The 144179-nt window shown below is 34.9% G+C and overlaps 3 protein-coding genes and 1 long non-coding RNA gene across 9 annotated transcripts in view; 2 read left to right on the top strand and 2 right to left on the bottom strand.

Moving 5' to 3' along the window:
• Positions 1 to 6310: 6310 nt before the first annotated feature.
• Positions 6311 to 17656, bottom strand: sec22a (SEC22 homolog A, vesicle trafficking protein). Of its 2 annotated transcripts, none has more exons than XM_021478609.3 (7): positions 17507 to 17656; positions 16851 to 17055; positions 13954 to 14117; positions 11152 to 11331; positions 10866 to 10984; positions 10422 to 10487; positions 6311 to 8011 (listed from the first exon to the last, which is right to left on the bottom strand). In XM_021478609.3, exons 2-7 carry the CDS (start codon positions 17030 to 17032, stop codon positions 7811 to 7813), a joined length of 912 nt encoding a protein of 303 aa, XP_021334284.2. In that variant the 5' UTR covers positions 17033 to 17055; positions 17507 to 17656; the 3' UTR covers positions 6311 to 7810.
• Positions 17657 to 28746: 11090 nt separating this feature from the next.
• Positions 28747 to 113236, bottom strand: pdia5 (protein disulfide isomerase family A, member 5). Its single transcript, NM_001113576.1, is given in 17 exon segments — positions 28747 to 29273; positions 30868 to 31002; positions 39644 to 39714; positions 47765 to 47895; positions 52486 to 52649; positions 57320 to 57390; positions 60970 to 61106; positions 63864 to 63935; positions 70438 to 70529; positions 73428 to 73495; positions 77729 to 77789; positions 79217 to 79309; positions 81544 to 81589; positions 81716 to 81799; positions 91025 to 91112; positions 96126 to 96252; positions 113135 to 113236. Coding segments are annotated over 17 exon segments (1587 nt in total). The 5' UTR covers positions 113201 to 113236; the 3' UTR covers positions 28747 to 29192.
• LOC137496491 (uncharacterized) lies at positions 47808 to 113139 on the top strand. Of its 3 annotated transcripts, none has more exons than XR_011016894.2 (3): positions 47808 to 47933; positions 50348 to 50448; positions 107889 to 113139. It is a non-coding gene; the product is annotated as an uncharacterized lncRNA (long non-coding RNA). The 3 variants fall into 3 exon arrangements; XR_012385559.1 differs by lacking the exon at positions 107889 to 113139 and adding an exon at positions 76886 to 78731; XR_012385560.1 differs by lacking the exon at positions 107889 to 113139 and adding an exon at positions 55916 to 56763.
• Positions 113237 to 118204: 4968 nt separating the features above from the next.
• The window catches only part of sema5ba (sema domain, seven thrombospondin repeats (type 1 and type 1-like), transmembrane domain (TM) and short cytoplasmic domain, (semaphorin) 5Ba), a 273644-nt gene continuing 247669 nt past the window's right edge, over positions 118205 to 144179 (top strand). For 2 of the 3 annotated variants that reach the window (XM_005167866.6, XM_679287.8), the window contains exon 1: positions 118205 to 118317. The gene's annotated coding sequence lies outside the window, so the exon portion shown is untranslated. Of the gene's footprint in view, positions 118318 to 119869; positions 120105 to 144179 lie in introns of those variants that run through there. The other variant, XM_073912922.1, reaches the window with a different exon arrangement.

Here is a 144179-nt window from a genome sequence, read left to right as displayed (position 1 = left end):
ACTCGGCCAGTTTGACTGCGCAAAGCTGTTTTATGAAGCATTAAAGAAAGGCCATTGTGCTGGGCGTGAGAATGGCATTTCATTGACATTAAAAACAGTCTAATGGCCCAATGGTTTTTGGCTTTGATCCAAGCAGTCAAAAGGGTAGAAAGACCTGAGGCGAAGCACAATGTCATAAAAATCAAAACAACAACAAAAAGCTCAGATGATGTGGTTATTTTATAGAGACCTTGAACATTACAAGGATTTTTTTTACATCTGAAGTTCATCTGGTTTACTTTTTTCCCCATCCCACAACGTGTTACAATGATTCATGCATTATTTATGGTCTGTTTGTTTTACTTTTTACCTTATACGTGCAGGCAAACATGTACCAAAAAAGTAAAACAAATCAACAAGAAATTATGGATAAATATATATTTATACAACAGTTTTGAAACAACAGCTGAAAGCTGTGTGATATTTTGCAATAACAGCGTGAGTACAGCTTCCTATTTTACTCCACCCACATAGAGGGACAGCAGATCAATAAACTCATTACAGTTTGACAAATATTGCTGCTGTTGGACAACAAGATGTACTCTGTAGGCTTTTTTTAGGCAAGAATGTAATTGTTTGAATTGCAAATATGCAGTTTATTTATAAGGATACTGCTTATTTTAAATATTTATCATTTCGAAGAGACAGAGATTGCATGATAAGCCGCATAATAATTGTTTCTAATGTGCTCCTGTTTTCATTACTGCAGACTAGTCCAGTAAAAAGAAAGAATAAATGCCCGCATGTGTTAAGAGTTATTTTTTCTTATTGCAAACACAACAGTAATCTAAACACAACAGGCGTTAATGGTTTTTTTCTTTTTGAGGGGGGGGTAAATAAATTATTTTGATATCCCAATTGCAACAGAAAAATACTGGGAAATCTCTGTAGACTGATGACATTTCATGCCGTTCAGCCTTAAAATTTTAAAATATAAGCAAAAACACCAGTTTAGTCATCACTTTAGACATTACGCTAGAGAATCATTCAAACACTCTAGTGTTGCTGGTGAATTAGTAACGTTTTCTGCAGTTCTGACGTCAGCTGCTGATGTGAACGGTGGATGAAAGTAGTTCTTCATGCAAAAAGATTTTAAACTGTGTTTGATTTTCATTTTTATATACACTTATATATGCCGTCAAACTGTTGTATGAACACAATATCATACTCAAAGCAGTGTGTTGTGACTGTATATTGTCACTGGTGGGACACTAAGGCACTCAGCCACTCCCACTAGTGCCGATATACAGCCATATTGCACTGCTATTCGTGTGATATTGCTCATATATATATATATATATATATATATATATATATATATATATATATATATATATATATATATACACACACACACACACACACATCTATATACACTTAAATATACAAGAAAATATTATGAAAATAGACTTGAGCACAAATACACTTATGTATATTGTAAAAACAGGCAAAATGATAAGCCTTCCTGTAAAGATTTTTTATTAGTTGGTGTGCGGTCTAGCACAATATGGCTGCCGTCGCTTCATCCAGGTGGATGCTGAACACTGGTGGTGGATGAGGAGATTTCCCCCTATGTGTAAAGCGTCTTGAGTGCCCAGAAAACGCTATATAAATGTAAGGAATTATTATTATTATTTATATTTTCATATATTTCTCAAGTGATGACATTTCCTCATATTTTTTTCTTCTGTATTTTTCTTTTCCTATTTTTGTTTTTTAAAAACAAATTTAAGGTAAATTTTATAGGCACGGTGACAGTGGCTCAATGGTTAGCACTGTCGCCTCACAGCAAGAAGGTTGCTGGTTTGAGACCCGGATGGGCCAGTTGGCATGTCTGTGTGGAGTGTGCATCTTCTCCCCGTATTGGTGGGAGTTTACTCCAGAGTGCTCCGGTTTCCTCCACAGTCCAAACACATGCAGTATAGGTGAATTGAATAGACTAAATTGGCCGAAGTGTATGTGTGTGAATGAGTGTGTATGGATGTTTCCCAGTACTGGATAGCAAGGGCATCCGCTGTGTAAAACATGGGCATTTCATTCCACTGTGGCGACCCCTGATGAATAAAGGGACTAAGGCGAAGGAAAATGAATGAATATTATTGGCCCTCTTAGCTGAAATTAATTAGCTGATCTTAGCTGATCTATGTGCCCTCCAGAAACTTGCGTTCTGTTAATGAACGTCGCCTCGTGGTTCCATCCCAAAGAGGGAAGAAATCACTTTCGCGAACGCTCACGCTCAATCTGCCCAGTTGGTGGAATGAACTCCCTAACTGCATCAGAACAGCAGTCACTCGCTACTTTCAAGAAACGACTAAAAACCCAACTATTTAGTCTCCACTACACTTCCTAATCTGCAATTGCCTCTCAGAATATCACACTAACTGTACAAAAAAAAAAAAAAAAAAAAACTAATACTACTAATACTTTCCTTCTTAGACTTTACAGACCTGAAACTTGTCTATAGCACTTATTCATTGTTGCTCTTGGTTGTGTAAATTGCTTCCTTGTCCTCATTTGTAAGTCGCTTTGGATAAAAGCGTCTGCTAAATGACTAAATGTAAATTAAATTGGCTACAATCTAATCCTAACTAACATAACTTGACTAGTTATCCTTATTAATGTAGTGAAACCTTTAAACTGCAATTTAAGCTGAACACTAGTATCTTGTAAAATATCTTGTAAGATATTATGGTAAAGACAAAAGAAACTAGTTATTAAAACTTTTATGTTTAAAATATATTGTAAAAAAGTGTCTGTTTAACAGCACTTAGAAAATATTTTAAAATAATTTATTTTACAGCTTGGCTAATGAATAAGACTTTAACTACATATAAAATTTAATTTTTGTGAAAATATATATTTAAAAAAAAACATTTGAGAAAAGTGTAAATAGACTCACAAAAGTGTTTTACCCCTTTTGTCCTCAATGCTTTGCAGTTCAAGACAGCATGCTCTGCAACTTTACATCAGCAGTAAAAATAAGCTAGAAAGAAATAACATCAATTACATGGACGTCAGTAATGTACAGACTTTTCCCCTCAACCCCGTACAAATAAGCCTAAATGGGCTGCAATTTTCGAACACACAAAAACATGAAGTGCATCACCTGGAACATTTCCTTTATTAGTCACGCTTCTGTAAGCCAGGTGACTTGTTCTAATAACCACAATCATCATCATCTTCATCACTGCAGCTTTAAGAGAGTTAAGTATAAATTTGGTGTATGATTTTTCAGACATGACTCAAGCTGCAGTCACACTGGGCTTTTCTTCCCATAGACTTCCAGGCTCATGCGTCAAGTTTTGCAGGTTGCTGCGGTGCAAAGTTCAAGCTTGGTGAACTCTGACCTGCGAAATCGCATCACTTGTGTGTGTGAGACCAATCGCAGATCAAAACATGACCTCTTTGAACAGAAATTTAAAACGTAGAGCAAGTGAGCATCGCTCACTTTTTTAATGTCTAATAATCTTGTTTATTCCCGCCCCTTTTCGCAGCGCCGTACGACAGAATTTCGCACACATAAACTCTAGTGTGACCGCAGCTTTACTCTAAAGCAGGGGTGGGAAAACTTGGTCGTAGAGGGCCAGTGTCCTGTACAGTTGATTAGTGTTTTTGTTAAACTGTTCAGGACACTGGCCTAGTTGCTCTAGAGCAGGGGTGTCCAAACTCGGTCCTGGAGGGCCGGTGTCCTGCAGATTTAAGCTCATCCTTGCAGGTGTGTTGAAGCAAGTTGGTTTCTAGAAAGCCTAGTAAGAGCTTGATTAGCTAGCCCAGATGGGTCTGATTGGGGTTGGAACTAAACTTTGAAGGACATCTGAGTTTGGGCACCCCTGCTCTAGAGGCACAAATTCAAACATTTTCATGAATTAAAGTTAAGAAGTGCATCATCTAAATAGCCATAGCTTATTATTGTACATAATTGTGATCCCGCAGTCTTAAAGGGACAGTTCTCCCAAAAATGAAAGTTCTGTCATTTATACACCCTTAAAAACCTGCTTGAGTTTCTTTCTTCTGCTGAACACAATAGATGATATTTTGTAGAATGCTGGTTGCTGGGACCCATTGACTTCCAGTGTAAAAAAACAAAACAAATCTTACTGGCCTAAGTTGTTTAATTGAGTCAAAAGAAATTTTCTAGTCATCTCAACTTACATTAGTCAAAGTGATTAAAAATATTAGGTTAAACTTTATGTAATTCAAATCATTTTGTTGAAATGTAATTAACTTAATAAAAGAGGTTCAAGTAACAGCATAATTTTTTACAGCTAACATGCCCAAACTAGGGTCCATGGTAACCTTTGATTTGGCCCGCCATCCCATCAGGTTTAGAGATTGTCATTTCAAATTTTATGTAACCTTTTATTTGTTTGTTTAATTGTTAAGCTACAAAAAAGTTTACTGAAATTAAATGTTTCATTTTAAATGGTTTGAATGAATCAGATTTTGTTTAAAATGTAGAGGATAGAGGACATTGCAGAAACTTTTGTGAGCAAATCAAGGCAAAGGCAGATTCCGCTTGACTTGTGTATTCAGCATTGAACTACGCTTATATATAGTTCAATGGTGTATATAGTTTAATATATAGTATGTGGGCTGAAGATAAATATACCAAATTATATTACATTAAAGTTGCAATAGGTAATTTCTTAATTCATTTTATAATAGAATTACCTATTGCAACTTTAATGTAATATAATTTGGTATATTTATCTTAAGCCCACAGCTCTCAATGATATTTGGTTTGGCCATTCATACAAAAAAGTTTCAGCACAGTATATAATTTTTACCACATGAGGAAGAGTAAATTATTTTCATTTTTAAGGGAACTATCCCTGTTGCACGAGAAAGTTTTTACCAGTAGTCAAAAATACATTGTATGGCTCAAAATGATATAATATTTTACTGATTTTGGCATGAAAGTAAAATTTGTGAAGATCATATTCCATGAAAACATTTAGTTAACTTCCTACTCTATAAATATCACTTGATTTAATCGTGTTTTAAGGTGATTTTCTCTATTTAAATTTTTTTTTAATTGTTACTGTTTGTTAGTTCAAATAATAATATCACAGCCAAATTGTCAAATTCCAACAAAACATGCATAAAAGGAACGCTTATTTATTCACCAGACAATGTATACATCTCAATTGAACAAAATCCAAACAATTATGACTAGATTTGTGGTCAAAAATGTGTAAAGTGCATTAAAAACACAAACTAAACAAGCACCTTTGTACAAATTGTAGGCTTTTACTGATGATTTTAGGGCCTTTTCTATTTGTACAGACATACATTGAGCCAAAGTGCACAGCACTGTTGCTGCTAACAGCATTGAGGTACAAAACTTAGCATGCAGTCTTTGCAATGCAAATGCAATCTCTGATCATTGATTCTCAGGAGAGAAAAAAATAAATAAACGTAGATCTTCACAGGAATAAAAAAAAAAAAGTTGACCCCTAATCTGTCAATTATCCATACAACCTGTCATTTGCACAATGAAAACTAGCCGGATAAATGGAAATAGAATAAACATAACTCGTTTGTACTGCTCAGCAAGGTCACGGAACAGACCTGTTGACAAAAAGCAGCAAACACCGCGGGGAGGAGGAAAAAAAAAAAACAGAGTCTGAATATTAGTGTGGTTCCATTTCCCTCTTAGCAAAGCGCATTCATTTTCAGGAAGCACACCTGCTGGCAGCAGAGACACGATTGATAAATAACACGTCTGATTATGCTTTCAGAGCAGAGACGTCTGACTAATGACCACAAACACACTGACACTCAAATTAGGCATCTATGAAAGCATATGACAAAATAAAATAGTCAAAACCTGTATGTGGAAAAAGCCAGTAATGTTGCATTTTATCTTTCATATATATAGATTGATAGATAGATAAGAAAAATTTTATTTGTGTTATTTATTTGGCAGGACACAAAATGAGATGTTTAGCTAAATGTTTAAGCTGCTTTTTGCCATACAGTAAAAGGAATAATGACCACAAATGTCAGCCAACCATGTTTTTGTATGTGTGCAATATTATATTTCACATTTTACCTGTTTATCTCACAACACTAAAACACAAATGTGCCCACCCACTTTTTAGTGACCTTTGTTTCTGAAGTGTTTTACATACAGAAGTTCTCTTTAATCCCCCTCTCCTTTTTAAGATTTGAGCAAAATCATAATACATATTTGAATAAATAGTTTAAGGTAATTAATAAGGTAATTTGATAGGTAAGCATTGCCACTGACAAACAAAGAAGATAAACGTAACACTAGACATCAGGTTTATTAGTTGCATATGTCCATTCAACACAAGATTTTTTTTTTTCCAAATTAAAAAATGACATTATATATATGTGTGTGTTGTCAGCTAGTTGGCAAGAATATACAGTGCTCAGCACCTCATTTTGAAAATGAATATTTTTTTATCCATTTCTCAGGGAATATAGCAATATACTTCTGTGCATTTAAACGAACCAGGTTTATTAAACAGAAATATTTATTAAAATAATATTTTAGCCACCAATATGTTTAGAAATTGAAGCTAAATATTGCAAAAACATTACAACATACAAAATTTCAACTCATTTTTTCAATTTTTTTGCTTATTATAATTCTTCCTTTTTATTTAAGTTTGTATTAAATATTTGTCTATAACTTATACATTTAAATGTACTAGTTTTTGGACTGTTATTGTAAGTTATTTTGTTAGATAAGCTCCAGATTAAGCTTTAGTACTGATTAATCTAATGTATATGTATAAATATAATATTGTATAGCCTCCTATTAAAAATATGAATTTAAAAGATAGATTTTTGAGGGATGTACTTGTATATGCTGAGCACTGTATTTCTAAAAATTTGTTCACTCAAATTGTTCATTCAAACTATTAACAAAAACTACAGTGGTTACTCACTCAGTAGGACTAAAATGCCCCTTCCGATTATATATATATATACACACACACACACACACACACACACACACTGAAACAACATTTTTCACTTAAACAGCAAAATTATAAGTACCAGGCACTCGAAAAAATGTTTTTAAAAGCCTTTAATAACATGGCTACTCCATAAAACTGCACCTACGCATTTCGGCTAACACTTGCCTTCATCAGGGTAACAAATATTATGGAATAGCCATGTTATTAAAGGCTTTTAAAATAATTTTCACTCATTTATATGCCTTGGACTTTTAAATTTGCTGTTTATCTCTAAAGAGCACTGACACATTAATTACTTCTGAAGCACTTTTTGTTTGATTTTGGATTTTTATACAAGAACATTTTACACCTACTGCAAAATGTGTATCAATGTATGGAAAAAAATTGCATACTTTATTTATTTATTTATTTATTTAATAATTATCTTTGACTGACCATGGTCATCACTCATTTTATGGAAAAAAGCCACATAAACTTTATTTAAGAACACAATATTTTCATTTTTAGATGAACTGCCTCTTTAAATATGATATCAATAATAAAACTCCTTATTGGAAAATGTATTGTGCACATCAGAATCATCTAACAATAATAATAAAAAAAAGTATGCATGAATGAATGAATGCTTTTATGAAATCAACTTCATGAACCTTCTGCTTTAACCAGAACAGTAGCTAAATGTGGAACAGCAGGACATTTTTCAAAACCGTTTGTAAACCTTTTTCAAAATCCATACTGTAAGTCCTCAAACGGGCCGGGAAGAGATTCATAGTTGCCATGTTGGGCTATATTACACAGTCTTGAAGAGTTCAAGGGGGTCAAACATTATAGTCAGGTGCTTTGCCCTGCGGTCGTCTCAGGTGGATCTGCAGAGTGATGAACGCTCCCACTGTCACGTGAAAGAGGATCTGCCACAGGTTCCGGAGTTCATACAGATACATATTACACAGGCAGATCAGAGCGAAGGCCAGGAATGACTTGATGTTTCTCCAGAATGAGAAGTAGGCGAATAAGTAACACTGCGTATAGAGACAGAGAGACACGAGGAAAACATTTGAATAAGATTTGAACAATATTACAATTTTTGATAGTCAAAGTCAAGTCGTCTTGTTTTTTGTCACATCACTTTCTTTATAAAAGCACTTTATATAAGCAAAAGTATTAAATGCAAGTATATTATCTGTTTTAATACAAGAATTGCTAACAGTTAACTATTATTATTTTGGGGCTGTGCTGTGATCCTTAACCCCCCGGGGTCTCCTTGAATTTTTTTAAGTAACAGCTTCATCGGAATTGTAAGAAACTTTGTAAGCTATTGCAATATATACATACAAAAACTGGGGGCAAGATTCAAGCGGGCAAAGTGGGCATAAATAAAGTCACACATGTATTATTTTGGTCAAAGATGATTGACCATAGGAAATAAATATGGAATTTACAAAAATTAAAACTATATTTCTGAGCATATACAGCAGTGAAGGGGTTTTCTTCTTTTTTTTTTTAAACCAGATTGTGCTAATCTGCCTCTCTATTCTAATTACAAACACGGCACTAATTAAAAAAAAATATTTTCAATAATAATAATTTGTAAAAATCCCATTGTTTTTAATGGTGAAAGTCACATTTGGCATTTCAAAGTCAGTTGGTGTTTCTGTGTTTGCATGTTCTCCCCGTGTTTGTGTGGGTTTTCTCTGGGTGCTTCAGTTTCCCTCAGTTCAAAGACAGAATATAGGTGAATTGGGTAAATAAAATTGGCCGTAGTGTATAAGTGTGTGTAAATGAGTGTGTATGGATGTTTCCCAGTACTGGGTTGCAGCTGGAAGGGCATCCTCTGTGTAAAACATATGTTGGATAAGTTGGCGGTTCATTCCACAGTGGTGACCCCTGATAAATAAAGGGACTAAGCTGAAGGAAAGTGAATGAATGAAAAGTATTTAATGCAAGTATGTTATCTGTATTAATGTTTTAAATTCATTTTTGTGAAAAAAAGACAAAATACAGGTGACAAAGTTCCACTGTCATCAGTTTAATGAACATATTAAATGTAAAAATTTATTAATTGGCTTATTCTGACTTTTTCTTAAAGAAGAAATTATTATTTTGGGGCTGTGCTGTGATACTTAAACCTGTTGGTCCCGTAGGAAAATGTTGAATTTTTTTTTTATTACAGCTTCATCACAATTATGCAAAACTAAGTTTTTGCAATGTATATAAAAAATTGGGGCAAGATTCAAGCTGGCGAAGTGGCATAAAAAGTCAAACTTGTATTCTTTTGGTCAAAGAGGACTCCCCATAAGAAATGAATTGATAATTTAGAAAAAAAACTACACTTGTGAGAATTTGTGTGTGTACAATCTACAAATCAGCCACAAGGCTGAAAAAATATACAGCAGTGAACGGGTTTTTCTTTTTCTAATTACAAAATACTGCACTGATTCAAAACCTTTTAAATAATAATTATTGTAAATATCCTATTGTTTTTAATGGTGTAAAAGTTACATGTGTGGTCTTTAGTCACTTTTGACCAAATGAAGTACTAGTGTGATTCTGTTTTCTGAAGACATCATTTGTGATCATTTACTCATCCTTCATTTGCTCAAAACCTGTTTAGGTTTCTTACTACAGTTGAACACAAAATAAGTGATTTTGAATAATGCTGGTTGCTGGGACCCATTAACTTCATAGTAGGAAAAGTGAATGGTTCCCAGCATTATTCAACATATCTTAATTTGTGTTATAAAAAGGGGCGACAGTGGTTAGTAATGTCGCCTTACAGCTAGAAGGTTGCTGATTCGAGTCTGGGCTGGGTTTAACTCTATTTTCGAGACTGGGCACCCGTGTGCGTGTAGGTTTTTTTCAGGTGCATTGGATTTCTTCACAGTCTAACGACATGCGGTACAGGTGAATTTAATAAACTAAATTGTTCATAGTGGATGTGTGTGGATGAGTGTGTATGGGTGTTTCCCAGTACTGGGTTGCAGCCGGACTGTGTAAAACATCCACTGTGTAAAACATATGCTGGATAAGTTGGCAGTTAATTTCGCTGTGGTAACCCCTGATGAATAAAGGGACAAAACTAAAGGAAAATGAATGTGTTGAAAAGAACAAAAAAACTCGTTAAATTTTCAAACCACATGAGGACGAGTAAATGTTGAGGTAAAAGGTCATTTTTAAATCAACTATCTACTTAAATAAAGTCTTTTAATATGTCACTGAATGATTCTTATTCTAAAGAAGCATCCACAATACCAGCAGATTCGATGCAAGTTAAAAGGAAACATTTTCCTAATTTCCAGAAGCTACTCTTTTACATGACAGTGAGGAAAAAGTGTGATATATAAGCATTGGTTGGTCAGGCCGAAATGGCGTACATAGAAAATAAAGCCTGGCAGGCCGATAGTAACTCACGCTCCGACCGCCGTCACTTACCTGATACAAACACGCTGCGGTTCCAAGGAAAAAAGCAATTACGTAATTAAAGTCTTCATCGTCGTTCTGCAGATGAAGCAGAAAAAGAGGAAAGACAGGGTTGCTGCGTTAAATAGTGAACAAATTACACCAGGAAGCCATGTGCTAATACGGAGGATGAATTAAGTGTCAGGACTCGAGGGCTCACTTATCAGCACAATATTCAAAGCCAAGCAAAAACTGTTCTGTTTATGGAAGAGGGAAAAATCACATTACATCTAAATGCAAACTCGGACAAATTATTCAAGTGTACTGTTACCATCCATTAGTTGAGATTTATTTTATTACGACGGCACTTATGCATTTAAGAGTAATGTCGAGTCCAATGCGTTCATCAATAAAAGACACAAAGCTTAAAAACGAAGCAGCAGCATTTCTATTAATGCATGATTTACTGTAACTTACCTGCAATACGCTTTCAATCGCATGGACTCCCCGCAGTAAATTTAGAGCGCCACACAGGATGCTTAGGACACAGGCGACAATACCCGACAGGGTGACAGCCTCCAACATTTGATTAGGAGCTGCAGGAATAAATCAAGCACAGAATCTGTCAAGCACTAGCAAAATAACTAGATTTTAAAAGCCTGCTGAAGGAAACCTGCTGATCAAAACTTTATGGCATGATGCTAGGGCTGCTCTGTACTTCCTTCTTGAGAACAAAAAGAAGTATGTGCATCGTGTTCCCTACCTATGCCTTTATATTTAGACTCCTTGTGTTGTGAGAAGCCGTTGATTGATCCAATGTCCTCCGCCGAGAGCTGATAAGGAGGCCGGAGCTTGATCTCGGTCTGCATGTCGGCCAGATTAATCTTGGTAGAGAGCGAACGTGGGCTGTTGTAACGCAGCTTGGTTTTCCGAATGAAGTTATCTGTCAAAAACCATAGAAACGGCACACTAAATCAAAGCTGGGCATCACAACGTGGGTCTGTATGTTACAAATTGCTTCAATGCATTTCATACCAAGTTAAATGGAGGTTCTGCATTCGAAGTAGTTCTTTAGATAAATCCAATGATCCCTAGCCAAATAAGGCTCGTAAATGACTACATTTAAATGTTCCACAAAAGATGCAAATCTATTAATGTTTACTCAAACTCATCATGCTTTTTAGAGATCGACTAATGCTCAAGGTTGGTGAAACTGTTCGTGTGGAACTAATATAAGTGGAACTAATTAGAGCAAATACTTTTCAGTGCCAAGTGAAAGGGTCTGTATTGGATGTGATCAAATAATTAACACCAGACTAATGGCAAGAAAGTGTGTTGAGCTTTCCTGAATCTTACAGCGAGAAACATTTCATTCTGCCAAACTCAGGAGGTAATGGTTTCAATCAGATTAACGAATAACCATCAAGGCTGTTTTGCATTAGACATGCACACATTTATCATATCAAACAAATACATTCAGGCAGATGATGCCGAAGGGCTAGTTATTTTAGATACTTTTTATTTAAGTAAATTAAACCACATAACTTAAGTCAATTGTTTAAAATAACCAATTATGTATGCTTTTTGATTTTGTACACCTCCTGACAGAAATGAAGACAAGGTGGCCTAGTTTCACAGAGCTTAGACTAAGCTAGGATTAGGCCATATTTCACTTAGGACATTTTTTTGCCATAAAAGAATTACAGGTGTCCAAAATTGAGACGACAAACACGCTGATATTTTAAGATCAGTTCAAGAGTTCACACTTAGCTGATGATTGATTATAAAGCTTGTTTGGCATGCTGTCCCAGGAGAGAGCCCTAAGCTCATAAGATCCTCGAGCCCTGGGCCCCCTCCCATTTGCAAGGCGAGAGGGGAATTTGAGCTCAGGTAGAACTCCCCTGATGTAGTAACTAATGACCAGATAGTGATTGCTCTTAAGAGATAACTACTTCAAAACGAAGATGTCTGTCATATAGAACTTATGGTATTTATAGTGGTTTAGGAATCGTCTGATTGGTGAATCATGAATTGAATAATGCAGGGCCGCATTATAAGCACGTGATCCTCTCAAAATTAGTTTATAAATACACTTCATTTAGTGCAAGTTTCTTTTTTTTCAGGTTAAACTGCTCAGACTCAGCGGTTTCAGAAATGATGATAACAATAAAAAGTTATACACTATATAATATACTGTCTATACATCACACAACTGATATATACTGCTTACATTGTCAATCAAAAGTTTGGAGTGAACAAGTTTTGTTTTGAAGACATTAAAGGGCCCCTATTTTACCCCTTTTTCAAGATTTAGATAAGTCTTTTGTGTCTCCAGAAAGTGTCTGTAAAGTTTCAGCTCAAAACACCCATCAAATTATTTATTATACCTTTTAGAATATTAGAATTTTCTGCTTTCAACACAATGTAGCTGTATTTGTGGCCTGACCCTTTAATGCTAGTTCTCCCCACCCACTGTTCCCACGTGCCTGTTATGTCTGTTATGTTAATGTACAAAATAAACCTAATTTAACGTCCACAAACCGGGATTTATAACTGTTTTGACACGCGGCTGTGAGGATAATGTCGCTGTAATTCATTATAAACATGCACTGCTTTAAAAATTTTTTAAACCTGTAAAAACTCATTCTTGATCACATTTTATGATGATAGATGATCACAGTGAGCTGAACAGATAATTTAATCCCAGTTGCTTTGTGCACATCCTGTCTTGTTGATATGATTATACACGTTACTACGAAGACATGTTAATACACGGCCGTCAACCAAATTAGTGGGTAGGAAAACTGCACTCCTTTGTCACGTTGCGGTGGGCCTCAAAACAGGAGGAATTTGGATCTTATTTTAACATCAGGCAATTTTTTAAAAAGAGATATGTTGAGTTTCTATCACTCCAGTATGACTGTGGACACACTATACCTACACACAGTGAGGTACACACACACATTTTCATCATAGGTGCCCTTTAACACTTTAATCAGCTACAAAATTTAATATTTAAAAAATAAATAATTCATTAAATGTTCTGATGCCTTTTTTTTACTAATATACAAATAAATAAATATCTAAATATGAAATATGATCTAATAATAATGTTAACTTAATATCTAATATTAATGTTCAATAGTTTTATGACCTAATTGTTTTTAAAGATTTTTTATTTACATAATAATAATAATAATAATATTAGTTTTTAGTTTTGTTTTGGTAAATGATAGATTAAAGCTTGGTAGAAAACTGCAGATAACACTGTTATCATGAGCTACTCAGATCAAAATGTGACAATGAAACATGCAAAGCAATTAGCATGAATATTTATATAAATACACAACACAGGCTGTGTGGTTTTAAAACTGTACTGACAATATTGGGTTTCCAATCTTTGTTGTTATCATTCAATTCAATTAGTTAAATTTTTCATTTACAACACAGAATGTTTCTCATGTAAGTACGTTTTAGGTCCTAAATAAACAAAAAAAATATGATCCCCCTTTGCAAAAACAGATGCCTTGTTAGAAACCTGTCCTGACCCCCTTAAGAAACTCACCAAACTCAATGAAAGAGAAAGGCCTCAAAGCACTGTTGATCCGCTTGGTGTCATACGTGACTATGAACTCTCTCTGAAGCTCATCTAAGAAGCTGAAGGCCAGGACATTGGGATAGTTCTCTGTGCAAACCATCAAGTACCCAACTCCGAGAGAGCTTGTGAAGCTGTGGAAAACAAGACATGTCACAGTTTACATCATACTTCTACAGTCAATTTTCATTTAGTATTCAATATAGAAGATGAATAAGTTGACACACTGACAGCTCTGGGAAGCAAAACATGTAAAAACATGACATCTGTCATTCCCAGACAGGACGGGCAAGGTCAAGAAAGTCCATTCCAATGACCTTCGCATTCAAATAACCATTGTGTATAAAAATCCCCCATCACCCTCTGTTTTACACCTGCTTTGAATCTGAACAGTTTAGTAACTCGCCCTCAGGAAAGAAGAAACTTTGTCAGTGTGTCTCTCCATGTTAACGTCTATTTGAGAGATGAAACGATCCACTGAGTCAGTCCAGAGAGAGATCGGACTTGTTTCTGCCTGCTTGTGAAGTGTGGACTGATGAATAGCAGCCAGGCTATGAAATGGTCACCCCTGGGTCCGTCAGTGTAATGCATCTGAATTAGACCTTGCTGAAGGGGAACTTTTAATTTTGCATCAGAACAGTTGGCAACCAGTGCACAGCACCCCACTGTGATTTGTTTTAGCTGGGATGTTTTAATTAAAGGAATGGTCATCCAAATATGAAATATCCGCCATCGTTTAGGCTACTTGCCCTAGCATTTTAACAAACAAGTCTGCCTTTTTGTTTCTTCCACTAAACATTACAGCTACCATCAATCAATAGCAATAAAATAGATAAAAAGCATGCCTAGCTATAGTTTTCTGTTTATTTCTAACTAAGGCTGCACAATATATTGCAAAATTTATAGTATATGCAATATACACTGTTAAAAAAATAAAGGGAACACTAAAAAACACATCCTAGATCTGACTATATTCTTATTAAATACTTTGTTATTTACATAGTTGAATGTGCTGACAATAAAAATCACAAAAAGATTATCAATGGAAATCCTTTTTATTAACCCATGGAGGTCTGGATTTTGAGTCACATTTAAACTTGTAGTAGTAAAACACTCAACAGACTGATCCAACTTTGATGTAATGTCCTTAAAACAAGTCAAAATGAGTTTCAGTAGTGTCGGTGTTACCTCTATGTGCCCATATGACCTTATACAGGTATAGGAAAAAATAAAAAAAATGCAAAAATAAAGATTAAAACAACAGCCAAACAGAGTCAGAATATCTGAGGGTTTCTGCAGGTTACACTACGATAAATTTAAGAATTTTAAAGACACTTTGAAGACCATTATAAAATAAATTTAGACCTATATCCCAGTTGGAAAAAAATGTATTTACCTAATCAAAAAATAATTGAACACATTTAATAATATAGTAAAAATTATAATAATAATTTAATAATTAAAAATAAAGGTCAGGTCAGTATCCTCAGCAGTGAATACATAGAGAACTTTAAACAAATGTTACTGTAAGAACAATTATTACACCATTATGGTAAATGGAGTTAAAATTTCTAAGTAAAAAAGTTAAATATTTAATTGAGATGGATTGTTGATGATTGTATGGTGTTGGTCAGATTGGATAGCTACACATAAACAAAGGAAAATGAAGACCTGATAAATAAATTAAAGATTTAAGTAGATTTAAGACTTTTTAAGGCCTAAAATTTATTTTTGAGACATTTTAAGACTTTCTATCCATCTTGCAGCCCACACAAAACAAAAAAATCTGAAGAATGTTGGAAACTCATCCATTGACATCTATAGTAGGAACAAAAAAAAAAAGGAATTATATGGCTGCTGCATTCCAGCATTCTTCAAAATATCTTATTTAGTGACAAAAGAAGGAAACTCGAACAAGTTTAGAACAAGTGGAGTGTGAGTAAATGATTTTCATTTTTGGCTGAACAGTCCCTTTAAAGTCTATGTTTTTCCAGTGCAAACATCACAGTTGGTTTTCACACTGGACATCTATGGTGTAAATGTGGTATAGCATAGCCATTTGGGGGAAGTTGTTTTTATATTCACACATTCAGACATTCGCGTTCAATTAAATAGTAAAGCAGAATTTAAATAGGCTAATAGCGGTTAATTATTATGATGTACTGTTATGAGCACCACACATTATATTGTTACTAACTGTAACTAAAAAGCTGATGAACACACTTTTCTGTATGGAAGGTCTGTATATTGTTTAACATACTAGTTTGAATATTCGGTCTGAATTCTGAAATCGCATGTATGACTTCCAGGATCGGACTTAACCAATGAGAGGGGTAAGCAGCCGCTTAGGGGCCCAGGGAATTAAGGGGACTTGACCAATGCGAAGAAGCCTATATTGCTCATTAAGCTTTTTTATAAGTTTTTTATCATATGTGGTAAAATCTGTCTACAACCATTACAAGATTGACATTATTACTACTAAGGGCCACCATAAATAGTGGAATGTTCCTTCCGTTCCGCACATGCAAATATTAAAATCTAATCACAAATATGGCTCCTTAACTGTACATAGTTTGCGAGCTTGCTGTTTGTGACTCTACAGTGAAAAAAAAATATCTACAGTATAGAGAAAGTAAGTGATTTGAGTTTCAATGCTAGGGCCCCATACCTGTAATTGCTTAGGGCCACTGATGACTTCAAAAGTATGACAAATCAACATTAGCACTATTTAATTGACTGTGAACGATGTAGTACTTTGATAGTCACTGGCTGCTAATATGATTTTCCCTATTTGGAATTTGCAAAGAATACTTTGTAATTATGAAATTACATTTAGAAGGTGAAATGCCACTACATGCAAAACTCACTTGATATTGTATAGTCCAGATCTGAGTGAGCAGCGATCAGGAAACTGGCTGAGTTTTTTGGACAGGACCTTGAGATGTTTCTTTGTCTCCTGAATTCCTTTATCCAGTTCATAGTCTGTGGAGGCTGAGAGAGGCAAACCGTCCCTCACTCTCACCACTGAGGCAAACAGGACCATAGACATCTTACAGAAAGCTCAGTTGACACCTGGAAGAACAGGATATTTAGGGCATTCACTGCATATAATGGCCCATTTACCACCCTCTTAGTTTTCTGCTAGCTAGAATAATCTAAAAAATTACATACAAAATCTAGACATATTTTACGAATTCTATAATATCATTCAGCTCTATGTACGTGGACTCATGACATCTGGTGCACACTGTGCTAAGCTAATAATATTAGCATGTTTGCTGACTTATTGTCATCATATCACGTTTGGTGATTGTCTTATGCGCTACAGAACCCCATATCTACAATAATACAGGCTTATAATATTTTAAGGTCAAGCTATTCTTTAAAACTATTCATCGCATTGATTTACAATGATGTGCAGTAGCGTTATATGGCTGTACTGCTACCATAGCAAGATACTTAACTAGACACTAAGCGACACTTATTGCAAGCATTAACACAGTCTTTCAGTGTACATACCTACTGACATGAGCCGATTAAAAATATATTAAGACATTATAACCCTTTTGAGTTATTTTGTTGATATACTATCTTGATCGTTGAGCTCTTCCTGCGGGTCTCATAGCGGACGGTTTTTGCTTACGTACGACACAGCTTCGGCTAAACTCGTAACAACTTCGGCACAGTCCCGGTTTCTCTTCGTATATTTTCGGAAAACATTCGGCTCTGTGACGGTCTCGGTGAGGTAAAGGATTATTTGTGGGCCACTGTAATCCACCGATGTTTTTTATGGAATAACCGAGATATTACAATCAGAAACAAATCATTTTTCCATAGGTGGATTTAAAATAATATTAATTGTATCCTTTGCTTGTTTGATGATGCAAGAAATTTGTTTTTGTTATGAACAATTTATAACATATCAGTTTCCCAGCTCATCCTAAAGAATTTAATAAAGTGGTTTAAGCAATTTCACCTGGTTTATTTCACCTAGTTAAAAGTCACTGTAGAACTAACCGACTTAGTGGATATTCATTCTCCTTTTAGTCTGTTAGATAAGGAATTTAACAATAAGTTTGTGTGTCAAATTTATCTATTTAAAAGGCACATTTCTTCTAGAAGAAAGATATATGGAGGACCTTCATTGAGTTTATAGTCTGGACTAGAACCAGGCTTTTACCTGGGAAATATTGCATGTCCAACAAGGCAAAATAAATGCATTTTACAATTTTACACAATTTATCCTGTAAGTTCTAGTATTTTTAAATTTTTGGACATTGACAGCTCCTGTTCTTTCTGCAAACAAGCAGAGGAGACAGTACATATGTTTTTGATTGTCCAATTGCTTTAGTCTAAAAGATATTATTTTTTATCATAATAACCCAAAAGATAAACCCCTGGAACACATAACTTTTTAAACCTATATGGCTAATTTTTCATTCACAAACAGAAATTTGCATAAAATTACCCTTCCTTTGCTCATTAGAATAAAATTCAACTTTCTCCTAAAATCACTTCATCTTATTAAGAATAATAAATAAAAACCCTAAGATTCCTGAATATTATACAGATGTATTTTAAGATTATCCTCGATTTTAGTTGCTTTCCTCATGATTATACTCGGGGCTTGACATTAACACCCGCAAACCCCCAAACGCGGGTAGATTTCAGCTGTGGCAGGTTAGATGATCGTGCACCCACAGTCCAGCTGAAAAATAATAGTATTATTCATTCATTCATATTCTTTTCGGCTCTGACCTTTGGGAACTTTGGGGTCACCACAGCGGATTTAACCGCTAACTATTCCAGCTTATGTTTTACACAGCGGATGCCCTTCCAGTTGCAACCCATTACTGGGAAACATCCATACACACTCATTTACACACATACATTATACGGACAATTTAGCCTACCAAAATTCACCTATAGCGCATGTCTTTGGACTTGTGGGGGAAACTGGAGCACCCGGAGGAAACCCACACAAACACAGGAAGAACATGCAAACTCCACACAGAAATGCCAACTAATCCAGCTGAGGCTCGATCCAGCGACTTTCTTGCCGTGAGGTGATCGTGCTACCCACTGCGCCACCGTGATGCATTATCCAATAAAAAATATATTTGATAAAGAATATTCTAAACTATTTTTATAAGCTAACCATAATGTTCCCATAGAAAAATTATTGTTTAATAATGTCACCGAATGTATATTAAATAGTACTATGATGAAGGTGTGATGCGTGTACAGACCTGACTGATTTTTCTGATTTGCCCTTGATTTTCCAACAATTAATCTAAACATTAATCCACAAATAGGAAATAAACAGTTGTAGTTAATGTAATAATAAATAAATCATATTCTTTGTGGTTCAAAAATATATTTATTCTTATGGACTAAATCACATACAGTAACAACTGTTCATTTGGATGGCATATCTTAACAGAGAGTAGAAACATTAATGTGATTCAGTGATTTATCTTATAATTCTTCACATCCAGATACACTTTACATCATGCACATTTCAATGTGTCAGCATCTGCTTTGAGTCTTAAGTTAATATCCCAGTTTGTTTAAACACATAAACCATGAAATTAGACTTTGCATTTGTGTATAGCTCTGCCATGATCTTTGATGTGAATCTTTAAATTGATCCATCGCTCACTCTTCTAAATTCCACGTCTTTACAAAGATAAAACTGAGAGCTTTTCAGTCTAAACTGACCTCCTGGAAACATCCACTTCACAGCATGCGGCGTGAGCTATTGAGCTATGCACTGAAAACTGATGTTCTCTACACGGACAGCTTGATGAATAGCTGGCAGTCTAAAGCTATGTGTTTAGTGCAGGAGTGTCAGGGTGACACGTGGAGATGTTGTCACTCATAATGACAGTGGTGGAGTGGGCCGACTATAGCTTCGGCTGTACACTGAAAACACTGCAGTAACATATGGAGGAGTAAAAGATCAACCTCAGAGGGTTGGCTGAAGCAGATGTAGACATCATTCTTGGAAACACTACCTTCCGCCACATGCTCATTTGTCCCTAAAGCACCCCTGTGATCCGGTAGTTCTTTGTAATATAAATTTTATGGATGATTTAAAAATAAAAACTGCAGTATTATTATGCATTCAAGGGATGCTAAACTCACACCCTCTGGGAGATTTTTTCCCCTCCTATCAAACCCAATTACAGCTCAAAAGTCTCTTTTTCTTCTTCCACTAGTCCTGCTGCTGAGAAAACATATGCTTTTTTACGTTTACTGCCATATCTATGAAACAAGGGGAGAATGAGTTTGTATGGATTTCTTGGCAAGTGGTGTGCATCATTTTGATTATTGCTTTCAGAGCGAGGGTGGAGGGAAATCTTTATTCCTCCAGTAAAGATAATAGGGGTGTATTTATGCCATTGACTTCTGTTACTGAGAGATTTGTCCTGCTGACTGCTGTTATCGAATATTTCCACAGGCTATTCGTTTTCTCTGCACAAGCCAAAAAGACTTACTGATAATTCCGGTAGGTGAAACAATGCTTTGGAACAGGACTGGAGGGACAATTTACAGAGAAGTCGAATATTGACTAAATAATGCATCAGGCTTTAGATTCACAGTATCAAAAATTGAATTATGAGGAGGAAACAAATGTACGTGTAGTATTGATTCATTGCACTGGAGGAGAGATGGAGAGTGATGGAGATTTCTTAAGGAATTCTCTTTGTAGGTTTACATTTTTAGACCAGTAGGTGGTACACCAGTAGACATTCATTCCTTTTAAAATGATTTGCTGAAAAAGAACTTACATTTTACATGACCCCCCTCATGATTGTGAAGCGCTTTGGGTGTATGGTCATACACAATAAATGCACTATATAAATTTACACACATTACATTTTAATGCATTCAAATAATCTGATCGAAAACTCAATCTGACAAAATGGCTTCATCTAAATTAATTTATGAATCTGATTATGCTTATCAAAATGAAATTTCAATCTAATAAGAGGAGGTTTAAACTATGGTCCGATCGATCAGTCGGAGATCGGTATGGGCCGATAATCAAATTTAACGAATCAATCGGTACTCACTGATCTGGCCGATCTCATGAACCAATCACAAATGTTTGTTTATGTGTTTATAAGCTGAGGAAGATGCACACCTGCACCTGGGTTTTTACATACAACAGCTACTGCATGTATTTAGGCCTTTTTACTTAAAAGAACTTAAAGTTCTGAATTTTTGACAATATTGCAAGTTGACTAAAACCTGGCAGGAAATATTAGATTAATAAAAAACTTTTTAAAATTATATTTTTACATGAATATTTAATAAAAAAAACTTGTAATTTACTTATTGCAATAAACAGTAGTTTGTAGAACTATTTCCTTTCAGTAAGTAATGGATTTATAAGTTTGCATTTTAACTTTCTATGCATCAAATATACACTCCAAACTATTTCTTGATTGAGAAATTTTGAATTCTTCTATCAATGTTTCCAAATTGCATTGTTAGTAAATGTTTTTACCATTTTTTAAATTTGTACTATCTATTATGTTTTGTAAAGCTGCTTCTAACCATGACATGTTCACACCTAAATGGTTAAAAGAGACCTGCTTAAGGGATTACACCCAGCATCCTTCATTTATTCTCTTAGATGAGGAGAAATGTCCACTTAGGTATCATACTTGTAGGAAATTGTGCTTTACATTTGCTTGAAGCATCAGAATCGGTACTCTGTATTAGCCAATCACCATGACAAGGTACTCAAAATCGGCTGCAAAAATCCTGATCGGTGCATCCCTAGTTTAAACGCTTTTTAAATCTGAATAAAAGGAGATGTAAAAGCTTAAATGAATTGTAAAATGAAACTGTAAATTGTGCAATCATGCCATATGATGCAAGGAATCAACTTTACATACAAAACTTTATATGGATACAATTGTTACTTGTTTTAGTCTCCAGAACTACACATCTTGAAACACTGGGAATAACAACAACAATAATAATAATAATACACTTAATAATAATAATAATTCCTTACATTAACACTTTTTGGAAAACTATACTTGCGCAATGTGTACATGCCAGAAGATCATATCCATCTTAAAGGTTGTTAAACTATATATAAAAAGGGACATCAACCCTTATTAAACATTCATTTAAAGCTACCTTCAGATTCAATCAGAATGATCTGACTGCGACTGAATCTTAAGGAGCCCATGTAAACATAGCCATTCAGGAGTAAAAATAAATGACTTTCTTTAGAATGAGCATTGAATCATTCGCTCAACTGACTATTTTTTAACACACTGATTTTTTCAGAAAGGAAATATGTGCATTTGGTTAACTGATTCTGTCACACCTTTGTTGGGCAAGTAGAATGAAAATAGATACTAGAATAACTTTTACAAAGTACATTTACATTAAAAACAAGGTAGATGCAATACAGTAATATTACAGTATATTCCAGCAGTTCAATAGTTTGAATGGGGATCATTTTGACATTACAACAATGGAAGTGAATATGACAGGCTTGCTGTAATATGTCTAAAACCTAAAGATGATGAACAGCATACTTTATGGTCCTGTGGACTTAACAGACACATGCATGCAGTGGCCATTAAATCTGCATGAGCGCAAGTGCCCATGACAGACCCATCCAAATGCCCACATTTGTGGTCTTAGGAGCCTGAGCGGGAATAAGTGCACAAGACTGTACCAAGCCTTTAAAACTGCAGCACACAATGCTCCTAATGCACATCAAGTCACTTTAAAACAGAATTCGAAGCTAAGTGTATCCCATTAAGCATCATGTACAGGAACTCATTTGCCTTGAAAACAGAAGTTCAGAAAAAAAAAAATCCACTATTTGTTTAATTTACTAGATATATATCTTGATAGTAAAAATAAGGGTTGATCATTTTATGCAAATTAGTGCATATATAAGTGCAAATTAAGAATAATTAGTTTATAAATATCATCATTTACATCTGCTTTTTTAACCAAGTAAAGTCACCACAAAAATTTAAGTTTTTTTTTTTTTTTAAGTTTAAGTTTTTAAACTGTTTTCATTACTTTTCTACTCCACACAAAAATTACAACTGACTCAGCCGGGGCTCAAACCAGTGAACTTCTTGCTGTGAGGCGATCGTGCTATCCACTGAGCCACCATGCTGCGCCAAATGCAAAGTATGCAGAATCAAAATAAAGCATAGATATGAACACTTGCATTTTTAAAATGGTATGTCCCAACAGATAATAAATAGTGTGCACACGTGCTGTCAATTTAGGCAGGCACAAAGTGTAAAATTTAATGTTGGTTGTCAACATGCATGATGCCCCCCTTTAAAAAATGTTTACGCAGAGACAATAATTTGAAGAAGTAAAACTTTCTAATTTCAGAAGGACCCTGAAATGTATTTGTTGTGTAAACAATGTACAAAATGCATTAAAAAAAATCTGTTTTAGTAAAAATTGTATTGTGTAAACTAGGCCTGTCACAATAATCAATATATCGACTTATCATGCAATACTTGGACATGACCTCAATAATTTTTGACGATGCAGTATATATTTACAAATTCACAAATAACGTTTACCTAATAGGACAATTAATTGTTTGTATAATATGACATTTACTTTTTAAACATCAAATTATAGAATCTAAATAACCTTAGGAATGATAATTAAAGTCTTAAAGTGTTTATGGCTACTTGAATTATTATGCTGTTATATAAAATTTATATAATAAGTGGCATTAAGTTCTCAGAATGACAATAATATTGCTTGTCGCAACAATTTTCGTGACAATATATAGCACAATAAAAATTCCTTATCGTGACAGGCCTAGTGTAAGCACCTTACATTGCTCAGCTTCAAACATGCTGTTGTTAATAATCAGTATGAATGATGATGCACAAATATTGCGTCCCGGAATGTTTGCGAAAATGTGTGTTATCTATGGTGGCCTCTGTAACACATTGGATTTTTAAAAGCAATTCAAATAAATTAAATTAAATAATCATTTTATTTTAAGTTACATTGCAATGCATTTTGTTTTTATTTAAAGAGGGTTTAAAAAAAATATTTTTTATTTTATTTCTGAGAACAAAAAAAAAAAAAAAAGCATCTCAATACCAAACTATTTTGTGCCATCATAAGGAATTTGTTACATGCTTATATTTGACATGCAAAATTATTGGCCTGCATTCAGTCTCATTGGCAACAGTTTCCTGACGAATAAGAGCAGTGTTTAACAGCCCATGTCTGCAGTATGACAGCTCACCTTATCCTGGATACTTAAGGTCAGTGAAATGGGACACACTTTATTAACTCCTGGCATCTCCCAAGTTCAGAGCTGAAAGTAAAATGAACTATTTAGTGCACATCATTTGTATAGATTTTCTACTTCTTTACGTTCATTCAAGCTGGCACTTTCTTGTCCTTTTTATACCCCTGGTCTGACATGTAGGGGTGCATCCAGGCAAAAGCAATCGACTGCACCCTCAGAAGCTTCCCCCATGTAATTTTGATGGAACCATCCTTCTCTCCAAACCATTAAACAGTCACATATTGCACTTGACAACACATGCATTTCACCAGCAGGTGTTTCTCCGCGGGCAGCAGTTTAAATGTCCAAAAGTGACTCATCCCTTGAGTTTCCAATCTGGCAAACGGCTTATGCCTCTTACAAGGGTTCCTGTGTGCTGTAATGGCAAAGGCCCCGGCTCGTTTCGGATCAGGATAGAATTTGTCCAGAAAGACTTTCCTAAATGAAAAAAAAAAAAAACTTGAGAGAAAAGTTTGATAAGAAATTACCCAGAAACAGCACACACACAGAGAAGTGCTTGTTTTCTCAGTTTCATCAGACAGTTTATCTGTTGTAGGCACCATGAAAGCATAGGTGCTAAATGACTACAGGGGAAGTCTAACTTTTAACTACTTATGAAAAGTAGTGACATATCTAAAGTCAGTGTTGGGTAAGTTACTTTAAAAAAGTAATAGATTACAAATTACTGACTACTACTGGATAACTGTTATCTGATTACATTACTAATTATTTAATCTAAAAAGTAATCAGATTACTAATTACTTTCAAGTTACTTTTAAAACATATAAAATATACGCATAAATATACAAAATAAACTGCAGCTCTTTTAGTAATTTAACCCTCAGGGGTCAAAGACCACGTATACATGTTTTGAAGCATCTTCTCCTGATAAAGCTGAAAAGAACTTAAATTACATTTTCAGTTTTGATCGTACAGATAAGAGCAATACATCAATCAAATCTGTTAGGTGTCTAGTTTCTTGTGTACACTTACAATAACAACTTAAGTGTGTGCTTTTGCAAAATAAGGAATTAAACAGTGTAGGCAATCTTTCTCTTCTCTCTCTGCGAACTGTTTTTAGAAACACGTCAGTAAAATGCGCTGAAACTCAGCAAAAACAAAACACACAGACATGGGACAAAAATCCATAGAAAGATTGAAGTGTCTACTTTTAAGCGCATGCATATTAACTGACATTGCACCGAAAACGTGATTTAAAAGAAGCATTTTTTTCTTCCAAAAACTATATTTGAAATGTAATGCAATGACTTTAGTAACTGTAATCAGATTACACAAATTTTAAATGTAATTCTTTACATTACTGCAATCCTCAAAAATGTGATTACAATACAGTGACATGTTATTATGGAACGCATTACACCCAACTCAGCCCACAATGATCAAGTGTAGAAAGTAAAAAAAAAAAAAAAGCTCCATTCATTAAGTTTATTAGCATTATGTCAAATGTCACCCCACTTTCAGGGAATTAAAAAAAATCTACAATTTATATTTATGTACATATTAAAATTTACTCCCTTAAAGGGCACCTAGGTTACCCCTTTTTTCAGATTTAATATGAGTCGTTTGTGTCTCCAGAATGTGTCTGTAAAGTTTCAGCTCATAACACCCATCAGATTTTTTATTATATATTTTATAAGATTCTATTTTGTACATTTTTGCACCAGGAGGCTGTTTTGTTATACTGCACCTTTAAGACTTGTCCTCCCCACCCACCGTTTTTACATGCCTTAATCTCCTCCCTCGGCTGTGTCAGACAACAAACAGACATAAAGGAAGCAGATCTCACGTCGCGTTTGTGAGAAATACTAAAGTAAGAAATTTATTAAAGAGCATTTGATGGATTTGTTGTGTTAAGATGAGTCAACTTAACGATGATTCACACACAATGTTGTTACAAAGTTCATGCGCACACACAGCGCAGCAGACAGACAGACAGACACAGACACACAGACAGACAGACAGACAGACAGACAGAGTGCGCAATTAGCTTTGCACTCTTTTTGCACGAATATGTGACAGGATACAGGTTAATATCTACTGCTTTATGGATATCTGTTATGTAAATGTACAAAATAAACCTGATTTAACGTCCACAAACCAGGATTGAAGCGTCTTCTTTTATAATTGTTTTAACACGCGGCTGTGCTGATGAAGTGAATCTGAAGTTATCACTGTAATTCATTACACACGTGCACTGTTTTAAAACATTTTAAACTTGAAAAACTCACTCTTTTTGATCACATTTGATGATGATTGTTGATCCTAGCAAACTGAACAGACCTTTTATTCCCGTTTGCTTTGCACATGCCCGTTCTTGTTGATATGATTATACACGTGACCACCGGGACATGTTATATGTAGATGTCAATCAAGTCGGTGGACGGAGGGACCACACTCCTACGTCAAGTTGTGGTCGATCTGTAGATTTTTCACCATAGGTGCCCTTTAAGCATTTTGATATGTTTTATATTTTAGTTGAATAGGTTTATTTGAATAATTTTATGAGTATTTTTGTCCATTTTTGTTGCTTGTCTGTGCAAAATTAAACTTCAAAAATTTTTTAATGGAAAAAGCGAAAATGACTCTTCTGATGCATCATATCAAAAACCCTGTTTTGAAACCATTATTTATTTAGAGCGTACTAATATTTTCTGGCAATTATTTGATGCTCTGTGATTGCTTACTTTTAGTCTGCTTCGACACAATCTACATTATAGAAAAAAAAGAAATCTAGAAATAAAGATGGATACTGTAGCAGTCAAAAGAGCCCACACAAGTCTTAATTATAAAATAAGTTCTTAATCAAACAATATTCTGATATCCTAACATTTTAGGTCTACGCTATAACATAATATGTACACAATCTTCACAAAAGTAGCATGTTTACTATTACCCAATAATAGTAATATTCACATAATATGACTTGAATAAGTTTGACAAAGTTCTTGGAAATGAATGCCTTTTATTTTGCATTGTGTTCATCAATGCAGCAAACTGTACATATGGCTGGGCACAAGAAAATAAAGGCGACAGTGACTTCTTGGCATTGCGTAGCTCCGACATTCCACAGACCTTTGGGATAAGACAAATCAGACTTTTCTACAAGAGACTAACTCAAAGGAGCCCAGCGAAGGCTCCTGACCATCCAAATATTGATGTAAGTGTCAATGCTCAAACGAACCATGTCTGGACAGCAGTGGCATGTAGCAAGCGTTCATTCATTCATTGTATCCGTCGTTTTGGACCATTACCAAACATATTCTGACAAGCTATCCGTACCCCTTCCCCTCATTAAGCTCCTTTTACGCTCGGCTACAGACTCAGCATGTAATCACACATACCCTTACAGCCAGTATTCTGAACTTAGCCATTATCTTGCATAAAATTGACATCTATGCATCAGCGTTCCTTGGCTCATATTTTATTCAATACTTCTTGCCGCAAATTTGGCAAGGAAATGTAAACTGAATTCCTGTTCAATGATTTGTTTTTATTTTAAATGTGTTCCGTCTCCCAAAGACACATGTAAACAATTCATAATTCGGCGATGTGAATAAAGAACACCCAACAGGATTGCAAATTACAACGAGCGCCAGGGCTCTTCAATTGTGTTTCGTTATCCCTGAGAACCTTATTCATAATGAAACGAACTAACCTTCTGAATTATACAACAAAAGTTCAGCTACAAGACCATTAAATATGTATACTGCCTAGAGCAGGGAGTTTTACACCCATACACACACAATAGTGCAGTCGCCACAGATATATTGGTTAGGGTTGTGGTATCTCTTCAAGTGCCAACATCTGGCAGAGAGCTAGTAAAACAGATCCTCCGGCGCTACACTGTTTAAACCAGCGAGACGCGTTAAATGAGCATCACTCAACATGCCTAAAGCAAACCAGCTCCCATTATGATCTACTGTTCCCATCATCATCACCTACTGTATCATTCCTATGCTCAGAAGAGGAAATGTCTGTGTGTATTCGAGAATCAGACTACATAACCAAGACTAGACGATTAAACCAGACAAGACTTTTTAAAATAAGCATTTACAACGGAACGTGACGGGCCCAGAATTACAATAGTCATGAATTAAACTTTCAGAATTAATTTGGAAACATTATTTTGATCTTTGATTTTTTTCTTTTTTTTGGCATTTCCTTTTTTTTCTTTTCATTTTATTTTGTCACAACTGACAATAAAACATGAGGAAAAAAAATACTTGCTTGAATACATGTCCTTATATTTGCTCTTGTATTTTGGCCCTAGTATTGTATTGAAAATATTAAAATATTTGAACGACAGTTATTCAAACATTTAAGGCCACAAAGTTCAGCTACAACAACTTTCTTCACCTTTTTTTGTCGTCCAAAACCATGATGTCATACGGCATTTTTTCCCCCTTTTTTGTTTTGTTTTCTTTTTTTTTTAACAAAAAATATTTGCAGATACGATTGTACACATTATTCCTCCCCACTGGAATGATAGTGATGGCGATGTTTCCTGGCGATAACTGCTTTTCCCCATTAAACACCAGCCTCCCATCACATGTACGGGACCCTGGCGAGTGAGGGTCCAGTGTTGCATAGATTTCACGTGTGGATTTCAGTAACTGAAGTCACAGTATTTGGAAAAACAATTTCACTAAATATCTGAGGAAAATTAAATAAAAAAACTAAACAAAAAGCTAAACTTAAGTGTTCTGATGATGTTACATTGGTATTACAAACATAAGGGCACAGCTGTATAAAAAAATAGCCTTTTTAGCTGAGGTTTCAAGTCTGTGGCGTCAGTGCTGGGATTTCCCTGCCCAAGTCACAGTGCAATGATAGGCTCCTCCCACCGTCAGGAACCACGCCCACCCTACTAGAGCTCCTCTTTCCGCTTGCCCACTTTTTCTTGGTCTCGGCCCCTGAGATTCCTCATGAAACCAGTAAAGCCAGCTTCCTGTAGATATAGACAGTGCTCACAATGAGAAAAAAACAACATTAATTTAAAAACATTTTCATCCCGCAAAAAAGGATACATGAAATGTATGACAAACATTTAGCGCTAGAGCTTTCATTTATATAGCACTTTTCTAGACACTCAAATCACTTGGCAGATTGGGGGGAATCTCATCATCCACTACCAGTTTAGTGTCAAATCAAGAGGCAATTGTAAACAAAACAAAAATCTTTTTGAGACATTTTTTTTTTGTTCTCAAGTTGTTTTTGATTTGATGTATGAAATCAGTACATCTCAAACGTTCACAAGGATAAATTTAGTAAAGCAACCATATCTGTAAATCATTTCATTAATGGTAACACCAGAAACACATGTGAGATTACTTCAGGCAAAGGATAATGCAACAGGATATGACCATGCATGCTTAGTAAAGTAATTATGACCTAGGATTATATAAAAATAACTAAATATTAAAAACAAATACATTAAATAATAATAAAACAAACTTAATCAAACTTTAATTACGACCAAAAATATTTTAATCATGACCCAATAATAAGAATTTCAAACTATGTGAAAGTATTAAAGGGGTGGTCCACTACGATATCATATTTTAAACTTTAGTTGATGTATAATGTAGCTGTGTGAATATAAACAACATCTCAATGTAATATGTGCAAAGTTCAACGCAAAGGGAAACAATGACTTTTACAAAGTTAGCTTAGCTAAGCCTACAGCGAATTAAGTTTGGGGACTACAAAAAATACATCCGGGTTAGTGCGATCAAAGACGCTTTAGGTTATGCACATTCACCACGCACATACACCCCGTGCAGCGAAGGGCCGTAGCTAGAAGCGATGTAATGTTTGAGCAGAAAAAAAGTTAAAATGCCATCCAAACTTTACTATTCCCTCAGAGCTTGTCTGATTCAGACACACACTGACACGGCTACACTGACTGACAGTATTTACAGAGCCAAAGCACAGAGCGTGCTAGTGATTGGGCATGACGCTTCCTGGTGATGTGGAGCCAATCCGCAAATCAAAGCACGTTATGTTATCTGACCAATCAGAGCCTCTTGAGGGCGGGCCTTTCGGAGGAACTATGTAGTTTTCATGTTAGCTGAGAACTATATAATCAAAGTAAGGAATATATATATAAAAGAATGGATTTTTTTTATTAATGAAGCATGAACACACATTGCTTTGCATCTTATGAACACAACCAAGCCTTAAAATTTACACTCTAGACCACCCCTGTCAGTTATTAAAAAATGATTCAAGTAACGATAAGCATACAGTATGTGAGATTACTTTGGGCTCATTATCATTACTTTAAAATAATGCACTAAAATACTACTAAAAATAAAATAGATAAAAATAAAATAAAACGTCTAATCTAAGATACATAACACATTTTTTTTTCAAACACATTGATCATTGTGCTTCAATTGAAAGTAAAAGATTCCTTTTCTAAAATAATACAGCTGAGCTTAGATACTTTACCACATGCAATGACAATTATTCAAATATGCCCTAATATAGCCACCTAATTAAATTTAATTCACTCACATTAAAAAACAAAAAACACGTACCCCTCTTTCCCCATTGTATTTTTCGCTGAACTTTCCATAGTTGTAGTAGTTGAATGTTGGATAGCCTTCAACTCCCTCCTGTTTACACAACTCATGATTCTGTCCCTTTGTGCAGTCCACTGCAGCATATGCAATCTGAAAGAAATTAAAACAGGATTATTTTGACATGGAACTGTTCTATCATAGGCTAAGTACCCTTAATTTCTCTTAGTGTGTTGTATAAGATGCTATTACTTTAATAATTTGATCTATACAGAGCTGTGGTAGCATCCATCAAGATTTTTTAAAAGCATGTTTTTAAGTAAAAAAAAAAGAAAAAAAAAGACATGAGCAGTGCAGGATGTATTCTGTAGTGAAATATGCTGTCAGATCATGGTTTTGTTGTTTACGCTCCTGAGCCCCTTAGAGACCCTCTATGCCAAACCGAAGAGAGGATTTACTTTCCCCAGAGAAAGCTATAAATTTGAAATACAACTACAAAGATACATATTGCATAGTGTGTGTGGACTGAATTGAACAATGCTTTGGGTTTCTAATTTACAGAGATGTAAAACACTGCTCAATAATCTATAAGGCTGCATGACTGCACATTTGAATCTTCTTGACTACCATTGGCATTTACATAAACATTCTTCTGATATGGCAAAAACAATTAAGAAAGAATGGCAGCAACATATAAAAGCGCAAAGCTGGCAGTCAAAAACACCTAAAATCATAGTTCTTTGCCCTTTCGAGTAGATATTTTAATGTGTGAAAACGTAGCTGTGAAATCTAACAGCACAGCTGCTTTGGCACTGACTGAACCGTTTCGCTCGCTGTACCCCTACGTCCTGAATTTAGCCTGCCGTTTTTCTCTAAGGTAATGAAAAATGAGTAAAACATTTCTGTCAAGAAATGCCATTTAAAGCAGCGCTGAAAAAAATAATAGCAAATACCCCAACATTTAAACAGCAGCACAGATTTATGCCCAGGACATCAGAGGATGGCATAAACAATTGAACCATAAATGTATCTTGGCAAAGAGCCTATTTCAATGATGAGGTGTTGTCAAACTGTGTTTTAGCTTCGCCAACTACGATTTATATCATCACTAGAAAAAGTGAAAACAACTCAAAGCTTTATTTGGACAACTAAGCATTTATCTTCATTGCAACAGTGTTTGGTGCACTACAATCACATTAGTTCAGTCAACTCCAAATAATTAATTGCATATTGTGGTTATTAGGGCCACACACCAAGCTGATGGTCAGCTCTTGGGCTTTGTTGGTCTGTCAGTCAGTGATGGTCCAAGTTGGTCTAGTGCGTTCCACATGTCGCCTCTCACTGGGTTATGAATTGGCCCCCATGACAAACTAATTGAATAGCCCTGCCCCATGTAGTCCACCAAACCCCAGTCCTTAACCCAACCCTCATTAGAGGATGAGGAAATAAAACTAAAATGTATGAATGACATTCAAAAAAGTCTAATTGCCTTGAGATTTCCACTTTTATACAGCTAATTGAGTTATTATGACTAAACTGCATAATCCCACCTTTCTAGACAGTCCTATATAATGTACAGATTGGCTTAAAGCAGCTTTGTAGAGCTCAGAAAGCAACAACAGAAAATCAGATACATTGATTGGAATCTGTTCAGTGATGATTCAGTTCTGTTCAATGCAAATGTCAAAGTTGAAGGAGGTGATTCAACTGTAGGTCGGCTCTACTGAACCCATCGCGGAAATCAGAGGGCCCTAAAGATTACAGGGTTTCATTGGTGGCTTGTGATTATTCAGTCTTTACATTGACAACAGGAAACGGAGAGGAAAGGGATTGTTTATTTGGTTGTCAGCCAATTCTAGTATTGATCTTTGTTTGTTGGTGGATAACCCCCCTGGCTCTTGACTGATCTTGCTATAACCTCACCAATAAGCGGATGTAAGCAACAAAAGACGCATAGCCTGTGAGGAAACTCAGGATTCTGTGCTTACAGAGGTTGGTTTATGAGATGGATGAGGTTAAAAAAGTCATTCACAAAGGCAGAGAGATCTTTCTCAGACAGTAATTATCAACCTCGCTGAGAAAGAGCCCAGGTCATTGCGCAGAGGAAATAAAACAGGCAGTGAGCTCATGAATATTACAGAAGAGACAGAAATAAGTTGTTTCCTTTGAATTTGGTGGTATTAAGTTAAAGCAGGTCAACAAAGGAACATCTGAACCAAGACTAAGCTTTATACCATTAGTCTTTTTTTCACAATTGAAGCATGTTGTACTTAATTGGGCTGTATCTGTTAGCTTCTTCTACAAAAACTGTTTAATAGTCAAGCAAAAACAACAGCGTGCAAAGGGGCTTTACTTTAAGGATTGGTGGAATGAGGTTCTAAGTCCTGCGATGCTAGAAGGCTTTTCAAGATGATTACTAATGCAATGTACATCAAAGTGCACTAATGAGAACAGTGGAAACAGGAGGAGATAATTGGGCTCTAAATGGAACCAGAATCACAAATGTTTTATACAATCTAAACAAACCTTTGTTCATGTATCAGAGTCATGTTCATTTGCAAATACAACAGCTGAACTGCTCTAGAATTCCTTTGATATCGCAATGCATAAACATTGATGGGAAGGGGTGAAAAAAACTCACAAAAGAGCAAAAAATGTTTTTTTTTATTATCTGAAAATCAAACAAAATCAAAACTAATATGAGAATTGAATGAATAGCAATTAGTTATAGGTTTTTGAGATATGCAAATCTATATGTTCTAGACCTGAATTGTCTCGTCTTGAATAATATACTGTAGTGCTCATTTAATTGCAATTAAGGAATGACTTTATTTAACTTTTTTATTTATATACATTTAGTCAACCCAATACAATTTTAAAGGTGCAGTATGTAAGTTTGACACTCAGTGGTTAAACTAGGTATTGCACACCAGGTTCGAAACACATGCAAGTGCAGGTTGCCAGATTGATGACATCTACAGAAATGTGCCTGACTATCAAGCCTGAAGGATGATTCAAGGCTAATTCAGGTCGTGTTCTAAATAAAAACAATGGCAACCAACACCTGAAACTTATATTTTAGAAACGATTTCTATTTCTTGCAGCTGAACAACAGGATAAATAACAATAATCACCTCAGGTACACCCCATGTGCTTTATTCAGTGTTAAATGCTAATAATGTGAGTTTGGATGCCATTTCTCATGACATTTATTGCCATACTACTGAAAGCAGCAGCATAGAACTTTAGAACTGTGACTCAGTGCAAGCCAGCACATATCAGTGATTCAGCATGTACATTTAATAATGGTACAGAGGCTTAATATGTATTAATTAGATTATAAAGCTTACCCCTTCACTGGATTACAGTAAGAGAAATATTCTGTACTTCTGAATGTCTATATTTGAATTTCTGTGGCGTTGCATCTGGTTTAAACAGCCAAATTGTTTATCACTGCAAATCTCATCACGTAGTGTGTTGTTAGGACACAAGGTTACAATGTAACCTGCTCACCTAATGTTTACTTTTTTATTATTTATATTATTTTATAATTAATAGCCTCATGTGGGACTCTGAATGTGCGTCTTATTTCAGAGTCTGCTACTGTCCACCGGAGGTCACATTTCAGTCTCGGACGCATACTTTAAAAAACCTTCCTAAATGAATGAATCACACCTGGGGTGCTGAAATATAATTGGCCAAACTAGCATTGGATGGGTTAAATGACCAAAACAAAAGCAAAATTCCGGCACGTAATGCACATTTTCAAAGTAAAATATCTGACTTCTTGTTTTTCAGACAAACAATTATGTTCACTTAGCATGTTTCTTAAATATCAGCAAACATATTATAGTATTTTTATGCATTAGAAAAGTCAAAAACCTACATACAGCACCTTTAATATAAATGTGGCAGTGGTACCCTTTCTTGCACATCTCTGTATTCATCAACTGTGTAGCTTAAAAAGGTCATAAATAAAAAAATATATTAAAAAATGACATTTATGGAAAATTAGAACTCGGCAGTGTACTTTTCTCTGTCTCCTTTCTATGTAACTCACGTCACAGCCTTTTTTCCATATAGAGAAATATAGTATTCACTATGTAGTGAATAATGCATAGGTGAATGAATGAGCAGTTTCATATACAGGATATGAAGTAGGAATAATTGACGTTGGGTCAATGAATTATTGAAAAAGTAGAGTGTGCATTATTTTTCAATAATTTCAACAGTCCAGACTCAATTATTCCAAACCTCAAGACATTAGTTAGATGTTTTTTCCCTAAGAAATGTGCCAGTCCTTTCTCCTTAAACCATTGTCATTTCTTATGCATCTTATTCCAGGCTTGTGATGCCAAATAAGTTATTGTTGATATACAAGTTATACGGGTGTGTATGTATGTGTGAAAAAGATGGAAAAAAGCGAGTCTGTAATTTGAACTGCTTGTAAAACAGTGACACTGCGCTTTGTCTCAGCCTCAGACATCAAGCCCTCAGAGGCCTAGCTGAACATCTGAAGCATATGGCACACACAATATGAAAGATTTTAGACACTTTAAATGCATTATCTAATTGGAAATATACAATGTGTTTTTAAAGATCCACTTAGAAACAAAACTGTCATGATGTCCTGAAGCTGTTGTGTTAACAAGCACTGTTTAGTGACCATTTATACACTGGGTTTTCAAAAATACTGTATGTGTAGTTAGACCCAAAGCCTTTAAAATACATCCTAGAGTTTTGAACTCTGGTCAGTTAGGGACATCACAGTAGAAATTTCCACTACCCTAAACACAAGGCTGATAAAAGCGAGCTTTGACTGCTTGCTTTACATGTCAGGCAGAGTGGTCCTGGGTCAATGAAAGCGGCAAAGATGTCCAGACCTTCTGTCACAAGCCTGAAGAACTGGCTACGCAAGACTACACCACTCTATTGAGATGTCATGTAGCTTTTCAGTCACTTACAGAAAAGCCATACAGTGTGGAGCACATTTGTTAAAGTTTCACTATAGAAAGCTTACATGATCCTATTCAAGCGTTTCAAATGTGCAAATATTTTACGTGATTTTAACATAATTGTAAATCTGAAGATCATGTTTTTTTAAGGGGTTTTAAACTATTTTCTTGCAAAAGTTGATCGCAAATTTAATACAACAAAGTTCATGTGTGTTATGGTTTGCGTGAGTGTGTATTTGTACAGTGTAAGTTCTCATCCTGTTGTTTGCTTGGTTGTTGTCTTTATGAGTTTTAGTTAATTTGCTCAGTAATAAGGAACTATAATGTGGTTGTGCTTGAACTACTTCATAGCTTTTTGTTTACATAAATTACATACCTTTGAACATTGATCAACCAATCAGAATAAAGCAATGCGCAAATGTAATGCTCATGTGGATCAAAATGATGAGTCCAGCTCAAGGTAGTTTGTCTATGTGAGGAAACAAACTCTGTTTATTAAAGAATGTAGCTCAATGTTTGGAAAAACCAGCAGATGGAGCTTCATGAACAGAGCTTTTATTCTTAAGACAATATCTGTTTTCAATAACATCTTTAAGGGCGTTGGCTTAAATTCTAAGACAGAAACTCTCGGAACGGGCTCCATTTGAATCTTGGCAAAGTCAATTTCCAAATGCCGTTCATCTGAATAACGATTATGCGTGAGTTTAAACTTAAGAGCTTTAAGGAAATTAAAGAGGACTGACGCTGTGCCTGATGAATTACAGACATTTGCAAACAACAATTCAACATCACCCGCTTTTGGCCAGTGACAAATTTCTGCAGCTATTGAAGCCAAGGGAAATGTTTTTATAGGCCCCTGAAGATCCAAGAGAGCCAGCTACTTTCAAAGAAGTTTGTGGAGAAAGAGGAAAGATTTAGAGAATGATGAAATGTCAGCGAGTAGATCTCATATGGAGTGTTGCTCAGAAAGATGTGTCTGAAGTGGGAAAAAAGTGGAAACATCGGCACTCCTCAAAGTGAAAGCAATGTGTAAATTTGGGCCAAGCCCACATTACAAGACTTCATGTTTTAAATCTTCAACAAAATGCCACAGATAACAGCCAACTCTAAGCATGATGTGTATGCGAGATGAGAATAGAACCAAAAAAAAAAAAAAAAAAAACTTCATGTGAGGAAGTGTCTCCACTTCAATATGATTAGCTTTTTACTTTGATTATGTTGCAACTGGTTTGCAACCATGACAGAATAACGGATGTCACGTGACTAGCAAAACTCAATAATGACTTCAAGACTAGTGACAGGTTTGGTTTGAGAGCAGCATAATGATATGAAATACTATTGACAAACTTCTGCTAAATGGAAAATATGATCTACTTATAGCAAAACTTAAGTTTAACTGCTTCAAGAAAAGAGCTGTTTTTTTATGCACTCACCGGCCAATTTAGTTAGTGTTCTACTGCTCTTTAACAAAAATTTCTAATCAGCCAATCACATGGCAGCAACTCATGCATTTAGGCATGTAGACATGGTCAAAAGAATCTGCTGCAGTTCAAACAAAGCATCAGAGTGGGGAAGAAAGGTGACTTTGAACGTGGCATGCATGTTGGTGATAGACGGGCTGGTCTGAGTATTTCAGAAAGTGCTAAAGTACTGGGATTTTCATCCACAGCCAGCAGAGGAGAATAGCCAGACTGGTTCGAGCTGATAGAAAGGCAAAAGTAACTCAAATGACCACTTGTTACACCGAGGTATGCAGAAGAGAATCTCTGAATGGACAACACGTCGAAATTTGAGACAGATGGGCTACAGCAGCAGAAGACCACACGGGGTGCCACTCCTGTCAGCTAAGAACAGGAAACTGAGGATACAATTCACATAGGCTCAACAACATGAAATTTGGTGTCAACAACATGAAAGCATGGATCCATCCTGCCTTGTATCAACAGTTCAGGCTGGTGGTGGTAAAATGGTGTGGGGGATATTTTCTTTGGGCCCATAAGTGCCAATTGAGCATCCTGTCAATGCCACAGCCTACCTGAGTATATTGCTGACTATGTCTATCCCCATATGACCACAGTGTACTGATCTTCTGATGGCTAATTCCAGCAGGATAACGTGCCATGTCATAAAGCGTGAATCATCTCAGACTAGTTTCTTGAACATGAAAATGAGTTCACTGTACTCAAATGGCCTTCACAGTCAACAGATCTCAATCCAGTAGAGCACCTTTGGGATGTGGTGGACTGGGAGATTCACATCATGGATGTGCAGCCGACAAATCTGCAGCAACTGCGTGATGCTATCATGTCAATATGGACCAAAATCTCTAAGGAATATTTCCTGTACCTTGTTGAATCTATGCCATGAAGGATTAGGGCAGTTCTGATGACAAGGGGGTCCAACCCAGTACTAGTACCTAATAAAGTGGCCAGTGAGTGTATTTACACTGTACTGAGAACCAAAAGGGCTTTGTGTACACCTAATCCATAGTGGTTTGCAATCTTGTTTTCAAATTTTCAATCAAACCTTCTTTTGTTATCTTCAATGCGTGCACACACAATAAGATTGCTGCTGACCATTTGCTTTAAGAGAAATGCTGTGCAGATGTTATAATAAATAAATGCACAGACAATTGAAGAATGTTCAAATAGGTAAAATGCAGCATTGCAGAAGTGCTATCAAGTGATCACAGCTAAGTGTTTTTAAGAGTGGTGCCACTTCTCATAAGGAGTAGGGGTTGTAACCCCGGTGTCCTGGCCAAATTCCCTCCATCAGTCTTTATTCATCATTGCCTCCCAATCATCCCCATCCACCAAATTGGCTATATCACTGTCTCTCCACTCCCTCAAAAGCTGGTGTGTGGTAAGTACACTGGAGCTGTTGCCCTGAGGCAGCTGTCGCATCATCCAAGTGGATGCTGCACACTGGTGGTGGTGTGGAGAGGTTTATTACAAAATGAGGGTTAATATGAATAATCACTAAACACCGCGTTTTGACACCTATTTGACCATAAAAGCGCTCACGTTAATGACTTTAGATGCGTGTGCTCTCTGCTCGTCACAATGTGTGAATGAGACCAAGTGCAGACCGCATGCTTCTGACTGTCTGCACATACATAAGCATGTGGTCTTTCTCGCTTTTAAGAGCAACAAGTGAGGACAACTGGACAGGGGGCGGTAAATAATGGAATAATCGTTTATCTCGATTAATGGTTTTTCATAATTGTTAGAAGCCATAATCAAAATCGAAATCAGATTTTCGATTAATTGCACAGCCCTAAGAAATGATACAAATAACAATTCTCAATTTTTTCAGCAATTACAAAAAAAAGCCATACTTAAATCAAGTATGCCTTCATTTAATCAGGAACTGCATTTTTAAAATCAAGTAAATGCAACTTCTCCGAAAACAATCATACACCTTGCAAATTTCAAAAGGACCAATTCACTAAATTATGAATGTATAACTTCACCACAAGCACCAAACGCCAACACGAGTCTTTACAAGGACGAAGAGGCTGAGTTTTACAATGAGTACTTGACTTAACTGACAAAACTTGACCTGGCAGCATAATCTCCAACATACTTCAATAGTAAGATCAACAGAAAAAAATCTAGATAGATAAAGAGCAAGGTAAAGGACTGAAGGTCAACAGCATCAGACAGCACAGAGACTATGACACTGAAGACCTTGAAGATGTTCTGGAGATGAAAAGAGATGTGTGGAGGCTGTCTGAACAAGAGAGAGATCTTGATTGCGTCTGACAGAACCTGGAAGTCGTTTGAAAACGTTTGTTATTTTGAGTGTCTGGAAATCTCCTTAATGGTGCCGAGCCTCACCTTACGGTCTTCTTTGAACATCTCTGCTGCTGTGGTGAAATGAGGGACGGCATTCTTGCAGTGCGGACACCCTGGGGAAAAACAACAAGAGACAAGCATTCATCGAGCTGTCTCACCTTATATTGCAGAGAACAAACAGCAAGAGGTGATATACACCAGCATACACAAATAGAGAAGAAAACTAAAGCGAAAGAACCCAACACAATGATTGAATAACTTAAGACAATAACATCAAACAAAGTAATCCATCACTGTCTGTGTGTAGCAGGTAAGAAATGTCAAAATTCAATGGTACAGCATGTCAAAGGTAGATTTATTATTCTCTCAGACAGCCCAACGGGAGCTTTCCTGAGGCAGTGTATGTCCATCAAACTTCCTGAAGAATCAGCAAGAGTTTCTACTCTCAGAACTCCTAAACTTTAATTTCTATCATGTTCTTTTGAGGTGGTTTTGATACTGCGGGTGTTATTCTTATGAATTATGCATGGCATTTGGTGTGAAATGTTACAAATGAACAAGCTCCATTAAATAAACAGCTGCCTTAAGCTAAACCTTGCCAAATGGTGAGGCTACGTAGCCATGGGACAACCTTCCCATTTACTGCACGAGTTTAGCTTGTCACGAAATCTTGTTTGCGCACATCTGTGGTGCTTTACATCTTCAAAAAGAAAGTTACTCAAGTAAGCGAGCTCACTTTTGGAACGCTGGTGATTTTTAAATGGCAGTTAATGGCACGGTTATAATTTGGAGGGCTGCAAACAAAGGCCTGTTTGTTTGAGGAACAAGGCATCTAATTTAAGACGCACGAGGGTCATTATAAATAATGGAGCACAAAGTTGCGTACCTTCCCTTTTGGCTCATGTTGCTATTATATGTGGAGAAGAAAGGCTGGGCAGACCTCCAGACTCATGCAAGGTCGATGCCAGTCTGTCTCGGTGCCCAGTTAGATAGGCTAAGCAAGAACTCAAGGCTAAATTTAAAATAACAGCACATAATCATTTTTCATCATATGCAAGAAGAAATTTTGGGTGCGTTTCTATCGGCTCTCTAGTTCAGTAGAACGCACAGTGCCTTGAGGACAATTTTTAGGGTGTTGAGGGCACTGATGCAGAAAATGTGGATGGATAATAAAACAGTAATGTGGCGAATTGCGCATGCATAAATTAGAAGTAGTGCTAAAAAGACAAATGTCTGTGAAAACTGAAAAGCAAAAACTCTACTCATTTAAATATAAAGTCTGCATGTACTGCAGATTCATTCATTCATTTACTACACTAATACTCAAACGTGCATGATGTTAGTCACTTCATGAGCATTTTAACATTTTAATGAGAAAATTTATTGTCATATCATGAACAGTACACAGAAAATCCCTCCATATGAACAGAAATCATGAGTTGCTTTTCAGGCCAAATGGTCCCTAGTTGTGCTTCTACATGAGCCTAGTATGGCTCACTACAATTACAAACAATTCTAGGCCTATAATTCTAAACGGCTAGACAATCATGCTGGTAAAGTGCGTGTGTATGTGACGTCACCACTCTGTTGGTCGACTGGCAGTTTGGCTGGTTAAGCAGAAGTGTGCAATTTCTTTTTTTCTGATAATTATGAAAGTAAAAAGTCCAAAAAGTAGTAATATGGGGCAGGTTGCACCAGCAGTGCGCAAGTTAAAACGTAGCCTAGTTGTGACTTAAAGGGACACTATAAGTTACAACTTACACATTACTAAATATTTTTGTGTTGTACCACTGAACTTAGTTTAAACGTAACGCTACATTCCAACTAAATATTTACTGCAGCCTCCCCAATGTATAACGGTAGAAAAGAGACAACAGCAAGAGTAGTTTACATTGAGGAGCTCGCGATCATAATGAAGAACGATGTTCCTCTACTCACAGCCATAATTTCCTCCCAAATCTCACATTTGCTTCGGTTTGTGAAAGGAAAGTTTTATTTTTTCCAAGAAGTCTTTTGTGTTTATTGTAGCCGTCAATTAAAATGAGAATTTCTTCATGACTGAGTTTTTCTTCCTGATATTTTCTCTTGCATGTGTAAGATATAAAAATAAAATTCAAGTTTAATGTTTTGAGAACTTCATGTGTATTTCACCTGCATTCATGGCTCGCAAAGCAGGGGTTCGTTCTTCGTACCTCGCTTAAATGATCTAAGATGATTTGGCAGATCCGGGATCTTTTCATCTCGATAACTGATCTCTCGCTAATTTGGTTCTTCAAACGAGTTCGCGAATCAGATTAGAATGTCTGGATAAACTGATCTGAGATTTCTGCGTGTGTTGTGAAGGACAGATTTATCGATCCTCGAAATCATGATCAGCAAGGCAACGATTGGTTGACGTAACAGCAGCGTAATGACATCATCTGATTAATATTCAATTATCCATGTGAGCAAAATTACATTAAATTTGCAGTAAACAGTTTGTTAAATATGACACGCAATAACCTTCCACATTTGTTGTGAGCTGCAGGCTTTACACTTTCATGTGTCAGGTGTATTCATCATGTATTTTAATGCAAATCAATGTATTTAGTTCAACTTTAGAAAAGATTTTCTTTATTATAGTAGCCGTTTTTTAATCGGTGTAAAGAATAACTGGATGTTTACAAAAGCATTTTGATATTGGTAAAGGCATCTGCAACTTTTGTAAAGCATCAAATCACTGGCATATTAACTATCAAAACATGTTTATGACTGCATAAATGTATTATTGCTTTTTTTTTTACTCCATTGTACTAAAGCGATTTAAAAAGTTCATATATGTATAACTTTATTTATTTTATTAATAACTATAACTTTATATATAAATATTTACCATTTTCCCAAGTGTATATAACTACTACTGTAAGAAAATATCAGAATTCGGAACATACTTTATTATCTTTGTTTGAACTGAGCCAATCTAATCCTGTTTATATGAATTAAACCTGCTCCCGATCAGGTTTGACCTAGCTGAACTGTTGCTATGACAACAACTCTCGGATCAGCTTGGAAGAACGAAACGATCCTGGATCGTGTCAAATCGTCAATATCCAAATCCAGCTAACAGGGTAATCCATGTACGAAGAACGGACCTCAGATGTGTTTGTCATCTGTTATTAGTGGCTGACTATTCAAACAAGTGCTACAAAAATGTAATTTGTCCTTTAATTTTCATATTGGACAATTATCAATAGACACATAAGTTGCATAATTTTAAAGCAGTTAAACAATTTAAATGCTTTTAATTTGAATGCGACTATGCATGACTTTACGGAGAGCTTAAGACTTACTAATTACGCTTTTCCTTAATGTGGTGCAACCGAAGTAAGAATAAATTTAGTTACAAACTAGCTAGTAGTTACTAAGCCCCTAGTGTGGACTTTACATTCCAGTTTAAGAAAGAACTTATGATCAGCTGGTGCCACCCTACCATGGGATCTGTCCATATTGCTGTTTACATTACACTTGTGTTATCATGGCAACGACTGACACATTTGCATTTACATTCATGATGACTGGCCCGCTGGACCGGATCGGTACAGAATGGAATAGTTAAGCAAAAAGAACTGAACTACTGTATAGTAGATTTTACTTGCAGTATTAATGTAATAATAATGTTATTTACAAGGAATAATTGCACACACTGAAAAAAATAATTCATTAGATTTACTAAAGTTTTTTTTTAAGGTGATTGGTTGCAGACTGAATTTAAACAAACAAATTAAGTTAAACTTTACTCAATTTAATTTCTTTGTTGAAATTTAGCCCATTTCCCAGAGATGGGTTGCAGCTGGAAGGACATTTGCTGCGTAAAAAACATATGCTGGATAAGTTGGCGGTTCATTTCGCTGTGGCGACCCCAGATTAATAAAGGGACTAAGCCGAAAAGAAAATGAATGAATGAATGAAATTTAGCCTATATAAATTGTTTGCAACTGCTCACCTTAAAAATTAATTTTTAATAATCCAATAAATTAGTTTTTCAGTGCAGTTCTTCTTGTGCATTTTAATCATTACAAGTATAAAACAGAATTTGACAAGCACAGTAAATGACATTTCGTTATTATTAATTTTTTATTATTGTTATATTGAATGTTTCAATTACTGTGATATGCTTTTTGATTACGCATAATTATTACAACCAAAAAAACAGAGTCCAGAAACTGAAAATAGAAAAAAAAAGGGTTATAAAAATGCATTTCATAAGCTCCCAGGCGTTCAAATTGTCAAAAATGTTCCAGTGCACGGAAGCTTTTACTCCCTAGTCATTCCCAGAATGCACTAGAGGTGTACTAACTTGACATTGACATCTGACAGAAGGCTTATGAAATCCTAAGCCCTAGAGTCTGCTTGATATCCTCTAAGAACATCTTGTTTCAACTATCATGCTTGCTCCAAAGTGTTACCACTGTTATCAAGGGTGGCTAGGTGATATTTAAGCCTTCAGTTCAAATGCAAAGACATGCCTTATCATTAACTAAAAAAAAAGTTGCTTCTGTTGCAATGAAAGCTGCCCACTGTATGCTCATTGAATGGTGCCGTTCACCAGAACAAAGCAACACTGAATGAATCATTCAATCTTGGCATAGCATGGTTTTAAATCAATCACTTCTCTATTCAAACCAACATTTATTCCACTAATTAACTGTTTTGATTAACGGTCTTTAATATGCAATACAAAAATGGCTTTTTTCAGTTGAATCACATGAAAAATGAAGCTGTATGTAGAGGATCCAGTGAGACTGAGAGGTCAGTGGATATTGAGTGTGATACAATTCAGTCTAATGGAAAATAATTACAGCATTGTTCATTGATTACACGCTGCAATTATGTGAAACGCCCCAGTTATGATAACAAAAAGGCCATATTAATATGAAATTATGTTAACAATTGTATGCACAACTAGCAGTGTTGCTGCTCATAATGAAGAGAAGTCAAATCACTGATGTAATTTTCAAAGAAAAAGAGTCAGGCTATTGTTTAACGTGCAAAAAAGAAAAAAAATCCAGCTTATATTTTACCTTTAAAAATGATTAATTACAAAAGAAAATACAGAAAATGGCCTTTTTTCTGTATTATGATTATGACAAATTAGGCATATTTCCTCTTCTCCAGTTTTTATTACTGCAGTGCCTCTGCATACTGTACAGACATGGGAAAAAAATAAGATGCCATTTAAAATGTTTAGTTTTTCTGGAATCATATATTTTTTATAGTTTTGTGTTTGATTCAAATGTTTTTTTATGGTTATTCTGTAAACTATGGACAGCATTTCTTCCTAATTAAAAAAACAAAACTATGTTAGTTTAGAGCAGGGATTCTCAACCAGTGAGCCGCGGCCCACTAGTGTGCCTCAGCGATCCTGCAGGTGGGCCGTGAGATAGCTTAAGATTAACCCTCAATGTTGTACTATCATTTTTGGATTGTAATATTAATTTGCTATATTAAAATGATCAAAGTTATGCACTTGCTCCTGTTCTCTGTGGAGCTGTTCACTGTTCCTGTCAGCGATCTCCCCATAATATCTAGCTGCAAACTCAACCGCTACCAGATCGACATTTAGGGTGTTTTACTGTATTTTACATTTGTCTATACATTTGCATACTTTTAAATAGTAGATATTTCATCGTTAATATTCAGTCAGTCCAGTTTAAAGCAGAAGCTGGTCTTTTGCAATCTATTAATATATTATATTAATATCTTTAAATATATTAATAAATAAAGGTTTAAATGAGCATTTCATAAAAACATTTTAGACAAAATATTAGACTGGAGGGCCTTTAAAAATTGATTGGAGATTGAAGTGGGCTTGAGCGCATTTAAAAATAACACCATGTCATATTTTTTAATGCCATGTCGGCAGTTTTCACTGCAAAAAGTATTAATTTAAAATAAAAACAAAACAAAAAAACTCCAAGAGTAATTCAATAATATTTTTAACGTTATATATGATAAAGAAATCCTGGTAAACTATGCTGAATATCTCTTTAAGTTATTAAAAGCAGGACTAAGGAATAAGAACCTATGACTTTTCAAATGGTCTCTGACATTTTTTTTGTAGTGCTGTATATTAACAATACTGAAGTTAGTATGTGATAAAATACACTATAAAGCGTAATTACCTGCACACGGTTTCTTGTTTTATGTTTTATGTCAGAGAACGTGCATCAAATGACAAGATCCGTCTCCCTGACTATTGCTATGATCCGGAGATTTGTTTACACACAAACTCAAACACATAGCAACGCTGCAATTCTTGACAACAAGTCAACAAGCAACATGAAGAAAAGAAAAGAAAATGAACTGAATGCCAAAAAGGATGAGACAGTGTTGAGGAAGACGTGGGCAGCAGTTTGATGTTTTGTTTTCGGCTGTCTATAGTCCTTCTCTAGCAATTTCATTGGCTGTTGCTCATCACTGCTTTCTTGCTAGTGACAACGTGCAGACCAGACGACTGCTTGGCCAGATTTCAAAACCGTTTCAAATGCATTGTAGCATCTGCGCAAATTGGAAGAGTGTCACAATGAGTTGGGAACGATCTGGGGCAGATGGCGCAGTTGTACAATATATAAAAAGACCACAGATATTAGCATTAGCAAATAAATTATTAAGTAAAATAATTTAGAGAAAATAAATAGAAAATAAATGACTTTATTTATTTCTATTCATTTAAAGATACACAAATGAGAATAGAAATGAACAAAGTAAAAGTTTGTTTTCTTTTTTATTCCTGTTTAGAATATAACCAAGCCTTTGTCATTTATAAGGGATTTATAAAGCATAAATAGTCCTCACTTTGGATTAGTTCACATACCTGAATGAAGTTGAGTTAATAAAGCATTTATTAACATACAAAATAACTATTACTATATGCCTGAATAATTAGAATTATAAATGTTCATTTAAATAGTTTATTATTCAATTACTAACGCATTCAGAATCATCTTAAAATAGCACCAACTATTACTAAATAACTGGTTAGTAAATAATGCAAAACAAATTAGTAAAAAAGAATCATGAACAAAGTATGAAAACAATTATTAAGCAATGTTAAATGTGCTTATAAGTCAAGAATAGAGCATTTGTATATGTAGTTATAAACTGCTTTATCAGGGTATGTACAGGAATCAGAGACTGAAATTTAAAACATTAAAACTCATCGGCCCTTTAGGTTTCAACTGTTAACATTGGTGACATTTTAACTTACCGTGTATTTGATAAATACTGATTGTAAGAAACTAATCCTAAACTAAAACATTATTCACATACAAAATAAAATGCAAATCCAGCAGGTGGTGCCCTTAGAACAGCATAAAATAACGGTGTTGCTTTGGTTACTGCAGTAAACAAAGCAGCGTCATGTCAAATCTAGCTGGATTATTTTCGATTTCATAAACTACGTAGCATCCCACTATTCGCAGATTAAATGCTAGCATACAACTTTACATTATATAATTCACAGTGTGAAGGTATTAGTATAAGGGTTGTATAAGTGTTGCCAAAATCACCCTAAATTAAATGATGTTCATAATGCAATATGTATGAATACTTCACAATTTAAGTAAATAAATCTAGAGCATTGCAGTCATGAGAGCTGCCTTAACTAGTCTGTCATATTTCTTCTTCCTTGCAGCAGCTACCTTTGTCTTGTTCATTAAGAGTCTTTGTTAGGGCCCTATTCTTTGTAAAGCTAGTCTGGAACAATATGTAATACAAAAAGCACTATATAACTAAGGTGAATTGAAAAGAATTGCATTTCACAAATAGCAACTGACTATTAAAAGACACCAATAATTAATCTCCTTTTGTTTCTTTATGGTAAACATTTGTAATGGTTCAGAATTGTAAAGATATGCATACATCATATTTAACTGTTGATGCCTACTTAAACCATTGAAATAAAACATTATATGCAGGAAGCTACGGTGCCATTAAGCAGATGTTACGCCACCTGCACATTTCAGAGCTTCAAATAATTGCTGTCGCACATGTTGCTTTAGGAGAATGCACTAAAATTTGGACTCATTTGCCTATAACTCTGACTAAAGGATTGATAGGAGCCTGGATACGTGCTTTGAGACATAAACTACAGCTGCAGTATTTTAGAAAAAACAGAAGGCTTACATGGAGCATAAAACATGACCAAGGCGTGTTTCTTCTTTTTCAGCGATTCCCTGAAATCTTCGGCTCCCAGGTGGCTCACGCTGGACGGCATCTCATCCCATGACTTTTCTGGAGGAGGTGGAGCCTGGGGACTGAGAGCAAGAGAGAAAGAGAGCCTGTGAGATAATAGGTGAGCCGCTGGGAAGGAGATATCTGGAACTGCAACAATTACATCATGTTTGGTTTCTAGATAATAATACATTCAAATTATCAGGTTAATATAGTGATTAAAAGCTGTTGCGTATAAATTCATCAAAACTGGATGGTTTAAAAAATATTTAAGCCACAGAATTTACATTACTTAAAATAATTATTAAAATAAAGATAAAAATAAAACAACAATAAGTAACTATCCAGACACCATTACCTAGATCATTACCTTTAATTAACAGTTTCAGTTAAATGGTCATCTTCACTCTATATTAAAAAAAATCTCAGCTCAGACGCAAGTTTTAAACTATGCTTAGGCCACAGGTAATAATTTAAGTTTTGCTTATAAAATATTTGTATTTGCCTTTTTAACTCTTATTGTGCAGGCAGCCATTGATGCTTTCAGCTAAAAATCTACTTTAAATGGATAGTTCACCCCAAAAATAAAATGTCCTCATCATTTACCCACATTCGTTCTTTCATTCATTCATTCATTCATTCATTCATTCATTCATTCATTCATTCATTCATTCATTCATTCATTCACTTTCCTTCGGCTTAGTCCCTTATTTATCTGGAGTTTCCAAAGAGGAATGAACCACCAATTATTCTGGCACATGTTTTAGGTAGCAGATGCGCTTCCAGCCACAACCCAGTACTTGGAACATCCATACACCCATTCAGACACACACTCGTATATCATCCAATTCACTTTGGGCTGTGGGGGAAATTAGAGCACCCGGAGGAAACCCACGTGAACGTGGGAGAACACGCAAACTCCACACAGAAATGCCAATTGACCCAGTCGAACTCGAACCAGCGACCTTCTTGCTGTAAGGCAACAGTGCTAACCACTGAGCCACGCCGTTCTAAAAAATTTTGGGTAAAAAGCAGACTTTTTTTTTTCTTACTATGTCAACATTCTTCTTGTTTTGTGTTCAACAAAGCAAAGACGTTCTTAAAATGGTAAGGAATTTTTTTTTTTTCAGGTGTTCTATCGCTTTAATGTTGTACTGAAAAAAGAAAAGTCACATTGTGGCTCCAATCATTGTGTTTCTGAGAAAGTATTGATGTGAACTATTTATTAAGATTTTAATTAACATATTAAGCAATGGAACTATTTTAACACCAATAATGCATACTAAAAATGTACACAAAATATCTGTGCATTTAACTGATTTATAAAGAATCACGTGACGTGAAATTATGTGAAAATTGTAAATCTTTACCACATTTTAGAGTATTTTTAAAATAGGGTTTGTACATTTACAGTTGAAATAAGCATTATTAGCCCCCTGTATTTTTATTTACCCAATTTTTGTAAAGAATAATGTAAAGAGGATTTTTTTCAACATATTTCTTAAGATAATAGTTTTAATAACTCATTTCTAATAACTGAATTCCTTTATCTTTGCCATGATTTTGCCAATTTGCCATATTTTTAAAGATACTACTATTCAGCTTAAAGTTGCACTTAAATGATTAACTAGGTTTACTCGGCAAGGGTAATTAGGCAAATCATTGTATAACGATGGTTTGTTTTGTAGATAATTAAAAAAAAGCTTAAGGGGGCTAATAATTTTGACCTTAAAATTGTTTTAAAAATATTAACAACTGCTTTTATCCTAGCCGAAAATAAAACAAATAAGATTTTTTCCAGAAGAAAAAAATATTATAGGAAATACTGTGAAAAATTTGTTGCTCTGTTTATATACAAACATGTTTGCTCTGTTATATACAAATAATTCACAGGACAAATTAACTTAACAGGTCAAAACATGAGTGCACTTTCAGGTAGAAACAAACTAAACTGCAACTGGATATCATTTACAACATCACTACCTGTTATCCACAGCCTCAGGCAAATGGTCTTAAATGATGCCTGGTTCAAAAAACAAATCATTCATTTGAACGGAGTCTTCTTAAAGTCTACTTAATCGACTGAACCGTCTGAAAGAGTATCCAGGTTGAGAGATCACAAAGAAAAATCTGACATTCTCCATTTGCCTGAGGCTGCTGGATTGGAGGTAATAATGTTGTAACTCATGTTCAGTTTCTTGCACAGAACTATCGATTCAGTTCAAAAGACCTCAATGTATGGTCAGTACCCACAGGTATAAATTTTGCATTCCCTGATATGTTTTTGGATCTTATAGTGATGGCTACTATTGACTTGCACTATATGAATCACCAAGGACCAAATTTTGAGTAGAAGAAAAAAATAATTTCTTAAGGTTCATCTTGGATGGCCTGAGGCTGTTTAAATTAATGGCAAATTTTTTATATTGGAAGAAATAGCTCTTTATTTTTCGGCTCTCATAACTTCTTATGTCCCATGACATTGCTATATTGCATGTCTACAAGTCTGCAGTAATGTTATGCATCTGACTACAGGCTGTTCTGGGACCAGTGTGATGGCTCTTAAACTCCCAGCTGATGCCCGCACAGCAGGACTGCTCCACGATCAAAGCAAGGGCAAGCTCTTCCACTGAGAGGTCAGTTTAGCAGTGATTGATTGAAGTCAAGCTCCGTTGAACACATCCCAAAGAGTCAAGGGAGACAGCAGTGTAAAAGTACATTTTCAAGACTCCCAGCCCACACGCAGGTCACTCTGAAGAATCAGTCAGTGCATGTTTTTGAGAGCACGTTCCCATTGACTGAACCCCCTGTCAGTTGGGTGGCCCTCTTAGTGTGAAGTTTGGTAATGCGTGAAAAACATCTCCAGGTCGAATGTGTGTGGCCCATTCAAACCATTCTTTAGTCTTAGTCAAAGAAATTCACTTCTTTAAAAACAGTCTAGCATTTGTTTTATCTACAGTAGGTGACATTTAGTTATCACTTTAACATAAAAAACAAAACCCCAAAAAACAGGTGCCTGGGCGCATTTTTAGTATTTAAAAAAGACCTTTCAGTTTATTTATAGAGTAAAAAAGACTGCAAAGAGTACGAGCAGCACAACAGAATGCAATTTCTTCCTCACCTGTACCTGACCTTAGATGAGGGCTAAATCCACCTCCATCAGACATAAATATTGCAAGATGTGAAGAAATAAATCAAAGCAAAAACAAGCATTTGCAGGTCATTCAGAACCTCAACCACCTACATAAACAACTACATCTACACAGCAACAGAAAACAGCCATTGTGTTTGATCTGTTTTGTTGATGAAGACTTTCAACAGAGATGTGTTAGCAGATAAATATTTTTGCTACAGTGTATAGAAATAGCACAAAAAAACACAAAATAACATAAAAAAATTGTTGAATATAAATAATAATGATTATTGTTATTTATTATTATTATTATTATTAATATTATCATTATTATTATTAGTACCAATAGTAGTAGCACAATGCCAAATTTATAATTAAAGGGGTCATCCAAAGTGTTTTTTTAAGGCTTGGTTGTGTTTATGGGGTGCAAAACAATGTATGCTTGTGCTTCATTTATACAAATATCATGCTATTGTTTTAGATGTATTACCATAATTTTATACTGCTTCTCAGCTAACATGAAAATTACTAGTGATGGCTCGTTCTTGAACAATTCATTCATTTTGGAAACATTTTTTATGTGACTCGAGAACAATGAGTCCAATGAGTATTCGTTGGTTAAGCTTATATGGAACTGTCAGTGTTAGATAAAGGAACGACTCAAACTTGAAGACATGCCAGAAGAGGTTATCATAGACAAAACACCATGTAAACAATTATTTTCTCTTTCTTAGTATAGTAGCATTCTAGTTTTGACTTGTTTATAGTGTGATCAATGTTTGGGCTAGTTGTAGATGTGTTTTGAAGCATCTCATAACATTTTAATGTTACTTTGCCAAACTGAACTGACTGAGCAAAATGACTCGAAAAAAAGATTTGTTCATTTCAATAAATGAGACTCCAAGGTCAGAGTCATTAAAATGATCTGAACTTCCCATCACTAAAAATTACTATCATACTTCCTGGTTCCGACAAAGGCCTGCCCTCAACGGGCTCTGATTGGTCAGCTAACCCAATGAGTTTTGATCGGCTCCACGTCACCAGGAAACGTCATGTCTCTTACAATTCGGCAATTCGGCATTTAGTGTAAACCAGTTTGGTCATACCTGGTCACTAAAATAAAATTTGACAACTATCGTTCATATATATTTGAGTTATAATAACGTGTAATTAATACGAAATGTTCACATATCCTTTGCGAACTCAAGTTCATTATTATTTTAAATGTAGAATGCATGAAAAGCAGCCGCATAGAGACACTATATGTGCTGGTGAAGATTGTAAGTGTTTACAGGGGTTTGATGGATAAATGAATACATTATTCAATTATTTAAGCATTAAATATGTTCATACATCTACATTACACAAAACTGAAGACCGCCCCTTTAAATAAAGCTTAATTTAAATGTATTAATGATATTTAGAATTTAACAATGATAAAACTGTCATAATAATAGTAAATGAAATTAAATATTGTTTCATTAAATCATACTGATGGTTGATAAAGCACTGAACAGCAAAGTGAAAACGGTCAACTTACTTTTTCAGCCACTCGATGATCTTATCTTTGCTCCGGAGATGAGGAAGTGTGTACTTTTCCTCTCCTTTTTCAAAATACTTTACTGTAGGGAAGCCTGAGATCTTAAAACGCTCGCCAGTGGACTTGTGAATGGTAGTATCTACCGCTGCCAATACACCTGGACTCTGAAACCACATGCACATTAGAAGACACAAAGATACACTTTAATTTAGTCTTAAAAAGTAAGGAAACTATTATGCCCCCTTTTACAATATGTAAAATAAGTATCTGATTTTCCTAGAGTGTGGATATTAAGTTTCAGCTTAATATACCCCAGAAATAATGCTTTATAAACTCTTTGAAAATGCCCCTTTTTCACTTTTATCCTAATTGTGCTGATTTGATGACTGTCGCTTTAACTTTAAATGAGACTGTGCTACCAGCCTTCTTTTCAAAATGGGGCGGAGCTACAAATGTCGATGAGTCAGCATAGTGGCAGATTCAAAAACAAGCCTAATGTCCTATGCTGATGAGGAGGAGATCGTCACTAATGGGCAGTACTTTCCCCCTCTGATAACATGTATAAAGGGAGAATGTCAATTAAAATGTTTCTGCAGACTGTTTTCATCAAGTGTAATTATATAAAATAAAATTAACTTTTTGACATTAGAAGCTGGTTATTTTCACAGACTGTTGCCACACAACTCTGTTTAAACCTCTTATAAAAGTCATTTTTGCATAATAGGTCCCCTTTAATTGACATCAGGACAATTAGTAATGTTACTGTGGTGACAAGCAAATTCAGCATACTCATTATTATTAACCCCCAAGTCTCTCTACAAACTTTCAAGCAATTATGGAACTCACGTTGTAAATATCTTTGCTCAACTTGATTAAAATCAGAAGCATAATTTGAGAACAGATCAAGCTGCAATTTTTAATACTGATTGTGTTTTGTGGTTGAAGGGACCTCCTGTAGGTGGAGCAGATGAGATGCATGATTATTTAACAATTTATAAAGTTCACAAAAGGAAAAAAGGAGAACCATTTAAATAAATGTTTGTAGTCTAATATGTCTTCATGCAGTTTTAAGGGTGTTCGGTTCTGGGTTTTTTTTAAGTCGACTCTGATTCTCTTCTAATTTTGGAGCCAGAATCGACTCTGGAGTAGACTTCATTTACATTCACTTAAAATAGCGCAAGAATTAAACATGCTGTATCATATCACACTACATACAATGCTACTGCATCAATTGCAGCTTTACATTGTGCAGTTCTCCTCAGGTCAGACAAAATATTAGTAAATAATAAATGACATTGCAATCTTGAAGACAGAAAGTTTAAACATTAATTTATTATTAAGTTGTTTAATGGAAAGATTTGTAGCAGTTCATTAACAAAGAAAAAACACCCCAATTGAGCCTAAACAATGTTTAAAAAAATTGTCTGAATATCTTCTTAATATAAATGTTTGATACTGAGTGAACAAAATAATCTGGTGTAGCAGATGGTCATGCAAGGCATGTCCCAAATCTGGTTATTCATTTCTTTCTTTCTTTTTTTGACGCTCCAACTGATCAATATCAACAAAATAGCTTTTTAATTTATTTAATGACCAATTTAATATTAAACACAAAATATTTAACTTCAATAATTTATAAATTAACAAACCTAAAATAAATAAAAGCAGCATGACAGACTGTGCCTTAAAGCACATCATATTGCTCTCTCATATATGTGATTTTTTTAAAGTGTACTTTTAAATAGCCCATTACTTTTAAATATCACTGCTTGTTTTGTGCAATTTGTTGAGTGAGTCAGTTTTTGAACACTTTACCTCAGCTATAGTTTTATTTAAAAAATACTCCTTTGGACACTAATTTTATTTTGTATAATTTGTATTTTAATTCTGATGTATTTTTGTGGTTATCTACAAAATAAAAGAAGAATGAATATTAGGTGAAGTTAGGTGCATTCAGGGCCAAAACAAAATCACAACCATATATTGTCAGATTTTGTGACAATAAATAAATCTTGGCTACTTTTCTCATTATGATTAGTGTGTTATTTCTTTATTTATTTATTAGTGAAACAGGCATAGGTTCAATAAAAAATTTACTTAAGCCTATAGCAGCAGCCAACATAGCCTAACATAACATAATTTACCCTACAGTGCTAATTTAAGATGCCGATCCAATAGTATCCGCCAATAGTATTCGATTCGTTCCAAATTCACACACACACATAAATCGACTATATTTCATTTTTAACACAGCAAACTTGACATCAAAAGCAGATCTAAACCAAAACGCAAAAGGTTTACGTGCGTTATAGGAATTTGAAAGTTAAAGCAAACTTCAGTCCGCAGCACTTTATAATAGCCTAGAGCGCTGATTACAAAATTCAAAAATAAAAGAGTAAAAGGTGTGAACACGCATTCAAAGTGGGCGCCTTCGGTGTTCATCCATCAATAACTGCTTCATTGAGGAGGATTTGAAAAAACAGACTTGACTCTGGAAGTTGATTTCTGTCCTGGAGTCGATTCCGGTACTAGGTCCATGGAAAGTTGACGAATGAACTCTTTTGGAGTCGACTCCCCATCCCTATGCAGTATATATTTATCTGTATATTTAACAGGTTTATATTAGGAGTATTAAAGTTATTCATGTACTTTTAGCCTCATTTGTAAGTCTCTTTGAATAAAAACGTCTGGTAAATTGTTTAATGTAAAATTTTGATAAAAATATTATATTAGGGTTTTTTTGTGTTTGAGTGGGACATAAAAACCACTGTTGCATTAATATACAATCAGAGTGCCGTCTAGGCAAATAGCTGAAAATCATATTTACACAAAGCCCTATTACCAAGACAGATTTATGATGTACCTTGTGCCCTCAATTTGTTTTTGAATTTGTGAAGACAACAGGCAAGGCTTGATGAAATGACAGCACAATTTGGCACAGCTTTGCATCCCCCATTACATAGCTGAGAAACAGACCATCATAATGAATGTTTTCTCAGCTTAAACTCAATTAACTTCCTCTATTTGCAAACATCTGTCAGTGGGAAACCTTAAATCTGCGATGAACGTCTTGGTCATTATCACAAACAAAGGATTTGTGTTGGAATTTGGGCACCAACCCCGCAGGGGCCAAATAATCTATGGACAGCGATCGGATCTGCGAGCCAATTAGAAGTGCATGCAAAGCAAACCACTTGACAAGCAAAACAAACACGTCTTGTTAAAGCAATGGCACTGCATTTCAACAACACGCCCACTTGAAGTTCTCCACCATCCACTTACAAAATGTCATGTTCGTTCCTCCTCCCATAATATTCATATATGCACATTTAAACACCCTTATTCCAAACTCTCAGCAAGATGCAAATTGAAAATGCTTTAAAAAAATAAAAATCTTGACACATGGACTCTCTATTTAAACTGTGTGTAGGGCTGTGAGCAAAAGGAATGAGAAAAATAAATGACTTCAGCTCTCTCAGGGGAGAAGATGTGAGGACTAGAGCATGCATTAGATAATGCATAACGTGATGTTATTGAACCCCGAGAAGAGCATCACTCTGACTCGCTCCAAGCTGAAGGCTAGAGGGACGGCGCAGAGGAAAAGCAAAATGAGATTAATACTTCAACTATAAGGCTCTGGTGACCACAATTGGCCTGCAGCTCTGGACTAGAGAGCAGAGCACACCCAGAAAATAAGAAACACACCACTACATCATTGCCAGACATGTTTGTGCACTGTAAATGTCTCAAGTTGTAATTTTAAAGCTTAAAAAATAATCATGTCATGCAGTGACGGAAATGTTAAATCAAAAGTTGTCGAAGAGTAAAACATTACTTGGGGTTTTGCTGAGGGGTCTTGTGAAATTGTTTTGGATGATGGAAAATTACAATTGGCTTATTTTAATTAAGCCAATTGGACACAGACGTTTATGCAAGGAATGCCTCAAAGCAACAATTACACTGCTAGAACATTTTCATTAAGTACACAGGTGCTTCTTCCTTCCATGTTGTCTCTAGCAGAGTCCAAGAATGTTTGGATTTTAAAAGGGATCTATTATGGCCCATTTTACCAGATGTAAAATAAGTCTCTGATGTCCCTAGAGTGTGTATGTAAAGTTTCAGCTCAAAATATTTAACTTATAATGTTCTATAACTCTTTGCAACTGCCCCTTATAGGCTTTGATCCAAATTGTGCAGTTTTGGTAACTGTCGCTTTAAATTCAAATGAGATTGTGTAATTTATTTTATTAATTATAAAATAAATCATTAATGTTTACCATTAGAGGCTGGCTATAATCACAAACTTTTGCTAAACAAGCATATATACAGTATAGGGAATAACCTATGAGAGGCTTTTGAATTTTCACAATACAATGTACACCTGAGATGGTGCCGTTACACAACGGGTGTGCAATATTTTATAGATAATAGTTTTATATATTCCACTTAGGAGTATATTCTGGTTACCTCATCCAAATTTAAGAAATATGTCAGGTTTGGCCATATTTGTTAGGATACCCCATCTTCATTAAAAATGACAAATAATTCTATAATCTTAGAGCTAAAATAGAAGCTTGAACCATTAACATTGCACTGCTATGTAGTTATTAGAGATTAAGACAACCACTCTTGTAATTTTGTACCCTATTCTTTAATATTTTTACTTAAATGTGTTTTTTTCTTCTGTTGTAAGCTGTGGAAATCATTTGATTTGGAAAAAGTGATTTGGAACTGCAATGCTAAATAACTCCATACCATAGAATAATTTTAGAACCCTGTAGTACAAATATTCATTATTTGTTATTTATCAGAGTAGCAGTATGAAGGAACTCACATTTGGGTCTTTGTTGAGGGTCTCAGCAGCATCGTCATACTCTGGCTTCATCTTTTTACAGTGGCCACACCCTAAAAAGCACCACAAAGAAGAAAATCAGAGCACAAAAATAGATAAAATATAATCTGAAATGTATGAAACAAAATGTGGCTTTACACCAGGACCGTCAAAGTTATGCTAAGTTGCAACAAATTGTAGTCAAAGTACAATACTGACTAAATAACACATGGTACTTTAATGGTACTTCACTCTGCATTCTAGAATGTACATCTTAAAGTAATTGTGATTACCATATAATTTAATAGTTTGAGGCCGGGGAGATTTGTTTAAAGAAATTACTTTTACTCATAGAGAATTTGTTAAATTGATTAAATTGAGTAAAGAGTTTTAAATTTTAACAATAGATTTCCATTCCAAAATAAATGCTTTTAGAATCTCTGTTAATCAATGGGTCATGGAATACTTATTATACTCATTATGTTCATATTAAAATTAACTGACGATTATTCAACAGCAAACTTGATTAATGGTGACTGAAAATACACAGGAATACATTTTAAAAGTCATGCAAATTTATAAAAAAGTAAAAACAAAAACATTTGGAAAACTTTGGTAAAAAGGAAGCCAAAATAGGTTTTGATAGGTCAAACTAGAAAACCAGCAGAATGTCAAATTGACCTAAGGGGTATTGCAAAAAGTATAAATCCAGGATAACAAAAACAGTGCTGCTTGACCTCATTTAATTATATGAGGAGGTTCACTTGGTTCACTTTGCCTTAAATGAGACCAGTGGACAATCATGTTACTCAGGAAATTTATCATGAAGATTAACTGCAAACACTTACTGTACCTAATATTGTGCTTAAATTTTATGTTACGTTTATTTTATCTACTTAATCATCATCTACAGTGTATACTCTTTAATCTTTCATCTATTTTTTTTTCTTTGCAACTGACTTTATTTATTCTTAACTTTTCCCCCTAATCTTTCATCTATCTTATCTCTCCCCTTTACAAAAATCTAAAATGGCCACAGAATAATGAATATAAATTATTACTGCATATTTTTAGTTCCAATGGTTGGAAAATATATGTTAATGGCCAAGAACATGGAGTGACTGTAAAACACATTAATTCTAGTAGGACTGAGAGCAGAACTAACAGATATATCTTTGGAATAATCATAACCTGGATGTTAACCTGCTCCTGGAGTAACACATGCTTTACATAAAAATGTTAAAGGTGTTGCTATTAAAATAATTAGTTATCTTTATTGAACTTTGTGCATGATTCAAAAAATTAAATCAACTTAATGGTTCGAAGTTTTTCAAAGTAATGTCAACTTGTTGCTTAAGGAAATGGGTTCACTTATCTTTATTAAGTAAAGTAAATAATCCCTTTTCCAGTGTAGTAACTTAATTTAGCCTGTTTTTAATGCAACAAAGTCAGGGCTGAAATAAACCGGGATACTTGAAAATCTAAGCTCTTATCTTGGTTTTGAGCAATACTCCTAAGGTTCAGAAGTCAGTAAGACTAGCCACACCTGCATAAACCACAGTTATAAACAGAGTTGTCATGTACTGTATAACTGACAGCAGGAAAAAAACTCAACAACTCTGAAAGATTACATTTCAGCCATGAAATAATCAAAAACAACACTCATCTACCCTTCCAAGTATTCCAACTCTCCACCTGTTACATAACCATAACATCCTTCCAGAAAAATCTTAAAACAGACAACACTAATGCAAGCCGGGATTTAATTTGTATTTATTAACACAATGGGAAAAGGAACTGGTTCAAAAAATGTGCTTGCATTTCTGCTAACAACTATGCACAACTTTTTGTTAATAACACTGACTTTAAATCAGGTCACATAAAATGTGCATGCCAAGGGAGGTGTATGTCAGTTTGCATGTTGTCTCAGTTAATCTGACACAAAAATGGGTAATTTCCCCCTCCCTGCTAGACTCAACAGTGATGATTACACATGCTGAGAGGCCTAACCGATGTTGTCATTGGCATGATGATAGCTGCGTGCATGTAAACCAATGTTTGCATGTAAACAAGGATATTGCAATGGGTCTTGCTGATGAGAATGTAAACAAATCACCCTGTACCTTCTCAGTGTATTAATGCAAAGAGAGAAAGAGAGAGAGAGAGAGAGAGAGAGAGAGAGAGGGGAATGTGTGTGTATATACTCTAGGCTCAGTGGCGGATTGGTAGGATACATCCTGTGCCATTCTGTACAGGAAATGAATATGTTCTATCAGAGGTGTTTGATCAAAAATGTATGAAAGCTGAGAGCAGTCTTCCTTCAATAACACAAAAAAGCAACCTCCCAAGAAATTGAAACACTAGTGACATTCTTATATCGGCAAATCAGTGTCAGGTTGACTCATTTGAGAATAAAATTGACACTCGAAAACATCATCAGTACATTGAAATTCAGCAGAGATAAATGGAGCATTTATTTTTGTCTCTTGTGACCTGTATAGTGGGTCACACGTAAATTGTGGTGTTATGGCAATGTCGTTGTTCATATATTTTATCCATGTACTAAAAAATAGTCATGTGCTGTGAAACAGTTAATATACTATTATGCTTCAATGAGTACATTTACATGGACACCAATAATCTGATTTGAATATGATTAACACAACACTGTGATTAAGAGTCTACCATGTCAATAAAGATTTTTGATTAATTTAATCCAATTAAGGTCATATCAAACTAAACAGAAATCCTACCGCAGTGTGAGATTTTCGCCACATTTACAACAGTATAGTCTATACACAATAGGGTTGGGCCGATAGACGATGCCATCGTCCATCGCAGATGGCCAATAGACAACATGATGCTGACCCGACATCGTAATCCATCGCCCCGCCCCCGTCGCAAACCCGCTCGCGAAAAATACACACTCAGGCCCTGTTTATCAGATTTATTTATTTATTACAGTGATAAAAATCCACAATATTGTTACCCATATCACCTGTTAATTTATTTGTACAAAAAATGTTGTGGATCCCTAATAGGAATGAGCCTTTCAATATAGAACAGAACTTGGATTGACTTTAAATGTCCTGTGAAGTGTTTTAAAATGTGCATTTTTAAATTCGGTGTTTGATGTAATCTCAACTTAAAAATGAAAAGAAGGTGGGACGGAGTAGCTTCTCCACTTTAAAAAAAAAAACAGTCGGGTTTTGCTTTTATTACAACTCTGCCAGAATGTGGTTGAGCTCAAGCACATCAAATGAAAAGTGTCAGACACTAGAGAGCATTTGATTGGTCAAGATTAGATTAGAAACTAAACTAAAACAAGTATGAGGTGACGAGAAAAAAAAATCATTGATCCATTTAGGCAAAAGTAACGAACAGCAAGCACTGGATGTTTATATCAGTTTTATCACTGCTTTTTGAATTTTTTTCACTGTTTTGGAGCACACAAGCTAATTGATATCTTTACAACTAACAAGGAATTTCAAGAGAATTTAAATGCCAATCAAGCCCCTAGGCCAGCCCTAAACCAAACCCTAAAACCTGATTGGCTGATAGCTATATTGTTCCTGGAACAATTAACCTGTACATTAAAGATAATTCTTGTAAAAACCAGACACCATGGCAAGAGCATTGATGTCGATACTTACATGGAGCATAGAACATAATCAGGGCTGACGGATGTTCTTCCAGGAATGAGTCGAAAGAGTCATCGGTCAGATGGAAGACCGCCGAGCCAGACTCAGACCAGGGCACCTCTGGAGTCTTAGGTTGTGGCGGCTGAGGGCTATGCAACATATAAAACAAAAAGTTCAGAACAATTCCAGTCAACACACTGTATTTGTAGTCTCAAAGTCTAGTATGAACTTCATGACTTTGGAACAGTACATGACTTTAGCTCTCAGAATGACTAATGCAGGGCTCTAAGCTCGAAGTTGAACACATCTCACAACTCATTTCAGCTCACTACATCTGGTGGGGAACAGTTACACCCACAAGACTGAAGAGAGCTAGCCTGAGCCCACAATTCACATCTGTCTTTTGACGGGCCCTGTGCCCAAACAAGAATGGCCCAAATGATTTCTTCGTAGAGCGCACGGAGCCAGGAGCTAGAAGTGCATCAGCTAAGCAAAGATCAGCAAACCCAAGCATTTAGTGGGTAAAGTGCATCAGTAAATGTTTTCATGATCAAGCTCACTTTCACTTTTCTTCATTCAAAATTAATGCTGCAAGACAAGCCAGAGATACATCTGCAAGTGCTTCGAAAGCAAAAGTTCGCAACTAGAGTTTTTTTTAGCATGCACTTGTATTGGTCAATCAACTCCAGCTGTCCTGAAGTTTATAAAATCGCTATAATAATTTTATGGTTCTCACAAATTATGGACAACCCACAGTCTCTTCATGGACTGCCTCTTATGGATTTAAAGAAAAACTTTGAAAATGAAGAAAAACTTTAAAATAGCAGATTTACAGTAAACTACGGTGGTAAAGAGTTTTTAGCAGCCATTGTACAGTTTTCCCGAACTCACAATCGATCAGAAATCATTCTAAAATGCTTATTTGGTGATTATGAATCAACTCTGAATAATTTTGAAAAAAAACTGTTGTGCTGCTTTTTTTTTTGTGGATAATGATATGTATTTCACAGGATTCCTTAATAAACAGAGAGTTAAGCATTTACGAAAATGTATAATCTAAATTTGTTACCTAAAATTCACAAAATAACCCTTGTGTGATGTTGGGGATGTTTTGATCCTCTTAAGGGTGATTTTGAGTCTTAATTTGGCCACCACTTCCTCTGCGTTTCAGTAAATGGAATAATTATTTTTAAACATATTTTAGAAAAATGCATTGAAATTGTTCAAACATTCAGCAATACACTCTCTACGCAATTTTTCTCCCCTTTGATTATGTTTGTGGCTGTTTTTGCCCCATTGACTTCCATTATAATGACATTTTTTGATTGCAAAGACAACACATTATGTAATCAAGCATTCTTGATTGTAGCTGGTTTTCCCTGAGAAAAAAAGCGTAGTTTCTGCCTTCTATATGCCGTACAGTGTGTTTGTTTACTATGCTATCAGAACATGCTAAACATAGGAAGTGTATTTATGCACACACTATAACCACACTGTAACTATAATAACACTGTTTTACTCTATAGAACTCAATATAAAAGAAAGAAACTTTTTTTGCACAGGCCTATATAAGAGGGTTAATGCTGCCAACTGATGATCAACAGTAAAAATGACACATTTTACCTCTTCCAAATAGGGAAAACCACCGACAATTAAAAATGCATGATTATGCGGAATCATGGCTGTGCAATCATACAATATCATTATAGTGGAAGTCAATGGGGCAAAAACAGCCATAAACAACGAAATGGTAGCACATTTGAACAGAATATACAGGTTAACATTATGGATGCTTTTGCTGTAACTATTGATCAATTTAAATGCACAAAATGCTCTCTCTGACCCCAATAATAAGTAAAATTGCACTTTGTATTTTGCCCGACTTTTCTGTGCAAAAGTTAGACATATAAATATAAATAAAGTACAAATTTACTTAATAAAAATATCTTAAGACCTCATTTTAGTTTGCATGATGCAGTTTCAGTGTAGAAGGATAGAAATGTTCACTAAAGTGTTGAAAACAGAGGCACAGCTATCCACAAATCATTCTCTGACTGGTCTTCTGGACTATTGAGTATTGTACCTTGATTCCTTAAGCCCCTCTTATACGACCATTACACTACCGGTAGTACCATAAATAGTCACGTATCATGCGTTTAAGCTGTTTAGTGTAGACAGAGATTGTTTTACTGAAACACAATAAAACGTCAGCTGGATGAGGAGCATTTTTAATCTGAAACACACTAGGATGGACAAAGCCTACGTAAGAAGATATTGACCAAAAATGGAAGTAACACCAGTAAAAAAAATCTACATCTGGCTACTCTTAACTACACATAAAATATTAATGTGTCTTGCCAAATGTACAAAATTCTAAACCTGGACAATAAATTATTATGTATGAATAAATAAATATTTTAAAATAATTATATACATAAATTATTAAATGATTATTACATTAAATAAAGCATATACAAGTGCTGTTTTATATGTTAATATTATACAATATTTTATGACTGGAACATTTGTGCAATCCATGAATTACTGTACATGTTGCATTAGCTCTTAGATAGGAAGTATAGATTTGTGTGTTTTATTTAAATTGTCACTTTGATTCTTCCTTAAAACACAACAGTGTACTTAAAGCCACATCACATCTCTGTAAGGAGACACAGAGGAGTGTTTATATCCAGTGTTTTACAGCGCACATCATATCTTTCACACCACAGTTCCTGTAAAACACTCCCTGGATACTGGTCGAGGCCACAGGCAAAAGTCCAAGATGTCACACCTCTAATACATAGTGATTCTTTACAGCTTTTAAGATAGCAAAGGGTGTGAGGATGAATGAAATGAGGCTGTGTGTGTGTATGCTTCTCTTGAGAGCAGCTTGTTCATTTACTCACTTTTTCAACCAATCAGTGATGTCTTTGGACGTGGCTCCATAATTCTCATAGTGATGCAAGAACTTCCCCTTCCTTTTTGAAAAAAGAACAAAAAAGAAGAACAAATATTTATGGTCAATCATAAACTGGCTGAGGAAATCAACTGAAACGATTTATTTTATCATGAGCAAATAAAACAAAGCTATATTTTCACCAATTTTAGGATAAATGGGGCTTTAAAGGTGCTGTATGTTATTTTTTGACTCTTCTGAATCATAAAAATACCATAATATGTTTGCAGATATTTAAGAAACATGCCAAGTGAACATTCTTGTTTATCTGAAAAACATGCTAATGCTAAAGTCAGATATTCTGCTTTGAAAATGTAAGCTACGTGGCGGAACGCCTTTGTTTTGGTTCTTTTAACCTGCCCAATGCCAGTTTAGCCCATTTTATTTCAGCACCCCTTGTTGTAAAACTGCTTATTTCATTCATTCATTAATTCGCTAATTCAGAAAGGCTCTTAAAGCATGCGTCCTCCAGTGGACAGCAGCAGACTCTGAAATGAGACACAGATTCCGAGTTCCACATGAGGTTATCAATTAGCAAACAATATGAATATTACGAGCGTAAACATTAGGGAAGCAGGTTACATTGTAACAGCATGTCCTAACAACATTTTGTTTGCCATTTAGAAACACAGAATATGCACTCACTCACAAAATGGTAATGTTTATAATCTAATTTATACACAATAAACCACTTTAACATTATTAAAAGTCCATGCTGAATCCCTGATATGTGTTGGTTTTGAGTCACAGTTCTAATGTTCAATTTCAAACAGTTTATTTTCACGATCTGAGGTGAACTATCTGCTGCTGCTTTCAGTAGTATGGCAGTAAATATCATGCAAAATGGCATTAAAACCCGCATTGTTAGCATTTCACACTAAATAAAGCACATGATGTGTACTTGGTGACTGTTTTCAGTTTTCTGTTGTTCAGCTGCAAGAAATAGAAGCTGTTTCTAATATATTAATTCAAGTGTTGGTCAGAAAAAAAACTCTGCAATTATTTCTATTTCAACACAATATATTTTTTCTATTGCGTGCCATTCCTTTGATATAGAACGGCATTTAAATCAGCCTTTAGGCTCGATCATCAGGCTCCTGTGCTCGATCATCAGTCTCCTTAATCTGGTAACCTGTGCTTGCATCTATTTTAATCCAGGAATGCAATGGATAGTTTAATTACTAGGTGTCAAACTTGCATACTGCACCTTTAAAGCATTAATGCATGCAATTAATTCAAAATCATTCACAGTTTAAAATGATTTAAAACAAGTAATGCAAATAAATTACTGAAGCAAAAGAGTTATTACTGTTATTAATTTCACAGAGGCCTACGTTTCTGGATATAGCAAATGTTGACAAAATAAATATCAAAGATGATAAACAGCATATGCCTAATTTTAATCTTGTGATGAATCACTTTCACACACACAAAAAAGATTAATCACAACAAAAAAGTAATTTATCCTACACTGTAAAAAACAAAAAGTAAAGATAACTCAAACCATTTGAGGAAACAGATTGCACAAACCATTTAAGTTCAAAAACTAATCCTGAGTACTGTGAACTTAACCTATTTGAGTAAATGAAGCAATTCAAGCACAGTAAAACCCATTGAAGAGAACTTAAACCAACTGAGTACTGTAAAACCTAGTAAGGCAACTCAAACCGTTTGCTACAAACTCACATATGAGTACTGTAAACTTAATCCATTTAGGTTGAAGTAATGAGGTATTAAATTAACTCATTAAGTTCAAAACTCTTTTCAAATGAGTAGAAATAACTTTCAGCAACTTGAGTTAACTACACTTATTTAATTTGATAAAGAAAAAAAAACTAAAACTTTTCTTTTTCTTTTTTAAATTGTTTGGAACTGTGGCCTATTGTTTAGTGCACATGATGTGCAGGATTGATTTTGGCTGGCTTCCTATCACAATCCCATTTTACTTTCTGTCCTCTCTCTGCTGTGGTATAAAAACAAGTCCAAAAGTTTATAAAACAGAAACAAGAGTCTGTTTAAAGCAGTTAGTATTGATTAAAAACAACATACTTCAAAACTTGCCTTCTTTTAGAAAGGACATGCTAAATGCAAGAAGTCAATATTTATTAGCGCTTATTTTCTCAACATAAATTGCACTAGACAGCTTCAGATATATGTATCCACACAACACAAGATCCAAGACCGCTGCTCGATTCTTGCCATCCAAGATAAACATTTTAAATGAGAGTTTGACTCAAAGCTAATTAAGCCATTTGGCCCAGGGCTCTTAGCATAATCAAAGACTTCAGCTAGCAGCCTTTGTGCTCTTGCTAATCCATACAACCACAAGCAGACCAAATCACGAACGTATACAGAAATGCTGCATGCGGAGGAAGGCTTCATACATCGGAAACTCAAATTTTATCTGTCATCATCGGCTGCCGTTCCGTGACTGAAAATAATCTGCAGCAAGTGGGAGCTTAGCAGGGACTCTGGCACTGGACTGCCATTTGTAACTGTCACTAATCAGCTGGGTTCCACATAAACTGTGACAAACTAAACAAAGAAATATGTTAATAAAGTGGAAAACCCATGTCTAACAAACAAAATTATGAGGTGATTATCTGTCTGTCTGTCTGTCTGTCTGTCTATCTATCTATCTATCTGTCCTTCCGTCTACCCATCCATCCATCCATCTACCTACCTACTGTACCTACCTACCTACTGTACCTACCTACCTACCTACCTACCTACCTACCTACCTACCTACCTACCTACCTACCTACCTACCTACCTACCTACCTACCTATCTATCTATCTATCTATCTATCTATCTATCTATCTATCTATCTATCTATCTATCTATCTATCTATCTATCTATCTATCTATCTATCTACACAGTTGAAGTCAGAATTATTAGCCCCTATTTTAATTTTTCTTTTTTAAATATTTCCAAAAGGATGTTTCACATGGCAAAAATATAAGAAATCAGTTATTAGAAATGAGTTAATGAAACTAATATGTTTAGAAATGTGTTAAAATGGGGCTAAGAATTTAGGGAACTAATAATTTTTACGGAGTTTGCATGTTCTCCCTGCGTTCGCGTGGGTTTCCTCCGGGTGCTCTGGTTTCCCCCATAGTCCAAAGACATGCGGTACAGGTGAACTGGGTAGGCTAAATTGTCCGTAGTGTATGAGTGTGTGTGAATGTTTCCCAGAGATGGGTTGCGGCTGGAAGAGTATCCGCTGCATAAAAACTTGCTGGATATGTTGGTGGTTCATTCCACTGTGGCGACCCCGGATTATTAAAGGGAATAAGCCAACAAGAAAATGAATGAATGAATGAATATTAATTCTTACTTCTGTATATATTTTGATTTCTACATAATTTGTATCATATACGTGTTTATTTTATATATAAATAAAAATAAACATTTTCTCAAATATATGCATGTGTGTATTTATATATAGTGGGAACGAAAAGTATTCAAACCACCTTAAATTGTTCACTCTTTGTTATATTGCAGCCATTTGCTAAAATCATTTAAATTATTTTTTTCCTCACCAATGCACACACAGCACCCCATATTGATAAAAAAAAAAACAGAATTGTTGACATTTTTGCAGATTTATTAAAAATTAAAAACTGAAATATTACATGGCCCTAAGTATTCAGACCCTTTACTAAGTATTTAGTAGAAGCACCCTTTTGATCTAATACAGCCATGAGTCTTTTTGGGAAAGATAAAGCTTTTCAATGGGTCAACAATTCTGTGTTTTTCTGTCAATATGGGGTGCTGTGTTTAGATTAATGAGAAAAAAAACTTTTAAATTTAAGGAGGTCTAAATACTTCCCAAACCCACGGTATACATAATAAATATACACAGTAGACACACACATTTATTACGTCAAAACAAATTTTTATATTGGATGCGATTAATCACGGTTATTCTTTGCCCAGCACTTATTTCCATACATCTTTAATATATCAAAGAAATAATACATAAATATACACTACTAAAAAGGTGTGGAGGCACGGTGATCTGGCCTTTGGGTCGAGTAATAGGTTTAATTAACCTTTTAGTAATTAAAAGATCGGTGTAGTGAAGGGGCACTAAACAGAAGCTAAATGCAGTTTGAAACATCTGCTCCAAGCCTAAATATACAGGCAAATGACTCTGGACAAATTACTCTATGCAGAAAATACACATTAAAATTCTCTGATTCATTTAATATCATAAATCACCTTCCTTCCCAGGGCTATTAGTTCTAGCATGCTACATATAAAAAACTGCCCTAAAAATGTCTCAGAAATGAATTAATTTGAACCTTTTGATATTAATATGCAAAGATTATTTTGGGGTACTTTTTCAAATAATGCAAATGGCTTATTTTAATGCAATGCAACATTGGGCATTGGCCAAGAACATTTCATACACCAAGTTCAAAGTATTTTAAACAGTTATTTACAAGAATTAGCACGCTTTGTTTTTTGTGAAGACTATCTTCGATAAATGCGGAGTAGATTAAAAAAGTTTGTCAGGTCTTCATTAGAGAATTTAAGCTTTGATTTTTTTATTGTTTAAAAGTATTGTCGGTAACAAAACTATGTTTTTAAATCCCTTTGGAAAATGAAGGGATGGTAAACAGTAGGAAAAGCTCTAGCATTAGTTGTGAATGAGACACAGCCAGAGGCCCTTAATTGGACTGCAGATAAAGTACCATTCTGGGTTGCATTTCCTAAACAACATTGTAACTCACAGCTGAACTACCAAAACATGATTCAGGAAATAAACTATGTAGTGACAAGTGTTTCCTGAACTCAGTCGGAGGTCCATCATTTAAACAACTTTGTTCATTGGTTAAACTTTGCTCATTGTTCAATAAACAAATGTTCATTGTAATGATGGATTCAGGGAAAGACCAATTTGCTGAACTACTGTATGTTGGTAACGATGGAATTTACAATCTAATTAGATATCAATGGTTTTGGGAATACCTGATCCCCTTTTCCAAATCTTCTTCACACCATTAAATGATGGAAGTGCAATTCAATGATCCTACAGTTTTAATTAAACAATCATCATTAAACTTGTTAAAGAAAAGTATTATGGGTAGGGCTGGTCAATATATATCAAATTCGACCATGAACAAACAAATTCCTTAATTTCCAATTTATTTCCTTTTTTAATTTCATGGAAACTTATGCACTTTTCATTAAATGTAGCTCTTAAATGTAGAACAAAATGTAGATCCACAATCGGCATTTCATCTAGCACTTCTGAAAAGATCTCCATGCACATTGCACTGCTGAAAACGCACATCACGTGAACACACATACAAAACACACACTTTGTCATGCTCTGCAGTGTATGTGCGCGTCTGAGCTTCAGCAGTCAGTGGGTGCTTTAAGTACAAAACCCCAGAGATCAGTGCTTGTCGGACAGTTTATCAAGTATGTATCGCTGGATCGCATCTCACTGTAGTTGTTGAACTTGATATTTAATTCATCTAGTCTCTATCTAACGTCTCTTTGGTCTTTTGAATCTATCAGGTATTGTGTCACAGCGTCAATACACTGCTTCAGTCTTTTGCTTTCACTCTTGTACTTAGTCATTTTAGCAAAAACCTCAGACACTGTTGGTTGGTATTGCATTTTCTACACCAACCAAGTTTGTCGACGCCATTATAATGACACAGATCACTCTGCCTATTCATGCCAGAGTCCCACAGAATAAGTGACAGGTGGTAATGTGTGTAAACTTATATTTATTTATTTATGATTTGATTACGAGTAAAACAAAGACTATGTGGGTCAGGTAGTTGAAACAGTAGTCTACAAATAATTAATTTGTTATGAATGAATGAATTTTTCATAAATAATTAATTCACCGCCGCCTACAGCAAAGATGCGATCATCCATCGCGATGTTTCACATTAGACTCATACGATGCCATACGATGGTCGACATCGCCCAACCCTAAAATGTACACTGCAAATATAACTTTAAGTTCACTTAATTGAATTGCGCAAATTCCTTTCCTTACTTCATTTGTCATTTCAACTCAATTGTATTAAATGTTTATTTCTTACTAATATAAAAGTTTAATATAAAATATTACTTGCTTCACATATAGTCACATTTACTTAAACCATTTATGTTGTGTTGCCTTAACTCGATCTGTAATCTAAGTTAGTAGAGTTTTAAAATTGTATTTTTACAGAAACTTTTTTTTATTGTGTGCAAAAAATAGACAATAACTTTTATTTTTACATTTAATTTCCAGTCCGTCACAAAGAATGCTGGGAACAAGAACTCAGTTTGATGCACACATTCAGTTTAAGTTCAGCCTAACACAATCAAGTATTGAGCTGACGAAACTTGTTTCTATTTATTAAAATATAAATAAAAAGCCTTTTAAGCCACTGCAGAGTACATGTGTTAATAAAGATATATACTGTAATATATAAAAACTCCTAATGTTCAGTTTAGTCTTTTTTATTCAGTTTTTGGTGACTTTGCACACAATCAAGTGAAACTTACTCAAAGTAGCAGAAGGTTGGATAGCCCTTGACGCTGAACTCCTGTTTGACGCCATCAAACTCTGCCGGGTGCACGTTCATCCCAGCCAACACCTACACCAAAGCAATGAATTAGACTTGAAACAAACAATCGCCGTCTAGCAGCTCAAATACAGCGAAATGAAGATGAATGGCCACATCAGAGTGTAAGCAGGAAGCTTGTCGATAGAGATATGGCATTCAGTGAAGTGGCACACGGTAAATATCCAACACTCTCATGGCATTGCAAGCTTGACCCGACATGCTAATCGCATCCCGAAAAACAATTTCGACTCACTTTCATTCTGAAGGATATTTACTTTAAGTGACTAGAGACTTATTATACTTCTACGCTTGAAAAAATAGATAGCTTATGGTCTTATTTCAAACAAGCTACGCTGTTATGACTGGCAATGCTTGATAATGAATTCCTAAATAAATGCATATTATCCCTGAGCAAGTCACAAATCGTCTCTGGTGCGTCGTACCCATCTGTCAGGCCGCTGAAAAATATGCAGGCCAACTCTGCTGACCGGCGATTACTTCCCGAATCCATCAAAGTTTCTGCAGCGCTATCAGCTTCTCGCCACACGTACGTGAAACTCAGAAACACAGGAGGTAGCAAATCTACATGTCGCGTCCATAAACGGCAAGCTATCAATTCATTATGCAAAACTGTAAACAGCAGCTTATTTACTAGTGCTCAGTCATCGGTCCGCAGTTGAAGAAATAAATATTGCTTAAAAATCACTCCATATGTGTGCAAAAGTAAAACAATAACAACAAAAACTGTAATCATAGACATATTTTATAAGGATATATTTGGTGGCATTGAGCTAGTAAATGTATTTGTTATTGTAGGATTACAGCATTTGTTAATGTATGTTCATGTTAATCAATTGTTTATTTAAGTTCATAATATTTTAATTTTAATATCTAAGCATTTAAATGTAAAAAGGTAGTCAATAATGTACTGAAATGTAATTAATTGCTTTTTTAGCAAGGTTGCATGAAAATGATCAAACATTTATGCAATGAATTTATTTATACCATTACAAAACATTTTATTGAAAATAAAAGCCAATTTAAGTCTGCAAAACTTTTTATTTGTTCATAAAATGCACCAAATCAGCATATTAGTTTCTGAGGAATCACAAGAGACCAAAGAAAATAACAATGGTGCAAATCTAAATAATTGAATGTAAAAACATTTAATATTTAATTACAGTTATTTTAAAGTTTAAATTAAAAATATTCTTTCAGAGTTTGCCTTCTTTTACTGTATTTGTGTCACATTTATACAATTAGTCAAAACAGGCAAATTGTAAAAAAAAAAAAAAAAAAAAAAAAAAACACTTTCACCATTTTATAATATTATAGAGACGTTTTAGATTAAAGATCAGATTCACACTTTTTATAAAAGATTATCTTTGATTTCATTATTGGTTATTTAAGTCATTTACAATTTTTGGCATTGCTTGTAAGTGTAATATGATTATGTAGTAAATGATGCTCCATCTGAAAGCACGTGGTGATTTACTACTGATCACAAAACGGTCTTAACTTAAAAATGCGGATTAAAAAAAATTGTCTTTGGTTAAATGTGCAGCTCTACCCTTAACCATAGTAAAAAAAAATAATAATAATAAATTGTTCACAGTAATTTTTTCCCTTATTAGGAAAGACTTTTTTTTTTGCAAATTCATTACGTACTACCATTTAAATTGAAGTATTATTTCAGAGTTTGCCTGTTTTTACTGTATTTGTGACACATTTTTAAAATTAGAGTCAAAACAGGCAAATTGTGAAACAATATTTTAAAACATACACTTAACTTTTTCACTATTTTAATATATTAGAGATGTTTTACATAACAAATTAAAGATCAGATTAAAACTGTTATAAAAAAACATTATCTTTGATTTCATTATTGGTTATTTAAATAGTCTACAATATTTTCCGTTGCTTGTAAGTGAACTATGACTATGTGTAGTAAATGATGCTCCATCTGAAAGCATTCGGTGGAGATTCACAACTAATCACAGAACCCTCTTTACTAACAAAATGCTCATAAAAATGGTTAATATGGTTAATATACGCCTATGGTTAATTAGGCAGCCCTACCCTGAACCATTGCGAAACAAAGTAGTTTACAGGATCATTTTTCCCCTTATTAGTAAACACAATATTTTGCAAATTCATTATGTAATACCGTTTAAATTGAAATATTATTTCATAATTTGCCCGTTTTTACCCTATTTTCATACAATTTTACAAATAGTCAAAACAGGCAAATTGTGAAACAATTTTTTTTTTTTAAATATTTCAAATAGTTTTCACCATTTTAAAATAACAGAGAATTAGGTTTAGATAAAAAAAAAAATTAAAGATCAGAATCCTTACTGTATGGAGTTCTAAAAAACAGTTGAAAAACAGCTGTCAGCTGCTCAAAACTAGCAGTGTGTTTGCTTAACTTACAAAAGCTTCCATGCTGAAAACTGTGACATTTACTGTAGGGGTTGTCTTTAAAAAATACATTCAGTTTAGATTTAGATGAGTTTGAATGAAAGCGTCTATATTTGTGCTTCTGTGAACATTCTGAGATGGGCAGTGGAGAAAGAGAGAGTGGGAGATCAAAAAAAGTGAAGTACTGAGGGAGAGAAAATGTGTGGTCAAGTGTACTGTGGGTCTCCCAGCAGTGCACATAGAGATATTGAGCTGAGCTGGCATTTAATCCATACTTCACCACAGACCTCAACAGCAGGAACTGCATCCTATAACTGTACTATGAAATCAGCAAAAGGGCTTTTAAGCAAAATTGGCTCTCGCTCTAATGAGGGGGAACTAAACATTTTGTCGAAAAAGGGACATCAATGGTTTTGCAAAACATCCCACCTGTTAAGTAATTCAACAACTGTACCAGATATAATTGAAAAGTAGAAAAGAGAGGGTCTAACATGCTACTGTACTTACATATTTTCCTTTAGTCTCTGTGGCTGCTTGTTGGAAAATGGGCTGCATCCTTTTACATACTCCACACCCTACAAGTAGAAGAGATGTAAAAGTAACATTAGTAATTCTGTCTAAACTTGGTGAGAAAAAAGTGAAGTGTAATGTATAAATCACACAGATTTCACTTCCAGACCAATCAGCAACAGAAAGTGAATCAATGTGTGTCCACCCTGAACTAAGGCTTCACTACAAATCGAAATGAAATCAAAATCTTTATGTAGGCAAAAGTTGTGACTCATATATATCTTGTCAGATAATCTTGGTTTTGGGATTGAATCTCTTTCCGAAGCCCAGAGAGCACTGTCAAACAGAAACTACAAATATGCAGAAGAAGAAACCCAGAAATCCCCATAGCAATTGCTAAATAAACACAAAATTTAATCGGCTGTATACACAGTTAGTGTTTTTCAGTAAATTATAATGTACTTTCAAATAAACAAGGCTGCTTTTACAGCATCGATGTTGTAATGTAATTTCAATGTATTCAGTTGAATAGACTTAAGCAGGGCTTGACATTAACTTTTTTAATCACCAGCCACTGTGGCTAGTAGATTTCCAACATTACTAGCCACTTGCCATTTTCACTAGCCACAATTTTGTTGTTTGGAAAATATATTTAATATGCACAAATTTGACTTTGACATGCTAAAATTACTTAATTTAGATGTTGTGTTGTCCACATGCCTTCTCATTCATTTCACTTTTTGTGTGTGTCGTGTATGAGCTTGCTCACTGTGCATGAGCAAATGGGTTGTGTTGCAATGCAATTAGTTTTTATTTCACATGACTTTTTCAGGGCTTAAACTTAAAAATTTACCAAATTTATCTCTGACCACACTAAAAAGAAATAAACGTTTTTTTGCAACAAATTTTAAATGTGTCAAAACAAGCAATAGCTGCACATGCATTTTTTATTCAACAAAATTTTTTTTTAAATTGATGTTTAAAAAGATCTATTGTCATGTATTTAAAATATGCACAGTAATCTGGCTAAAGGTCCCAGATCAGCAGTTACTACGCTTAAATGGGGAGTTAATCTCATATTAAAGCAATGTTATTGTAAAGGATGACAATTAAACTATATTAACAAAAATATCTGTAAGCAAAAGAAAGCAGGTGAAACACACCATGTGATAATAAATGGATGATCATGTGCACACAATTAATGTTAGGCCTGTTAATAATCTGTTCAAAGAATAATTTGCTTACGAAAGGATATATGTAACTTTTATTATTTTTTTTTTCAATCTTGAGCTCTTGAAGCACCAGGACTGTGGGTGCACGAGCATTTTTGTCTATTCTATTTCAAAGAGAACTGATCGCACCAGTTGCACTTCCTCTACACACGGTTGTTTCCCGCAATGGGAGCGAGCGCACTTTTTAACAGTCGCGCACATCACATTACCAGTGCGCGTGAGTAATCATCCTCTCATAAGGTAACCTGCTTTTGCTTGCGCGAACATAGTTATTTTTGTCAGTCGTGCTGCTTCTGGATTCTAAGATCACATTTTGGCCGATCCTTATTGTCGAACCCTGCTTTAAGAAAACTACAATGTAGAAATGATTTCCAACCAGCCAAAGAGGCTAGTGGGAGCGGCTGTCCTACCCGCCAGAGCTGAAATGTACCTGCATTTGATGGGTTGGCGGGTGTTAATGTAAAGCCCTGGACTTAAGTGTTCATTTAGTTCATAAAAACAAAATGAAAGACTGTGTAACCACTAGCGTGTCAGGAGAAGCAGGCTAGCACAGAAACTCCATTGAAAATACTAGAGTAAACTGTAATTTGTAATTTTAATGACATGACGTAGGGAAACTTGTAATATAATGCAGTGCTTATTGTCCCAGGACCAACTACATATTGTACATCTATCAGGCAGTGAAGATCACTGATTTTTAAAGAAAATAGATCCTAAATGTAGCAATTTTGTAATAAAAAGTTCACCGGAAGTCCTTGGACTGACTTGCTGAAGACTAAAAGTCTGTGTGCATGTACCCCATTGTTTTCATTGATTCGATGCGACTAATAATCGCACGACTACATAATAATCTCACAAAATGATTTATTTTAAACACTCGGCTGATGTTATGAAATGAGTTTAAAGTAAAAAAAAAAAAAAACACTATCAAAGGTGGTATTTTCACATGCTTTCAGAGTCATAGTTTACTGAGAAGCGTTGCAAACAGCTGCACAATATATCATTTCAGCATTTATATCACAATATGCTCATCAGCAATAGTCACATAGCAATGTCCAGTCTGAATTATAGTTGGCCAGGAGATACAGACTTGTATTTAGTCACTGTATTAATATGTAATTTATATGACTTATGCAAAAACATTTCTTACTTTTTGTAATTTTTTTGTCTTGTTTCTAGTTCAAATATCTACATTTCAAAACAAAAACAAGATTATTTCACTTACCACACTGTCAGATAATTTCCCTAAAACAAGTAAACAACTCTTAATTTTGACTTATTTCGTTTGACGGTGAAAACAAAACAATATTTTAACTTGGAAGAAATTGGAAAGCAGTTGTTTGCAAATTCATTTCACACTGTTGTTCAAAATATTAAGGTTGGGAAGAGGTTTTAAATGGGCTATGAACTGAGAAATTAAAATTCCCTTCATCTTTTGACATATCTTCTGAAAACAAACAGTAAAAATAAATAGTCTGTGGATGTGTGGATGTACTTTTCAGGGCTCAAAATTAACTTTCTTACTTGGTAGCACCGGTGCTCCCAACCTGAAATATTTAGGAGCACCAGAAAAAAATTAGGAGCACCCACCAAAAATGAATGATATATTTGACAAGTTGTATATTAAGGGATTTATTGTATTTGAAAACACAATCAAACATCAATTGGGACTAAAAAAAACACAGAAACAACTATCTAACTAATGCTGTGATGACTTAATATTTGTGCAATAATTCTAAAATGAATGTTGAATAATTATAAAATATTATTGATGATGATGATGATGATGATGATGACAATAATACTAATAATGAATTATATTTCTCATCATCATGCTGCTTTGAATGTGCTTTAATGTAAGTTATCTGCTATGTAAAGTCCTACTGTTAATTTATGAAAAATAAATTGATGGTTTGCATCAAACACAAATGAAGCATTGTAGTGAGAAATATTTATTTTGTACTATTGTTTTATATGCACGTCAATTTAATAAATAATAGTTCTGCTACAAAACAAACGAAATAATATAATAAATCATTCAATTCAATGCTGAAAGCTGCAAAGCAGTCATCAGTAATTAAATAGAAAAATAATATACACCTCAAGAAAGAATAGACAAAAGAAAGTAAGAAAAGTCTCACTTTTAAAAGTTTTGGTTTCGGTTCGTGTCGTTTTAATGCTCAGCCTCGTTACGCGCTGAATTGCATCTTTCTGTGTTTGCAGGAAAGCATGCGAGTCAGCCGACCCAATATATGAGAGGGGCAGAGCAGGATTCTCCCGATGACCACCAGCGCAATACTATTCTTTCTTTGTTATTACCCGCATCAGTTTAAACGCAGTAAAGGCAAGCTTCTTTGGCGAATGTGTTTTAGCGGACATTTGCGCTGTTGCAGCCTGATCTCACGAGGAAACGTATGAAAATGTTACGAATTGCCGTGAGATTGTGTTGGCTGAACACGCAGTGCATGCAACGCATCGAGATTCAGTGTACTTTTCACTCTTCAGCCGTTTGCATTCCCCGCGGTCACAAAAGCTCCCTCCCTGTCATCTGACAGTGGAAAGTCTTGAGTGATTGACAGCTAATATGAACCAATATAACGGCAGGGAAGACCGATTTTACCACGTTTTTAGAAAAAAAACAAACAGGTCGCACTACATTTATTATATGCAGTCGCACGAATGCTCCCAATATATATTATGAGGTCGCATAGCTTAAATTTCAGGCACATATGCGACCAAAATGGTCGCAATTTCGAGCCCTGCTTTATATTTAATGACATTCCAGACCACATCAGGAAGAACTTGGTCCTTTAATTCACTTAATTTTAATGAAGATGTCTTTATAAGCAAAGCCTATTTCGTTATTGGGTTTCAGAAAGTTTAAAAGGCTTATTGACAAATGCTGGACATCTTAATAACATCTCACAACTTCCATCAAACACACAAAGTAACACTTCACAAGATTTGTTTTGCTACAGCATGGCACATCTTGCATGATTGCTCACAGTTTACATCATATGAAGTGTCTATTAGTGGAGAATTACAGTACAGGCAGGGGTGACTCACATGGGGCGTAAAACATCATGAGGATTGGCCTCTCCTCTCTTTTTAGCAGTTTTCGGAAATCCTGCAAGCCAAACAACACAAAGCCAGTGAGTCAAACACTCTGGGTTGAGTGCCAGTAATCTTTAGAAGAGTTTCAGGTGATCTCATTAAAATCAATAAACATGGGCACAGATTTCCTGGTCCAGTCCGCTAACATGGTATATCATTTCATTACTTCATCGGACATCAACACAGTGCTAGTACTGTAAATGTGTCTGAGTTGATGTTGTTGTTTTTTTTTTAAAGAAGTCTGTCTTCAGCCACTGTCATCTGCAATGTGTTTATATAAATCTATTTTAAATACATATAAAAAGTTAGATAAAGTTAGGGTTAGGTTTAGAGTAGAGATGTAGGTAATTTTTTTTTTTTACAAAGTAAAGTTTTTAATTAAAGGGTCAGCTACTCCAAAAATCGAAATCATTCTTTAGTGTCCATCTTTGCAAGACAAATGAAAAAATTTTCAATTTATTAAGTATTAAACCAATTCTCTTGACACTTTAAGAAATGAATTCAATAATTTTCCTTCAGCTTATTCCCTGATTTATCAGCAGTTGCCACAGCGGAACGAACCACCGACTACTCTGGCATATGTTTTACGCAGCGGATGCCCTTTCAGCCAAAACCCAGCACTGTGATTCAATGAATTCAAAATGATATACCGTTTGTAATTGGCTTTCTTTACAATACCTGGATTAAACTGATCGATTAATGGATGAATGGACTTATTTTTTCTTTTCAATACAAATGTTTTATAGTATCACAATTCTGGGTTACAAGACCTCCAGTGAAAAGAGGAAATCTCTATTTTATCAAACACTTTGTTTGTATTTCAAAATGAAGTCTTATGGGGTTGGTACAACTTGTAGCTTAGCAAATTATGATAAAATTTCCAGTGTTAAAACTTTAATATTAAATGTACAGCCATTCATAGTTCGATTTTGAATAAAGGTTGTTGTATTTTGTAACCATTTATTTTATGGTGTTACACATGTTACATGTATTACAATATTACTATTAATATACTATTATTTAATTATGCACAATTACATGCGACTAACCTAAAACAAAAGGCACATTCTAACCCCAACCATTAAATAAGGACATGTAGTTAATAAATATTTATATTTTATACTTTAATATAATGATAGTGTAACTATACTATACTAATACTTTTTAAAACAGAATTGCACTGTAACAAGAACACTGTAAAATGTAGTTTAATCAAAATTTATACTCGAAACGTTCAAATTGTAAGGCTAGCACATTAAAGCCGACGTTTGTTCCTGGACACACAGTCCAGCCGCCAGATTGATCCTCTAGAGACAGAAGAATAGACAGGTTCTTCTGTTGCAGATTTCTTTGCTTCAAGTCTTTTGTCCTGTGTGAAGTTCCCACACCTGATTAATACTCAGCAGAAAACTGATCTTCACTGCAGTGAGCGAAACTTACCTTCTCTGACTCGATGTGAACAACATCTTTGGCCTCAGGGTTCTCCTCCCACAGGGGGGCACCTGCAGGGTCTTTCAGAAACGCCACCATGGACTAAAAGAGGAAAGAGAGTAGACAGAAACTTTGAAAAGAGACCATCAGAGAGCCATCGGTCACTGACAAAATGAAATCGATCACTGTTAAATTTGAGGAATGGAACTAATTATAGAACATTCTTGGGGTGTAATTGGATGTACACTTGCACTGAATTAATACTGAGTTAGCAAATGCTGAAAGAAAGTATGACTTTTATCATGCAAAATCATGTCTATACTCTCATTTTCAATAAAAGTGTTATGTTCTTTATTTCAAATAAATAAATAAATAATTAAAAGCCTACTGACCTTAACTTAATTATGAATATACACAATTACAAAATAAATCTTTTACAGGTTTGGCTCTTATTAATGTGAGTACAAATGATTTTGTCAACCCCAGTGGGTTAAAGTACCTATTAAACTTATTACAAAAAAAAAAAAAAAACTACTAAATTATGTGTTATGCAAGTGTAGATTATCGACAAATACCTCAGGACTACATGGCATTTATTAACATTTTATGTGTATTTTCTTATGCTCATAAAAAGTGTTCATTAAAATATTAACATTGCCTTGAAATGTAAACAGGAAATGAACATTTACTAGTACTGGAACTGATTTCTTTATTACTATTTTCAGCCCATGCTCATTAGAAAATACTTGCCTCAGTCTACATTTTTGCAAAACATAATAAGTTGCTCCAGCTACATTTTGTTGCATGGTTCAGGTGACAAACTCACTAGAGGGCGCTGTCTAAATTTTTGCAAATCTGAAATGTTACTTGTTGAATACTTGTATGTTTCATTGTAGATTTAGGATGCACATCCTTCTTATACAGGTCCATGAGAAGGTGGGGCTTGTTGTATTGATCACAAAGCAACACAGTACAAAGTGACCTAAACCCTTTTCTAGACTGAATAAATTGTTTTCAAGAGCAAGAGTAAGATAAAGTGCTCTGCGACCACAGTTTTACCTTAATTATGCGTTGCTTTTATCTCTTGTTTGAAACCAGCATCATATAATACCTTACAAAGTGAGCTTCATTAACTACATTAATAAAACTCTTTATTTATTAATAATATGTGCCTGTAAATGTCATTAGTGTGAAAAGGAACAAAGCTGTTGGTATCAAACCCCGTAGCCTTTATTTTAAATAGAAACTGCAGACTTATATTTAAGTTTAAAAATCGTGGGCTGAAGCACATATTTCAGTAACAGATTAGTTTAGGTCACAATTCACACTATTAACTACTTGCTTATTACCTGCAATTATTAAGTTACTAACTATTGATTAGCAGTTATAAAGTATGATCTTATTCCGTTTCCCTAATCCTATCCAAAACCTAAACCCAACTTCTACCTTACCAACTATTAATAAGCAGATAATTAATAATTTATTAAGCTAGTGGTGTTAGTTAATGGTTTGTTAATACCGTGAATTTTGATCTAAACTAAAGTGTTACTCATATTTCCAATGAGCCTGTGTTGCTAATTTTGCTTCACATTAATATTTTAAACTTGCTCCAAGTGCACCTTGAACATAAAATGTAGTGAGAGTTATAAGCCACAGAAAACATTTTCCTCTTGCACAATTACAAATTTACCTCCTAATCTATGCAACCTATAAGGAACTAAAAAACCCCTCGACATGAAGTGCTGGAAGTACCGCTGTACCAAGCGAAAATGAAGAGCAATATGTGGTACTTATCAGCAGGTGCATTTAATAAGAGCTCTCCATTCTTTCCACACCAGTGGCTCCAGCGAACATGTCCCATCACAGTCTCATCATCCAGCAAAAGCTCAGCTCATTCATTTTTAACATATTCACATTACAGCTCCTCTCATTCCACAGCCATTCATCAACGCCTCGTCACATTCGCTCATAATTGAGCTGAAAGGCATGTGGAGAATGAGATAGGTGAGAGAAACCAATGGGACAAGTTTGATTCGCCTTCCTACAAAACCATACGCTTTTTTCTGGCTCTGTTGCTTCAGGCTGAGCACTGTGAAATAACAGCCACGGGAAAACTGTGGACGTTTAGCAAGTAAATAGCAACACAGACTGATTCATCCATTCACACGTGACAGAGCGTGCATTCGGAAAGGCACTGATGGCGTTTTCTCAAAAATGCAATATATATGTCTAACAAAGAAATATTGATGAGCTGGATTCGAAACAAGGCTTCTTAAAATGCTGTCATTTTTTGTCAAAGATGACTTCAGCAAAATGCAATTTTACAAAGAAATTACCTTAATTGTGGCTGGTCTGTTGTATTCTGTGTGGAAAGTCCCATCCCTAAAAAGCAACACAAAACCAAAAGATGAATCGCTGTGTTCATGGCCCTCAATAATAATAATAATAACCTGCAAGATTTCAACCACCACTTTTACATGCATCTCAGAAAATGGAGGTGGTTCTTACTTGTAATGCAGGAGCTCAACTCCTTTGGTTTTCGAGCTGGGGTCTACCTTGACTTTTTTACAGAGTTTGCGGCCTTCTGAATCCCTGTGGTGGGGAATGTACAGAAAAATAAAAAAACGAACTCTCATGAATAAACATGAATATTATTCTCATATAGTGTTACAATACATATTTTCTGTTATATTTGAGCTTGTCAACTTTAACACATTAATGCATTGGATTCATTTAAATTTTAATGCAGATAACGCAAATAAATTGCGTATGTAGATATGAATCATTAACTAAATTTACATCATTGTAGTTTAACAACCACAAACCTGCAGGCATACATTTCTATTGTAACCTGTTAACCGGATTTCACTTCCTTCTTTGTGATCATTTTAATTCCAAGAAACATTTTATTCAGTGATGTAGTAAAGTGATTATTCATTCAAACAATCATCCCCCCAAAAAAGGACTTGCAGCCAGTTTTTAGTGAATTATTCATTCTAATATGTGCAATTTAATTATAATTGATTAATTCAAATGTATCATTGTTTAATGCAGATAATGCAATTAAATTGTGCATGTGGATAAGAATCATTAACTAAATATATACGTCACACAGTTGCAGAGTTTAACAGCATACATTTCTATTGTAACCTCTTATCCTGATTTCACTTCCTTTTTGACAATAAATTTAATTCACAAAATTCCAAGAAACAGTTTAGTTAGTGATGTAGTAAAGTGATAATTCATTCAAACAATCATCACAGAAACAGGGACTTCCAGCCAGTTTTCAGTGAATTATTCATTCTACACTACCTGACAAAAGTCTTGTCACCTATCCAAGTTTTAGGAACAACAAATAATAACTTATAGTTGATCATTTGGTAACAGAAGTGGCTTAAATGAAAGGCAAGGGCCTCTAAATTACACTTATTTTACCAAAATAAAATATGACAGTAAAGTCTGACTTTGCCATGACAAAAGTCTTGTCACATAAAAGAAATAATGTACAGTATAGAATATAAAGTCATGGTGCAGTGGAACAAGAATTAATATTGTGTATGACTCCTATGAGCTTGGACAACTGCATCCATACATCTCTGCAATGACTCAAATAACTTATTAATAAACTCAATTGGATTGACAAAAAAAGCGTTTAAAAAAGCAAGATTATTTGGATTCATCTTCAATGCCTCCCCCATCTTACTCCAGACATGCTCAATAATGTTAATGTCTGGTGACCAGGCTGACCAATACTGGAAGCGTTGACTTTCTTTATTTTCAGAAACTTTGATGTAGAGGTTAAAGTCTGATTCATAGGAAAAATCTACCTTCTGCCACTTTTGCAAATGATCAACTAGAAGTAATTATTTGTTGCTCTTACAACTGGGATCAATGACAAGTCTTTTGTCAGGTATTGTAATATGTACTATATTATATTAAAAAAGCTTACAGAAGTTATTTAACTTGAATAGTCACCTTTTGTTTAATAATTAAGCACATTGTTTGCATACTCGATTCAATTCTAGTAACTGAATCTAATAAAAAATATACTATAAAATGAACCAATGAAAAAAACCAAGGCTTGAGCGAAGTAAATTCACTATAGTATCTGCAGGCACAATCAATTACCTTCATACTTTTTGTGCAAACTCAGAGGCGAAAGCGAACATTAAGTCACAGCGAATTATGCTCAACAAATATTATAATCACATTATTCTATTATAACACAAGTGCACGAAGGACATTTGTCATGCAAATTGATGCAGCCAAAAAGTGAAGTGATACAATTAATGTCCCAAGACATTAAATAAATTGCTGTAGCAGCAATACGAGCGCGCTCATGGGAAGCGACAGATGACCACAGCAATAAGCTAATGTATGGGCCGCTTCTGAGTTTTGGCAAACCCTGTCATTCTTCTCTTTTTGAAGGACAAGACATTCAGCTGCTTTTGCTTTAGTGTATTACACAGAAACTCTGCTTGCTTTAATTCAGAGCCACAGGTCTTCAGATAAGAAAAAAAGGAGTATTTCCTTCAGCTCTACTTTTGCATGTAGCAGAGTGTGCTTTAAAAAGTGTTAACATTGATTTGTTTTTTAACAGATATGTGGTACTGGTAGCATTGTGTACACAAAATGCTTCACTTTATTTCCCCAGACTTCTTTTTGAATCATTAATTCAATGTGTGTTTTATAGGAAGAATGATTAGACATAAATAAAGATAGAGTAAGTACTTATCTAGGATAATATTAAAGCAGCATGTAAAGTAGCTATATCTTATCATGTGGACACATTTTTCAGAATGCAAACAAAATAATTTTGTTCCATTTTCTCAATTTTTTTTGCACAAACTCTACCACGGAAGGAGTTTATCATGGTAAAGCATATGGACAAATGTACTTTGACTTCTAGTTGATCATTTGGAAGATAAGGTAGAATTTTCACATGAATCATCAGTTGAACTGCATCCCAACTCATCAGAAATACTGCAGAAGACCTATTGGAACCCACATGGACCAAAGATTCTCACAAAAATCAGTCAAGTTTAGTGAAGGAAAAATCATGGTTTGGGGTTACATTTAGTATGGGGGCTTGCGAGAGATCTGCAGAGTCGAAGGCAACATCAACAGCCTGAGGTATCAAGACATTTTGTTCTGCCCATTACATTACAAACCAAAGAAGAGGGCAAATTCTTCAGCAGGATAGCTCCTTCTCATACTTCAGCCTCCACATCATAGTTCTCGAAAGCAAAGAAGGTCAAAGTGCCAGCCCAGTCATTAGACATGAACATTATTGAGCATATCTGGCGTAAAATGAAGGAGGAGGCATTAAAGATGAATTCAGGGAATCTTGGGAGTCTTGCAAGAACGCTTTTTTGCCATTATAGATGACTTTTTTAATAAGTCATTTCAGTCATTGCAGAGATGTATGGATACAGTCCTCCAAGCTCCTGGGAGTCATATACAATGTTCATTCTTTTTCCACTGCATCATGAATTTATATTCTATGCTGTACAATATTTCTGTTTGTGCACAAAACTTTTGTCTTGGCAAAGTCAGACCTTACTGTCCTAATTAAATAATTTAAAATCAAGGCATGATCATATTTCAGTTTGGTTAAATAAGTGTAAGTCTAGAGGCCTTTGCCTTTCATATACTGTAAGCCACTTCTGTCACTAAATGATCAACTAGAACAGGGATGTCAAACTCGGTCCTGGAGGGCCGGTGTCCTGGAGAGTTTAGCTCCAACCCTAATCAAAAACAGCTGAACCAGCTAATCAAGCTCTTACTAGATATACTAGAAACTTCCTGGCAGGTGTGTTGAAGCAAGTTGGAGCTAAACTCAGCAGGACACCGGCCCTCCAGGACCGAGTTTGGACACCCCTGAACCAGAAGTTATTATTTGTTGTTTCTAAAATCTGGATAGGCAACAAGACTTTTGTCAGGTAGTGTATTATCTTGAAATATGTGTATCATTATCGTTAGATATAGAAAACAATTATCGAGACTGCATTTTTGGCATATCGCCTAGCCCTAGTAAAGCATTTGTAACTTTTGTAAGAATAAAAGAAATACTGGAAACATAAGCAGATACATATTTACAAGAAGAAAATTATATTTTTTATGTTTAGTACAAGGTTGAGACTGCAAACTATAGAAAATAAACTGAGAGCGCATAATTCAGTTAATATTTATTTGAACTTTCTAACTGACAAACAATTTTTTGAAGAATAACTTTCACTGCCCAAAAAATAAATAAATAAATAAATATATATAAATAAAATAAAAGCTTGGCTTTTAGGAGTTTCTGGACCTATTTTTAAACTTTTAGGACTTTCTGGAGTTCCATGTCCTATTTATGGGAAAGTGCCACATAGGGATTAAAAATAATAATAATAAATTCATTGCACAAAAAAAAAAAAAAACAGAACGCTCCAGTTACCGACAAATTTATCTTTGTCATATACCCGATGACAAAAAACTAAAATAACAGCAACAAAGCACTCAATCTTCAAACTCACACCTTAACAGAACCTGAGAAAAGAAAGGACCCCCAATTACCTGGTCCCACTGTCACCACACATACACCCACACTCTCCCGAAGAGATCCAGATCGCTCAATTGAAAAGACTCCCTTTTCCCTTGAGTGATAATGAGCATGGAAATGTATTACATAAGGACAAATAGGAGCAGAGAGGACTCGGCAGCGATCTAAAGCCCCATGCTAATGGAAATTCAAAGAGACGGAATTCAATTATGCTTCTGACAGCATCCGCCCCCAACCGGCTCCGTCCCTTAAAGGTAGATGAGAAGCCATCATTAGCGTTATGCATTTCCCACATAACGCCTTTGTGGGAGGACTGAGAGAGGTGCGCTGGAGATCAGAGCTCAGGCTGTCAGGTGGGAAACTCAATTAGACATGCTGTGTGTTGAACGAGCTGACATCGGATCACAGATGCGTACCCCTACAATCCTGTTCGGTGCTCCAAAATAATTGGTCATCCTTGTCAAGCACCGCACGACATTCTAAAGCATCAGAGTCATGGGTCAAGTCAATATGTTTTGCTTGTGGGGAGTTCGAGTATCCGAGGGTCAAAATTGCTGCTATCGAACAAGATTTTTTTTGGCCCCAAGCAAGTTGAGAAGACAAAAATGGGAAGTTTAAAGCCAAAACACTCTTTTGGAAGTTTACAAACTTTTGGCTTGCTTGGTTTGGGTCAGTGGAGCTGCCCTTTAGTGTATTGTTAAATTATTAATATTAAACTTAATTGAATAATTTTTAACAAACCAGAACCACACCAGCATTTTACTATATATTTTGCTATCTGCTTGATATATTGAATATGTTCCATTATTAAATGTTGCTATCTAATTTACTTCTTCGCTTGTTCTTCCTTTTAGCACAGCTTTGACAATATTCTTAGTGACTTTACTTGACTTTGCAGATAGAATCAGAGTGGATTGACTTAATATTTTATTGTTTTCTGATATCTAAATGACTGGGGTAAATTAAAAAATCCTAAGAAACTTTGTTTGGAACCAGAAATTAGGGCTGCATCATACTGGAAGATTTGATATTGTGATGTTTTACTTTTCTGCAATAAATATTGTGATATGAATACAGTTACACAAGATAGTTTGGATAGAACTAAAGTATTTGATGTTTTTCAGGGCAGTCTAACAGTATCCAGGCACAGAAATTGAATAACCACAATGCAAAAACTAATTTTCTTACTTTGTTTTGTCTCATTTCTAATCCAAATATAAAAAAGTTCTAAGAGCATGTAAAAAATATTGTTTGGTTTTTAACTTCAGAAGAAATAAGTCAAAATTAAGAGTCATCTGCCTGTGGTGTAAGCAAAATAACCTTGTTTTTGCTTTGAAATGTAGATTTTTGGACTAGAAACTAGACAAAATACAAGACAAGACAAAAAGTATGTACATTCTTTTTGCCATAAATCACACAAATTTCATATAAATACACTGAATAAGTGCAATTCTGTAGCTCCTAGTCAACTATAACTCAGACTCAACTGCATATCTTGCGATGTGATAGTGGCAGATGCAGACATTGCGATATCGATGACGAACTGATATATTGTGCAGCCCTAACTGAAATTACCCATAGAATGAAAAGCTCAGGTTTGACCATATTTGGATCGACCATGGATATTAATTAATTTACAATGCATATTTTATTTAAAATACCTATTTTCTAAAATACATACAATTAATTTAAACTACATTTTTTCATTAAAAATAAAAATGTATTTTTAATTTAAAATACATCTATTAATTAATTTAATAGTAAAATACATCTCACACCATTAATTAATTAATTTAAAATACATCATGAACCCAAGAGTTCATGCCATTCCTGTTTTCACTTAGGAGTACAGTAAATACATCCAAGCTTAGATAAACATAAAAAAATAAATAAATAAAAAAAAAAAGGGGGGGGGGGTGTCATTGTTGTAATCTTACAAGGAAAAATAGTCGTTAAGCCTGGGGCGTGCATATTAATTATGCTGCTTGGATCATCAAAGTCTGTGAAATATTATGATTGCTCTGTTTTTCACTCGTATTTTACACTTGTGGGATTTACCCAGGCTTGAGGCTCAAAGAATGTGCTTTACTGAACTTTTATCATTCATCTACACCTAGGTATATCCAGATATTCATTCTATGGCACCTTTAAAACCAATAAAAGTTTAAAGGTTCAAACTAAAGGCAACTGCCGTATTTTAACACATTTTCGTTAAGAATCCTATTTTATCATTCAGACTTCAGGATAATTGCATTCCCATTTTCTTCATACCAATCCCGCTCTTCCATGACCTACTTTTTTTTAATGGTATCCCCCAGTGGACTGCAGTTGGCGATCTCTCAGGTCCCTGTCATCTGAAGGAAATATGTGGGCGTATCTCTGCTTTGCTCTATCACACTGCAGCCTGTGCAGAGTTACTTTTTTTATACCCAGCTTTATATAAGTTTCTCGCATTGGGGACCCAATGTACCCAAGACGGTCTCATAACATGGTTCTGGGGAAAAGAAACCACCATGCCTGCATGGCTAGCATAATTCACAAAATTATAATTTGGTATATTTAGTATGTTTAAAGTTACAGTTGGATATGTTTTTGGTACAGCAGAATGGGAAAATTATTGCTCATTTATGCATAGTGAGTTATCAAATACTTTGTGGCTCTGTTTTTTTCAGGGCTGTCTTGATTTTGAAATTATTGCAATTAATTTGTTTGGTACACAATCATACTGACCCAAAAGCTAGAACATTATGTTTACATTTACTTTAGTTTATAAAAAGATGCAGTTATATTTGCCTGCCACATCCAACCATTTACAGTACCACACAGCCATTGAGAAATGATTTAGAGGCAAGCTTTGACTGCTAAATCTCACAAACATATTTTCTAAACAGACAGAAGATGCTGAGCTGTCCTGAACTTGGATTTAAAAGAACAAGATAATTCATACTACAATCCAACATAATCCAAGAATCTGAGGTAATTACCAGTGTTGGACACGGTTTTTTAAAAGAGTAATGAGTTATACTGTAGTTACTAGTTACTTCTCACAGATAGTAACAGAGTTAGTAACTGATTTTCATTATTATTACTTTAATTGTTAACAAAACATACAGGTTGAAAAAACAATATAATGAAATATATCAATTCAACTATAGCCACCCCCCTCCCCTGCAGACTCTTTAAACTGGGGTATCCAATGAATAGACGTTAACAAAAAAACAAAGTACAGTATCAAGTATACAAAATAAGTCAATCATTCTCTATCCTGATCATTGTTTTGAGCAATAAACATGGCGATTTTGTCAGCAGCTGAAGTCCAGGGGCCTCATGTACGAAGACTTGCGTGGAAATCTTACTAAAACATTGCGTACGCACAAAGCTGTAAATGTGCGTACGCAGAAAAAAATTCAGATGTATGAAACACTGCGTACGCCGAGTCTCACGCATATTCTTTTGTACATCCGAATGAACGTGAAACTGAGCGCAACATGCACGAGCACAAAACCCCTCCCTGCCTCCTCCCCCGTATGAATATGCTAATGACTATGCTAATGGCAAAACCCAACGAAAAAGCAACGGCAAAAGCAAGCAAAAAGAGAAACTTTGAACAGAATGTGAATTGGAGGTGCTGCTTTCGGAGGTAGATCGGAGAAAAGCGGTGTTATTTGCAAGTTTGTTTTTCGGAATTAACAACAAAAGAAAAAAATAGAGTGGGAGAGTTTAGCTGATGCGGTTAACACAGTTGGGTCTGAACATCGCACTGAGTGCATTAAAAAAAAAAAATTGTCTGGTTTATATCTGTAAAATGTTGCAGCACTCTGAACAGTCTCAGTGGCGCGCTCGTAAGACGCTTGTGAACATGTTTTGACATGTTCGAGCATGAACTCGGCTCGAATCCAGCGTCTGATGAACTCTTTCTTCTTTTTTTCCCCGCTACATATCATATTTTGCCAACTATTTCTCACGAGAAAGACTAGTAGGAATCATTAATAAGTTTGTGCATCATATTTTATTTGCACATTTATTGAATGGAAATGTTTCTGATTCACGCATGCAAATTCATCTTCAGATAGTGTCTTTATAGCAATGTGCGTGCAGTAGATCGCTCAGATTACATTGGGAAAACAGGCGACCGCTGCAAATTGTGCTTTAATGTTTAGCTGGTCAACTGTATGGTATGGAAATCTTACATACCTACTAGATGAACCCGTCTCATACAGCTGCCATTGCAAGGATCAGACACTTTGTAGAGAAGAATTTAACACAACTGCCTCTAGGAGTCGCCAATGGAAATAAAACAGACACGCACAAAAAATGTGCGTACGCCTGCCAAAAAGCTGCCGTGAACCTGCGCACATTCCCACGTTCAGTTCATTGTTAGTAAATCCAAACGTGAGCGATTCTGAGCGTGAAACCTGGCGTACGCAAAGTTTTTGTGCGTACGCAGCGTTGATACATGAGGCCCCAGATCTTTAATGTACTCATTTGTACAAAGTTCACTCTTTGTACAACTTAGAGCTGTGGATAAGTTCAACAATATAATGTCCTGAAGTTGTACCAACCACTTTTCCAAAATTACATGTCCAAATTATGTAGATGCAGCTAATGTTGGGCTAGGAGTTTTTTTGCAGAAGTTAAGCCAGCCAGTCAAACAACTTTTTGTAGCTTTGTAAGACGTAGAATCATCACTCAGTAATAGAATGAAGGAATTCACAGGTACAGGATATTCAATAATTTTAGATAAGATATACATTACATAATTACACTGGAAAAGTAACTAAAAATTTTGGTTTCTCAAATGACTATAAAATAAAAAAACAACTTAATTTATAAATAATTTAAAAATATTAAATTTATTTTTTAAATGTAAAACATTGTACACTAATCTACACTATTTTAATGTTATTGTGGGACAATTCGAGAGACAACAGCAGCATGTCCTCAACTATATATCTAGATACTGTTCAGTTTAATTCTGTCTGAGTAATGAGTGTTTGCGGGGGCGAAAAACTAAGTTTGATATGCTTTGATGTCATGGCTTTGTTTCCTCCTTTGGTAGCAGAACTCACGAAATCACAATAACAAATAATATACAATAACGTAGATTGACCAAATTATGAAAATAATCAAATCCTCCAGAAGGTTTTGAAATAAAAACAAGCTTTACATAAACATACTTTGACAAAAAAACATCAACCCCAGTCAAAAAAACCATGAACACTTGTTAAAATGTCCATCCAGACTGCCAAAGAGCAAAATTGATTGAAACTCACCCACAATTCACCCAAGCGATGGTCCCTTGACCTTTCACAGCCTGAGCCACATCAGACAGCAGCTTTAGATGAGCATCTCCAGATGAGGCTGAGGATAAAAAAAGTCACATTGAAAAAGACCGGAGAGAAACAGAAACACATTTAAATATGATGAGCTTGTATCCTATACTGAGCCCACAGCACCTGCATGACCCCTGCGGAAAGCACACTATAAATAGACTCAATTATGTGCTTAATTTCCCTTCAGCTCATTTAATTTTTCATAATTTTACAAATATATTTTCACATTTAGCTGGTACTGATTTGCATTTTAATAGGCTACTAAGCGCACCATTACCAGTTAAAAAGATCTGGGGTTTTCTACGGTACTCTGATTAGTGTTTACATAGAAGCTCTTTATCTTTATATTGCACAATCAGTCAGATTAATAACAGACTATTAGGCTTCATGTAAACACCGATATGCTGGGCTAACAAATCTTTGCATGGGAATGTACAGTATAAATGGAAATAAAAAGATGCACTTGGGTAATAACACAAATTATGTGGATTCAGATTCAAACATAATTCCCATCATTATAGACATACTCTATATTAGTTGTCTAGAAATTTAACTATAACATGGAAAATATGTGACGGTCAAAAAGTTGACTGTATAAATGGTAATGTTTTTTTTTTTTTTTCAGATAAATGATGGTCTTTAGACCTTTGTTTACCAAAACTACCACAAAATGTTAAGTAGCACAAGTGTTTATACATTAATAATATTAATCAATGTTTCTTAATCAACAAATCATTATATTAAAAAGACAAATATAATATAATTTAGCTGGCACTTTTATCCAAAGTGACATACAAATGAGGAATACAGCAAGTAATAATAATAAAGAGGCAAATAATCACAAAAAGTGCAATAAAATATAGTAACATACTTTATTATAATTTAGTAAAATAAGAGCCAGAATAAAGAAACAGAAAGCAGAGAAGCCTTTTTATGGCTTCTATATAAAATAGATAACAAAATATCTTCAGTGTGTAAAAGTATATGGGTTTCTATGTTTGATTGGTGCAAAGTCGATAAAAAAGCAATCTGTTGTGGAAATGAAACGCTATTGATTACTTGTATATTGTTGTGCAATAAATAGCACATCCATCAATTTTTCTTAAAGTGAGCGCTGAAGGATTGCCACTGTCATCAGGGGAAGCACAATTTTTACGGTTACTGAGTGATTAAAAGGGCAGGGCTAAAGGTGTTGCTCAAATATAACAATATAAAAAAAAATATTACAATATAAAATGGAGTCAAATTTGTAAAAATAATACATAATAATAAATAGCTGACTTTATAACTATGAGGTGGATTCTTTAAGCAATTGTATACAAAGCTACAATGTACATGGGATTTCATTTTTAACACTCCACCTTTTTGTTTACACACAATACAGACTTTTTTGCCTCTTCACAAACTATTTAGTTGTCTATGATACAGTGGGGGAAATACGTATTCAACAATTCACCATTTTTCTCAGAAAGCATATTTTTAAAGGCGCTGTTGACTTTAATCTTTCACCAGATATTGATAACAACCAAAGAAATCCATATATGCAAAGAAAACTAATCTAATTAGTTTACAAATTAAGTTACATGTGTAATAAAATGAAGTGACACAGGAAAAAAGTACATGAGCACATGAAGAGAGAGAGCTGTAGAAAGGCAGTGAAAGCCCAGACAGCAGTTGAAATATCTCAGTAGTTATTCAGCAACCCTCAGCCTTTTCATCGTTATAAATTAATATTAGCTGCTTCGGTCCAACATCTACATTACCAGGATAATAAAGATGAAATCAGAGTGGACATTTCAGCAAGACATTGATCCAAAACACAGACAAAAAAAAAAAAAAAAAAACTTTCGGAGAAAGAAAGTCAAGCTGTTGAATGGCCCAGCCAATTACCTGATTTGAATCCAATAGAGAATACAAAATGAAGATCAGATTTGTAAGATGAGACCCACAGAACCATCAAGATTTTTACACTTTGTAGTAGTCTGTGTAAAACCCACACCTGAGCAAGTGGGTATATGCCGAGCTAGTGAGTTTCCCATACTGATAAACTTCTGGTGACCTGTTCATGTCAGTTTTTTCCCCCCATTTTATATGGTTCCTTTTACAGCATCGATGTTGTAATGTAATTCAAATACAATCAGTTAAACAGACTTTGGCATTCATTTAGTTGCTCAAGTGTAAAATGAGACAAAAAGCCGTTTGCTCGCACGTGCCCGTCAAAATCGGCAGGCTAGCGCAGAAGCTCCATTGAATTTACTGGGGTAAAATAAATGCTCATATTATAAAGACATTTTAATGCAGTGCTTCTTGTACAATCTGAGAACCACTTTATATCAAATATCACTCAGCCCGTGGAGATTGCTGATTTTGAAAGAAATCAGACCTTAAACACACAGTTTGCATTGGCATACAATTCACTGGAAACGATTAACCCAGGTTACTGGCAAATTAAAAGTCCTATTAGCATGCTTCGGCATATACCCTATTAATGTGACCAGATTCTCCATATGAGAGGCATCTTTTAGATGGCATCACCAAAAAAAACTTTCTTATAAGGTATGAATACATTTCAGTAGTTCAGTACATTCTTCTTGTCACATAACTTTTTTTTTTGTTTTGTTATATTTTTATGCCTGTATTGTTTGAGTTTTTACCAAAATATGGTTCAATTCCATGTCAACAGCTCCTTCAGAAATATTTTTCACAGAAATAAAATATGACATGTTGAATACTTATTTCCCCCAATGTAGATAACTGACATAACATTTATAGTATATTTAGAAAAGCATTTAAAAAATATATGTTAACAAATAAATCGTGAAAAATTATAATGAATTTATTGTATTTTACTTCAATTTAATTTATTTATTTATTATACAAAAAGGTTAAGTGAATCTCTGCATTTCTGCCTATAGTACTCGTGGTGTTGAAAGCATTGCACCTCAGTACAGAACAACAGCACACAGTGTGAAAAGTACTACGTGTGGAAACACACTGACAGCTTCACTACACCCCAGATTTACACACATGTGACTGTGATTTCCTACTACACAGCTGAACCCATGATCTGCTTTTCTTCAAATTAATCGCACTGGCCCAAACCAAAGGGACGATAAATTTAGAGTCCACAGTTTATTTTGGGCTTTAATCGAAGGAATGGAGTTGAATGAGAAGTGCGTCTGTGCTCTGCCTGATCATGAATGCAGTCTGAAGGGACTTCCGCAGTTAGCAGGAAGCCTCTAATGGAAATGCTTCACAGGATGAGCGGCGCTAGTCGTCCATCAATCAAACACACTGCTCGATACACCGTCTCATCCAATGACCTCATGTGCTCGAAATGAGTCGTGAATTATGAAACAAATAAATCTCACACAGCAAGACCTTGAGAGGCTCTTTCCCTTTGCGTCGTGGGTGGGAGATTGTTTATGGACCGTTCATCCATACGGTAGTCATATATGGCGCCGTGCCTGTTAGTCCTGATAATAAGTAGTGATGCAAATGCAGCTATTTTTTTTCTTCTTCTAATTAAAGGTAAAGAGAGATGCAGTACTCTAGATGTAAGTCCTATATGCTTCTCTGTTCCTTTAGAGCTTTGTCTGATATCCTGATGGTCTAATGAGTGTGGGAAGTGAAGACAATACTTAAATATATATAAAAGAAAGTTGGACCCCATTTAAGATCATGTGACTGTGTGGAGATCTGGTTCTGCTATATGCCAAGCAATGTTGGGTGTAATTAAATGGACGCACTTTACAATAATGTTTCATTAGTTAATGTATTTACTAACATGAATTAAATTTGAACAATACTTGTAAAGCATTTCTTAATCTTATAGCATAATCAGAGCTTTCTTAATGACTTTCCCCAAGTGTATTTATGCATACAGTTCAAACCATGCAAGCCTAAGTTAATTTTTGTGCATTATGTCCTGAAATGTGTCAGGATGCAAGCAACAATTAATGTTCAGAAGCGTAATCATAAAATATCTGCTTCTATGGGGAGTTTTCTTTCTCCAAGATAAATACCATCATGGCAGAAAGACAGAAGTTTGAAGACGCTTTTGCTGAGCAAGTTAAAGTCAGCATGTTTATAGCTAAAGCAAGCCTCAACAGTAATTATGCCTAGATGTTCACTTTCACGAACATTATCACTGGCATCACCACAAAACAAATGATCAAACTTTATTTTTGGAAATGTTAAGTACACATTGCTTAAAAGGTTCAATCAGCACTCGTTTTTAACAGGGGAATTAATTTTTATTAAGGTTTTTTAATGCTCACCAAGGGTGATAAGCACCATATCAATAGTAAAATTACCAAAACGTGAAAATATTACCATTAAATATGACTGCATGTAATACTATTATGTCTCTTTATAATTATGGCTCTTTATAATGCTGAAAAAAGTTTTGCTGTACAGCATTTTTGTGAAAACCATGAAATTTTCTTCAGGATTCTTTGTTAAATAGAATTTTAAATATATAAAATATATTATATTTTATATATTATTTATTGTTATATATTACTATTTATATGTTATAAAAATATTCTGTTACAAAAATAAAATGTACAATTATTTCAAAATAATTCTTGAACTACACTGTACAGAACATGATGAAAATAATTACTGATACTGCATACTGATTGTATCTAATTTTGCTGATATTTTCATATAAGTAATATTTGCCATTACAGACCAGTGGACTTTATAGTCCAGGCGTGGCCAACCCTGTTCCTGGAGAGCCACCTTCCTGCAGATTTCAGTTGCAACCCATATCAAACACTTCTGCCTGTAATTATCACGTCGTGTTTAGGTCCTAATTAATTGATTCAGGTGTGTTTGATAAGGGTTGCAACTGAAATCTGCAGGAAGGTGGCTCTCCAGGAACAGGGTTGGCCACCCCTGTTATAGTCAGTCAATAACATGGACTTCTTAAAATGACTTAAACTTCTATGCGTTTAGAATTTAAATTCAAAATTGTTTTAATACATTTTATACAGTATATGAAACATAATTTCGGAAAAAAATTAAACATACTGACCTGACTTGGTGTATAAAACAAGAACATTAGTTCTGGTCCTAAGAAGTTTCTTGAAATCCTTATGGTCATTGACTTTTTCTATGAGTGGAGAAACCTTCACTGCCTGTAGGGCGGACGTCACTGCAACCTACGAAGGAGAAACAGAGAGAGATTTGCATTTTCCACTTTCAAGATTGAATACAACAGCTTGTTCAAAACAATGTGCCAAAATAGATAGTATTTGTGTGAAATCATGACAGGGTGTCAAACTCCGTGATGACAGAAGAAACAACAACAACCATTACAAAAAAGGGCCATTATAAGAAGCTACTTCACGTATCAGTTGCTTACCACTTTAAGATGAGTGGAAAGTCAGAGTTGGCCACAAAACAGGAAAAACATACTAAAAATTCTGATAAATTAATTAAACAAATGTAATAAAAAGAAAAAAAATATTGAAAAAGAAAATAAAATAAAGAAAAATGTTACAAGTGTAGAAATAGCAGTTAAAAAAACTACAAATAAAATAATAAAACTAAAACTAAACTAAAACAAAAATTAAAATTAAACTAAATAAAACTAAACAAAAGCTTAAACAAAACAAAAACTAAAACAAAACAATAACTAAAAACTAAAACAAGCCAAAAAACATTTAAAGTGTCCTAGAATTGCATTTGATGCGAGTTTCCCTGCTCTTTGCCACACTCTCCATTAGTCTTCCCCACAGAGGCATGTGATTCTGGTTTCAGATGGAGCTAAGCCGATAAAGTGACAACAGATAAAGGTGCTGTCATTTAAAAAAGGAGAAAAATGACAAGATCAGACAGGCCATGTCACAAACAGAGACAGCGACCTAGCCTATCATCCATCCTCATCATCTCCCATGCCACATGCTTGGCAGAAAATGACCAAGTTCAAATGAATGCTTAAAGTTTTGCAATGAGAATTAATTTGGTCAATCAAAATACTGTATTATAGAAAACTGACACATTTGAGACAGAGCTTCTATTTCTAAATACCAGATATTAAAGAGGATCTTACAAAGAATAATGCAAACTTTGAAAATAATACTGAATAACCATTTATTATGACAGTATATACAGAATTCCTGTGTTACACTCAAGGCCACATCACACTTACAGTAAGGTGGATGAGTTTTAAAGGGGTTTTAACATTAAGAAGCCACAAACAGTATGCTTAGATCTTTTGAGATGCATGATGTTCTAAAAACACTAACTTTCAGAACTTCTTTCTTGGTCAAAAACAGGCATTTATTAAAACTATGAGGTACACAAATATCTAAATTTAACATTTGTTTCTCTGTGGATCTCAAATTAACTTTTCAAGACAGCACATGATCATTTTAGACTGACTTAGAGAACATCGAGTGCTGCAGTGATGACGTGTTTTTGTAGGTCAACCCAGAAATTCAGAAAAAATGCCAGAAAAATCACCCTTATACCCTTGACAAAAAACAGCAGCAGCAGCAGCAAAAAAAGGCGTATAGATTATTGAAATGAAATAATTATTGTGAAAAAAATAAATAAATAAACTAAACCAAACTATAGTGAATCTTTGCAAGTCCACTTTATTAGAACCATTTCCAGATGCAAATAACAGGCTCTGTTAAAGCATTATACGGTATATAGTTATTCATTTTCTGCACAAATTGTATTATTATCAAATTTAAGAGTTTTATTTTAATGAAATAATTCATTTTAAAATGATAGGACTGACCACAGCAAAAAGAAAGAAAAAATAGAAAGCATGCAATTACAGTATAAGCATGAGGCTGTGAAAGCAGATTTATGAATAGATAAATTATTATTGATTTTTTTGTCATTATGGATAATAATATTCCTGACAACCTCTGAAGTGCACACTAGCCACTTATTATTACTAACCACCTTTTCCAAAACAAAGGAGTATTACATGTGTATTTTATTCTTATTTAATACATAACATTTTATGTTAGCAAAATAAAAATAATAAAGTATGAAAATAGCTTGAGTCAACCACAGACCTGATTTCAGACATTAAAGTCCCAACAAACCGGGACTTTTTTTTCGTATTGTAATGCAGTTCCTAGAAAAACAAAATTTAAAATGAGAAAACAGTGGGCGTGGCTTGTTTTTTTTTTCCTGCGAGTTGATTGGATGTATTAAAGTAGGCATTTCATTCTGAAACATGGGGAAAAGGGTTTGGTGAGAGTTATTACAATCTAACGGACACTTCCTTCTCACTATTTCAGTTTGCAGTCAAAACTGACTGTTGGAGGGGTGTGGTTAAGTATGGTAGCCACACCCAATACCTCAAAATCAAGTAATCTGAGAATTTAACAGAAAACAAACAAGAAGTGCATTTTCTGATTTCAATTAAAGATTAGAAGGGCAAACTATTCTTTTCCTAATGACATGCACAGATAAATTCTTCAACACAGTACGGCAATGTTAGCTAGCAAGATCATATGGTTAGTTTTGATTTCATGGGGACTTTATTAAAATTTTTTATGTTTTTAATGTAAAATTTTAAAAGTGCAATTATAAGCAAGGCTGTGAAAGCAGATTTATGAACAGATAAATAAATTTTTTTTTTTTTGCCATGATGAATACTAATATTCCTGATAACCTCTGTAGTAGCCACTTATTAGTAACCACCTTTTTATATTTTGTATTACTTGTATTTTTTTACTATGTATTTTTATGCTAATGTGATATATAACATTTAATGCTAATATAATACAATGTGCAAATATCTTAAGCTTGTTTCGACCACAGACCTGATTTCTGGCATCAAAACAAAAAACCAACCACACACACAACCTCCAAACTTTGGCCCCGTTTACACTGCAGTTAGATCTGTTCTATGACTGTGTCAACACGAAAAAAAAGAAAAAGAAAAACACATGCATTTGAATATTCAGAGAATGGTTTTGATAGATGGAAATAAATCAGATATAAATCGGATATTTGACAATGCGATTATCATGTAAACAGGCAGATCGGATTTATTGAGGCATTCCGTTTTGTACGTCATTAAACTTGCGACTATGTGGTGCTTCTCCGCAGATTAATGACATAGAAGAAACAGTATGTGTGGAGATATGAAAAATGGAGGAAGAAACGCCTTTACAAATGATCGACGTCGTAAATTGTATGGCAAGTGTAAATACATGAATCGTTTATGGGTCACAATTAAAAGAACGTGTAAACGAACAGACAAGAAAATCAGATATACTGTAGGCAGCAAATCGGAATTGGGCATCAAGACCTGACAGTGTAAACGGGGCCTATAGAACCACAGGTGCTGAAATCCCTATAAAAATGTCTCTGTTTATTTCAGTGAAGCGCTCTTTTAATATGCAAAGGAGGCGTGGCTATAAGACAAACCAATAAGAACTCTTTTCATTCTAGGGATCATTTAATAAGCTAAGGAAGCTTTAAAATACTAACAAATATTATAAGAGACATTAACGATAAAAAGACTTACACAATGCAATCCAAAAACAAACACCAGACAGTAGCTGTACATCTGCTGCACAAATTGACTGGCAACATCATTGGAGCATCACAGGAAAGGGTTGGTGAGAAACAAAGGTGCCTCAGACACTGACAACCTTCATCTTTCTACATGACAAAGCAAGACAAGCGCCATGCTCTCCCTCATTAAAAATCACACCTCACAACCTCTATAGAGAGAGACAAGGGCCAGCGGCCTGACTCAATTCATCACTGCACACTCTGTTGAGCAACAGCATCGCACGCAGAGCAAAGTTAAATAAACAAAGTGTCTGTTAGTCGAGCTTTATCATATGCAGACCTTAAAAACCTTAACCTGGAAACTTGACGCAGCAAGGGTACAAAATTAAAAGGTAAAGTAGGTAATTTTCTGCACTGCTAGCAGCACCAAATGCAATCGTAATGTGTCTCAGTGGTCTGATTGTTCCAGACGTAACAGTATTAGTTTTGTCTGGCATTACTTGTTTGTTTAAAAATGGCAAATGCTTGACCGTTAAAAGTCATTACGTCTAATTTATTAGGCATGCATACGTACTTATTTGTTTATATGTTGATGTTTATTGTCGCAAACTGGAAGAAAATTGCAATGGTGCCATGAAAAAAATTCAATACTTCCACTGTCATTGAATAATTATTACTAATAACAATATATTAATTGTATTATATCATAATTAATAACAGGGCTGGGCAATTGGGCCTAAAAATTGAAATCTCAATCAATTGAACATTTTAACTTGATTATGATTAATTAATTTTTTTGCTCTCATAGTTCACTGACAAGTTTTGTTCAGAAATTTCTGAATAAGGGGTGCATTACTTGATTTTAAAATAACTGGAAAAAAAAACAAAAAAAAAAAAACACTGTCTACCATCTATGATAATTTAATGAACATCAACATTGAACATCTGTAATTAAAACACACATTGCCTAAAACAAACAGTCACTTTTTTTCTTATGAAAAAGTGAAAATAAACAACTTGCACTTTTGGAAACACAATTAATTATTCTGAACGTTTTTCATATTAAAAAGTAGAAAATAAGCAGCATCTCTTCTAAATAAAATAACTCTTGTATATCCTGTAAATAATATTGTAAACTGGGCATTTCTTGAATCTTCTGTAAACAAATAAAGTAAATAATAATTTTCGTAATATAAAATATGCCTAAAGCATCACTGGTGCAGTCATTGTCAATTTAGTGCAAACGTTTGATGTTTAGTTACATTTTTTATAAATCAGCCTTAACTGAGCAGGGTCAAGTGACTCCACACGCAGTAGGGAATGGAATTGAAAAAAAATCGACCTAGAAATATTTGATCGATTATAGATTCTGAATGTCGATTTTGGTTACTTTTCAATTAATCTCCCAGCCCTAATTAATTATATAATTATTATAATAAATGAATTTAAGCTAAGTTTACATGATATCGAATAAGGGTGTCACGATTTCGATTTTAAATCGAAATCGATCAAAATTTATGCTCAATTTCGATTATCGAATAAAAAAATTGAATCGTCGATACTGCCACGCCCTCATGTCACGTCAGCTAGGCTTGCCAAGCGGGAAAAAGCCCGCTTGTTGAAGTGCTTGTTAAACTGTGCAGAGGCAGGAGACCCGTCGACAGAGCTTAAACTTTCAGGGCTCGACAATAAGGTATGCCCGATGGCCAGTGTGCGAGACGCTTGGGCCAGTGTACAGTGCTGCCTTGTTGCCTGACAGATCGAGGCAGAGCTGCATGCTGCGATTGTCTGTCAATTGTGTGCAAATACAATCTTACGGTGCTTTCACACATAGACGTTTGTTTCGGAATCTGTCTCGTTTCCCCTGTTAGCGCGGTTTGTTTGGCATATATCCAGCAGTTGCGCTCGCATCCGCGCCAAATCAATCAGTCCGAGATCGCCTGAATGAGACGGTCTCTGCCCTATTGAGCGGATCGATTGTAGTGAGAAAACAAAACAATGCAACGAACTAACGACCCAGGCTATATTACAGTGTATCATGATTGTGTAATAGCCATTTATACGGCTATATGAAGAAAGAATGATGAGCAGGGCGAGATGTCATTCTTACCGGTAAATGCGAAAGTGAAAGCATGCTGAAATATTACTGAGAGCTGTTTATCCAGCCTGATCTCGGTTTATCCATTAGGAAAATTGACCGAAGTTACTATCTGATCACTTTTTCATGTTTTAATCTTATAATATGTTGTGTTAGGCCAGTTGTTTTGTTCATTTTCGCACTGACAACTCGAAAGAAAGATCAACATTGATCTGCTTCCCGATCTGATGCACTCTCGGTTCATCTGCTATGTCTCGCTATAATTTAAGCCTTAAATGCAGAAATCTAGCCAATGTTTCTTTAATAGATTGATTAATTCAATAGATAGATTTTGGTAATTATGTGCGTAACTTACCTTTATTCATTTACTGTATGATTTGTTTATGGGTAAAACAAAGACCACGCAGGTCAGGTAGTTTAAACGGTAGGCTACAAATAATCAATTTGGAAAAATAATTTAGATTAACTGGGATTATCAAGTCTTTTTCTAAGCAGTGCATCTGCTTAAAATATAATAAATTACAAGCATCGATAAACACGACAGAAAAAATAAAGTTAAATAATCAGTGCTTTATTTTGTCACATACACAGTCATGCACACTACAAAATGCAGTGAAATGCTAATGTTGATGCAAATGTGCACATTCATAGCTTTTCTTTTAAAACTGACACTACTGAGCTAATGGTCTGGCATACGTAATAATACAGCATTTTAGTCATAGCTATTATAAGGGTAATAAAAACTTTTTAAAAAATTCAAGGTTTGTTAAAAGTTTTTAAAAGATTTTATTTAGTCACCCAAATCCTCTTTTTAAATATTTATGTCCTTAAATAAATCAATTCATCTGTCACTGGTAAGTAAAAAGCTTATTCTCTGTAGACAAAGGGTGAAGGATCAGAGAAAATATTCTTTCCATCTTCTGAAATTAGACTTATTCAGTGGCTTAACTTTCATTTACACTATAAATGAGCGAATGGGGTCCAGCAGAGTGGACAACCTGTGCCGACTGGGTGACATCCCAGCGACCCCAGTGACTAGGGAGCCAGCGAGTGTGTGAAGATGACAGTCAGGGCTAATTAAAGTAGAGCAAAGCCGAGGGACCTGAGAAATCACACCTTCTCTGACTTCAGCCATCCTGACAGAGAGAACAGACACGGTGATGCATTATGAACAAATGTCAGAGCGACTCGCTCAAGTGTTTGAAAGAACCAGCTTACTTTCAGGACGTTACTCAAGACTAACATTACCTTTCAATGGTCATATCATGAGAGATTTTTTCCAACAAGACTGAGCTGAAGTGGCTCATTCTGGACTACTTTCAGATTGATGCAGACAGTAATGCATGAGTGACCACAGACACATCAGAAATGCCTGTTTCCACTTCGAAACATTTGCTCAAAAAGTCAATAAGAAAGCATTTGAAGTAATTTTTCTAAACAAGAATATACTTTATTATTTTCATTCTAAAAGTTCAAATTCCATTGCCAAGTCTTGTTGTTGAAAACAAAAACATTCTTTGTGAATAACTGTTTAATACTAGCTATATGCTGTATATTCTACTTTACAATCTACATCGTGATCATATATTTAATATTCCCTAATATTAATAATAAAAACATATCTTATAATGTCTGTCTGTCTGTCTATAGTTAGTAAATCATTATTGCTTAAATCAATGTTGTCTAATAGTTGAATTACATGTCAAATAGCAGCCACTTTGCGCCAGGCTTAACTCTGCAAGATTAACCGGCTGGATGTACATTATACCTTGAATATACATTTTTATATTGACATTTCACTTCAAAATATATTTGTGAAGGAAGTCAATTAGAACTGAAATGGTTACCAACATTAAAAAAAGAAGCAGCTTTGAAACAACAGAAGGATATTTCAGTTGTGAACTGTGCCTATTAGACAAATTAAATTAAGCTGTAAAGATTTACTAACTGGATGGATGGATGGATGGATGGATGGATGGATGGATGGATGGATGGATGGATGGATGGATGGATGGATGGATGGATGGATGGATGGATGGATGGATGGATGGATGGATGGATGGATGGATGGATGGATGGATGGATGGATGGATGGATGGATGGATGGATGGATGGATGGATGGATGGATGGATGGATGGATGGATAGATAGATAGATAGATAGATAGATAGATAGATAGATAGATAGATAGATAGATAGATAGATAGATAGATAGAGCGATAGACAGAGCGATAGATAAAACAAAGGATGGATGGATGGATGGATGGATGAATGGATGGATAGAGCAACAGGCGGACGGGCGGGCGGGTGGACGGACAGATAGATAGATAGAACGTTAGATAGAATGATGGATGGAAGGAGCAAAACATAATTCAAATTAGTTTGAATAAATCTGATAAAATAAAATAACCAAATAATAATAATAATAATAATCACCCAGTCCTACTGAGAGAATATTGCTCCACCTCATCCTTGTTTTTACAAAATTGAATATATCCCTCTAGCGTCCCCAGAATGTATCTGTAAAGTTGTCCCTTTTTGGCTGGAAGCAAACACATTGTTTTCATTTGAGCTTTTTACCCTGTACACTTCCTAAAACTCAGCTTCACTCGTAAGTTACAGGACATGCTTTGGTTATTTCAACAACAAAATACAAAACAAATCTGCAGGTGTTTTAAAGCCTTGTCAGTGTAAACTCCTATTAATTATTTTTCTGAGCACACAGAGATGAATTGCATATAGCGGAAAGCCAGTGAAGACACAACACACAATGTTCCTTGGATAAAAACTATTAAAAAAAAAAAGTGACATATCAAAGGTGTACGGTATGAAGAAATAAAATAATAAATAAATAAAAACACCTACTCATGTAATAAATACTGCCTTTGGACTGGACATTGTGCTGTGGAGAAATTTCACACTTTATTAAGTTGAATGTGTAAAAGGATAATAGGTGCCCTTAAAAAACTTGTAAATAAAAAAGTTAAGAAAACTTAAAAGGAAAATACAGGATCCAAAGACACTGTAAAATTCTGATCTTTTCTCAAACAGCCCATCTTTAAAACCAAAATGTACAGTTTCGGGAAAGAGACAACCGTAGCATTCAAGTCGGCTTTCAGACAAAAGAGTTGGTGTTCTCTGTCTAGTCACATCAGGTTTCTGCCCCTATCTGGTGCACCACCTTTTCTTCTAGTACTCTGTCCAAACCTGACAGTCGACCAATAGAGCGAGCCCATTACTGTCTGGCAATCATCATGTCCTGTACCTGTTACAAAGACTTTCATTTGGCTTCCCTGAGCAGTGGTGTTCGACGCTGACATTATCCTAACAACGCCAGCTCTTTCACAAAACTGATTGTTATTATCATGTGCTGAACAGCTCTGAGAGGCAAGCCCGATCACTTCCTGTCGATCAATGCAAAGTGAACAAAACAGGTTGGAGGGAAAAAACCACATGCTGTGTGCCACTATTTCATCTGATGAGCAGCTACAGCTCAAGGGATTGAAGTGTGCATGCAGAGAAGGAAAGGGGTGATGGAGGAACAGATTTTTGTGCATATTGCTAGCTGAAAATCGTTGCATCTCTTTGTTACTGCTTTTCAATGAGCTCCTTTTGGACTTTTCAGCTCAACCGGGACAATCTGCAAATCATTTACTCGGGAATAAACATTTTTTTTCTTGTGGACAGATACGACACGCATAGCAGCATGCAGGGGAATGAAATTGACAATAGAAAGTATTTTTTAAAATCAATCTCTTCTTAAATCCTGAACGCACTAGAAAATGTGTAGGAGAAACTGATTTCTAAGTAAAAATTATAATATACACTCAATGAATGATTTTTGCTGCTTGTTTAAACTACTTATTTAGAAGGAGCTGCAACAACACAATTTTTGAGATTTTCTTGTGTCATTTGGGACATGAAAGTACATGTAAGGGCTAAATCGTACTTGGAGATGCATGACTGAAACCACAATTATCAAAGTCAATGGTAGTTTATACTTTAAATTAGTACATCAATTTCAGGATCCTTTTTTGCTAGGATGCTAGGATTCTTATAAGGTTGGGCAGACACCGCAAGATTTTCTGGCTGAATTTGAAAATCCTAGGTAATCTTCTGGGCCCAGTTTTTCAAAAAATGTAATCTGGATCAAATTAGTCCAGATTTGGAAATCCTATGTTGTGCTAACCAGGATTAACTGATCTATCTTTTATGACAGTTTTTTCATCACTGTGATCCAAATCCAAAATTTTAGGATTACAAAATCCTGTTTACCAGAGCCTTAAATGGAACCAACAGTGTACTCTACTGATTTAGCAAAGAACAACAGGTAAGCAAAAATACCAGTGGCCACAAACAGCCATTGTTTGTTTTAATGGTAAGCAATAGAAACACTGCAATCATCAAACATTTGACTTTTTTGTTTTTTGTTCTAAAACAATACCGCTTTGATTTTGTTTTGTTGTTTACCATATCTTATTAGATGTGACATGCTTCATATAGAAGGAATTTATTTATCACCAGAAATCATTAAGTTTGTGATCATTCATTTAAAAAAAAAAAAAACAACAACTTTTTTTTGTATTTTATTTCATTTATTTGGTTAAACAAATCCCAAACTCAAAGTTTTAAATAAAGCAAAGGGAAGGTTTGATCCAAATCTAATGTAAGATTGGATTACATGATCTGATCTTAAATCAAAATCCCTCTGTTCCTTTTAAAAACCAATTTCCAAGATTTGATCAAATCTGTGATCCAAACTCCCACAGGATTACTTTTGAAAACCTGAACCCTGATTATCTTGGTGGTTCTAATGGTTATCTTATCAGGTTTTCCTGTGGTGTGAGGTGTGATAAGACCTTTTACTTTGTCTGAAAAGTAATTGAACTTAAGTTATTAAATTATTTTATACTTATGTCTGAAATAAGTAATTGAATTACTCAATACTATTTAAAAATCCCTAAAAATCGAAATGAATAGACAATATAAATTGAAGACTTAATTCTTCACATTTGAGAAAAGCGTAACTTTTTAGCTTTATTCTGTAACACTTAAACAATAATAAAAAATTATGTTTACACGTCTCATACATATACTATCATTACTTTCTGACTCAACAGATTGTCTAAGCATGTTCGATTTTCTCGATAAATGAAATCTTTCTTCTGAAGAGTAGAATTATTCTGCAAAACATGATTGTATTTTGTTACTCTTCTCTGAATTGATTAATCCAAAACTGCTTAATTTATTTACAGTATTTAGTAAAAAATGCCTGTGATTAAATTAAATAAAAAATAAAAAGTAATCCCTTAACATTTTTGTGGAAAAGTAATCTAATTACAATAACTAATTACACTCAAGACTGGTTAAGAGTGGATTTTCCAGAAGAATGTCAGAGGAGCTCTGAACCTGAATATTTATGATCAGAAATCCTGATGTGTGGGGAGAACCCCGAGGACAAACACGCATATGAGCTGGAGATTATCACTTGAAATGCAATGATATATCCAATCAGAAAGCAAGCTGACAGAAAATGAAAGCATAACTAACACAGTCATGGTGCAGCAGCACAAAGTGAAATAGATTCGGACTGCAGAGATTGTTGATTTATGGCAACATATTGTTTATTCTTTTATGCATAAATCATGTTTACTCTCAAGTCTCGAGAGATTTTGCAAGATTTCCTGTTCATATTCAGGACCAATAGGAAAATCTATTGGTGTATGATTTGCCATCTTCACTTTCAGAGCAATATCATGTCCTCATTTTGTTTGTGGTCTCTTACATTTTGAAAATCTTATTTAATATTTAAAAAAAACTTGATAAGATTGTACTCAGCTTAATATACATATTTTCTTACATACAATTAATGATATGTAATAGCTGAATATCAACGACAAATGCACTGCAAAGATATTGGATTGCAAAAATACAAACAAACAACCAACCAAAAAAAAAAAAAACACTACAAAATACCAATTAATAATGGATATGGCCAATAAGTCTCCCAAGATAAGACAAAAATAAAAATCCTGACATCACTAAATTAACAATAGCACATACTTGGAATAAAAATCTGTGCTCAAAAAGATTTTCTATTCCAAATTCTTCCATTCTAACAAAAAAAACTTTCAGTGTTTACATTTCAGCACAATATATAATTCCTCTGTAATCTAATTTTGTACAATATGTTTTCTTTGACTGCAGATTATTGATGCTACCACTCCAGAGATTAATCTTCCGCTCAAGGACACCAGGGTTTCAGCAGTGGACCATTTTAGACATGCTTTGCACAGCATGAGCAACACACAAAAAAAATGGTCTGTCATACATCGACGCAAAAACATCTTGCTTAATCAGCAGTGGGAGCTGTCATCTAGCATGCGTGGCACGAGCAACGTCGCAAATCTGCTTAACAAATAGAATCTCATTTTCACTTTTAGGGTCTCACTGATTCAGCACAAATCTCAAACATGCTCCCTCTTCCTGCTGAGCCAAACAACATGGGGGGCTTCGACTCGCCAAAGCTGACGTAGGTAATTCACAAACAGAAGGAAATGACTCTGTAACAGTCGATACACGAGTCAAACGTCCACACACACTAATAGTAATAGTTTACTGCAAGGTCAGAACTAACTAGTTTTTATTTTGATACTATTTTTACATTTTATGTCATTTCAGTTTTAGTTTGTTTCACAGACGGTTTGGTTAGTTTTAGTTTGCAAATACATTTCTATTTAGTTTTTATATATTTATTTTCAGTTGTTTAGAGTTAACGTCCAGTGCAGACTAAAGTGTGATGTTTGCACAGCTTGCATTAAATTTTGCGCTTCTTAGTAATAAACGTTTTAGTAATAAAAATAAAATTATAGTTTGAAACATTACAGTCACTGAACCCAAAACCACGCAAAACGCAAGCTGTATATCGGCACTGGTAGAAGGCGTGCGTTTACACGAGGCTGCAGGCCGAGTGCCCCCACTAGTGCCGATATACAGCCATATAGCACTGCTACGAGTGTGATATTGTGTTTATACAACAGTTTGATGGCATAATTGTGTATATAAAACAAAATCTAACATGGAGAGTCTCAAAAAACCTTATGTATGAGGAACTACTTCCAGATTCAAATCATAAGCTGACAGTTAAACAGCTGAGCAAGCATCTTTTAAACTTTAGATCTGTAGTGTCTGCTTTTTGCTGGCTGTATGTTGGCAGAGTAATACACAAAGGGAAAGAAGCTGTACAGGTGCTGATATTACTTAATTATAATACACGTGTGTTTTTGTTCACAAAAGCGCTATATAAACAGTCACAGCAGGTCAGATTTTCCAGCCTGATCTCACAAGGAAACGCAAATATTTTACGCTTTGTCAGTTTAGTGGCTAATTCGTACTAATTCGTACGAGTTTAGTCGTACGAAAATTTGCGATTTTAAAAAGGAGGTGTGGCACCCAATCCCACCCCTAACCTAACCGTCATTGGGTGATAAGCAAATTGTACGAATTAGATTAGATTAGATTCATACAAATTAACCACTAAATCAAAACGTTTTTTGAGATTGCGTTGGATTTTCAGTCACAAAATGAATGCGTATTAATACTAAAAACAATAATGTTCTTGGTAGTTATCATTTTATTTCCTTTAGTTTTTCATTTGTTTAGTTATTCAGTTTAATAAAAATGTTTTTTTGAACTATAGTTAAACCGTGCAATCACACAAGCAAGAGTGTCATTGTCTCTGGCCACCCTGTTGATGGCACTGTGACAATCCGATATGTTTACATGTTTTTCTAATGAAATTAACCAATTAAAATCCCTTTTAGTGAGGCTTTAGCGTTCATGTTTAAAAGCTAGTCTAATTTAAACATGCCATTTATAGAAGTTGTTTAAAAGCCTTGGTAAAATCCATTTTAAATACATTTTAGTGAGGCTTTAGTGTTTATGTTTAAAAGCTAGTGTAATTTAAAGATGCCCTTTATGGTAGAAGCTTAATAGCCTTGGTCTTCACCTTATTGTTAATTAGTTCACATCCTACATTACAAACTAAATAAGTTAAAAATGAATAAATATATTGGGTATTACTTTAAAGTTTCATTTGTTAATAAAAGCTCAATACATTAGTTAAAGACTTTATTAATCTTAATGTTAATAACTACATTTATAACGATGTGTAATATGACTTACAAAAACCTAGTGAATCATTGGCTCTGGTCACCGTCAATGGTACTGTGACGATTCGATATGTTTACATGTTTTTCTAATGAAATAAACCAATTAAAAGCCATTTTTAGTGAGGCTTTAGAGTTCGTTTTTAAGTGCTAGTCTAATTTAAACATGCTGTTAACAGAAGACGTCAAATAGCCTTATGTTAACGTTAATGTGTGCGTATCCTACATTACAAACTGGGTAACCGGCCATAGCAATAATCAACCTCTGTGCTTTGTTTTGCTTGGAAACTGAAATGGTCACAACCAAACTTTATTAGACTGCATTCTCTGAAACTGGAAAGGGTTATACAGAAGCTGTGGATACTCACGTCAATATAACATAATTTTTGTGACACTGTACAACAATAATGAATATTGTTACATTACTATGGGTATAGGGTTTGGGTAGACGTTCGTTAATAAAATACAATGTATTGTGTAATTTAATAAATAGTATGAATAATACTCTGTATAATTACTGTATTTACATTACTGTGATGATTGGGTTTAGGGTTGGGGTAGACTAAAAAAGTTATCCATTGGAATTACTAAATGATTTTAAGAAGTTGCAAAGAATTCATATGGGCTGAATTTAAACATACAAATTAAGTTACACATTATCCATTTAATTTGTTTAAATTCAGCCCATATAAATTGTTTGCAACCACTTACCTTATTTTTTTTTTAGTGTAGGTATTAAAAACATACATTTAATGAGTGATTTAATAAATAATAGAAACAAGTCTCGTTAACTTCTGGCCACAGCTGTAGCCCTTCTAGCAACAACCTCTCAAGAGGTGGACTTGTACATTCTGATAGGTTGCCTCTGAACCACATCATAACTCATTAGCATAAAGTTAATCATCTCTGGAGCTCGCCATCAGCTCTCGTTGAAAATGAAATACTTTCAGCTACTTTGATGCTCTTGTCAGTGCGAACACACGGTTAGTCTTAATTTTCGTTAATTTAACCTTGGTTTACACTCCTAACCCCAAAGACACCCCAAGAGTGCTGGGTCATGGAAAGAAGGTGGTTGTAGACTTTGTAAAGAGATTTTATAAATTGGACTGACAAGAGAGGGGGCTGAAGGGAAGAACAGATTGTAAAGAGTGGTTTCTCTACCCTCTGACAGCCACCACAGAAGTAGCTACAGTTCAGGACAGTACCTTTGTTTGAGGTGGCAGGCGCAAAACAGGATGTGAGACAGGAAAGCTCCTGCATAATGAGAGTTGACTGACGTGGCAGAGCTGGTATTAGAGTACAGTGTTGAGGACACGGCCCACATTGATTCACAAATTAGTTTGTGAAACCGGGTCAGAGCCCTTTAAACTGAAGCAAATATTGGGTTAATTGGGGATGTAAACACTACAAGCTCATTTATGTCATGTTAATCTCAAAGCCAACAAGGAGGATGGAGAGGAAAAAACGATCAAGGTTTAATAATGCTGGTAGTGTAGACATAAACCACACCCTAGCAAACTGAAATATACAGTTCAAATGTCATCATAATGGAGAAATGGGGAGATCAGTAATGTGGGAACCACCTGTGGAGCAGTATTAATGGGTAAAAGAAGTTGATAAAAATGTTTAAATATATTAGATGATACTCAATACTTAATAAATGTTCAATGCATTAGTTAAAATGAACACTCAATGAAAAAGACTTTAATAATCTTATTGTTAATTACTACATTTTCATTTGCAGGAACTGTGTGTATTGAAAACTCATGAATTTACAGAAACCTATATTTTTCAATCTAAAAAAAACTTTAATTGTATATATTTTTTTAAAGTTTATTGAAACTTATTTGAGTTTCTTCAACACTGTAAAAAAATCAATTAGTTGACTTCATTTAAAAAAGTGATTAAAACTGTTAATTTAAAGGTGATTAGTTGACTTAAAAGTGAGTAAATAAACTTGTGTGTATATTTTTAGTAAATTAAGTTAAGGTAACTTAACAGTTCCATGTTACAACTGGTTTACTGACCATCACAGGGTGTGCAATGTAGAGTCAGGATTGTAGTTGACCAGGTCCAACCATTTAGAAGACGTGATCATTTTCATTTCAGGTTAACAAAGTAAAAAGTTAAAAATCACCATATGTGATTTTAAGGCCTCTGTAAAAATTTCAAGCGAGTTTATAGCATTTTTTAAAACAAATCAACTATTATGTTTGTAGATTTAACAAAGATTAATTGTACTTAATTATTAACACAATGAAGAAAATACAGCTTTATTGTACAATTGATTATTTCTGCACCTGTATAGTTTTATAGTTTCTCCTTTATTTGCATATATTAATCTACTTTAAGTCTGCTTGTAGATTATCATATTTTATGCAAATGCACTCCCCTACAAAATCATCTCAATCAATCTAAAATTTTTAAGTTGATTAATTAAGTTATCTTGTGAAATATCGCAATATAAATTGTAGGGAGTGAAAATATGGCAATGCAAGTTTTTTTTCCAGTATCGTGCAGCCCTAACCTATGTGCTTTCAGACACGGCCTGTTTTGCAACTTTCTTGTCACAAGACAATCCAATGGTTTTCAACATGTTAGTGACTGATTGCACTGTATATGAATACTCTTTTAAAAACTACTTCTTTGTATTGTTTTTGAAAAAAAAAAAACTTGCGATTTATCAAAACGTCTTTCAAAATGGTATTTTCAACAGTATAATTACTAAGACATGTATATTAATGACTTCCGTGTAAGAAAATGAGTAGTTCGTGATTGAACAGGTGCATTAGTGCATGGATTCAATGCAGTTTTCATGCATTTTGAATATTATAACAAAGAGGAACAAAAATAAGCATCATCACGTAACAACATTAACCAATGAAACTATTACAATGCAACACTTTTATCATTGCGCATTATTAAAGCTTTACGCCTAAGTGGAACAACTAAAATGCTAATTTCACAGCATATTTTATCCTTTATCAGCGACAACAGTGAATCCTAGTTGACATTAGACAGTTGCATGCTGAACATTAACGCATGTGAAACGCACAGTTGCGTGTGTTTAGTCATACAAATCTACAGGAGAGCTGATGAATGAAATGGATTGATCTTGAGTGTCTCTCTTCTGCTGTCAACTTTGAGCTACTGCTGCAAGAGGGACTGAAGATCATCCCTCTTTTTCTTTCGTTTTCGCCTTACGTCAAGCACAAAATCTCTCTGGTGCGCGCGAATCTTATTATTGATTATATCGATTCAATCGGATTGATCATAAAGACTCACCAATGACAGGAATATGAACATTTCGACCAGTCTCCTACGTCTCCCGTGTCGGTTCCAAGAAGCCATGATGCCGCTGCCACGTCCTGCTACGCAAGCGCAATCCATTTTCCTCCAAATCCCTGGAGAACGCGCTGCTTCTTAGGAAATGTAGTTTCTTTGGAAATGTAGTTTTTTGAGGGGGGCATAAGGTGGGGCTATTGAGGTTTGTTTGATTATGCAGAAATGTTGAAAAGAGGTTGTGTTCAAATGATCTTTAAAACTGAAAGCAAGTCATTGTTTTGGTTAGTTTTTGTTGTTTAGTTCTTGAATAGATATACAGAAGGTTTTCAGAATCATGTTAGTTGGGGAAGTGAACAATGTTAATGAAAATGAGTATGCCTCGTATTCAGATACAGTGAAAATGCTCATGTTAAAAATATAATTTAGCTGGCACTTTAAAGTTTTCACAATACTGTTTGTTTTTATTTACACAGCTATATACTTATGTGAGTAATCAATTGTATTTGCTTTCATCTGTTTTAATCTAATTTATTGATTTATATATTTGCTATATTTATTAAATATTTAATAAAAAACTATATATATAAAATATTTTTAAAAATAAATAAATATTTAAATATTTAATAAATATAGCAATTATATTATTTTATTATGAATGTAAATATGTATTATTATTATTATTACATTTAAAAAGTTATAATATTCTAAATAAATATTTTTGTTCATTCTAATCTTATTTATTTATTCATTCATTCATTTATTTTCTTTTTGGCTTAGTCCCTTTATTAATCAGAGGTCGCCACAGTGAAATGAACGCAGTGGATGCCCTTCCAGCTGCAAACCAACACTGGGAATCACCCATACACTCTTGCATTCACACACATACACTTCGGCCAATTTATCTTATTTAATTCACCTGTACCGCATGTCTTTGTACTTGTGGGGAAAACCAGAGCACCCGGAGAAAACCCAGGTGAGCACTAAAAAAGCACTAAAGAAATACTTTCTTTCTACATTTACATTTAGTCATTCCAACATGATAAGGCATTACAAAACAAGAAGTAAGAGAACTGTTAGTTCTGAGAAAAGAAGAGCTAGCGTAAGGAGGGGAGGGTGTTTTTTTTTATAATTTTAAATTATTATAAAGTGCTCACTGTTATTGGTCAGACATGTGACAGAATCTTTAAGCACAATAATATAAGCAAGATTGTATTAAATTATATCATTCTAAATATACTAATGCTGACACAGTGGATCAGTAGTTAGCACTGTCTGTCGCCTCACAGCAAGAAGGTCGCTGGTTCGAGCCTCGGCTGGGTCAGAATGAATAAGTTTAATAAAATTTATACTGTGCGTGTGCAGACTTGTTGGCCTTGCAGATTTCAGAAATGTTGGATAAGACACACGTGTAAAATTAAATATAAAACTAGTTTATATATATATATATATATATATATATATATATATATATATATATATATATATATATATATATATATATATATATATATATATATATATAGTGGACTTATAGAACCCTATGGTTTTTAACCTTGATCAGTTCGTACTTTTCTTTTATCCATATGGCTTCAAAGTTCACATTTGAAGTATAAAGCTGTGTACATTGTTTTAGACCTCATGTCAACCACTAAACAATTGCCTAAGAACAGATGAAAATGATCTGAATAATAAACTTAGCATTTTAATAAGCAAGTTAAGCAAGTTATTATAACTACAGTATAGCCAAACCACCAGCTTGTTCGCAGTCAGAAATATACATTTTAAAATATATATATTTTCTAATATATTTGAATCATAGCTAAATTTAGTAGTTACTAAGTGTTGTTTCATAACATATAATCTATCTTAGTAAGTAGGCTACTCTTGCGGATTTATGCCTCATTATTTTAGGAATTAATTTTTATGGAGACAATATAGAGCCTAATATACTTGCCAAATAAAATAAACTAATAGACCTAGACTAATTATTGTATTAGATTTGCAGTGATCTTGCTTATGAGTCAGACACACTGTAGTGCCACCACCTGGAAGTGACAGAGGTACCACACAACTGTCCTGACTGCACTGAGGGGTGGGGGGAAAAATACATTTCAAAAGACTTTTAAAAAATCAAGCTGTGTTAAATACTTTTAACTTTTGTACATTATTTATTTATAGCTACACTGTAAAAAATCCTGGTTACATTAATTTTTTAAGCTGAATCAAATTAACCTTATAAGTCCATTGAACTTGTATTATATTAAACTAACTTAAAACAGCTTGTGTATCTTATAAAATTAAGTTAGAACATGATTACATTTGATTAATAGGTTACAATGGCCTAAAAACATATGCGGTCAGGTCTAATTGATCATATAATTTTTTACAGTGTATAAATGCCATTAAATGTATTTTTTTAATTTCATCACATTGGTTGGATAAATGAAAGATTTTTGTCAAAATTTGTTGGTTTAGGTTACTCAATAAAAAAGTTGGCTTGTTACTTTTATTAGACAGAAAACATACATCGAGACATTACATCATTAGAATAATGAATGCTAATCATTAATTAGCTGCTAATCTATTTCCCAATGATGGGTTGCAGCTGGGAGGGCATCCGCTGTATAAAACATATCCTGGATAACTTGGTGGTTCATTCCGCTGTGGCGACCCCTATTTAATTAAGGGACTAAGCTGAAAAGAAAATGAATGAATAAATGAATGCTAATCAAATTTTTACTGTAAATCTCAATAGTCTTGATACTTGATATCTAAAATCTGTCAGGAATAAAACTTTAATTTGATACTGTTTATTCAATTCAATTCATCCATATTTATATAGTGCATTTACAATGTAGATTGTGTCAAAATAGAAGTTCTATTAAATTGAAACTGTGTCAGTCCAGTTTTTAGAGTTGAAGTTCAGTTTAGTTCAGTTCAGTGCTGAAAGTCCAAACACTGAAGAACAAATTCATCGATGCGTAGCTCCCCAAGTCCCAAACCAAGCAAGCCAGTGGCAAGCTTTTATGCATATCAAAATGTATTTACTCTCTAGTTCAGTGGTTCTCAAACTTTGTTTACCAAGGCCCACCTCAAAAAAAATTGTCTTTCCAAGTACCACCAAAATGACCAGTATTGAAATAAAGTAGCGTAGTTGGCCAAATTAAGCAGCTACAGCACTGCACAGTTCAAAAACGAGGCATATTCATATTTATACAATTTGACAACTTGACCATGTGACTCGCAGAGCGGCATTCTGAAAAGTTAAGATGTTTTCAACTGGGGATGCCTGGAAGACGCAAGCGTGTCGTGCTGCAGTTCCTACTCATTTTGCTAGCCTGTGGGTTAAATTATGATGCTTAAGTGACCGAGATGTAACAAGAGAATATGGTCATTTTTTAAATAAAAGATTTTTCAAAATAAATGATTGTTCTGACACAGATAATAAATAAAATGGAAATAATTAGTATTTTTTTGTGCAGTCCGGTACTAATTGATCTATAGACCGGTGCCGGTCTGTGGCCTGAGGGTTTTGGACCACTGCTCTAGCGCATATCTGCTCTGCAAGCACCACGTCCCTCTTTCTCTAGTTCTGCGTCATTTGGATTGATTTTTAGCTGCAGATGACGCGATGCACTAAAGTAAACATTCTAAGCACAGCACGTTGATTGTAGGCTTTAGAGAACAGCTAATGCTGCTCACATCGGTGTTATCGAACGCATCAAATGATTAAAATTGTATTCATTTTTTCTTTCATTACTCAGTGATTCCTCCGCGTACAACTAGAAGTAAGCCCGCGTACCACTAGTGGTACACGTACCACAGTTTGAGAACCACTTCTCTAGTTGATTTATTTTATATTTCTATCTTAACATGACTCTACGTTTTCAAATATTCTGTTTATGTCAGATGCATCAAAGTTAAGCTGTTATTTGTCCCATATTATAAATTCAAATGGTGTGTAATTTTCAGTGACATCTGTGCAAACCTGCTCCTAACCAAACCCAATACAGATTTGTCAATTTATATTAGTAAAAACGATAATACTACATATTTTCCACCTTGTGCTTTTGAAAAGTATAGGAAAAGCTTGCATATTAAAGCTATACAGTACATATGGCAATAATTGAGTACCATAATGCTTATGCAAGTTTGAGGCCACTTAGTAACTCGTGTCACAGTCAGGGCCGGATTTAGTGATTTGGGGGCTCTAAGCAATTCCAACCATGGAGCACAACAGTCGTAAAATGCACACTTTCTACTTTTATTTCATTTTTATTGATTTAGCAGGTTTTTTATATCACTCAAACCTTGATCTTCTTAAAATGAATTTACAACAAAAAGTAGTACATGCATTTTTTTAAAATAAATTTGACTGCTGGACACTTTCATTACTGGGGGTGGTGGACAAATTTGTGCAAATGAAATAAAAATATTTTATAATATTATTATTAAATAGTATTATTATTAAAATATTATTTTATTTCATAATAATCTTTAATTACATTATAATTTTATTTGACTCTCACCATACAAAATATTATATAAAACAACGTTTTATATATATAGTTTAATTTATACTTCTAGATATTTATTGGCGGCCCCCAGACTTTCTGGGGGCCCTAAGTGGCCGCTTACCTCGCTTTTTGGTTAAATCTGCCCCTGGTCACAGTACTTTATCAGGATTTTCTAACTTAACCACAGCAGAACCCCAAAATACCAAAACAGTTTGGAAAGCATTGTGAGATCCAAACAGTTAATTAATTGCCATGGTACCTCACTGATTCTAGGGGCAGACTATTCCGACTGCAAATAGGGGTGTTTTTGAATCCTTATACACAACTGCTCAATTGCCATAAAAATAGATTTACAGAAACTTTCCATTGAATAATTGCATGTAAAAAGTGAACTCAAATACTCATCAGCTTCATCAGCACAGAGCCACAATTTGAAGGTGTAGCTTCTGAACAGAATTCGCACCCCTATTCGTTTGAATTGCAGCCGCCCTTCTGTAGTATCCTCCTCTTTCCAGCACAGCGCAGTAAAGCAGCTGCAGGTCGATCGTTGGAAGTCATTCACAGAAAAGGGATACTGCACAGGAGAACTACACCAAGCGGAGATTGCGGTTTATGCGTTGCGTTTTACGTACGACAGATTTGACTTCAGAGGAAGAACATCAGAAGGTAAAATACTCTTTTTGGATACCACTGCCTCACCTTTAGATGGAGTTATTTATAGAAACCGCCTCTGATGTTCTCCGAGTAGGATGAGACTGAAGTACTTTCAGAACTTTTGTGGTCCAAAGTTGTGTGGCTAGATTGCATTATTAACATTTCTAAGCGAATTTATATGGGGTTTTTTATTGTGGGAACAAAATAAATGTGTAAATATTTGTGAATTTGAATTTCTTTTCTTTTTAAATCCTTACATTTTCAAAATTGCAAAGCATATATTTAATAAACATTTGTCAGCGGGTTGGATTTGGCTAAACGAGAAATGTGTAACAATATTACAGAAGTATTTTAGAATAATTTAAGACTTCTTTATATAACAAATTCTCGTTTATGGGTGTATTTTCTTTCTTTGTGGTGATGACAAAACCCTCATTGAAAAATCTCTGGTCTTTAGTGTTCTGCTCTCATTTTAATAAAGCTATTATTAGCTGTTATATGAACAGGATTCACCATAGTATTCTTTTATCCTGACACTGAATTTACTCGCTGCTCACGTTCTGTTCAGGATCCGAGGAATTTTGCTTTGGAATCGAAAGGTTTCACAAGCTCCGAGGAAAACACGCTGTTTTACACCGTCCTTTATCTTCCTTTGGCATTTGAAGGTTTCTCCTCATTTATTTACTTTGATAAATACTCTACAATATCATCGATAATAACCTACTTTTGCGAAAGATATTTAAATAAGTCTCCTAGTAAAGGTGGAGGGATTTTGCATCCATCTGTCACCTATTTGTCTTTGTGTTTTCGTGAAACTTTATTAGCGTTAAAAGACAAGCTGTTCGCTGTTTATTAGGATCTGAATACCATACCAGTATTTGGTGGTCATTCAGTCAGTATGTTTGTGAGTGAACGATTCTGGCAGTCAGCTGTCAGAGAACCATGTGAATGACGGAATCTGTTGATGTTTCAACAAACAGCAACAACAAATGTATTATATACAGCGCTTTTCTTTAACTTTCGCAGCAAAAACAGGCTGGAAAACTGAGACTGCGTACAATAAAAAGGTATATCCAATAATAGTAGCCTAGAGATACATACAATGGTCAGCAATGAGAACGAGTAGGCAACCCAAACAAAGCAATATCCTATCTGATGACAGTTCTTTGATATAGGTCATATGTGAGGGCGCTGGAACGATAATAATAATAATAATAATAATAATAATAATAATAATAATAATAATAGAACATTTTATTTTTAATTGTCTATGTAGCAAATCACTTGTCTATTCTCAGCCTCCTATATTTGTAATGAGTTTTGTGCTTTGTAATTTTTTCATCCAGTTGTTCTGACATTTTAAATTCACTTGTTATTTCATATATATGGGTTTGTGTTGAAATTGTTGCTTGCATTGGTTTGTGATGCTTGATTTGTCTTCGCGAACTGGAGAACAGGTGTATTGGACATGCACTGCACCGCTGGTCAGAAACGGTAGGGGGCAGTGTCGAGTCTTGTAGGCTAAGCGCACTCTATGATTACAGATGGCAGATAATACACAAACGCCTGAGCTAGAGAGGGAAAATCACCTGTTGGCCTGGCACAGTTTAAGTCAGCGGCGCTAAATCCTGGAAATCTGCCTTCCCGTGGAGCTTTAACTGCAATCAAACATACCTGAAGCAGCTAATCAGGGCCCTTTGGTTCATCTGAGTTTAACGTCAACAAGTCTGTTCAAACTCTGAAAAGCAAACGATTGAGTCGGCCAAATCTGTTCCAATCTTTACATTTCACATTGTTGGGTAAGTAGGGAAAATTATAGATGCATTTGATGTTCTTTTAAGCTGCAATCAAAGAGCTTTAATAGATCAAACTCACAAACTCTCCCAGGACAACATCAAGGTTCGCTGTTAGGCTGATCATCCTGTGGAGCACCTTCATGTATCCCTCAGTACTTTATAAAAAAGTGAAGTGGATTTAAAGTTCATAATTATGAATGTGTTGTCCTTATGTTTGCTTATTCACATGCTTCAAAACAATGATGAAATTCAAATTAAAATGTACAGATTCAAAACTTAGCCTCTTAATTCCACCATAAAGGATCCGTGATTTTCATTACATCACTCTGCATGTTAGATTTTCCTTCCATTCAAATGCAATTACATAAATAGACACCAAAGCTGCTGCTGAAACTGGTTTTCTATATGATGAATGGCATGTTTTTTCAATATAAAAAGGATGAACAATTCAGACTGTTTAAATATGCTTTCCATTGGAGGGAATGAAGCCTGCTGTGGACCTTCATTATAGATCCATGTGTATAGAGAATGTCAAGCTGTTGTTATTCTTGTTGAGTTCTGGGAACCGTTATTATTTTTGGACGTCATATTAGGAGGATCACAGTGTATATCTGTAATTTTTCTGTTGTGATTGTGAAAAATGTTGCCATTGCTGGTCATTCCTGCTGAACGGAGTTGAACGGAATTGCCATAGAAACTCACATCATCATTCAGGGATACAACTGGACAATTTAGTATGCGTCTTCACTTTTTTTAATGTTTAAAAATTCACTAAGAGAAGATTTCGGTTTGCAAATCTATTATTAATTTTACAGATTAACTCACTGCCTCTACAATGTTCACATTTCTGAGTGCTTTGAAAGTTGGAGATTTTGTTCAGTTTAATAATTAACATTACATTTGCTTGTATGACTCGCGCAGTTTGTTGGTTTGTGAATTAACTGAGCTTGCACACAGTTGCTACAAAGCGTTCTAGGAATTTGGTTTTTATGCTTGTGTGTTGAAATGTGTCAGTGTCTGTCCTTTGAATGTGACCCACAATGTCTGATTCCTCTCAATGATCATGCGAAAGTGAACTTTTACCAAAAAACATTTAAAAATAAAACATTTAATTTGAGATTTCTACAAAGTGGTGGCTGATGAGGGAAAATGCATCAAATTATCAGGCAGTGAAACATAATAGCTTAATTTGCTTCTCAAGTATGATATCGTGAAGGATGTGAATACTTAATTTGAACCAAAAATAGAACAAAGAGGTGAACTAGTAGTGATCATCTTAAAGGGTTAGTTCACCAAAAAATGGTTACCCTGATGAAGGCAGACTTCTGCCGAAACATGTAGGTTTTTAGAGATTTAGCCATGTGAATAAAGGCTTTTTAATTTTTCACTTTATTTGAGTGCCTGGGACTGATTCTTGTTGCTGTTTTGATGAATCCCTTACCCAAAGAGCACCGACCATACATTTGAGCCTACCCCAGAGCGCTTTATGTTTGTTTTTTCTGCACCAAAATCTTTTTTTTTTAAATTAAAAAAAAAAAAAAAAAAAGTATTCTCTGTTATGTGGTTTTAAACCGTTATGAGTTTCTTTTTTTAGTTGAACACTAAAGGAGATATTTTGAAGTATGCTAGTTGCTGACATTGTCGCCTCACATATGGGCATTCATAAAACATATGCTGGAATAATTGGCGGTTTATTGCGCTGTGACGACCCCTGAAAAATAAGCTGCAGTAAAATGAATGGTTGCTGGCACTCTTCGACTTCACAGGAAAAAATACTTATAGAAAGTACAAATAAAGTCAATGGGGGCCAACTACTCAGCAATTTTGTTGTTAATTGACATCTAATAGACATCTAAATGATGAGAGCTTGGCTAAAACAAGGCTAAACTTGGGATGTCAGTGTAAATCTCATAGACATCTAAGAATAGCCCAAAACTAGACCAGTCATCAAATAAAAATATTAGACAGACTTTATATGTGTAGTCATTCATTTCTGTTTATTTGATGACTTGTCTAGTTTTGGTCTATTCTTTGACGTTTTTTTAGGTTTTCAGGAACAGCCCAAATGTATCCTTTTTTAGTCAAGACGACTATGTTTAGATGTCTATTAATACATCTTTTAAAAACAAAAATGCTGAAGAAAAGAAATTTGTATTTAAAGAATAGATTTGAACAAGTGAAGGATGAAAATCTTATGAAAGAATTTCCATTTTTGGTGGAACTATCCCTTTAAGATCTTGGCAATGCCTCATTATGCAACTTGGGCTGAGCTTACCTTTAAATTAGTATTCTCTAAAAAAAAATTTGCTTTGATATAAATGGAAACAATTGTGCAGCTTGCTTTGAAGCCTTGTTTTTCGTTTACAGTCCTTGATTGTGGATATTTTTTTTAAAATATTTTCTCATTAATATAGCTCAAGATCCCATTGTCTTTCATTTAAGTGTAGAATAGTTGAAGTCTGGTTGACTGTGTCTAGTTATGACTATCCTCAGGCAAGTTGGCAAATGTATTTATTTACCAAAGCTTACTCATTCTAGTCAAGCACCGCCTGTCCACTTATTCTTACCCAAACACCACTCACCGCAATGTTTATATTGATGTCTCTAGGAAAAGCCTGTATATGCTGGGTTTGTTTAGCCCAGACTTCAGGATCAAGCATCTCAGTTGTTTATTACCGAAGCTCACCGGTCAGGTTGTTGATCAGGATTTCTATAGGTTCTGACTGCGTTTTCAACGTCAAGCGAAACCTCAAGGGTCTCCTTCTTATAGTGTGCCTCACTCTCTGGGGTCTGACACTCCACAGCAGATTGTCATCACTCATATGATGAAGGAAGTCTGGAGCTATTGTGTATGTCTATGTGTGTCTGAGGCGGTCTCTTAACTAAAGAGTCTGCTTGTTTACTGGTCCACTAAAGGCTTTTGTGTAGGATTATTAATATTCATACAAGTCCCCCCACCATCACCACCGCCACATGTGTCAGTTAATTCATGTGTTTTCATAGCGCACGAGGCCTCTCTTTTCAAATGTAAAGCAGGTTTTCATGTGTAATGATCTTATGAGATCCCTTGTCAGTTTGAAAGCGATTAAGTAGTAGCCTCATATGGATGTTGTTTGCATGCTCACAGTAACAAAACCCCAAAATGGAAGGCAATCTGATCATTTGCATTTGATATCAGCATTAATAATTTTTTAGCAGTCTGGAAGCGATGACTTAGTAGCCCTTATCAAAGTTTTAGGGGTGCATACATAAGATGTGCCATGTGAATTATTTCTGATGTGGAGTGGGACAGTGTGGATAAAAGTTTAATGGGGAAGAATTTGATCTGACTGGCAGTAGATATGACTGCATGCAATAGAGTGTCAATGTCAAGTGTACTTTCTACCCTGTTTTAGGGTTAGTGGGATGCTTGAGCTTGTTAACGGTCATCAAATCTTTTATCATAAGGTCTCACAAATGATGACAGAACGCTAGACATGTACAGTCATATAAATGTATAAATTTCTCTCTGAAAAGCTGTCAGCGCTCATAATACAGTTTTAAACCCTCATTAATCTCAGTAGAAGCTTTTTCTGTTCTAGCACTTCTTCATGCTGAATATTACATCTCCCCAAGGCATTCAGAATTCATCTCGCTGAATTATCCTAATGATATCTTCCATAAGAGCCGGTCTGCAAATATACTTCAGCTAAAGTGCATATGCGCGCTGTGCTCGAGTTTCTAGGAGCCATTCATGAGTCAACATCTTTAAAACCTCATTTTTAGCTTTCAGGGTAGAAATGGCATCTTTTACTCATGGATGGGAAGCTTAAGTCAGGCTTGCAGTTGAAATTCGCTTTTTGTAAGACACACGGCTGTGTTTCAAAGCACTTTAGAAGGGTTTAAGGTAACTGCCATTGACACTTGACTGATACTTAGATTTTTTTGTGTGTAAATTAAAAAAATACACACAGACACATTCAAAAGAAAAGTTTGAAACAAAGTTTGAAACTTTGAAAATGAAGAGTGCCAGTCTGGGACTCCTGCTTAATTGTACATTAATCATTATCATGAATCAAATTATCTCTATTGATTGTCTCAACCTTATATTTTGACCTTCAGCCTTGGTTTGTTTTTATAAAATCATTTTTAGTTGACATTTCCTGTCAAGAGTTGGATTATCAGATGGCAATAGTTTAAACCCCCATCAATGAATTCAACTTGAATGGATACATTTTCTGGACAATTTCAATTCAAGTCAATTCATTAAAGAGCCCATATTATACATGAAATAGGGTCATATCTTGGTTGCAAGGGTCTCCAACAACAGTCTAATATGCATGCAAGGTCATAAAACACTTTCATGGTCTTATAATCTGCATTTATTTTTACCTAATTATCCCAGCGACTCCCGTATGAATCGTCCAGTGATTCATTCGTTCCCAAACCCCTCCTTAGCGCGAAGCTAATCTGCGCTGATTGGACCGATGACAGCCTGTTGCGATTGGTCGACTGCCTTCAGTCAGAGTGAAAAGCCAAACAGCTAATCAGCAATATAAAAGTAATCACAGTTTATACACGCTCGATAGTGTAGGCGTGGATTTTAGCTGCCAGTGGGTCAATGTAAATACAGTCGATGGACTTGAAAATTCAGACGACTGACTATTTTATTGGGCAAAAACTGTCGAGGAGATCACATAACTTGTTCCACTCTGCTCTTTTCACAGACACAGACACAGACACACACACACAGACACACAGACACACACACACACACACACACACACATTGCCCTCGTCCTTGCGCGCGCGCACACACACACACACACACACACACACACACCTCCGGACGACAACGCGCGCACACACACACAAACACACACACATACCTCCGGACGACATCGCAAGCGCACACACACACACGTCGCGTTTTTAACGTGACTTTGCACGCGATAAGAGAATAAAGCCAGTTAACCTGATACAGTACACGCGGTTACAAGTAACAAATCACAACTAAATACATTTGCAAGCTACAGTAAACGAGGCAACTTTAATCGCACGTACTTACACTTGAGAAATGGAGGAAGAAACCCATCCTGACGTCCAGCAGTAAGTTACTCTTTACTGATTCTTCCTTTAACAAACGCAGATGAAGTATTCTTTGTAGCATGTAGTTTGCAGAAGTTTCCAGTAGTTTCCAACTGCTTGGTTATAATGCTGAGGTTTCATCTTTGGGTAGAGACTCAATATATCCATCTGCAGTGTGACTTCAATCAACCGGCATGTTTGTGTGTGTGTGTGTGTGTGTGTGTGTGTGTGTGTGTCTGGGTTTCTGCGTCAGATGGCGGGGCCTCAGGTTTGAAATCTCCCGGGTTTGTGCGTGCACGTGAATAACTTGGTTTCATTCGTAAAAAAAAGAAACACCTAATGACTCGGTATCAAGGCGACTCGTTTGAAGCACTATGAGTCGACTCTTTTTTTAGATGAATCAACCGTTTTAAACACTGTACTCTTAAAGATTTAAGCCTTAGCTGGATACTTCACTTCACTTAGAGCTGTGTTACACACTACATGGAGGGGAATTTTCAAAAACCCATAATATGGGCTCTTTAACTGCTTTATTGGCATGACAAATGTACTGTAACAACATGTAACAACACGTATTGCCAAAGCAGTTATAAAGTTTACATTAAAAAAGAACATACATGTATATTTATTAAAAATTGTGCATAAACATAGTAATGATAGTAAATATTAGTAATAGTAGTACAAAAATATTAATTAAAATGATAATTAAAAACTACAATAATAATAATAATAATAATAATAATAATAATAAATTAGATTACAATCTATCTATCTATCTATCTGTCTGTCTGTCTGTCTGTCTGTCTCTCTGTCTGTCCGTCCGTCCGTCCGTCCGTCCGTCCGTCCGTCCGTCCGTCCGTCTATCTCAATTTCATATATTGAGCAAAATCATTGTCTGCTTAACCTTTAATTGCCATGGCAAATTATTTTTTTTTTTATCTTTCATTTTTTGAGTCTGTTCAGAGTCTGCGTTCTGCTCTTAAATCATGTTACTAGTACCATGTTTAGTTAGTATCAGCTGAATATCCACCAATGTTTCCCAACTTGTTTTTGGTAGAAATTTTCTCCCTCCTGTGTTCCTCCCTTCCTTAAACAATCATATGCCTTCAAGTATATAGATTATTGGCCATGTACAAACACTTACTTGTATCATATGATGTTTTTCCTCAATAACAATTTTATCATTGTTCTCATAAGTTCTTTTTTTACATTTTCAGCAACACACAGCAATTACATAACATGATTCAATGTACTGTATATAATCAAATGCATATGATCAACTGTGTCTGATCAAGAGTACAGGTATGACAACAACACATATCAAAGTAAAATGATAATAGAAAAGAAACTATAAAAATGGATGCAATCATACATTTAATGCATCCAGATTCATTTAGTAATATTAAAGTTATGTAATGCACATCATAGTGTTTACCTTTTCTTTTCTTTTCTAGAACTATGAATCGAGTTAATGTAATGCATTCTTGCTTGGAATGACGAGCATATTTCATCGTTATGAAGCTGAATGTTTTGCTATTAAACTTGGTATGGTTTGTTTCAATGGCAGTGTTTTTACTGTAGGTATCTGCCTCCCACATACTGCATGTGTAAAATGACTGTCATGCAGAAAGCGCCTCAAAATCTCTGTAATGGATAATTAAAGAATCCAATCATAGGCCATGGTCACATTTTTGTTTGCTGTTTACATGGATGTTTTCAGACTGACATATCAATGCAATATTAGGTAATAAGGACATTTCTGTATGCCATTTCATTAAAAGTGACTCTCATAACATTTAATTAGATAAGAGCTAGACTAAAATGTGAAATTCTTTTAAGTTTTTGTATTATACTTAACAACAGAGATAGAGACTTGACATATCTCACTGCAAAGGTCACCCTGATCTGCTCTTTATGGCCTTTTTTTTTTTAGATTTTTGTATGGTTTAAATTAAATCAAATACTTTCTACTGAGAAAAATAATGATTCCAAACTCTTGAGTTCCTTTTCTCTGTTGAACAGAGATAATTTGAAGAATGTTAAAAAACTGATAGACACTGGCAGTACCAAATAAAATCCTTTGAAGAAAGAAACTGAAATAGGTTTGGAACAAGAGCACTTACATTATCAGGAAATGTAGGGGCACGTTTACTTACATTGTCAGAAAATGTAAGTGCACGTTTGCTTACACTTGTAAATGTAAAAAGTAAATGTAAGTGCACAAGTGAGTAAATGATGATACAATTTCGATGTTTGGTTAACTATTCCTTTAATATGTATTGCTTCTTGTTGGTGTTGTGTGTTAACAGTGTATTAATTATAATCAAGATAATAGGCTTTATATTAAAAATTAACATCGTTTATCCTCAGTGACTTGTCAGCCGGAAACGTGACACATCCTGAACCTGTGGCATCAATGGTTTTGAAAAAGGAAACATTATCTTATGGCGTTCCCAGGCTGTCGCTGAAAGGGAGTAGAGGTTTTTGTAATGTCCTCTATTTTGATCCCCAAATGGTGTGAATTGTTGCTTTTCATGAATCTCTTCGTTATTATTCCTGCTATCAAGGGGTGGAACAGTAGTTTTGTGGCCCTTGGCAGCTTCTCAAGAATATTGTAGAAACGTCCTGCTATCTTTTGTTTGTCAATGGGGGAGGGATGGCAGAGTGTATTGAATTAAACGTATTCCCTGAACGATTCAACTGGGGCTCAACTAAAAAAAATGCATTGATGCGTTATCATCTTGCTCTGTTTCCTTCTGATAAAGCAAGGATGTACAGTTGAAGTCAGTATTATTAGTCCCCTTGTATTCCCCCTCCCCTCCCCCAATTTCTGTTTAATGGAAAGATTTTTTTAAACGGATTTCTAAACATAATAGTTTTAATAACTAATTTCTAATAACTGATTTCTTTGCCATTATGTCAGGGCATAATATTTTACTAGAGATGTTTCACATTCAGCTTAAAGTGCAATTTAAAGGCTTAACTACACTGTAAAACCTATGAGTGAAAATCACAAAAAATTTGACTCATAATAAAATAAATTTACTTTAACTTAATGAAAAAGAGTGTTATATGTATTTATATGATTATATTAAGCAGAACTCAAACAGAATGAGTTATGAATTAATTAATTCATTTTTTCTGTTAATGTAATTCTAATGCTTCAAGCAATTCCAAACTGTTTGAGTAGTTACATAGTCGTTTGGACTTAATTTATTTGTTTAACTGAACCCATAACTGATAACAACTTAAAATGTTTAAGTTACTACTACTCTAAGGGTATTTTCACACCTGCCTTACTTAGTTCAATTGAATCGCACAAAAGTTCGTTTTCCCTCTTAGTTGGTGTAAATGTACGTAGCAATCACACTCGAGTGCGCACCAAAAGCGGACCAAAAAAGCGTACTGAGACCTCTTTGAAAAAGGTGGTCTCGATACATTTTCAAACAAACCCTGGAGCTGTTAGTTTGTGGTGAGAACATGATCTGAACTAGAACAGCCCTAACCTCAAAAAGTACTGCACCTTTATGGACTAATTCAGCTGCCGTAGTCTGATGTGCTGTGCGTTTTTGGGATGGGGAGAAAAAATATTTGTTGACAGTGCTGTACCATCAATTTTCAACAGAGAGAGAGAGAGAGAGAGACCGAGAGAAAGAAAGAAACAGAAACATTGCCTGATCTATCGTTGGTAATTTTTCCGGAAGATGACCATGTCACAGTTAACCTAAATTAATTCATGCCTCCTCCTGAAGTGATGTGTAAAGCGCCTTCGCCGTTGGCAATGCATTAAAACATTTGCTTTCCTGCTGCAGCAGCGCTTTATTCTTGAAATGTATAGTTTGTCTAAAGTGATGTATATAAATTATATAGTATACTATGAGCAGGGATACAATCAGCCAGCGCAGTCATCCCTCCATAGTAAAAAGCAATATTTTGTGTCTGCCGGTTTGTTTACTTGCAGGTGTTCCATTGGCATTTTCCGCACATTAATTCTGACCAATTGAAAAGCAGGAAATACGTTCAACAACATCTGGCCAATAAGTGATGTGGATTTTGTCACATGACTGCATTTTGGTTCTGTTTAACTGGTTTGGACCAAAGCAATCAGTGTGGTATGAAAAGGACCCAAAAACGGCAGAAAAATGCTCAATGTATCATTTGTTGCCCTTGGTCCGGACCAAACGAACCAAACCACAGATGTAAAAGCACCCTAAATGTTTAATGATATGAACACAAATAAAATGTGTGTACAAGATTCATAATATATATAAAGTTTACAGTACTTAAACAATTTGTTTTCATTATTTAAATGGTTTGCCGTAATTGGTTTCCTCATACAGTTTGAATTAACTTATCAGGCTTTACAGTGTAGGTTAATTAGGTTAACTAGACAAGTTAGGGTATGTAAGTGATTGTATAACAATGTTTTTTTCTGTAGACCTTAAAATTTTTTTTTTTATTTTAAAAATGCTTTTATTCTAGCCGAAATAAAATAAATAAGACTTTCTCCAGAAGAAAAAAACATTATAGGAAATACTGTGAAAATTCCTTGCTCTGTTAAGCTTAATTTTCGGAATTATTTAAAAAAAATTCACTAGCTGTCTGATCATTTTGACTTCAACTGTATATTGTTCTCAGATGCACAACTGCCCGTATCACGATGTCAGAAACCTGGTGTGGACGGATGACTGCGCGCTTCTCAGTCTGTGAAATGCGATCTGTGATACGGCTGAGCTGCTTGCTGTCTGCAGTCCTAATTAATACTTGATGTGATTGAAGGCGCTCAATTTGTCTGGAGTCTTATCTTGTCAGCGCGTTTGTTGTTTTTCTTTGCAGAATGTCTTGCAGACAGACGGCAACTCAAATACAACAAACCATTAAAGCTTGGAAACCGACAATTATGTTCAATGTTGTCATGGAGATGTTTTTACACAAATCAAGCGAGACGCGTCTGTGGGTTCTAATTAATCAAACACTATACTTTTTAAATCTGCATCTTTTATTTGCAATTGAGAAATCTTGTTTCTGAGCAGGCTGAAGTTTCCCCTGAAGTCGAGCAATGAAATCTAAATTTGAAGAATTTAGATGCATAAACCTCTAAATGCTGTTTGATATTTTCTTCTAAAATTTCCTCAGCCTCTTGTGTGTTGGCTTAGTAATTTTACTTTTATATTGACAGATAAGTTCTTTTCATTGGCTTTAAAGTGAAATAAGCTCTGGACTATTTTTTTTTACTCTATATTGATCTAAGAGCCAATCACACAGCAGAAATTCGCAGCAATGGGAATTTAAAAGTGTGTTGCTTTTAATGTGTCAAATTTTTGGCTATCAAAAATGTATTGGCCGAAAATATGTTATGCCATTTAATGAACCCTCTCATTTTTGTGGCTTCAGTCATTGTTGGGGTTCTTTTAAATCTGGATGCATTACAAACTTGCATTGAAATATTTATTGTTATTCAATATGGAAAATAATTATCGATATTGCATTTTTGCCATATCACCCAGCCCTACTTGTTATAAACGATGTAGCAGTGGACTTCATTACTTTGTAAAAATTTATTTGCCCTCATACACACAGAAATTTTACTTTCATAGCAAATAATAAGTTCTTTTTCTTAGCTTTAAAGTGGAATAACTGACAACAAACATAGAAGATAAGAAAAATGCTTGTTTTAGAAGAAAATTTCAGATGACATTTAGAAGTGTTTGGATCTGAGCTCTTCATTTACTCTTCGTATTTTTATATATACAGGTAGTACTGCTTGTTATAAATAATTTGTCGGTGCACATCGTTGCTTTGTAAAAAATATTTTTTGCTCATAATCTTTAATTAAATGCCATACCCCACCCTTCAAAACGACTTCACTTCACAACTGGTTACATTCTGCCCTGTTTTTGTCCTTTCTCTATCCTATTCTATTCTTCTTTATTTCTATAGTCAGTCCAGTTTTCAGAGATGAAGTTCAAGTCTTTTTTCATTTTGTTTGCAATGCCCAACTTCTAGCAATCCAATCATATTCAAAGGACAATTTTTATTATTTACATTTTTTTTTCAGGACCGTTTTAATTAGGTATTGGAAAAACTAAAATTGCGCTATTTTGTTTTTCAATGTAAATATTAAATATGAATATAATTTCACAAGATGACTTCTTACATAATTTTACATTGATTGAGAAGTGAATCTACATAAAATATAATAAACAAATTACAAGCATAAATTAATAAAATAGAACAAAGATGACCGTGAAATAAACAGTTCTTTGTGCTTTTCTGGAGAGTCTAACAGTATTGAGGTTCACAAAAAAAAAATACAAAATCAAATGTAAAATTAAATTTGTGGATCAAATATTTCATCATAGTTGTCCCAAAACTATTCAGCAATATCAGTTCTTGCCTAAAGACATCAATTAATTATTTTTGATCCTCCTCAATTGATGACTGCTATAGTCTTCATTAATTTTTTGTTTACAAATATTATAATTGACAGTGAATTCGACACATGAAATTGTCTATAATCACAGAACTTAAAAAAAAAAAACATAAATTCTTTTAGTATAAACTTTGTCCTGAACTGTGTTTTCTGGTTAATTATAGTCTCAACTCAACTCGGCAGACCCTGCGATGTGACTATTGCACATTCGCACATTACGATATCGATGCTGAAACAATATATAGAGCAGTCCTAGTTTCAATTGGTGATAATGGAAAAAAGGACATCTTAACTTCTTTTTCAAGCGGACTGAATTAAACGGATGATTCTTAACTCCAGGATTCAATCAGACGAGTGTCGAATTGCAAATGCTTGAAGTTTGAGAGCTCAAGTCAAAGCTCAAAGAAAGTTGAATTGTCATTTTAATATTTGTGAAGCTGTTTCTCTCCGCCTTGCTGTCAAGGGAGGGATGCAGTTGTATGTAAGCGGACGTGAAGGCATGCATCTTTTCTTTGGTATTGTTAGGTCGAAGGAGGCTTCAATGAGGAGACGGGGAAAAGGGTAGAGACCAAAATGCTCCCACAGTTGATTTGGCCATTGTGGGGGAGGAACACTATTCCCATTGATGGTGTTGTTGGTGAAGCCCCCAAAAGCTGGAGAAAGGGGGCCTATTCAGTGAAATGGGTGACCCTGCACAACTATGGGAGATGGGTGTTAGTGCTTTTGTGGAGCATGGTGGGAACATTGTCCCCTATTCTAGTGATGTAATACCCCCAGGTCCGAGACATTTTGCTATCTCTCCTAAAATGTTCACGTTCTGCCCTATATCTTTTTCACAAGGTAAAACATCTCATCATGATACCACTGATTTCATTCTGTTGGAAACAGGTGAATGAGCAAATTGCAGTCAAATGATCTGTGTCACCCTACAGACATGGAAGCCCATTTCTGAAGAATAAAAGCAGTATCTGTAAGATAATGTTATAAAAAACTATTTGCAAGTTATAAAGTCGGGATTTTGAGATGTCAAATGTAAATTTTTTTTACGTTAAAGTAAAAATGTGGATCAAACCGTTCTTGTCTTTCAGTAGATTCACTGTAGTTCATATATATATATATATATATATATATATATATATATATATATATATATATATATATATATATATATATTCCATTAAATGGCTCTTTAAAAAAAAAAATCATCATTTTTTCCATTTCTGTTTTTGACTAGTGATGGGAATATTGGCACAACAAATAAATGGTGCTACTAACGGCAAAACTTATTAGTAACAAGTAGCTGTTTTCCCTATTACAACGCTGTTACTGACAATAACATGTACGCTACTATATTTAAGAACACTGAAGTGGTTTTCATGCAAGCTGCATCTCTCTCAGCCATAGAACCACTCGTTCTCTGGGGTGGATGGCTGAGTGTGTGTGTGTGTTTGGGACTGGGGCAGAACATATGACCAACCAGTAATGATGATTGGTGTGTCTGTGAATGCGGTGTAACTGAGAATGGGAATATTGGCTTAGATAGAGTACATTTCCATCGTTTGCCAATCAGAGGCAGAGAAGAGCGGGTGTTCGCACCAAAGTCTCTTTAAGGCAAGTCATTTTACTCGGCGACCATCTTTGAAACACCTCTTGGGCAGTATGCTTGGACATTCTGTCTGAATGTGGAAAATCAAATTCTCCAAAACTGCTTGCCAAGCTTACCATTGAATTTCATATTAGAAATCACAAATAAAATTAAACAACAACTGTGTCTTTAATTTAATTTCTAAACATCCAAATCACACAAAGTCTGCAGAAACTCACGTCTGGTTCAAACCCTTTCCATGGAGTATTTTCAGTCTATAGCAATCGATGATTGCAGGCTTTATTCACCATATAGCGATCGATGATTGGCTCCTGTACTAGTAGGTGGGACGTTATTCACAATATTGACCGTTGCACTTTTCCTCATTTACAAAGATACATGTCTTTGGTCACACACACCAATGATCAGGAGTTTGTGAGAAGTAACTAGTAACTATAACTAATTTTAAAGGAACATGCCAAATCTGCCCAACAAAAATCAATTGATTTAATTGTTTTTATAAATTAAAGTGAATTGAGCATAAAACAATTTACTTGTCCCCCCCAAAAAATGAATTGTGTGGATTTAGTTTATTTTAAATAAGGTTGAACAAAAAAAAAAAAATAAATAAATGTTTTGAGAGTTTCACATGCAAACTAATGTAAAATGTCACGTGAAATCTGAAAGAAAAAAATTAATGTTAAAAAATATTCTGTTAAATGGTTTCAAATAAATAATGATGACTTCTATTAATATAATAATTTTAGGTCTTTATTCTAATCAAAATTCCTATTATTTTAATGACAGATAAACAGTGCTTTGATTGAAAATATATACCTTTACTTAATGCTTTTTAATGTAACTTGTTTAATTAATATTCACAATATTTAGATGTGTCTCCAATGTCTCAGTGTTGTAAAATCTTGTTTATTAGTGTAGCATTCCTAACAACATTTTCAAAGAAATAGATTTGCTGTAGTTAAATTTGTGTAAATGATGAGTTTCTGAATTATATGTTATATTACATCTGAGCTGTGAGAAGCAAGATTGATTTAAATTGCTCAAATTATGGATGCATGTATAAAGCCCCCACTGTGTAGATATAACATTTCTGCTTTCTGCTCTCTCACACTTACCGTCCATCGAAATCTTTAATCTGCTGTTTGCGCACCTGTTTTTTTTTTCTCTTTCTTTTTTTTAACAACCTCAAAAAGCAACAGAGAAATCAATTCAACTCAGCTCAATAAAAAGACGGGTTATTATTTAGTTTGACAATTCTTTCTTTCATCCTCTGGCTGACAGTCATTTTCAGAAGTGTATGAACTCTGATATTGAATTTTGATAGGTAATTCGAAAAGGCCACAATAGCCCAGCACATTTCTAAAATGTAGATGTGAATGGAATGCCTTTTAGATCCAGAATGACAGGGCATGTAAACTCGGGCTGTAAAATGAGATATTAATTGCCCTTTGCTTTCAGTCACTTTTCAATACAGCATGACGAATGAACAAAAGGCCTCAAAAACACACATACACACATACACACACACACACACACACACACACACAAAAAAACAGCCACCAGAGTCACTTATCAGGTGCATTCAAGAATCATGCCATGGATCGAGCCTCTTATCTGTCTGACCTGAAGTGATCTTCCCCTTGGAGCCTTGCCTTTCTTCTAGATGTTGATCCAATATGTCTTACACCCCATAAAGGTCTATAAATTGCCCTCTTGAGGGGAAGAAGATAAGATCAGACCAGTTCCATAGCTGTGGGAAAAAGTGAGACATGCATTAAGTCAAAAAAATAATTTAGTGTAACACAAATTTAAAGAGTTACATCTTTTTCTGCACATGACATTTTCGGCATTACAGTACACGAGTTGTGCTTGAACTTCCATTCAAAAGTAACTGAAATGTTAGTGAATAGTATGAATGTGCTAAAAATAATTCATATACTGTACATGGTGAAAACTGAGAGAGATCTCCATTGGCTTAGTGCTTTATTTGTATTTATCAGGAAAATAATAATCTCATGGCAATTAGTAACCTTTTTGTATTTAGTGGCTAATTTGTATGAATTCATAAGATCTCATTTGTTATATTTAGTACAATTTGCTTATCATCTAATGATGTTTGGGTTTAAGGGTGGGGTTGGGTGCCTCACCTCCTTTTTAAATTGTCCATTTTCATGCGACTGAATTTGTAGGAATTAACCACTACACTGACACAACGTAAAATAGTTACGTTTCCGTGTGAGATCAGGCTGGGAAATACATGACATAGCCTATATTTATGTGACTCTTGAACTACTTTAAGCCCTGCTCACACTGTGAGATTTCAGCCACGATTTTGTCATCTGAGACAAATTTGGGAAATCTTAAAGATTCCTGAAATTCTAGGCTAAAATCGGTGATCTTTGATTGTTGGTTTGACATGTTCACTGACAGCGGCTTTCCTGCTTCAGCCAATGTAAACCGGTGAGTGATAAAACACTGCAGTCCTCTGTTGCACACCCTTGTGTTGTCTGTAATAGTGTTGTCCAGGTACTAAAGTTTTAAAAACATCCATTTCCCACTAACATTCAAGCGCCACTGAGCAGTGCTGATTTACCATAGAGATTACCAGTGCTCAACAGTTTACTGCTCTTCACTAAGTGCAAACACAGATACATGGACACTGGAGCGCAAAGCAGCTGTGAAGATCAGTCGAGTCATCGAGCAGATTGCTCATCTGTGTTTGTACTCAGTAAACAGCGGAGGGTGAACTGATCGGCCAATCACAATCATTTCTGTTGAGCATGTGAGCACAATGGCAAATCAGCACTGTTTTAAGAAAGCCATCAACAGTGCCTTAAATGTAAGCAGGAAATTGACGGTTTTTCTTTTAATTCAGTATTGTGACAAGTAATATAGTGAAAGAGTCAGTTCATTAACTTGAGTTTAATAAATGTCATCTTAATTGTGTGTTTTGGAAAGAAAACGTTAGCTAAACTAGTGCTATTTCCCTTAACTTAGCTGAAAATGAGCTCTGATATCCCTTTTAATTTTCACTATTCATTTAGAATGGACCTTCGGGTCGGTGAAATTATAAATTTGTGTCGATTTCTCTTCGCTGATAAGACATACAGCCAGGTACACAACGTTCCTATGTAACTCCCAATGATATTTCCGGGTTTATTTCCACCGCAGCCTCAATTTCGCTTTTTAAAATGGCGGCCGCATGAAATCAGTCTATACCATGACAAGCCCAGTTCATGGGTCCTTTACTGGGCCTTTTTCCCTTAGCAAACTTTCCATAGACGTCTGTTTCTTACTCATTTTGCTGCTTGTGGGTTAAATTTGGGCACATAAGTGACCGAGATGTGAGCAAGAGATTACAAAAATTTTTTTTAAATAAGACATTTTTCAAAATAAAAGATCGTTGAGACTTAGATAATAAATAAAACAGAATTTATTAATGATTTCTTGTGCTGCCCGGTACCAACTAATCCACAGACCGGTACCAGGCTTCGTTTATATCTTCGAAATGCTAATATTGTCACTGTTTTAGAGTACACTAGCTTATAGATATCCTTAAGACTAACATACTGATATTAACATTTAAAAAACGTCGATTTCACATGGACTTTAATGTCTGATTAATGAACTGTGAAGAACAATGCCATCTCATTTTACCCCCCAAAAAAACAACAACAAAACAGTTCACTAAGTTTTTACAGTCTATTAGAAATTACTCCAATAATTCACAAAAAGCCTCATTGGGTGTAGACAAAACCGTAGATTATAGAACTATTTTTTGAGTGCATATGTATCCTTTGGACTTCAAAATAGCACCCTTTCTGTACATTCACTGCAAAGTACTAATTTTCTGGTCTTGCCTGTATGTATCGTGGTTGGCTGGTGTTTCTATAGCGATAAGAAGTAGCTCTCGGTTGAGGCACAATTGTTTGCCTCAAACACATGAACAGACAGAACCCTGTTTGACAGTGATTAATGTCCGGTTCAGATCAACACAGAGCATCCTGGGACCGCCGTGTCTCCACGAGTAATGCTAATCTCATCCTGCACTCATCATCAATGAATAAACACATTTGTTTATGCAGATTTATGACTTATACTGGTGAGTTTAATATACGGGCTCAGCTTTTGATGCTAGTTTTCTGGAAATTACATTGAGGGAGAAGGCTCAGTGGTGGAAAGGCTGATGTGTAATTTTAGGAACATTTTTGTTATCTGAAACAAGCACTAATGCAGTGTTTGTGTGGGATGGATGATAAATTAGTCAGTGGATGTGTGCAAAATCATATTTTCTGATTAAAGTACTGTATGTTCTACAGTTGTGAAAATAATTAAGAGAGCACTTTAAAATCACACGCAAAATACTTTTGATGCTTGTTTAAACTACTTATTTAAATTGAGTTGAAACAACAGAATTCTTAAGTTTTTTTGGGACACCTTAATTGTTTCTTATTCATTCATTCATTCATTTTCCTTCGGCTTAGTCGTTTTATTCATGTAGTGGAAATTTTTCTTTAAAGAGGCTCTCTCAGTGGTCAAGAAGACAAATTCTTACCCGGGATGTCTTTTCAAAGTTTTATTCTTTATAAAGAAGGTCACAGTCATACAGCAACGACAGTTTCTGCAGAGTGAGACCCTGAAGCAAAGTGCGTTCACCCTTTTATCTGGTTTGTACTGCTTACAAGTTCAAATCCTAATAAGGCCCCTTCTCTACGTCATTACATTCATCAGGGGTCGCCACAGCGGAATAAGCCACCAACTTATCCAGCATATGTTTTACGCAGCGGATACCTTTCCAGGTGCAACCCAGCACTGGGAAACATTCATACCCCCTCATTCACACACAACCACTGTAATGCATGTCTTTGGACTGTGGGGGAAAACAGAGCACCTGGTCGCCCCGTTTTATATTCAATCCAACTAAATTTGTAATAGTAATTACATTAGTTTAATTGATTTGTTTTGGGAAACATGAAGGAATTTTGTGGAACTTTTTACAGTGCATGTTATTTTTATAGTTTTTTTTCTGAACTACTGTTAACTTGTCTTCCAAAAATTGTTTTTTATTGAACATTATCATTTAATCATTTAGAGCATTTACTTACAGATAAATGACAGTAAATCAATGTAAAATATTTATGCATGTAAAATATGTACATATATTTTTTTCCTCAATATTTAATGTCACTGAAAGTATAGGAAATTTTATATTGAGAACAAATCGTTTGAATGAATAATTAAATGAATCCTTGACAGAGACTTGCAGCAACCATCTCGTTATATATTTTTTCCCTTCTTGTGTCATATTTATTTATCCATGCAATTAAATTTTTATTATGTAAAAAAACAAAACAAATGTATACTGTAGAATTTATGTTTGTATATGAATCTGGTGTACTGCAATGCTGTTCTTATAATTTGACTTGTGTCAGTTACTTCACTGCCATTCAAAATCCTCTCTTTTGTCCTTTTGATTGTAAAGTGTTCATCATATACTGTACATACATACATTCAAATCTTGCCATCTTCTAGGTAATTTTTGCATACACTACATGACAAAAGTAAGTCTTGTTGTCGATCCCAGTTGTAAGATCAACAGATGATAGCTTGACTTCTAGTTGATCATTTGGAAAAGTGGCAGAGGTAGATTTTTCAGATGAATTATCTGCTGAACTGCATCCCAATCATCACAAACACTGCAGAAGACCTATTGGAACCTACATGGAGCCAAGATTTTCACAGAAACCAGTCAAGTTTGGTGAAGGAAATTTCATGGTCTGGGGTTACATTCAGTATGGGGGCTTGCGAGAGATCTGCAGAGTCGATGTCAACATCAACAGTCTGAGGTTTCAAGACATTGGTGCTGCCCATTACATTACAAACCACAGAAGAGGGCAAATTCTTCAGCAGGATAGCACTCTTTCTCATACTTCAGCCTCCACATCAAAGTTCCTGAAAGCAAAAAAGGTCATGGTGCTCCAGGATTGGCCAGCCCAGTCATCAGACATGAACAACCTTGAGCATATCTAGGGTAAAATGGAGGAGGGATTGAAGATGAATCCACATAATCTTGATCAACTCTGGGAGTCCTGCAAGAACGCTTTTTTTGCCATTCCAGATGACTTTATTAATGAGTTATTTGTGTCATCGCAGAGATGCATGGATGCAGTCGTCCAAGTTCATGGGAGTCATACACAATATTTATGCTTTTTCCACTGCACCATGACTTTATATTCTATACTGTACATTATTTCTGTTAAGTTACAAGACTTTTGTCTAAGCAAAGTCAGACTTTACTGTCCTAATTAAATAATTAAAAATCAAGGCATGATCACATTTTATTTTGGTAAAATAAGCGTAATCTAGAGGCCTTTGCCTTTCATACAAACCCCTTCTGATACCAAATGATCAGCTAGAGGTCAAGTTATTATTTGTTATTTCTAAAACTTGGATAGGCAGTAAGACTTTTGTCAGGTAGTGTACTCTGTAAATTAGGACATACTACTTGTCATATACTGCTTTTCACCTCCTACAGTACAGTGTATAGGTTAGTTTTGGCTTTATCCAGAGATTTACAAGATATCAGTCTCATTTATGAAAGAATTAATGCTCATTTTGTAAGCTAAATCATCCAGAGTCATTTTGTGAACTCTTAAATGATTGTTTTAAAAGATCTAATCACAAATTGATGAATAAAGCAGGATCAGTTTGACTTGTGTCTGAGCTAGATTGTTCAGAGTGGTTCTGTGAACAAGTGATTCCTTTAAAAGATCTCATTCAAAAGAATTTTGAATTCATTCATCTTTATTGAAGTAGCTATCTCTGCTTTGTATTGAGGTCGCATAACCACAGTATAAATTATATTTATGTGAAATATGTATTGTTGCATCGTGAAAGGTGGTTACCGCTCAGCTAGATCTGCTGCAGATCATTTTTCTTGCTGAAATTACAGTTGTGGCTGATGCGGACACATGACTAAAAGGTGACCCTGTCCCCCACTTTTCCAATTTCCAAGTCTGTGTCCTTGCAGAGTAATGAGTAATGTCAGGATCTGAATATTATCCTTGAGCTGGGATGGTTTTTTGCTAAATGGCTTTTCTTAATTCGTTTCAGATAACCTGTAATGGGGATTTCAGTGCAAAATCTATAAACATAGATGGATGGCTTCGTCCTTGTTTTACCATTAGTCAAGAGCAGCTCACAGTGCTTCTCAGACATTTGTCTTTTTTTCATGTGACCCATATGAAAATTCCTTTAGTATTCCTTCACAGCTTTTTCGGCTTGCACAATGCTTGTGTGATATTTAGTGTATACCATACGTTGACATTGTGGTTGTAAATATGTGCACTTTGGCGTTGTGTATGTCATTAATTTTGACAATAATTCACCAAATTTTATATAAAAAATAAATAAATAAATAAACAAAAGTGCATGTTAAGAGTTCAAAAGCATTCACTTTGTTATATAGCCTATAAGAATGCAGGTTAGAATGACTTCAGGTATTAAAGTAAACATATGATAATATGGGTTTTGTTTTAATGTTTATAAAATATAATAAAGATTTAACACTGCACACACAAATATCAAAGTGTGAAATCATGTTTTATCCATGACAGACATAAAACAGCCAAGGTACCAGCACGTCTACACAATTGTAAAAATATGGTTTAGTTTTTCAAAATATGGTTTCTAAAAATTTGAAGGAATATCAAGAGAACATTTGTCATCGATATAGCACATTCCTAGCATGTATATAAATCCACATTTAGCTTTATTAAATGTTGTGTCGAATTGCTAACTGTTTCATATTCAAGTTATGTGGTTAAGCTTCCGCTGTATAAAATTGGTGGTTCATTCTGCTGTAGCGACCCCTGATAAATCAATCAGGGACTAAACCGAAGGATTGTGAGTGGGTGAAAGTATAATGATGGTTTCTATTGGCCCGTTTCCACTGAATTGTACAATACGGTAAAGGTCACCTTTATCAGGCTTGCGTTTCCACTGCTAAAAGGGTACCAATGGTGGTGTACGACAGAAAGTTTCAGTCAACGACATTCTCGCTCAAGGAAATGTCAAAGTAAAGCTGTACGGGTTGTTCACATATGATCTGAGAAGCACTTCTCACAAAACAGATGCTTTAAACGCATAAATACTTGTGTATAATTGTTCATTTCTTTTCTTTTTAGGAACATGATTTGATTATAACTGCAGATCAATGATAAGTAGCCTTCTCTAGCATCTGCAGTTATATAAAATAAATAAATGCAACATATATGAACACATACAGCCCCTTACAGTCTCAGATATGTTACTAATTACAGAAAAACACACAACATACATTTAGTCCTTATTTTGATTCAAAAACATGTAGCCTACAGTCAGTGCAAACCTCTCATTTGTATCTTTAATCTTCAGCAACACTTGCAACATGTTGTTAGAAAGTAATTCCATCATTCCGAGTTCATAATAGTCCAAAAGGTAATGATAATAGTTAAACATTGCAGTTTGTTCATTTTTTAGGCTGCTGAAAGTATAATTTGGTCCTTTGTTTTTTTTCGGCTTCTTCTTTGTTTTTCCGTGCTTCACTCTTTTGTTTGTCCTTTTCTGAAAGGATGTCAGAAGCACTTGAATAATTACGTGCATGTTATTATCATCAGCTGAAGAAATTCGTCATTTCAAATATAGATGTGCAGCGAGCACTCTGGAGAAAGTGAAACCACTCGCGCTTTTAGACGACCTCAATAAACAACAACAGGACACGGCAGGTTTTGGTTTTTTTGGCTTTGTGGCTGTTCATCAAGACATAGACAAGGTTTTTGTACAGTCGGGTCGACCATGGCTCGCTATTATATGTATATAGTATTACGATGTAATGTCTCGGCTGTGTATTTAAAAATGGAGCTTCCTTTGTTTTCATTCTTCTGGCTTGTGTACGCTCTGTCGCTTCTCTGTAAACCAATAGCATTCAGCTGCACGTCTGGCTCTGCTTTTTGGTATCCTTTTGTCATGCTAGGTACCCTTTGGAAAGGGTACCCAAAAAGTGGTACAATACGGTTGCCTTTTAGGTACCTTTTGACAGTGGAAATGGGCATATAAAGCATACCGTACCGTATCACAAAGTGGAAATGGGCCATATCTGTAGTTATTTCTGTATTAAAATAAAAATGTGGGTTGACTGGACTTAAACAGTAAGTATATTAAAACAGATATTTTTTTCCCCATATAGAAAAATGTATAGAACTTCATTCTTAACAATAACGAATATTAGATTTGTCTATCCCTACCACAGCTTGCAACGCTTTTCCCCCTCCAGATTTTACACTGCAACACAGTACCGAAGATGTTCTGCACTCAAAATTACCTTTGAGACTGAAAACCACTGTATTGGACTAGCCCAAATGTTTCCTACGTGTCTCTTTCAAAGTTTTTGTGTTGGAAGTTGCACTGAAAGCATAATGTATTCAGCTTCAGGCACACCTCAAGTATACAGCATGTGTAATCTAAACAAACAATGTCAAAAATACCAGAGTATGTTGATTAAAATGGAACTAAACTTAGTGACCTTGTCAGTAATCCTGCACAAGATGCCAGATGTGTTTAGATCTATACTTTAGAGTAAATTTTACATACAGTACCGACAAATAATAGCTCGCTGAGTTGCAACTAAAAGCACAACTCGCCTTAACACCCTGATGTGCTTCTTGCCTCAAGGAACCGTGGTAAGCACAGAAACATCCTACAGCATGATGGAAGTGCCACACCAGCACACTTGTGTAAATCAGGTTAACAAAATGTTTGAAGTTTTAAAGTAAATATGTTTTCTTCCAGACCTCCCCTTCTAACAGTAGAGTGCTAGGTCTTGGACAAGGGCCCCATTGAAAGGTTCCCAAGAGGAGAGTTTTTAAAGTTTTACAGGTTTTGAAGAGGGATACGGACCTGCATGCCAACACATTTTAAAGTACAAAGGCTCGCATGGAGGTGGGTAGACGACCTTCTGGAAGAGTGCTTCATAACAGGTTTAGTCGATCCATGAATCCAGGCAATGTGTCCCTAGAGTACAACCAATGCATCCAATTTGAAAAAGCAAATCAATATGGTGAGTGTAAATAATACATTTGTAGGATCTTCAGAATCATCTTGGTATTGTTGTTGTTTTTTTCTGATTGAAAATAATGCAACAAATACAAATGAAAAAAGTTTTAAATTATGTTTGATAATTTTGAGATCAAACACTCACTATATTAGCAATTGAATCAATTGATCAATGTGAGTTGCATTTTATTCAGATCATTATTAAGACCATATTGAACTCTATATTGAACTGGTAAACCAGTCCCTCAGGGTACTCTAGCCTGATATTATTGGTAGATATGTATGTTTTTAAAATCATAAACCTGATCTTAAAGGTTTGTAAGGACTGTTCTAGGGATGCACCAATACACCATCATCTTTTTTTGCAAGTCAAGAGTTTGATACCGATCCAGATACAAGTTTCAGAGATTGATACCGATCCAGTTCCACTGCTGTTGTTTTTCTTATCAATAATTTCTATATCTGTGTTTGGAACTGATGATCACTCTTTTTGTACAAGTACTTGCAAGTTATAAATAATAGCATCTAAATATGTATAATATTGTAAAAAAGATGTATAAAGATAATTATGACAAAGTAAAAACTAAACGTTTATAGAAAAAAAAACTTTTATTATGTGGTTTTTCAATTAATTTTTAAGAGGTCTGTGGTAAATATACTGTAATTTAACTGTAAATGTAGCTCTCATGGTTTTTTGTTGCATCTACAGTATCAAATGACTATAGATCTATGGCATAATTTAAAAGATTCTGTCATTGCCAGCAATAAAATAAAGTATATATTTTTATTTTGCTACATTAGCAGAAATACAAAGACACATATACGTTTCAATGTTTAAAATGATCATTTTGGCCGGCGCAGTAGGTAGTGCTGTCGCCTCA

This window comes from Danio rerio, chromosome 9, assembly GCF_049306965.1.
Source record: "Danio rerio strain Tuebingen ecotype United States chromosome 9, GRCz12tu, whole genome shotgun sequence".
NCBI classification, from domain to species: Eukaryota; Metazoa; Chordata; class Actinopteri; order Cypriniformes; family Danionidae; genus Danio; species Danio rerio.
This window is presented reverse-complemented; position numbering and strand designations above follow the sequence as displayed.

What these genes read in the sequence shown, in the direction of transcription:
- sec22a (XM_021478609.3), bottom strand. Translation starts at nt 17,032, where the DNA reads ATGTCTATGGTCCTGTTTGCCTCAGTGGTGAGAGTGAGGGACGGTTTG. An exon ending in TCTGGACTATACAATATCAA is followed by an intron (nt 14,118 to 16,850) that starts GTGAGTTTTGCA and finishes TGTTTTCCACAG; the next exon opens with CTTCACAAGCTCTCTCGGAG. An exon ending in CGATTGAAAGCGTATTGCAG is followed by an intron (nt 10,488 to 10,865) that starts GTAAGTTACAGT and finishes CTTCATCTGCAG; the next exon opens with AACGACGATGAAGACTTTAA.